Here is a 130,879-nt window from a genome sequence, read left to right as displayed (position 1 = left end):
CGACCCTTTTTGACCCAGCGCTGGGTTACCAAAATAACCCAAATTGGGTTATTTTTAACCCAGCATTTTTTAGAGTGTAGAGCATGCACGCTAGCTTCAGGATCGGTTGCGAATATCTACACTGATTCCAGGTATGCTTTTGGGGTAATTCATGATTTTGGTGTCATTTGGCAAAGTAGACAGTTTCTAACCTCTGATGGATCCCCCATTAAGCATGCTGGATTAGTAAAAGATCTGATGTTTGCCATGAAACTTCCAAAGAAATTAGCTGTGATCAAAGTGAAAGCACATCTCAGAACTAATACTACTGAAGCAAAAGGTAATGCTCTTGCTGATGCAGCAGCTAAACAAGCTTGTTCCTATGCAACTGTACAAGTGTGTTCAGGAAGTACAGCACAGAACACAATTCTGCCTCCTGAATCAATCATTGGTCTGTACAAAGACGTTCCTCTATATATTTACATTTACATTTAGTCATTTAGCAGACGCTTTTATCCAAAGCGACTTACAAAGAGTTTAAGGAGCAATAATGCAATAGGTGCCAATACAAAGTTACTAGTTTCAACAAAAGCTAGACCACTACCTGTTGAGAGAAAGAGAGAGGGTGAGGTTTTTTTTCATTTGTCTGTCAAGTATTCACAAAAGAGATGGGTTTTAAGTAGTTTTTTTAATATTGTGAGAGATGTGGTTGACCGGACTGAATTAGGTAGAATGTTCCACCAGGAAGGAGTTGTGAAGGAGAATGAGTGGGAAAGCGATTTACTGCCCTTATGGGAAGGCAGTACAACACGCCGCTGGTTTGCTGAACGCAGGGATCTTGATGGGGTATAGGAGGGTGTGAAAGTATGTCGGTGCAGATCCAGTGATAGTAGTAGGCAAGCATTAGTGACTTTAATCTGATTCGGGCTTCAACCGGTAGCCAGTGGAGAGAGATGAAAAGGGGCGTCACATGAGCCCTTCTGGGCTGTTGGAAGATGAGGTGTGCTGCTGCGTTCTGAACCAGCTGGAGCGGTTTGATAGCCTTTGAAGGAAGACCAGCAAGCAGAGCATTGCAGTAGTCCAACCTTGAGATGACCAGGGCCTGGACAAGAAGTTGTGCCGCATGCTCAGTGAGATAGGGTCTAACCTTTCTAATGTTGAATAAGGCATAACGGCATGACCGCGTTGTCTTTGCAATGTGATCATTGAAGGACAGCTGTTCATCAAATATGACTCTGAGGTTCCTGGCTGTTTTGGAAGAAGCGATTGTTTTATTGCCAAGTTGGATGGTGAGATCGTGCTGCACCGTGGGGTGTGCCGGAAACACGAGTAGGTCTGCCTTGGAAGAGTTCAGCTGGAGGAGATGCTCTTTCATCCAAGCCGAGATGTCCTCTAGGCAGGCTGTAATGCGAGCTGCTACAGTGGTATCGTCTGGGTGAAACGAGATGTAGATCTGGGTGTCATCAGCATAACAGAGATAGGAGAAGCCGTGTGCCCGTATGATGGGTCCCAAGAAAGTCGTGTAGATGGAAAAAATCAGTGGCCCAAGCACTGATCCCTGATGGACCCCAGTGATCATGTGGTGAGCAGTGGACAGCAAGCCCCTCTATGACACCCTGAAGGATCTGCCGGAGAGGTAGGATTTGAACCAGCATAGATAAGAGCCTGAGACAAAGGAGCCACAGTGGATTCATCCGGCTGCTGGACCAAAGGGGGAAAATATGTCGCTCCCGAATCACTGCTACCATATTTGGCTCAACAAATACACAGTTTGGGTCACAGTGGTCCAGCAACGATGAATCACAGGTTCTCAAATCAATGGTGGAATCCAAAATTCAGAAATTTAGCCACTGAAACAGTCAAGAGATGCGTTACATGTCAGAAAAATAATGATGTGCCAGCAGCTGCAGTGTTGTGTCAGGGAAGGAAAACCTGAACTCATGTGTCACACTGTAAAGTTGTTCCCCCACCTACAGGGATAGGACACGCGGACCAGTGAGGAGCCCAGGGAAGAACCGAATGCAACAGGCTTCGGGGGCCAACTCTGCGGTGAAGACTCCCTCATAGGCCTTCCCCATCCACTAGTCCATCCTTACCTCACTGTTCTTTAGGTGTCGCAGGAATTAAGAAATAGGGAAAGAAGGAACAACAATAGCAGACTCACATCGAACAAAGGATACAATCCCAGTATTTGTAGTCTTTTGCCACAGATACTGCCCTGTCTTCTTTTGTTTTCTTTCTTACTCTGAGACCTTGGCTGGGACAATTCCGGTAACGGGCTGATTCCTGTATTGCATTTGCATGCTTTGTGTAAATCATCTCCACCTCTATGTATCCCGCCCCCTTGAAAGGTATAAAACTCAACTGTACTGTACTAAAAGTCAGACTTTGATGACTACAGCGACACACAGCGAGTCCTCAATAAAGAGAACTTCTGTATGAAAGATATCCCAACTGCGTAAGTAAACCTAAATTTATGGTGCAAGTTTTGGTAATTATAGTGTACCTACTGTACGTGTAGGTAAGGGAACGTCTTGGTTACGGATGTAACCTCAGTTCCCTGATGGCGGGATGAACTCCGCCCCAGACATCCGGGTATAAAAGGAACACGGCATGCAGCATTCATTCACCTCTTGGTCTGAGGAGCCTGAGCATCCCCCGACCACTACGGTGGGCGGCCAGCGTTGTGGCAAGGAGGACACAACGTCTCGTTCCCTCCATCAGGGAACTGAGGTTACATCCGTAACCAAGACGTTCCCTTTCTGTCAGTCTCTCGACATTGTGTCGAGCCGAGAGATGGGGTTCCTATGGAAAACGCCACAGCGCTGCGCCGCGTCACAGTTTCCAGCAGAGCGAAGTTGACTGGCCTGGGGGAGTCAGACGTGAGCGCTAGCGCGGAATTGTAACCGTCCAGTGGAGAGGGAGGGGTCCCCAGAGCTTTTGAGGAAAAAGGTGGGAAGCCCCTGCCACCGGCCGTCACAGGCGGAGGCCTAGATTCTCTAACAGCGAGAAGCCGCCCGGCACCGTAAGGGCCACTGGGTAAGCATTAATCCCCCCTGGGGGAAAAACGCTACAGAGAGCACTATCCTACCATAGGGAGGAATTAGTGCAGACACCACATGGTCTCACCATCAGGGGAGAACTCATGGGAAAACGTGCGGACTGAAGGAGTTAACCGCAGGGTGGAAGTCCACCTAGGGAGGTCATGGGTTACCAAGGTGGGAACCATTCATGAGGATACATCAGACGGAACAGCCCACGGAGGGGGGGGGGTTACGACGTCTGGAGCACTAGGTCCGGTTAGAGCTATGTGGTAGATAACTCAGCTGTTCCCCGGCCTAAGGGGGCAGGGCTGCTCTGCCCAGCCTCCCCCCCAGGGAGGTGCTTAGTGATGGATGGAATGCCTGTTCTTTACCCAGTGGGGAAAGAAGGGAGGCGAAATAGCCGCTGCTCCCCCTAGAGGAAGGGCTTTCGCAGGCGTACGCCCTACCGGATGCCGGTCCTATCTGTTGCCCTGGAGGACGCGGGCTGACACCGGTTCCACGCGTAGGTTGTAAAACCTCGCGAAGGTGATGGGCGTAGCCCAACCGGCAGCTCTGCAGATGTCTGCCAGAGAGGCGCCCTGAGCCAGTGCCCATGAGGAGGCCACACCCCGGGTGGAGTGTGCCCTCACTCCCAACAACGGGCAGGGGCGATCTTGTGATCGGTTGGCCATAACGATGGCCTCCACGATCCAGTGCGCCAGCCTCTGTTTGGAGACAGCCCCCCCTTCTGCTGACCTCCAAAACAGACAAAGAGCTGCTCAGAGCTTCTGAAGCTCTGCGTGCGGTCCAAGTAGAGGCGCAGTGCGTGTACTGGACACAACACGGACGGGGTTGGGTCTTCCTTCCCAGTGGGGAGCGCCTGCAAGTTCACCACCTGGTCCCGAAAGGGAGTGGTGGGAACCTTGGGCACGTAGCCGGGCCGTGGTCTCAGGATCACGTGAGAATCTCCAGGCCCGAATTCCAGGCAGTCCGTGGACACAGAGAATGCCTGTAGGTCCCCCACCCTCTTGATGGATGCGAGCGCCACTAGGAGGGCCGTCTTTGTCGAGAGGTGAGAAAGAGCGGCCTCTCCCAGGGGCTCGAAGGGGGGGCCTCTGGAGGCTCTTTGTCTGTTTCGGAGGTCAGCAGCAGGGGAGAGCTGTCTCCAAGCAGAGGTTGTCACACTGGATTGTGGATGCTGTCACGACGGCCTACCAATCCCAAAATCGCCCGTGCCCACTCGCAGTGAGAGCTCACTCCACCCGGGGTATAGCCTCCTCGTGAGCACTGGCACGCGGCGCCTCTCTCACAGACATATGCAGAGCTGCGGGTTGGGCTACACCCAACACCTTCGCGAGGTTCTACAACCTCCGCGTAGTCCTGCATGGCAACATGTAGGACCAGCAACTGGTAGGGTGTATGCCTATATTGGTTCTTTTCCCCCTCTCTCGAGTGGGTCAGTATACCGATCCAGCCTCCCTTCTTTCCCCACTGGGTGAAGAACAGGCACTCCATCCATCACTAAGCAAGCACCTTCTGGGGCGGGCTGGGCAGAGCAGCCCTGCCCCTTAGGCCGGGTATCCCGGAGTTATTCGCATCATAGCTCTAACCGGACCTAGTTCTACCAGACGTTGCATCCCCCCAACAGGGCGGTTCCGTCTGATGTATCCTCATGCTGGTTCCCACCTTGGTAACCCATGACCTCCCTAGGTGGACCTCCACCTCGCAGTTAACTCCTTCAGTCCGCACATTCTTCCCATGAGCTCTCCCCTAACGGTGAGACCATGTTGGTATCTCCACTAAACTTCCCCCTATGGTAGGAAGTGGTCTCTGTAGCGCATCCCCCGCTTGAGGAAGTAGCGCTTACCCAGTGACCTTATGGTATGGCCTGTGACGGCCGGTGGCAGGGGCTTCCCATCTTTTCACAAAAGCTTTGGGACCCCCTACCTCTCCACTGGACGGTCACAATTTCGCGTTAGCGCCTACGTCTGACTCGCCCAGGCCAGTCAACGTCGCTCCGCTACAGATTGTGACGCGGCTCAGCGCTGTGGCGTTTTCCATAGGAACCCCAATCTGTCGGTTCGACACAATGTCAAGAGACCAACAGAAAGGGAACGTCTTGGTTACGGATGTAACCTCAGTTCAATTCAATTTTATTTATATAGCGCTTTTCACAATGTGCATTGTTCCAAAGCAGCTTTACAGGAGCAAATAAGAAAAACACAGAAAGGTAAAACACAGCACAGTGCATGGTGTTTATAGACCAAGCAAGATCATTATAATAAATAATATCTAATAAATAAATGAATAAATAAATGCAGTCTCCCGGTGAGCAAGCCAACACTGCACTGCTCTGCTGTGGCATACACAGACAAGTACGCGCACACAAAGACACCCACGCACACACACACACACACATACACGCGCACACACACACACACGCACACACACACACACACACACACACACGCTCAGTGAGAGCACACATTTAAGATAAAGGACATAAATTCTATAGAATGTTAATAAGTAAATTAAAACAACTGAACAGCCCAGCAAAAAGTGAAACGCTTGGTTACGGATGTAACCTCAGTTCCCTGATGGAGGGAACGAGACGTTGTGTCGAACGACAGATTGGGGTTCGTCTTGAGAACCTATCATCTTCTGAGTATTTTGAAAAGGCCAATGAAAATTGGCGAATGAAATTTGCATCCGGACTCCTCCCCGGATATCCGGGTATAAGAGGGAAGCCGGCTGCTCATTCATTCACCTTTGTTCTGAGGAGCCTGAGACCTCCACCGCTGTAGGGCAGCGCGTGTGTGGCATAGAGGACACAACGTCTCGTTCCCTCCATCAGGGAACGAGGTTACACGTAACCAAGACGTTCCCTTTCTGTCGGTCTCTCGACGTTGTAACACTGGGGTGCCCTGGTCACAATCTCACGAAGCGACGTGTGACTGGCCTGGGCGAGTCAGCCGTGAGCGCTACCGCGAAATTGTAACCTACCAGTGGGTAGGTAGGGGGTCCCAGAGCTTTCTTGAAAGGTGGAAGGCCCCTACCGGCCAAGCGCGGCCTTGTTTCTCTAACAGCGAGAAGCCGCCTGGACCGTAAGGCCACTGGGTAAGCGCTACTTCCTCAAGTGGGGGATGCGCTACAGAGACCACTTCCTACCGAGGGAGGAGTTTAGTGGAGATACCAACATGGTCTCACCGATGGGGGAGACTCATGGGAAGAAAGTGCGGACTGAAGGAGTTAACCGCGAGGTGGAGGTCCACCTAGGGAGGTCATGGGTTACCAAGGTGGGAACCAGCATGAGGATACATCAGACGGAACCGCCCTACTGGGGGGTTGCAACGTCTGGTAGCACTAGGTCCGGTTAGAGCTATGTTGCGAATAACTCCGGAGATACCCGGCCTAAGGGGCAGGGCTGCTCTGCCCAGCCCGCCCGCAGAGGTGCTTGCTTAGTGATGGATGGAGTGCCTGTTCTTCGCCCAGTGGGGAAAGAAGGGAGGCTGAATCGGTATCTGACCCACTCGAGAGAGGGGGGAAGAACCAATATAGGCGTACACCCTACCAGTTGCCGGTCCTACATGTTGCCATGCAGGACGCGGGCTGACACCGGTCTACGCGGAGGTTGTAGAACCTCGCGAAGGTGTTGGGTGTAGCCCAACCCGCAGCTCTGCAAATGTCTGTGAGAGAGGCGCCGCGTGCCAGTGCCCAGAGGAGGCTATACCCCGGGTGGAGTGAGCTCTCACTGCAGAGGGCACGGGCGATTTTGGGATTGGTAGGCTGTCGTGACAGCGTCCACAATCCAGTGCGCCAACCTCTGCTTGGAGACAGCTCTCCCCTTCTGCTGACCTTGAAACAGACAAAGAGCTCCAGAGGCCCCCCTTCGAGCCCCTGGGAGAGGCCGCTCTTTCTCACCTCTCGATAAAGACGGCCCTCCTAGTGGCGCTCGCCTCCATCAAGAGGGTGGGGGACCTACAGGCATTCTCTGTGTCCACGGACTGCCTGGAATTCGGGCCTGGAGATTCTCACGTGATCCTGAGACCACGGCCCGGCTACGTGCCCAAGGTTCCCACCACTCCCTTTCGGGACCAGGTGGTGAACTTGCAGGCGCTCCCCACTGGGGAGGAAGACCCAACCCCGTCCGTGTTGTGTCCAGTACGCGCACTGGCCTCTACTTGGACCGCACGCAGAGCTTCAGAAGCTCTGAGCAGCTCTTTGTCTGTTTTGGAGGTCAGCAGAAGGGGAGGGCTGTCTCCAAACAGAGGCTGGCGCACTGGATCGTGGAGGCCATCGTTATGGCCTACCGATCACAAGATCGCCCCTGCCCGTTGGGAGTGAGGGCACACTCCACCCGGGGTGTGGCCTCCTCGTGGGCACTGGCTCAGGGCGCCTCTCTGGCAGACATCTGCAGAGCTGCGGGTTGGGCTACGCCCATCACCTTCGCGAGGTTTTACAACCTACGCGTGGAACCGGTGTCAGCCCGCGTCTTCAGGGCAACAGATAGGACCGGCATCCGGTAGGGCGTACGCCTGCGAAAGCCCTTCCCCCTTCCTCTAGGGGGAGCAGCGGCTATTTCGCCTCCCTTCTTTCCCCACTGGGTAAAGAACAGGCATTCCATCCATCACTAAGCACCTCCCTGGGGGGCAGGCTGGGCAGAGCAGCCCTGCCCCCTTAGGCCGGGGAACAGCTAGTTATCTACCACATAGCTCTAACCGGACCTAGTGCTCCAGACGTGGTAACCCCCCCTGGGGGTTCCGTCTGATGTATCCTCATGAATGGTTCCCACCTTGTAACCCATGACCTCCCTAGGTGGACTTCCACCCTGCGGTTAACTCCTTCAGTCCGCACTTTTCCCATGAGTTCTCCCCTGATGGTGAGACCATGTGGTGTCTGCACTAATTCCTCCCTATGGTAGGATAGTGCTCTCTGTAGCGTTTTTCCCCCAGGGGGGATTAATGCTTACCCAGTGGCCCTTACGGTGCCGGGTGGCTTCTCGCTGTTAGAGAATCTAGGCCTCCGCCTGTGACGGCCGGTGGCAGGGGCTTCCCACCTTTTTCCTCAAAAGCTCTGGGACCCCCTCCCTCTCCACTGGACGGTTACAATTCCGCGCTAGCGCTCACGTCTGACTCGCCCAGGCCAGTCAACGTCGCTCCGCTGGAAATTGTGACTGCTGCGCAGCGCTGTGGCGTTTTCCATAGGAACCCCATCTGTCGGCTCGACACAACGTGAGAGACCGACAGAAAGGGAACGTCTTGGTTACGGATGTAACCTCAGTTCCCTGATGGAGGGAACGAGACGTTGTGTCCTCCTTGCCACAACGCTGGCCGCCCACCGTAGTGGTCGGGGGATGCTCAGGCTCCTCAGACCAAGAGGTGAATGAATGCTGCATGCCGTGTTCCTTTTATACCCGGATGTCCGGGGCGGAGTTCATCCCGCCATCAGGGAACTGAGGTTACATCCGTAACCAAGACGTTCCCTTACCTACACGTACAGTAGGTACACTATAATTACCAAAACTTGCACCATAAATTTAGGTTTACTTACGCAGTTGGGATATCTTTCATACAGAAGTTCTCTTTATTGAGGACTCGCTGTGTGTCGCTGTAGTCATCAAAGTCTGACTTTTAGTACAGTACAGTTGAGTTTAATACCTTTCAAGGGGGCGGGATACATAGAGGTGGAGATGATTTACACAAAGCATGCAAATGCAATACAGGAATCAGCCCGTTACCGGAATTGTCCCAGCCAAGGTCTCAGAGTAAGAAAGAAAACAAAAGAAGACAGGGCAGTATCTGTGGCAAAAGACTACAAATACTGGGATTGTATCCTTTGTTCGATGTGAGTCTGCTATTGTTGTTCCTTCTTTCCCTATTTCTTAATTCCTGCGACACCTAAAGAACAGTGAGGTAAGGATGGACTAGTGGATGGGGAAGGCCTATGAGGGAGTCTTCACCGCAGAGTTGGCCCCCGAAGCCTGTTGCATTCGGTTCTTCCCTGGGCTCCTCACTGGTCCGCGTGTCCTATCCCTGTAGGTGGGGGAACAACTTTACAGTGTGACACATGAGTACAGGTTTTCCTTCCCTGACACAACACTGCAGCTGCTGGCACATCATTATTTTTCTGACATGTAACGCATCTCTTGACTGTTTCAGTGGCTAAATTTCTGAATTTTGGATTCCACCATTGATTTGAGAACCTGTGATTCATCGTTGCTGGACCACTGTGACCCAAACTGTGTATTTGTTGAGCCAAATATGGCAGCAGTGATTCGGGAGCGACATATTTTCCCCCTTTGGTCCAGCAGCCGGATGAATCCACTGTGGCTCCTTTGTCTCAGGCTCTTATCTATGCTGGTTCAAATCCTACCTCTCCGGCAGATCCTTCAGGGTGTCATAGAGGGGCTTGCTGTCCACTGCTCACCACATGATCACTGGGGTCCATCAGGGATCAGTGCTTGGGCCACTGATTTTTTCCATCTACACGACTTTCTTGGGACCCATCATACGGGCACACGGCTTCTCCTATCTCTGTTATGCTGAAGACACCCAGATCTACATCTCGTTTCACCCAGACGATACCACTGTAGCAGCTCGCATTACAGCCTGCCTAGAGGACATCTCGGCTTGGATGAAAGAGCATCTCCTCCAGCTGAACACTACCAAGGCAGACCTACTCGTGTTTCCGGCACACCCCACGGTGCAGCACGATCTCACCATCCAACTTGGCAATAAAACAATAGCTTCTTCCAAAACAGCCAGGAACCTCAGAGTCATATTTGATGAACAGCTGTCCTTCAATGATCACATTGCAAAGACAACGCGGTCATGCCGATATGCCTTATTCAACATTAGAAAGGTTAGACCCTATCTCACTGAGCATGCGGCACAACTTCTTGTCCAGGCCCTGGTCATCTCAAGGTTGGACTACTGCAATGCTCTGCTTGCTGGTCTTCCTTCAAAGGCTATCAAACCGCTCCAGCTGGTTCAGAACGCAGCAGCACACCTCATCTTCCAACAGCCCAGAAGGGCTCATGTGACGCCCCTTTTCATCTCTCTCCACTGGCTACCGGTTGAAGCCCGAATCAGATTAAAGTCACTAATGCTTGCCTACTACTATCACTGGATCTGCACCGACATACTTTCACACCCTCCTATACCCCATCAAGATCCCTGCGTTCAGCAAACCAGCGGCGTGTTGTACTGCCTTCCCATAAGGGCAGTAAATCGCTTTCCCACTCATTCTCCTTCACAACTCCTTCCTGGTGGAACATTCTACCTAATTCAGTCCGGTCAACCACATCTCTCACAATATTAAAAAAACTACTTAAAACCCATCTCTTTTGTGAATACTTGACAGACAAATGAAAAAAAACCTCACCCTCTCTCTTTCTCTCAACAGGTAGTGGTCTAGCTTTTGTTGAAACTAGTAACTTTGTATTGGCACCTATTGCATTATAGCTCCTTAAACTCTTTGTAAGTCGCTTTGGATAAAAGCGTCTGCTAAATGACTAAATGTAAATGTAAATATATAGAGGAACGTCTTTGTACAGACCAATGATTGATTCAGGAGGCAGAATTGTGTTCTGTGCTGTACTTCCTGAACACACTTGTACAGTTGCATAGGAACAAGCTTGTTTAGCAGCTGCATCAGCAAGAGCATTACCTTTTGCTTCAGTAGTATTAGTTCTGAGATGTGCTTTCACTTTGATCACAGCTAATTTCTTTGGAAGTTTCATGGCAAACATCAGATCTTTTACTAATCCAGCATGCTTAATGGGGGATCCATCAGAGGTTAGAAACTGTCTACTTTGCCAAATGACACCAAAATCATGAATTACCCCAAAAGCATACCTGGAATCAGTGTAGATATTCGCAACCGATCCTGAAGCTAGCGTGCATGCTCTACACTCTAAAAAATGCTGGGTTAAAAATAACCCAATTTGGGTTATTTTGGTAACCCAGCGCTGGGTCAAAAAGGGTCGAACCCAGCGCTGGGTTATTTTAACCCAGCTGGGTTGGGTTAACTGTTTGACCCAGCATGCTGGGTTATTTTTTTGACCCAAAATTGGGTTAAAAATAACCATAATGCTGGGTTAACCTCAACCCAAAATGGGTTATAAATTACACCTAGGTATTTTAATATTAATAGTGTATTTGTGAAAAGTAAACGTTGTGTTTGTGTGCTGGGGTCTGAGAGAAGCGCATGGCAAATCAAGTGGGGAAAAAACAAGTTTATTTTTTTAACCTGCCCGTTCAGCATGTGTAGAACAAGAATTGTTCAAAATAAACGGCCAGGTTTGTTGAGTAAACAAGTAAAACCTCAGTAGTTCATTAAGCAAAATAAACATTCTACATTTCCTAAGAAAGAAATGGTTAGGAATAATACATCAACTGTAGTGTAAAAGAACATTGACATTAAAACATTCTCAAACTTTCTACAACTTTTTGAACACTATGCACATCAGCACAATGTCAGCATCAGTTAACATTCTGCAAAAAATAAACTGCATAAATTCTACATTTCCTACGAGAGAAATTGTCACAGTAAAATCATTGGCTTTAAAACATTCTCTTAACTTGTTTTACACTATGCACATCAGCATGTCAGAATCAGTAAACATTCGCCAAAGCAACAAACTGCATAAATTCTGTTTTCCTAAGAGAGAAATTGTCACAGAAAAATAAATTGTAAAAACATTGGCATTAAAACATTCTCAGAACATGTGTAACACTTTATGCACCTCTGCACAATGTCAGAATCAGTTAACATTCAGCCAAAATAACAAACTGCATACATTCTGTTTTCCTTAGAGAGAAAGGGTCACAGTAAGAACTTAAAGCAAAATAAATTGCATCAGCAAAGCTGTGGTCAATAACTACTGTTTAGCAGCAGATATAAAAACACGTAGAATTCTTATTGATGGAGTTTCATCTCCAAGAAGTCCAAACACCACAGTCTGTAGAAACTGCCAGACGGGGGAGCACTGCTTGGGGTAAATGATATCGAAGACGTAGAATGCTTTAAAGCAAACATCTACTGCTGCCAGCAATGTTTCTTGCTCAAGTGCTTCTCCATTTAGTATAACAAAAGCCTGAAAGCACTGGTTGTCTCCCAGCATGAGAACATAGGGAAATTCGATTGTGCCTTTTGATCGCAGGTATTCAGCCATGTTGGTACCAATCTGAAAAAAAAAATATGTGAGAACAGAGCTCAAAACTAATGTACAAACCAGAGTGCATAGTGTGAAAGTTAACCCAATAATCCGAAGGGAATAAATAAAAAAAACTTGCTGAAATCCTTTATGGAAGAACCCGATATTAGTATTTTCCCATAGTTGATTTGGCCTCAGAGTAATTAAAGATTTCTTGGGAAATGTGAAGGCAAAAAATGGCTTAAAGTGATTGATTGCATTTTTTACAAGATTTATACACTTGAAATTTTAAGAGCTGTAGCTCACATTTTTACAGAGTGCTAATAAATATGGAGATCACACTGTCTTGTGACACCTTGATGTGCTTTTAGCAATGGCTGTTTACTTACCGGTTGTATGTCTATGAAAGCCTTCCTGGTTTCAATAAAAGTTGGTCTGAACATTTTCCTTCCGATCTTATAGGCTGATGTTGGAAGGACTACAGGTAGAACAAGTAAGGCGATGTCACTCTGATGGTCTGCAATTAAAATTAAACGAGTTCATGTAAACACTTAAAGTGCTAGCATCCTTAAAATTTGACTCAAAGGGTTAAGTTTTTTACAAAGGGCAAAATAAATATAAAAAAATAGTTTGGAATGATATGAGGGAGAGTAAATAATTTACTCTTAGATGCAGAGTAAAATAATTGCATCTAGGCAGACTCAAACATAAATGCTTCATGACAAAATTATCAGTTAGATGAACTAACCCCGTTAATCCCAATTACCTGCTGACATAGTTTCTAAGTTAGAAAGCAAATGAAGAGCCTGCTTTTCTCGGCTGGCGAACTGTAGGATCATATCCTTGAAGACAGGCACCCAGTTCTCGGTGAGTTTTGAAGCAGAGTCAGGATTCAGAATTGAAAAGTCCTGGGATATATACAGTACAAGAAAAAGACACAGAAAGTTATTGTGTATACTATAAAACTTAACATTTTTTCAAATTCAAACTCACCATGCCCGGAGTGTCGAGGAGACGTGGATACTTGACTATTTCCATAACTGCTTTGGTTCCATTATCTCGAATCCATTTGGCCCGATGGATGGCTGTCTCTTTCATGTATTGTTCAATCTGACTTGGTGGCCAGATATTATTTTTAAGCCACTCATTTGAACTGCTCGTTCTATGTCCACAGTTGATTCTGAGCAAAAATGTAATCACAAACAAATAAATGAGAAAATATTAACTTGCTAGATACGGGTGGGCGGAATGACCAAAAATCTATTTCACGGAATGAGTAGTTTTATTTCACGATAACGATATATTTAAAAATAATTCCATTATATCGCCCAGCCCTACAAGATGCATAATTATAATTGCAAACCCTACCTGGCAAAGTTAAGTTAGTGGTGTGATTAGCGAGGAAGGCGGGACGAGAGCCGTGGGGCAGGAAGGCGGGGCCGGTGGCGTGAGTGATAATGAGTGTCAGCTGTACGCGCACCGGTCCCGCATGCCTCACGGGGAGCTAGGGAGCATAAGAGGACGAGCGACGGGACTGCCGATCGAGAGGAGAGGACCGGGCCCGGAAGTTAAGTTTGTTTATGTTCGTGTGGCCGGCAGTCGACCGTGAGGTGGCTGCCGGCCTTTTATTTGCTGAATTATTGTTTGTTTATTTTTGATTAAAGTTTGTTTAAATGTTCGCCGGTTCCCGCCTCCTTCCTTCCTTCCCTAGAACTTTGTACATTGGTGCCGAAACCCGGGAGGAAGGAGGGACATGCTGCGAAGAGCCCTCGCCGCCGAGCGGCCTCGCGGTGCTGAGGAGTTCGGGCAGCGCGGACGAGGGCGTCCGCCAGCGGCTGCCCGAGATCGTGGTGCTGGAACGATGGGATTCGGTGGGGACGGAGAGCCCGCGGCCGTGCTCCTGGGACGAGGTGGGATGGCGGCCATGGAGGGAGCTCGGGAGTGCCGGCTGCCCTCAGCCAGAAGCCATCGCCGGCCGCCAGGAGGCGGAGGAGGATCGGGCCGTCCACCGAACGTCCAGCACCACAGCATAGCACCGCGAGGAAGAGCCTCTCGGCTGGCTGAGGACCGTGCGACGGCGTGTCGGGGAACCGGACTATTTTTTTTTTTCCTCTCTCCCCTCTCTCGTCCCTGTCGCTCGGGGTGCTCCCGGCTCCGTTCTCTCGTCTCTCGGTGCGTACCCCCAGGCGCTGGGGCTCTCAAGGGGGGCCCCCCGGGGGGAGTAACACAGGCGTCGGTGGTACCCCCGGCCTGTGAGGGGCGATGGGGTATGTAGCGAGGAAGGCGGGACGAGAGCCGTGGGGCAGGAAGGCGGGGCCGGTGGCGTGAGTGAATAATGAGTTCAGCTGTACGCGCACCGGTCCCGCATGCCTCACGGGGAGCTAGGGAGCATAAGAGGACGAGCGAGGGACTGCCGACGAGAGAGGACCGGGCCCGGAAATGTTAAGTTTTATTTATGTTTGTGTGGCCGGCAGTCTGACCGTGAGGTGGCTGCCGGCTCTTTTCTTCCGTGTTATTGTTTGTTTATTTTTGCATTAAAGTTTTGTTAAATGTTCGCCGGTTCCCGCCTCCTTCCTTCCCTACATTGAACTTTGTTCATGGTTTCTTCTGGGTTGTCTGATAAACTCTGAATTGGTCTTCGTCTATAGACCCTTTTGCGTACATTACGAAGGTGCTCCTCCAAGAAGCCTGTGGCAGGTCTGTGATTTCGACCCGGACTGCATGCTTCCTTGTGTTTTAAAAAGAAAAACAGGATTAGAAAATATGCTATGACTGGCAGCAACACCCTTTATATCTACATTTTTAGCTGTGTTAACCAATTTGTAATTGTATTATTCAATTTAATTATAAGTTGGATTCATAAATTCATTTGTTTCTGTAAACAGCTTAATGTAACATTTTCCACTTAGAACCCACGTTCNATGTGTGTGTGTGTGTGCGCGTCCGTGTGTGTGTCTATGTGTATGTGTGTTAGTACGTGTGCATATTGTGTGTGTGGAGTGTTTTGTATGTGGGTATGTCTGTTTTCTTGTTTCTTGTTTTCTTTTACAATTTTAAATGATTTGCTTATAGTCAATATGTATAATGTACAGCTGCTTTGTAACAATAAAATTTGTAAAAAGCGCTATATAAATAAAGTTGAGTTGAGAAGGACGTTTCTCAGATGAAAGCAGCCACTTCATTACTTGATCCTATGCCCACAGGGTTGTTTCAATCATGCTTTGCTGTTTTTTGTCCAGTTGTTTTGACTATTATAAATGAGTCCCTTTGTTCTGGGGTAGTACCAACCCCTTTTAAAATTGCTGCAGTCACTCCTGTCCCAAAAAAGTTGAATGTTGATTATGGAAACCTTGCAAATTTTCGCCCCATATCCAATCTCCCATTTCTTTCGAAGATTTTGGAGCGGGATGTCGCCTAACAGCTCATTTCTCATTTAACTGTGAAAAATCTTTTTGAGCCTTGCAATCGGGCTTCCGTAAATTCCAAAGTACTAAAACAGCATTGGTTAAGGTCACTAATGACCTGTCAATTGCTTCTGATAGTGGCTGTCTTTCAGTTTTGATACTCCTTGACCTCAGTTCAGCTTTTGATACAGTAGATCATTCTGTTTTAATTACTCATCTAGAAAACGTCTTTGGGGTCTCTGGTATTGCTCTTAATTGGTTTAAGTCTTATCTCACCGATCGTACACAGTTTGTTGCAATGAGTGGTTTTAGGTCTGAGGTTGGTGTTGTGAAATCTGGAGTCCCTCAGGGATCAATTCTGGGAACCTTACTTTTTAACATCTATATCTTTCCACTTGGTCAGCTTTTGAAGTCTCTTGGTCTAAAATTTCATTTTTACGCCGATGATACTCAGATTTATATACATTCGAAGCCCAGTGATTGTGTACCTGTTGATTTTCTTTCTAAATGTATTTCTACGGTAAAGGAATAGATGTCGCAAAATTTTCTTTGTCTCAACAGTAATAAGACTGAGGTAATGCTTATCGGTTCTCCCCATCAATTATGTAAGGCTGTGTCGGTCAACATAACTGTCGACGGCTCCACTACAGAGTTTCAAACTAAACTCAGAAATTTGGGGGTGGTTTTTGATGAAAATTTAACTTTTGAGCCACATGTTCAAAACACTGTTAAAACATCATTCTTTCATCTTAGAAATATCAGTAGATTATGGCAGATGCTGACGTGCTCTGTCGATGAGAGGTTGATTAACACCTTTGTGTTTTCCCGTATCGACTACTGTAATGCGTTGTTGGCTGGGGTCTCTAAAGCTACCCTAAACAAATTTCAGGTTGTGCAAAATTCTGCTGCCAGAATCCTGACAAGATCTAGGCTAAGTGATCATATCACGCCAAATTTGGAGTCTTTGCATTGGCTCCCTGTTAGGTTTAGGGTTGATTTTAAAATCTTAATGCTTACTTACAAGTCTTTGCATGGGTTGGCAACTCAATATCTATCTGAGCTTTTAATTCCCTATACTCCATTGCATGACCTTCGCTCATCAGAAACTGGTCTTTTAATTATTCCATCAACCCGGTTGAGATCGGTGGGTGATAGGGCTTTCTCTTCTTTACCTCCAAAATTATGGAATGCTTTGCCGAATGAGATAAGGCAGTCTAAATCTCTTAGAACTTTTAAATCTCGTCTTAAAACACATTTATTTATGATAGCTTTTACTTGATTTTTGTATTCTATATTTGTATGTTTTATTTTTATTGTTCAATTTCACAACTGTGGATTGCTTTAGTATGTTTTATTTTTCAATTTCACGACTGTGGATTGTTTTTGTACTGAATTTTACTTGTAAAGCTCTTTGAGATGCACTTTAAAGGCGCTATAGAAAAATAAAGTTTATTATTATTATTATTACTATATTCAAATCTCATGATTATGGTTAAATAACCCTTCACATTTCTGTTGTAAGTTTTGTCTGTGTGTGAAGACGCTGCAGGCAGTCGTGTAGAGCCATGTTCTCAAGTGAAGTAAATTATAGAGTAGAAAAGTTTCACGTACACATGGCAACGTTATCAAAATTTGTAAAAAAAAAAACGTTTTTTCTGATTATTCACTATTTTTGTCTTTTCTTTTTCATAGACCAAGCTCAGAGACAAAAAAGAACCTAGCATCAGCCTTGGTACATGCATTCCCCTGTCTGCATGATAAAACTCCCTGTGGTTATGTGAGTAGTAAGATTTGCGTCCATATGGGAACAACTGTGTACAGAAATGGTTCCGCAAAAAAGTTGCCGGCAAAGCGGTGGTGGGGGGCCGGGGGGTGGCCAAAGATTAATTTATGGTGACCTTGGCCCACCATTGGCCACACCTGGCTCCGCCCCTGGTCCGACAAACCAAATATATTGACAAGTTTTGGACACGGTGACACACAGGGCAGCATGTAATCGTGTGTGGCGAGCCCCCGTATCGTTTATTTTTCTTACAGCGACAGCCGAAGCTAAAGGAGGAATTTAAGCAGACTCATGCCCATCATGCATTCAAATCATTAAAATTGGCGGTTGGCAATCAAACTACATTCTGTGCCTGAGCAACGAACAAATATACTCAAAACATCTTTCTAACCTAATAAAGAAACGAAATATAACCTTTTAACTGTTTATTTATTCTAAACTGTTTTAACAGTTTAAACAGTGTCATTCACATCATTAATTCAAATCTGTTCCAGCACATTTGGCTATCAAACTTTGCGTTCTACACGTGAGCCACAAACAAACAAATACTGCAAACATTTTTCTAAATTAACTTAATAACAAAATGAAATGAAATATGAATAATTTGCCATTAAAAACAAAACTAAACTATTGTCATGTTTGCAGCAGTTTCAACAGTTTAAATGACAGAAATGGTGTATGTCAAATGTCCCTATATGCAGACTGCTATTTTAGCTGGAAATAATGTGATGCTGAAGCTGATGAAGCTGAACATAATGATGTTAACACCATGAGGTAATGCTATCTGTTTGCTCTGTCGTACACTGATAAAATCATGTTTGTACTGTGGATAACTGCAGTGAATACTGAAACATTAGATTTTACTTCCCTCAAACGATGTTGTATTCAGTATGGCTTGGCGACATCTTAAATCCTGGCCAGTTCACGTGTCTGCGTTTCAACCGCAAAAACTGAAACAGTAGCGAGCGAGCATGCGTTCGTAGGCTATGTAGCCTACAGTATGTGTCTGTGCTGCGCACATTGTGCTGAAACAACAGGCACAACAACAAAACAGCGGTGCAGAATTCAATGTTACAAATAGTTATGTTGTTGTAAGAAAAACAACTCGGCTCGTTTTAAGACTGTGGAGGAACAAAATAGTCTATGGCGGGCCGCCATAGTCTTGTCAATGAATGGGAAACACTGAGTGCATGTTACATATTATAATTGCAAAACCTGTGGAAATATGTAGTATTATTCACAATGAACTTCAGGCCCTGGGTTCATGTGTATTGTACAGTATATTCATACATTTTCAATGTCTTTCCAGGAAACATGGTATGCCCAATGCCGAAATAATAGACCAGCCACTTCATTGAAGAGAGACTGAGGAACATACGAAAGCGACTGAAGCGCTTGAGACCACCACAAGGAGAGAAAGATGATGCCCCATGTGGAACAGTCATGCCAGGTAATGGGTGAATTCTTAAAGCAATAGTTTACCCAGAAATGAAAATTCTGTCATAATTTACTCTCCCTCTTCTCATTTCAAACCTGTTTGACTTTCTTTCTTCTGCAGAGCACAAAAGAAGATATTTTGAAGAATGTTGGTAACCGAACAATGGGTGAGAGTTTTAATTTCATATGCACATTGATTAAAATAATACGAGTTAATTCGAAAAAAAAGTTTTACTAAACCTTGAGGTTTTCTGAAAATTGAGGAGTTTCTGAATGTGTGTCAAGTCCTAAAGCTAATTATAAAAAAATAAAGCTAATACAATGTTGATCATTTGTTTATCATGTGATTTATTTTACTTTAAACGATTATTTTAAAGGAATAAAAAAACATTTGAAAATATAACCCATTTATGAAATCAAATTTACCCAGTATTTTTATTATTTTTTCAAAAAAATAACCCATTTGCTGGGTTAAAATGAATAACCCAACTTCTTGGGTTAGTTTAACCCCAAATGTGTTCTGTCCTATATTTACCCAGCAGCTGGGTTAAAAACAACCCAGTGTTTTTTAGAGTGCAGATGTCACAAGTTTTGAGGGAGCGTGCAATTGGCATGCTGACAGCAGGAATGTCCACCAGAGCTGTTGCCCGTAAATTGAATGTTCATTTCTCTACCATAAGCCGTCTCCAAAGGCGTTTCAAAGAATTTGTCAGTACATCCAACCGGCCTCACAACCGCAGACCACGTGTAACCACACCAGCCCAGGACTTCCACATCCAGCATCCAAGATCATCTGAGACCAGCCTCCCGGACAGCTGCTGCAACAATCGGTTTGCATAACCAAAGAATTTCTGCACAAACTGTCAGAAACCGTCTCAGGGAAGCTCATCTGCATGCTCGTCGTCCTCATCGGGGTCTCGACCTGACTGCAGTTTGTTGTCGTAAACGACTTGAGTGGGCAAATGCTCACATTCGATGGCGTCTGGCACTTTGGAGAGGTGTTCTCTTCATGGATGAATCAGGTTTTCACTGTACAGGGCAGATGGCAGACAGCGTGTATGGCGTTGTGTGGGTGAGCGGTTTGCTGATGTCAACATTGTGGATCGAGAGGCCCATGGTGGAGGTGGGGTTATGGGCAGGTGTATGTTATGGACAACGAACACAGGTGCATTTAATTGATGGCATTTTGAATGCACAGCGATACCGTGAAGAGAAGCCCATTGTTGTACCATTCATCCACGACCATCACCTCATGTTGCAGCATGATAATGCACGGCCCCATGTTGCAAGGATCTGTACACAATTCCTGGAAGCTGAAAACATCCCAGTTCTTGCATGGCCAGCATACTCACCGGACTTGTCACCCATTGAGCATGTTTGGGATGCTCTGGATCGGCATATATGACAGCGTGCTCCAGTTCCTGCCAATATCCAGCAACTTTGCACAGCCATTGACGAGGAGTGGACCAACATTCCACAGGCCACAATCAACAACCTGATCAACTCTATGCGAAGGAGATGTGTTGGACTGCGTGAGGCAAATGGTGGTCAATCCAGATACTGACTGGTTTTCGGATCCCCCGGACCCCCAATACAGTAAAACTGCACTATCAGAAAAGAAGGTACGAAACTGTACCTTTTAGGGTACAAGTGGCTGTCACTTTAATTAGAGGTACAAAATTGTACCTTACAACTTTGTACCATTTAGGGGACAATTTTGTACACCAGCGACCAATTGTGCAACGAAAGCACAAAATTGTACCTTATTGTATAAGGCTCTTCAAGGCAGTGTAGTTTTGTTGCTATGAAGCCTCCCAAAAAAATAAAGAAATTGGCTTACAGATATGCAATTTTATTTACAAACCTTTTACAAAGAAAATATTTGAAATGATTACATCTCATAAAAGCAACAGGTAGGTCAAAAGACAATCAAGTGCTTATTGCATATAAAAACTCATCAGACATTACCTTAACACACATCATCTGAAATATAATGCAGTCCTTTAAAACAGAATCATTTAAACTGTACTCATTACAAATCAAATTAGACAAATATAATAATTGTTCAACTGTTTTATAGGCTGTAGTATGTACTGCACATTGAGGTTTAAAGCATATGGCAGTTGTTGTTCAGCATGAATACCTAGTGCTAATAAATAACTTGTCATCAACATTGTAGGTGTCTAGTGCCTGGTAATCAACCTCTTCACCTGGTGAGAGGACAGTCCATTCATTTGATATTTCACAGAATATGAATAATAATGAAGACAAAAAGATTCAGGAATTAAATGCTTTCCACACAATAACCAGTTTGTGTCCATGTTAAGAATGTACTTAATCTGACAAAACAATGGAACATCTTCAGCATGCAGGTGACCGACAGAAAACACATCTTTAACACAATAACTGACATCATTAACCTTTACGTTTGTTACTCGCTCAATCTGTTTACCTTCAAAATGGACATGGCTGTACTTCTTGTTTACACTTATTGAATGCTGAGCTGAAGGTAAAGACTGAAATGGCATGCTCACACAACATCCAGCAACTCTTTGAACATGTGTGGAGACCTAATAAGTCTTGAGGCCTCTGAAAAAAAGTCAGGGGACTGTAGCACTTCTTGAAGTTCTGGACATGCGGCAAGATCAAATCCATTTTTTTCTAGATGATATGCAAGAAATGCATCATAGTTCTCTTTGAAAAAACTAAATAAGAAATTTACATCATCCAAAATTTCTTGCTGCACTGTCTGAGGCAGGTGATTTTTCTCTCTGCATTTCAGAACGAAGGCACATAGGTTCTCCCTAAATTGCTGAAACAGCTCATTCATGTTTGAGGGGGCAGGAAAAGCAACACTGTCATTAGGACGTTCTTCCTCAACATCCTCAATGTCCTCAAACAGAGGCAGAGGAACATCAGTCGTAGTCTGATGTAATACCGTATGTCTATGCTTTCGGTAAACATGACATCTAAAGGACTCATATTTTGAAAATGTTCTCTGACAGTCTTTAAGACCACAAGTTATTGAAAAGTTTGCCTCATGTGCATGAATGAGACCAATGTGCTGGATTAATATGACAATTGTGAATGTTCTCCGAGAGCATTTAGGGCAACAGAACAGGTGAGTTTTTTTGGGATAAATCTTATTCTAAGGGCGTTTTCACACATAAGGGTTTGTTTCGGAACCTGGTGCGTTTTCTCTCTTGGTTCGATTCGTTTAGGCATATGTGAAGACGGCAATCGCGCTGGGATCCGCCCCAAAACAATCGCTCCGAGACCGCCTGAACAAGGTGGTACCTGAAGGAGGTGGTCGGAGTTCGATTGCTTTCGAACTGTGATGGGGTTCGCATGAATATGAAAGCAACACGGACCCGGGTGCTCACTTGATGAGGAGGTAAAGTGACCTGTGCATGCGTTTAAGCCGATTACGATGTATTTCCTTCAATAAAACACATGTAAGAGATGATAATGCTGATGATTTACCTTGGATTCGAGCGAGAGTGCAGGCTGCACCGTATTTCAGCATTGCGAGTGGAATCAGAGCGGCAGGTCAATTGTAATCCACTGTTTCCTCAAAATAGTCTGTTTGCAAGCAGCAGAAAGCCGTCTGCATGCAACGCGCATACAGTAAACCCAAATATCATTTACTCTGCTGCGCATAATAGCACCAAATTAATAAAAACACAATATATTGATCAGTGTTCTGTTTTCTGTCATGCACAGTGCACATTTTTGATGACGCAAGACAAACGTAAATGCATCAGGGTTCGACAGAATCAAGTTGAGCCTGAAACCAAACCAACGCTGTGCCGGGAAAAATCGCACTCAAGTTCGGACCGCAGCAAACTGAAAACGCCCTTAAACAGATATGTGAACAATATTTGAGAGAAATAGGCCTTTTGTGTACGTAGAAAAAGTATTAGATTAGCTCATGATAAATGGGGGCAAAAACAAAAGTTTTTAACATTTTTTAACTTTCCATATCTTTCTCTCTCTTTTCAATACGCTATCTAAACTGTAATAAAATATGCTCAACTCTTTCATTTTTGCCAAAAAATGTACTTGAGATATATGATTTTAAGTATAATCTCTCTCAAGAACCACCAAAATATTTTCAAATACAAATATTTGAGAAAAAAAGAAACACACTCATTTTCTTTTAGTAGTTTAGTTTTAGTTTTCTTCACAATTCCAGAGTCAAGCCTGTAAGTAAACGCTGTAAATACAACCCTAGACACTGACAGTGTGAACGGAGCGACTGTAAAACACTTTTTACTCTCAGAAGACATGGTTATGAGCGCTCTTCAGCGTGAATGCGTTCTAAAGATGACTTTTTTTGTGTGAACGTTTTCTCACACTCAAGACATGCGCATTGATGCTCTCCATCGTGAATTATCATGTGAGTGGAGATTTTAAAGTCAAAATGAAATAAACAGGAAATCAGAAAGTGTTTTACACCATATTGCCCCCCATTGACTACCATAGTAGGAAAAAATACACTGGTAGTCAAGAGTGCCCCAGAACTGTTTGCTGTCCTACATTCTTCAAAATGTCTTCTTTTGTATTCAGCAGAGCAAAAAAAAAGAAGATCTGGGAGTCAACGGGGGCAAAATCTATCTGGTTATAAGCATTCTTCCAAATATCGTCCTTTGTGTAGGAAGAATGTACGAAGAATTTTATACAAGTTTGGAAAAACTCGAAGGTGAGTAAATGACAGAATTTTAATTTTTGGGTGAATTATCCCTTTAACCTATGAACAAAGTTTAGTTTTAATAATCTTTCTCATCAAGTCAAATAAAAAGAATACCAATCAAAAGCTAATGTAACGTGCAAGATGTCTATCAAAGTCAAATGTGGAAGGTATGTGTGTACATGTGTATCGAGGTGAAGCTGCAAGGTCCTTTGCTCGAATGCTTAGAAACATAAGTGAAGTGCAAAATAACAGTTTCTCGGTCCCTTTGCAGTGCGGAAGCAACTACACGGAGCGCGTCTCCACTTGAATTTTCTCTTCTGCTTGATAGTTCTCCGTTTCCGGATGGACATCTTGCACAAGGTATTGGATATATAACATACAGTCGTGGCCAAAAGTTTTATAATGACACATATTAATTTTCACTTTTCAAAAGTCTATGCTTCAGTGATTTTTATATGTTTTTGTCAGCTGTTATTATGGTATACTGAAGTATAATTACAAGCATTTCATAAGTGTCAAATGCTTTTATTGATAATTACATTTAAGTTCACGTAAAGACTATTGACAAAGACTAAAGACTCAATATTTGCAGTGTTGACCCTTCTTTTTCAAGATCTATGCAATTCGCCCGAGCATGCTGTCAATCAACTTCTGGGCCACATCCTCACTGATGGCAGCCCATTCTTGCATTATCAATGCTTGGAGTTTGCCAGAATTTGCAGGTTTTTGTTTGTCCACCCACCTCTTGAGGATTGAGCACTAGTTCTCAATGGGATTATGGTCTGGGGAGTTTTTTGGCCATGTACCCAAGATGTTGATGTTTTGGTCCCCGAGCCACTTAGTTATTACTTTTGCCTTATGGCAAGGTGCTCCAACATGCTGGAAAAGGCATTGTTCATCACCAGACTGTTCTTGGATGGTTGGGAGAAGTTGGTCTCTGAGGATGTTTCTGTACCATTCTTTGTGCATGGCTGTGTTCTTTGGCAGAATTGTGAGTGAGCCCACTTCCTTGCAACCCCACACATGAATGGTCTCAGGATGCTTTACTGTTGGCATGACACAGGACTGATTGTAGCACTCACCTTTTCTTCTCCGGACAATCATTTTTCCAGATGCCCCAAACAATCGGAAAGGGGATTCATCAGAGAAAATGACTTTACCCCAGTCCTCAGCAGTCCAATCCCTGTACCTTTTGCATATCAGTCTGTCCTTGATGTTTTTCCTAGAGAGAAGTGGCTTCTTTGCTGCCCTTCTTGACACCAGGCCATCCTCAAAAAGTCTTGTCCTCACTGTGCGTGCAGATGCACTCACACCTGCCTGCTGCCATTCCTGAGCGAGCTCTGCACTGGTGGTGCCCCGATCTCGCATCAACTGTAGAAGACCATCCTGGCGCTTGCTGGACTTTTTTAGGTGCCCTGAAGCCTTCTTCACAACAATTGAACCTCTCTCCTTGAAGTTTCTGATGATCCAATAAATGGTTGATGTATGTGCAATCTTACTAGCAGCAATAGCCTTGCCTGTGAATCCCTTTTTGTGCAAAGCAATGATGACTGCACGTGTTTCCTTGCAGGTAACCATGGTTAACGGAGGAAGAAGAATGATTTCCAGCACCACCCTCCTTTTAAAGCTTCCAGTCTGTTATTCTAATTCAATCAGCATTACAGAGTGATCTCCAGCCTTGTCTCACCTGTGTTAACCAGAGAATCACTGACATGATGTCAGCTGGTCTTTTTGTGGCGGGCTTGAAATGGAATGTACATGTTTTTTTTGGACTAAGTTCATTTTCATGGCAAAGAGGGACTTCACAATAAAACTCAATTCATCTGATCACTCTTCATAACATTCTGGAGTATATGCAATTCGACATCATAAAAACTGAGGCAGCAGACTTTGTGAAAATTAAAAATGGTGTCACTCTCAAAACCTTTGGCCACGGATGTAGTTTATAAAAATGATCCTTAAACGTGTCAGGCTTTAAAACAAGGCAACAGTGCAATGCAAAACAACAGGTTTATTTTCAGCGAGGTTAAATCAGTGAATAATGTTTGTAGGATATTTACACTATAAGGTAATTATTAGCAGGTTCAAAACAGAAACGAAACACTAGGGAAGAGGAGGAGAGAAGGGAACGCACATGACCTTACTCTCTAAACATAAAAAAATACAGTAAACATAACAAATATTGCTGACCAATGGTGTCGTCTGTGAAAAGAGAGACGGAAAAAAAGGACATCCAAAAGTCCTTATATGGTTTTCAGAACACAGACAGTATTTCAGCTGTGAGCTGATTGTGAACAGAACATTAAAGACTCACATCACATCTGTGAAGACAATCTCAAACACTGACAGTGTGAACGGAGCCATTGTTATGAGCGCTCTTCAGCATGAACTCTCATGTGTTTCTCTAGAACTTTTTTTGCAAAACTCTTTTCACAGTATAGCCGTTCTCCAGTGTGAGTTCTCATGTGGTTCTTAAGAACATCTTTTCTTGCGAAACTCTTTTCACACTGTAAACATGCATACGGCTTTTCTCCAGTGTGAATTCTCATGTGGGTCTCTAGATGAGTTTTTTTAGTGAAACTCTTTCCACACTGAACACATGTGAATGGCTTTTCTCCAGTGTGAATTCTCATGTGGTCCTCTAGATGACTTTTTCTTGCAAAACTCTTTCCACACTGAACACACGCATATGGTTTTTCTCCAGTGTGAATTCTCATGTGTTCCTCTAGAGTGATTTTTTGTATGAAACTCTTTCCACACTGAACACATGTGAATGGCTTTTCTTCAGTGTGAGTTCTCGTGTGTTCCTCTAGACGACATATTCTTGTGAAACTCTTTCCACACTGAAAACAAACATATGGCTTTTCTCCAGTGTGAATTCTCATGTGGTCCTCTAGCTTACCATTTCTTCTGAAACTCTTTCCACACTGAACACATGCATACGGCTTTTCTCCAGTGTGAATGTTCATGTGGTCCTCTAGATTACTTTTTTGTGTGAAACTCTTTCCACACTGAACACATGTGTATGGCCGCTCTCCAGTGTGAGTTCTCATGTGGATCTTAAGACCTTTTTGTTGTGCAAATCCTTTTCCACACTGCAGACATGTGAATGGCTTTTCTCCAGTGTGAATTCTCATGTGGACATCTAGATGACTTTTTCTTGTGAAACTCTTTCCACACTGAACACATGCATACGGCTTTTCTCCAGTGTGAATTCTCATGTGGACATCTAGATGACTTTTTCTTGTGAAACTCTTTCCACACTGAACACATGCATACGGCCGTTCTCCAGTGTGAAATCTCATGTGGACATCTAAATTACTTTTGTTTGTGAAACTCTTTCCACACTGAACACATGCATACGGCTTTTCTCCAGTGTGAATTCTCATGTGGACATCTAGATGACTTTTTTGAGTGAAACTCTTTCCACACTGAACACATGCATACGGCTTTTCTCCAGTGTGAATTCTCATGTGGGTTTTAAAACCATCTTTTTGTGCAAATCCTTTTCCACACTGCAGACATGTGTGTAGATTTTCTCCAGTGTGAATTCTCATGTGGGTCTTGAAATAACTTTTTCTTGAGAAACTCTTTCCACACTGAGGGCAGGTGAAGGGCTTTTCTTCAGTGTGGATTCTTATGTGCTTCACAAGCTGCTCTTCACTTCCCAATCTCTTTCCACAATGAGGACATACTGATACCGTTGTTTCTTCCAGTTCCATTAGATCTAAAATGAAACGAAAGAAGAACATATTTTTATTAGGCCGGTCAACATTGAACACATGCAATCAAAGGCACAACATGTACATTTTTTGCATTAAAAAATTTGTTCATGCGTACTTTCATTTTCAAAAGTAGCAAAATAATAACAAAATCATAGTAATAATAGAAAATCAATAAATTTTACTTGTTTAAATTAATGTTTTAATTTGTCAGTAATAATCATTACTGAAGACTCAAGAATGGACACCGACCTCTTTGTTCCGCAGCGTCTTCATTTCTCATTGTGCTGGTGTCTGTAACACTCATGTCTTCACTCTCCTCTTTAATGAATTCTGCGTCACACATAACTTGCTTTTCAAGTGTGGCTTGGAGAAACAGACCTGTCAAAATCAATAAATTAATAATGGAATTATATTTTACTGAATGATTGCAATAAAACAGCACATAGTTGCAATGTCAAACAAAACATTTACAGAATGAAGAAACAACTAAGCGATTATTTAGAAAGTAGATGAGACAATGACATATAAGAACCACTGATCATGTGGTGTGAGCAATAATAAGAATTAACTGTATTAAATTAAAAATAAAACATCTTATTTCTGTGACTGAAATATCAATGACTGATACAGTATGCTTAAGTGAATGGTGTTTTAAAACATTTTATAAGTAAGCAATATTCAGGAAAAACATGTCTGTTAACATTTACGAAGAAAACTCTGAAATTATAAAACAAAAATACGAGATCGTTACGGACCAAAACTCTTCTAAACACTTTAAACACTGAGAACTTGTAAAGCACGTTAAGGAAACTAATTAATTTTTAAACAAATCAGGGTTTTATCTCAGTGAACTGAACTGAATGTGTTTGCAGAAGTGAAACAGCACGTTTGTCTTTATAGAAATTCTCCGGGACGGACTTCAATCACTCTGCAAACCTTTTCATCATCTAGCATTGAATTTCATGTTTGTCATGTTCTTCTAGCGAAAAGTTTACAACACGACATCCATACAGTGCACTAACCTTTGTGTTTAAAGAGCCCCGTTTCTCTTTACCTTTTCCGCCTTCTCCTTCTTCTTCTTCTTTCAGTTTACTGGCCGTTCACTCTTTAGGAGCATTATCGCCACCTAGTGTAGCTTGTTTCCATGGGTGATGGATCCGCTTTTTTTATTCTTGCCCCGCCCACCTCAAAGGATCAGAGTCTAAGCTTCAGATGGCGCTGCGTGTTCAGCTCCTCCATCCTCAAACTCCGAGATGGGCTTCAGCATCACGCTCCAACCATCTCTATTTCTAAACCCTGTGTTCTAATCCTGTGAGCTTTCAAAATAATAATACCCCTTCAAGTATGTGTTTATCTCTCAAACCCTCTCCTAGAAGATCATGTTTACTGCATTTGAAAAGCACATGTTCCACACTTTTTTATTGTTGCTGTGAGTCAATGTGAAGATTACATTCAATATTTTATATATCAATGTATTATTATGTAAATAGTATCATTACTATACTGGAACAATAAAACACAATAGAGTAGTTCCGAACTTTTACTATTTATTGCACTGACCGCAACTGTTCAACAAATATGTCTAAAAATAAATGATGCTTCTAGACATACTGCACTGTACTACTTGTTTTTTGTAGTTTCTTACAAAAGTAAGCAGTTTAATAACAAGAAGTGCAGTGATCTTAATGTTTTGACTGCTTTCCAGTATGATAGTGGAATGTTATTTCATGCATACTGTAGCAAACCTCCTAAGAGGATGTGTTTTAAAGAGAATACATTTGTGGAGGACAGAGAGTTTTAGAAAAGAATATCACATTTATTGACACTTTAATCTGGATGATTAGAAAACATTTATTTAAATAGATATATACATCAAGCTCAACAACCAACAGCTTTGCATGACTTCACCGCACAAATGGCGACTAAAGATATGATTCGCAGCACAACACGACACTCTATGATTCATCAATGCACTGCACCACCAAAGCTTCCCAAATAGGAGTCGTGAGCAAACAAAATTCATTTCACTCCAGTGGTCTGTCTAGGTGTTGTAGGATGTAATGCAGTCCCATGTTTACTGCATCGTCCACAGACCTGTTTGCTCGGTAAGCAGACTGGAGGGGGTCAAGAAGTGGTCTGGTGATGTCCTTCAGGTGGGCCAGTACAAGTCTCTCAAATGACTTCATGACCACAGATGTTAAAGCAACAGGCCTGTAGTCATTAAGTCCAGAGATTTTGGGTTTCTTCTGTACAGGGATGATGGTGGAGCGTTTGAAGCATGAAGGGACTTCACACTGCTCCAAAGATCTGTTAAAAATATTAGTGAAGATGGGCGACAGCTGCTCCGCACAGACTTTCAGGCAGGAGGGTGAGACATTGTCTGGGCCTGGTGCTTTTCTGATCTTTTGTTTGCGGAAAAGCTGGCAAACATCCTCTTCGCAGATCTTAAGTGCAGGTTGAATGTCAAGAGGAGGTGTTAATGGTATAGCAGAGATAGGGTCAGGGCGGGTGTGAAGGGTGAGACTCTGCATTTCAAAACGACAATAGAAGTCGTTCAGGTCGTCAGCCAGTCGTTGATTACCCATAGACTGAGGTGATGATGGCTTGTAGTTGGTAATGTCTTTCAGGCCTTTCCACACCGATGCAGGGTCGTTGGCTGAAAACTGGTTCTTCAGCTTTTCAGAGTAGCTTCTCTTAGCTGCTCTTATCTCCTTTGTCAGTGTGTTTTTGGCCTGATTATACAAGACTTTGTCCCCACTTCTGTAAGCATCTTCTTTGGCCTGACGAAGCTGTCTCAGTTTCATTGTAAACCATGGTTTGTCATTGTTGTATGTTAAGCGAGTCCTGGTGGGAATACACATGTCCTCACAGAAGCTGATGTAGGATGTCACTGTGTCAGTTAACTCATCCAGATCAGTGGCTGCAGCTTCAAAGACACTCCAATCCGTGCAGTCGAAACAGGCTTGTAAGGCCCGCTCTGTTTCGCTGCTCCATCTCTTTGCTGTTCTTGCTACAGGCTTGGCAGATTTAAGCTTCTGTCTGTAGGTCGAAGAAGATGAACCAGGCAATGATCAGGTGTCACTGATGATATGAGTGTCACTCTTTAAATCCACAAAGTTAAGTGTTAATGGAGTGAGTGTTCAAAAAATGTAATAACTTTTTATAAGACTTCTATGTAGGAATAACATTGCCTAAATGCAAAACATCTTGGAATGCAAAACTATTATTAATTTATGTAACTTTTTATGCTAACTATTTTTGTGTATTTTCCCTCTTTTGAGTGATATGATATCTGATATTAAAAAAAATTTTATATCATCTTACTCTAGTAAAAGCCATAATACACGTTTAAAGAAAACCTTAACCTAGTTGGTCATGTGTGGTAAATTCTATATACACAACAAAAATGGGCAATGATTAAACCCTACATTTTTTCATTATTTAAATTAAATCAAGATATTATTTTGAGTCTCTTTAAAGATATGAGAAATTAAAAAAGTAAAACAATTGTATAGAATTCTTGAAACACATTCCTTTATTAATGTATTGTATAAGATATCTCCTTTCTTGTTCTTTTCTTTCTTTGTTGGATCTTTACTGCTATTATAAATGTAACATTGACTGTGTTGTGATGTTCTTGAATAAAAGCATTTCAAAAAACGTACTTCTTACAGTCGGCATGAAACGGAAATAGCGATTGTCTCTTTTTCGTATCCTGACGTATACCCAGTACTCGAGTTGTAAAAAAAATCAGGAGGGATGGTGGATTGGATTTAACTTTTAGGGACAGATCATTTGTGCTGATGACAGCGCATATGGTGGGAGACCAAGGGTGTACCCTTTAGATTATTGTTTAAGCACAAAGATAATTATTATATTAATCTAAAACAACATGCATTCTATTGATATATTACGTATCAGATACTCCTGTCATTGGTCTTGACCGAGGCACCTCAGAACTGGACTTGGTCCCCAGGTTGGCATGGCTACCACTGCTCCTACATAGTTAGGGTAAATACAGAGGACACATTTTCCCACTGGGTGCAAGTGCAACTTCATACTCATGATACCTATAAATCTATTGGGAATTAATCTATTAAATGTTGAAACAAAACCTCACAAAACATTGTAAATGAACATGAATCCTCTCAAGTCACGTCCATTTGAATTGAAGTGCAAGAACAAATGGATTAAACAAATGTACAATTTACAAAATCTGAAAATAATACATATAATACAAATACATAGCACCACCTGACATTTCATAAACTTGAGGTGGCCAAACAAAAGACAAAAAAAGGGAAGCAAAATTAATAACTGATCAGATCAATGCTACCTACCCCATTCTCCCCTACAGTATCTCATAGAAGCTTCCAGAGAGTTTCAGAATCATGTAAGGAAAAGTAATGGCTTTCCTTGCACTTGCCATTTATATGTTGTAGAATGTTTGGCGAACGATGATAGATAGCGCGATGACATTCCACCAGATGCCGCTGATCGGACAGGACAGAGTAACACGGCGGATAACGCTCATAAAATAAGATTTATTTCTACTTAGGCTAGTTAAGGAGGCAGGCGTGTGTTGCTTAGGCGGCCGCTGTAAAGTGCTGTGGGAAACCCTGCAGTAAGATATTCCAGGTGAAACAGAAGCCAAATCTAACATTAACTTTGTGAATGTAAAGTCTAACCGGACGTTAGCTAGCTAGCTGGCGTTAGCTAACAAGAAAAAAAGCTCCAAACTAACTCACATCGTTAACTGTGTTGTTATCGCCTCTGTCCAGAGATTCCGCCTTTGGTGACATATCAAAAGTATTCCTGACTCTTGACTTACCTTCAGTGCTACTTCTTGCCCTCTTAAAGCCGAAGTCCTTCAGGTCAAGCTGTCCATGTCACTTGGGTTTGGCAAAGATCATGATGCTACCGGCACCTGCGCTGCTCGCTGACTGATGTGACGTCAATTTAAAACAAATCGTCGTGTCATTGTGTGCACGTTCCCCTCGTCCACAATATTTTAGCCTATTCAATATTCGCAAAAATAATAGTAGTAAATTACCACTGGTAATATTCACACATTCATTGATAAAATAACAGGGGATGGGAAGGGGGGATGGCCGTTTTAGAAGGGGGATGATTTTGATCATCTTTAATTCAAAGGGGGATGCCATCCCCCCTCAACTCGAGTACTGCGTATACCCGAGTGAAACGACTTCTGAAATGAGAAAAAAAATGTAGCGCGGGACTTGAGTTCATCCACTGACAACTGATTGGATCGTTAAAAGGTGAAAGATTTGAACGCCAGTTTGCAATCTGTCAGTCATTGCAGCCCCGCCCTCGCGCCATTCCTCGTGACCAGAAGTAGAGAGGTCGTTTCGAGGGGGGAGGATCAAAGATTACAAGTGCAAATGTATTTTTAAAAAATGTTGTGCATGGATGAAAAATGTATAATACACACTTCACCACTGTCTAAAACAATTAGAATTATCACTTTTAATTTCATGCCGACTTTAAGGCCCGGTTTCACAGACACCGCTTAACTTAAGCCAGGACTATGCCTTAGTTGAATTAAGATAATTATGTCGCTTTAATAAAAATTCCTTAGAAGAACACATTACTGGTGTGCATCTTAAGACAAAACAATGGCACTGATATATTTTAAGATATTTCTGGGCAAGTTATATTCAGTTAAGACAGGTCACGCATTCATTTTAGTCTGGGACTAGCCTTAAACCTTGTCTGTGAAACCAGGCCTAAGTGTTCAGTAATTTTTTTAAGGCAGAGATTTCTCTTGTAAAACCTACAATGAATAATCCCGAGAGACGGTGTGGTTTGGTGACCATTTTAAAGACTTTTCAAAAACACTAGATGAGGAAAATGTTACTGCTGTACTTTCCAAACTGTGGCGCGCACCCCTGTGGACAGTAGCGGTAATGCAGTAGGACCTTGGCTTTGGTTAAGCCAATTTTGCACATATTCCATTAAAAACGGTTCCGAATTTTACCGCAAAAGATTCGAGAAGTTTGTAGCCTCTGTTGCACACTTTGATATCACCTGTAAATAATATGCAGGGTTATTATTATTGATTATTAATACAATATATTATCATCTTACCTTCACCAGAACACTAGCAGCAATTTTTGTGGTAGCCCACATGAAAAATACTTTAATATTTACTGAGGTATTGTCTAGTAGTTTTACAGTATACTATCAACATATGCAATAATTGGTTTCTACAATTCACCAATGACTATAACTCTGACAGACATTATCAATACTTTATACAAAAGTCAGTTAAATAACCAGCCATATAACTGTACTTTATGTATTTTTTAATAAAAAGTTTGTGACAATGGAATTGTTGATACCTGTTTTGCTAGTATGTTGCTCTATATTTCTGACACGGCATGCTTCTGTAAAATCTTTTTGATGTTCTAAAAAAAACTGGGGGGGAATGAAATGAAGTTGTTCAGCGTACTATTTCACTCAGAAATAACTCCATATACGTATTAATACTGCCATTTTAATTTCTGGATCATGCTGACTTGAGTCTTCACACATGACAATAACACATTCCAAACAAACACGCATCTCACGTCAAACAAACACCGTGAAATTCATATCAATCTTTATTTGTACTTAGAAATTTTGCGCAACAAATCTTTTTTGTCCTTTTCCTTGAATGATTTACACCGGGGGCGGATTAGAAGTCGATCTGAATCTCTCATGCCACCAATTCCCGCGGGAGCGACTGAAACGGACTTCTTACATAAAGTGCTTCTGTCAACGATCGCTTCTCTTGTTTCGCAATAGAAAAATGAAAAGACGGTGGACGGAGGACGAAAGTTTCCATGGCTCACGACGAGAGTGAAGGAAGGAGTTCCTTAAAAAAAGAGAGAGAACAGACAGATAGAGCAAAGAAAGTTCAATGATGGCCGTTTCAGCCCAGAATCAGACTGGATTTGCCACCGGGTGGGTTCCTTCGGCCAGAAGGGGTTCCGCCGGACGCTGTGGGGACAGACGGCTGTGCGCCATCCTCTTTCTGCTCCTGAACCTCTTCTGAAACACACAGAAAAAGAAAACATTCAGGACATAACTAGGGTTCTGACATTTGTTTCTGGGAGCCAAAGTCAGATTGTGCTAAAAGCAGTCTGTTTATTGGTAAAGAGCCAAACTCTTCAGATCTGGAGACCCCAGCCGTGAAGAATATTTACAGTATCAGCTGAACACACACATTACAGCCGGACTATTAAACAAAGGCTTCTTTATTTAAACCCAACACATGACTGCGTGCATCATCACGACAAGTAAGTTAATGCTTGTCTTGTGAGACGGGATGAAAAATACAGAATCAGGGTTTCTACAGCTGTTCGCAATGAGAAAAGCAGATCTGCTCTTCGGCCAGCAGACGTGGAGTCATGGAATATGCCTCGGTCTCATTAAAAGAGAAGAAAATTCCAGAACTTCACCAGCCACGTTCTTACCAAACATGAGTCACGCGTTATCGTAACAAAGAGACGCATTTAAACCTGCAGCGCTGCGTTTATGAGGAACATTACTACAAAATATTGATATTCACAAGAGTAAAAATTATTCTCACCATTGTTTTCCGGCTCAAAGTCATTTTGATCCTGCAAAACAAGAGCAGATGAGATCAGACGCCTTCGTATCAAATAACTCGGACTATAACTAACCAGGACAAATTCAATATGTCCTTCAGAGTTTAACTACTTCACGGCAACATTAAAGAACATGAGTAATGCGATTTACTTCTGGAATGACATATTTATTCATGATATTTAAAGGGATAGTACACCCAAAAAGTATGACCTCACCCTCTTGTATGACTTTCTTTCTCCCACAGACCACAAAAGAGATATTTTGAAGAAAGTTGGTAACCGAACAGCGACAGTACCCATTCGCTTTCATCGGTTTTGCCGATAGGGAATGCTGCTGTTCGGTTACCAACTTTCTTCAAAATATCTTCTTTTGTGTTCTGCGGGAGAATGAAAGCCATACAGGTTTGAAATGAGAGGAGGGTGAGTAAATGATGACAATTTATATTTTGGGGTGAACGATCGCTTTAAGCGGAACAAAACAGGGACAGTTATGAATAGGAATGGAAAGATACTATTAGCTCACCATTCAACATTATACTGGGTTCACAAGTACAGTTTAAGGCCATTTTAAATGAAACAAAAAAAGTCAATTGTTAAAGAATGGACAACATTCTAATTTAATTAAACCTTCTGTAGGGCTGTCAAACAATTAATCCAGAATAAATCATTTCAATTATTGATAAATATTAATAATATATATATATCCCTGCTTGTAATAGTTGTATTTGACATACATATAAAAAATACAGATAAATACAGATTATACATATATTTTTTATTCTGTGTAGTGTTATTTGTATGCACCATGGGTCTGAGAGTAACGCAGTTTCAATCCTCTATATGCATGTACTGTACATGTGGCAGAATTGACAATAAAGCAGACTTTGACTTTTGAACTTAAATACGCATAGTACACAGACATATATTATGTAAACACAATGTTTTAATGTTTTATTCTGGATGCGATTAATCACGATTAATCATTTGACAACCCTTATCCTATGTATGTAAGACAACCCTTATCCTATGTATGTAAATCAATAAAAAAATGAAGTAGATTTGTCACTCAAAAATGAAAAAGGTATTAAAGAGAAGAGAAGGCATTAAAGTCCCAGTGAAATAAAAAATGACAATTCTTATTTTTTCATGAAATATTGCAGCATTTATAGTAAATAGCTTATCAATGTGGGTCATTTTCTTTTTAAAATTCATGTACCCTCATAATCTTCAATTAAAATCTGAAAATGCACTTCCCCCCTAAAATAACTATCCATCTCAAATGACGTAAACTAGATGGCTTGGGCGGAGCATCCGTTAACTCCTCCCCTTCAACTGTCAGACTGCTGCTAGTTTCATTTCAAAATGCAACAGCCGTTTTTACAAATCGAATCTATTCGCAGTGAAAAACGCAAGCCACGCCCACTAATTTTCCCCTTTGAAATTCCTTTTCACTCAGAAATGTGTCAGAATACGGAAGTAAAAACGATCGCAACTTCCGGTTCACGGGGACTTTAAGAAAGCTAAACTCTAAGAGCAGGAAAAGCACAAAATAAACCAAAACATTAAAACAGCCCAACCAATGACATTACACATCATGCCGGATAAAAGAAAATCGCCATAGATCTAAAATACATTTTTTGTATTGAGATGCATCGTTGCACCCCTACAAGAAGAATTATGAAAACAAATATTTAAATAATGATAAATGGCTCTTAACGACACCAGAAACATTTATCAGAAAGTGAACGGTCAATTTTGTGAAGTATTGAGACAGGAGTGAAATATCAGAAAAGAGTTTTAGATGACTGAATGTGATGCGTAAGAGGAAGTGTAAGAAACAAAAGCCAGAAAACATAAACCACGTAAAACATAACAGGATGAAAATCATTATGAACTTCCCCTGAAGGAATAATGCAGTCAGTCTCTGACCCCAGAACAGCTGTGTCGTGCGGCTGTTAGTTCTGACCCCACCCAGCCGTGTTATTTTAAACACAGTGAACACTTGTCTACTGTATGACCTGTATTCACATCTCGCTCTCTCAGGTGTTTGTCAACTTACGTTGTTGTTGGCCTGACGTTCACCAGGACATCCGTTATCATACACTATAGCAGGCTGGCACCGTCTGAGAGGAGCCGACGGCTCTCCACACAGAACCCCAGACGCTTCTCCACCTGTCAACGACACCACCACGCAAAACAAACCGTGATTACAGGAGAAAATAACCCCCCGACATGTTTCTACAGTTACACCCAATATAATACACAGTCACGACCTGAAGATTATCATAGTGCTTTCTTTAAAACAACCTGTCCTTTCATTATTCAACGCTCACATTCCACACGTCTGTCTGATGTGGGTGAGGTGAAAAACAATGCCCAGCAGTCTGAGAGACACACACACACAAGTCTGAGAGGACAAAGCCTAACTCGATTACATGAGTGTTTCCATGGTAACAGGGACTCAGGTTGATCTCCACAGGATTATGGGTAGCGTTGTTCTACATCTTAAATTCACATTTTAAACACATTTGAATGAATTCAAACGTCTTGTACTGTCGCTTAACAGCGCACACCATAACAGATCTGACTTGGGGCTCATGAATTAGAACTTAAAATATAAATTTCTTCACATCTAGAAACAGATGGAATGTTTACCTCTCATAAGGTGACATAAACACACTGGTTTCCATGTTTTATGGGGACATTCCATAGACATCCATTGATTTTATATCAGCTTATGATAAAATATATCCCCTAACCCCACCCCAACACCTAAACCTAATAACCACACAAACCTTTCTGCACTCAATAAATATCATTCTGTATGATTTGTAAGTCGTTTTCCCTCATGGGGACCTGAAAAATGTCCTCACAAGGTCTACTGGTATTACTATTGTGATGAATACCAGTACACACACACACACACACACACACACACACACACACGGAGACAGTGAAATTCCTAACAGCTTCCTGTCTAACACACTGAACTTCCTGTCGGTCCAGAGAGCGGAAGGTTTAGGGTGAGACTTAAACACGTCTCTCCCTCGAGAGCAATTCACTGTCACACAGACACATTGATTGGCTGCCGTCACATCATTCCTTTTACTGTAGCGTGTGGTATTAATGTGTGTACAAACATATGGTTTACATATAGAGTACATTTATTAACCCACTGGAATCATAATTACTTCATGACAGATGTTTGCGCTCGTTGGAGTGTCAACACGTTGGATCCCATAAGATAACACGACAGCATTTTTATATAAAATGATTTGTTTACGTTTAATTGATGAAAGGAAACCAAATATACGTGAGATGACATGAAGGTGTGTAAAATAAAGATATTTTAAAGAATTTGTATATTCGGCTCAACTTATTCTTTAAGGAGAGAGCGATAATATCTGGAAATGAAACGGTCAATCATGATTTCAGATGATTTAAGAGTGCGGGGGGCTAATGCCAGAAACACACACACACACACACAGAGCATAGCATGTTTGTCTGGAGTGGAGGCATCGTGATGATGTCACACATTCTTGTGTCCTATATCATGGTGTTTAGTGCGTTTGAGTCACTTCCTGTTTGATTATTTGTCCTGGAAATGACATCATGCTAATAACATGCTGACACACTTGTGGTTGACTGTGGGCAGTCAGTGTAAAAGTCTTTTTCAGGAAGAGGAATTCTGCACATTAAAAGCATACAACTCTTTTGCTTATTCAATACTCGTAGATGTGTCCAAACTAACACACAGACGACAACAAAAAAACACAAAACTCATGGCATGGGTTCTTTACAGAGATTAATTATATGAGGGTGAACTCAAAGTGATAATTGTATGTGTGAGTGTGTGTGCGTTTGTGTACTTGGCGGGTTGTTCCTCCGGTGGGCGTGAGGGTCATCAGGTTCAGCAAAGATATTGGAGGCCATCTTGTTTTTGCGCGCCGGCTTTTCCTCATCTGTGCCAAAGGAAATATTGGAGGCTCCTCCAGGAGGACACAACACCCTGCGAGACAGCCATCAACAAACAAACCACAGTCACACAATGACAAAATCATGACCAATCACAGATACAGCCCGTATTTCATTTTATTTGGGGTTAATATGCATTTCTTTTAACCAATCATATTAGAGAATGGACCTTTGATTGGCGTATCTAAAAATGGAGCTCAAATAGTTATTAATACATAAACAGATTGTTATTGAATAACTATAATGTGATATAACAGGGGGCATCCAGCCGACCCCTAATCTAAAACACACATCCGCTGATCTGTCATGTAGTTACAATTACCACAAAACACACACGCATGTCTGGTTTATTATCTCCGTGGGGACAGTCCATAGGCGTAATGTTTTTTATACTGTATATTTTATCCCCTAAACCTAAAGATCATAGAAAACTTTTTGCATTTTTAGATTTAAAATAAATATTGTTCTGTACAATTTATAAACTTTTGTGCCCATGGGTCCCCATGAGTTGGTGTGCATTCAGGTTTAGGTCCCCACCGGGATATAAAAACATGTCCACACACACACACAGCTGTTGGACGGTTTTCAGTCCTCACATATGTGAATGCATGAATCAGGGCGGGTGCGAGCCGTATCAGAACCTGCTCGAAAAAGCAGTCGACCTGTGATTGATGTGCTGGAGGAGCCCAAAAATCAATGCATCCAAAAAACCCACGGCACTGCACCCGACGCCCCCCGCCCAGAAATGCAGGATGAGACCAGCTGACACCCGGCAGCTGTCAGGGTCAGACCCCGTCCGCACACGACTCGCCTCTTCTATTGTGCACGAAATCAGCACAAAACGATCAAAGCGGTCGACCTGCTGTCCGCACCGACGGCATTAACACACAATGCCTGAACCACACTAAACCTCCAGCTCACATCAGGGGAGCAAACCGAGCCGTTTGTACCCGAGACCCCACCCATCCGTGAACCACGGCGACACATGGCATTGAAAATCCTTCCCCCGAGCACGACATCCACGCTGAAAACATCATTAAAGAGATCCCAAAATAAATATTCCGTCATTTGTTCACCCAAACCTGAATGTAACTCTTTCATCAGTGGAACACAAAAGAAGATATTTTGAGAAATGTTTGGTTTGGTTACCAACACGGTTTAAAATATCTTTTGTTGCGTTCTGCAGAAGAAAGAAAGTCAGGCTCGGGTGAATAAACGACAGAATTGTGGGGGGGTTGGCTGAACTATTCCTTTAAATCGGACGGAGTGACCAATAAACAACCCAGTCCCGGATTGACCTACATTTCTTTCGTTTTCAGCCGCATTGAGAGACACCACAGACAGGCAGGACCTGAGGATAAAACTGGACAAACAAGCAGCCAAAGCCAAGGAAACAGGAACGGATTCGGGTCAATCGGGGTGGCAACGTGTTGCACAAAGATGCAAGTCACAGCGTCTTACATTTGGCTTAAGAAGTACCCGCCTCGTGCAACAAGATCAGACACAACTCACTTTCTTTTTCTATAAAAGATAGAAATGTGTCAGACAGGCGATCTCCACGAAGCCCGTCTCGAAAGCTGAAGATGATCTCACGTCTGGACACGCACACACCAAAAAGAAACGATTTTGGAGTGCTTTGGCTAGACGTGCAGAGCGTCGGACGCGTGGTCGGTTGGCTGGAGGAGACTCAAGGCAACAGCTCCGGTCTGACTATCAACAGCCTTTTAAGGACAATGGAGCGTGTATATTTGGGCCAGACCTTGAGGTTGGACACCAAAAACGTCATGTGACTGAGATCAAACCGTTCGAAAAATAAACGCAGAAGAGAACGGATCCATTCACGAGGGAGAGAAAGAGAACAATGCCGTGGACAATGCAAACGTGAAGTTTAAAGCGAATCTTTTGAAAGCCCTGTTGAGATGTCACAGTGGCCGCCTGCCCAGATCTGTCATTCTGGATGAAGTTCAGGCCCCATTCATATGAATGCACCACACATTTACCTGCATGTGATCGTGTGTCTGGACCTGATCTCGGATCAGCATGAGCCTGGGTGGATGGCTCTTCGTGGCCGTGAGGAAGAGGATGGTGGAGATGATGACGATGGTGGCAGACAGTCTGAATTCACATCAAATCCAAAGCTTCCATCTATTAAATCTTCACAGTCGGCATCGTGCTCATCCATACATCGATAGGAGGAATGAATCCATCAGTCCGTCAGGCCATCATCATCATCATCCTCATCCTCATTCCCATCCGCGTTTCTTTTGTTCTGCCCCGCTCAACCCAACAAAGCCCCGTTTCGTTCGTTTACCTCGAGCTGTTTTTGGCACCGGGTTCCATGCCCTGATAGGTGGTCGTCGTGGTCATGTCGAGCGGCTGATGTGGTCGCTAAACGGCGTGGAATAAACCTTCAGCTGGACTGAATTCGTGTAATTCCTTTATCCCGCATGGACTCCGCCCGGACCAGCTGAAACCCGAGTGCGGTGGAGCGGCCCTTTAGACACGCCCACAAAACCCCGCCCACCGGAGCGGAGGCGCGGCGTGATTGGACTGCAGACTGCGGACTCTGCTTTGGGATTGGCGCGTAGGGTGCCTGTCAGCCGATAGGCTTGCTCTCTGTTCCTCAGGGTTTGTGTGATTTGGTTTGCAGCATGATCATCTTTACTGTAAATTCAGGTTGTGTCAATTAAATAACTGATAAACGTCGTAATATATTTGACAAGAAATTTGTTTAAAGCTCAGCCTTTACGAAAATGAAACATGGTGTAATTGACTGATTCCCGAATTAATCCCCCTACCACATGAAAAACGTAGTATATTTGAGTATTTATTACAGTAAACTGACATATATTATAGTAATTGCTGCATGTATATTTCAGTATTCTGTAGTATTAACCATAGTGAGTCGATAAACTAGTAAATACTGTAGTATAATTTATATTTGCTGTTGTATACTGTAGTATGCTTTATATTTACCATGGTACGGTTCCAAAACCATATAGTATTTAGGTATTCACTTTATGTGAAAGTATTGTATCACTAAAGTTTTACTACAAACACTACAGTTTAACTACATGGTTAGTTTGTTTTTCCATGGTTTGTATATTTGTGTTTTTCTTTTTATTCATTTGAAGTGTTTTCGTTTTTTTCAATTTTGGTTGGAATGTGAGATTTGCAATTCATTTTTAAATGTAATTATATACCATGTTATTTACAATTATACAATTATAATTAACGTAATTAAAGTGATGGCTACAGTTATATAAAATAATTTACTTTTTAGGTGGCTCCATAGCCTGCAGGCAACATGATGAAGTTTGCTCACTGAAACAAAACAAAATGCTAATTCGTGAATGCAACATTATACTATAATAACATGACACTATAATAGATCACACTAGGTCATAACAAAAGTATGACAGGTGTTTTCCACTAGCAAGACTTCAAAACGTATCTGAATGTTTTTGCATTAAAAATAAAAGCCTTGTCCTATTTTTCTCTATTTCATATCATATTATAAATAAACATGATAATTAAATAATTGTTTCAACGTTACTCTCATGATTCAATGCCGCTTTGAGGCAACTCCAAAATATCTCTAAATTAAAAGTGTTCCATTTTATATAGAAACAGTACAAAAATTGTGTTGTCCTATAGTAATCAAAGTGTAACAGAGGAACTGCATGTCCACAAATAGTGACAATACATGTACAGTTTGATAAAAAGAGAATATTTATTTTAACAAGAGATTTGACAGTACAGATGTTTGAGTCGTCTGAAACATGTCTTCACTTACACACTCGAGTCAACACATGTTTAAGACGAGTGGCACGCTACAAATGACCACTACAATAAAAAACAAATTAAAACCAATTTATCTGAACGAACAAAAGGAACTCGATCTGAACTGAAGGTTTCTGTCTGCTATAACAGAACGTATAACAGAAGATTTCTCAAAAAAAAAAAAAAAACCCAAAGCCTGTGTGTTCATACCTGAACCAGATGTTGGGTGCAGCTACACAATCAAAACTGTGAAAATCATTAGAGTTGGTCTACACACAGATTTTACTCGATATCTTTCTCCAAACCTCTGGGCTTGACTTGTCAGATGTTACAAGGCAACAAACAATCCCAATGTAATATTTACTGTAGCAGGAATTCTTTATGTACAAAACAAAGAGTATAATATGAACTAAAACACTATACAACAGCAGTTACAGATAACCATATGATGATGATGATGATGATGATGATGCGAGCTCTGGGGTGACAGAGAGAGAGAGAGAGAGAGAGAAGAGGGTTTGCGATTGGTGAAGTCAGATTTAGAGTCCTCCTGTCTGTTGCTGGAAAACGTCAATTGTGTCTTCATCTTCCATTTCCAACTGTGGGAGAACAACACAACATTATGTTTTATCATAATTCAGGTTTTAAAAATGTATTTATCAATGTATTCTGCAGATGTAACAAGTGCTTTACGAGAAAGGAAATAACGTCTTTGAAAACACGGATTTACAACACAATGAACTTATGTAAGGTGTACAAAAAATGATTTTAGTTTAACTGTAGTTTAATATTTTGACTTCATTTTTAGCCGTTTAGTTCAATTTAAATGTATATGCTTCATTTCTTTCTTTTTCTAGTTAATAATTTTAGTGGTTTAAACTTACTTCATTTTATTGATATAAGGCAACATGTCTTAAGTTTTTCACATAATACTGAAGCTTATATTTCGATTGATTTTAAATAAAACAAAAATGTTTCAATAGTTTTAGTTAACACAAAACATTCAGCCAGTAATTAATATAGGGTGGGGCTTAATTTTAGGTAAATATTATACAGTAAATCAAAATGTTTGAAATGTTTTCATAAACGTTCACGTGCATCAGAGATTAGACTTAAAAAAGAAAACAAGAGCACGACTAGAGCGCTATGATGTCATACCTGTGCGGGCGTGTCTGTTTCATTAATGGGCTGTCCGTCAAACCGGAATCGAATCTGCCTCATCGTCAATCCCTGAAAAACCAAACGTATACATTAATCTGAGTTTCAGAAGCTGAGCTGTGCTCTCCCGGTCCACACCCACAGCATAGGGCGACACTAGAGACGTCCAATGAGATTAACAACCGCAGCGTGTGCCAACAAAACATGTTGCTGACCCGCAGATCCAGTAGCATCTTAACCCCGCGTGTCTACACTGCTGATGAAGCATGTATGTCGTGACAAACCTGAGCGCACTCCAGGCTGAGTCTCAAAGGAATAGTTCACCCAATCATGAACATTCTGTCATCATTTATTCACCCGTATGAGTTTCTTTCTTCTGCAGGACGCAAAAGAAGATATTTTGAAGAATGTTGATAACTGAACAACACTGAACCCCATTGATTTTCATTGTATGAACACAAAACCACTGAGACATTTCTCAAAATAACTTCTTTAGTGTTCCACTGAAGAAAGAGTGATACGATGACAGAATGTTGACGCTTGGCTATACTATGTTTTTAAATGTGCCTGTGAACATCACTGACATCTCTCTTATCCATCTGTGAGGAGATAAACCTTCAACCGGACACACAGGGCCATTAACAGGACATGAGGGAGCGATAGAGTCAGCAGACAGTAAAACTGCAGAGGAAATGCACGGACACACAAAGGTTTATTGATCCGACCGAAGAGCTTTTGTGTAGATGATTGTGGAGTCGTACTCAATAACACTCACATTCATACTGAAAGCGCTCGCTTTGAAATCTTTCAATGCATTCGGAACATTATTTAGATTTAAAAAGCCGGTCACAGACTTCTTCATAAGTTTACAGCAAGTGTGTGTGTGTGTTTTATCTCACCTGTCTCTCGCAGTAGGCCTTCATAAGCTTGCTGAGGGGTGTGTGTCTCTTGATTTTAAACTGGACCACCGACCCGTCCTGTCCTGCTACCTTCAGGTTGATGTGGTCATTGTTCTCTGTCTTTACACCCTCCTGAAAAGAACACACAAATGCAAATGTAAACGTTTCTATTGAATATATAATATCAGTGCTAGACCCTTATAGAAACTAACTATATCATAATAAACTTTATTTGTATGGCGTGTTTTTAGACTGTTACTGAAGACGGTCTGTGATGGACAAGAGGGAACGAACTCTTGTGGTTATTTGATATATGAACACTATTTACTCTTTTAAATGTTTTTAATGAAGGCAAACAGTATTGCTCGACATCCAAATACTTCCCTACTATGAAGTATCTATAACTCAAGATCGAAGTAGCAGAGTCGAATTGAGACAATTTTTCTTTCATTGTTGTAAATAAAAGAATTCATGAAAAAAACAAATGCTATAATCAAAATAAACGTTTTACGTGTATTTATTTAACAGTCAACGTAAACACGAGGAACATCACAACTATAATGTGGCATAAGTGTCAACAATATTTTTTAGTGCACTCAATACCATGAAAATGATTTCTTGTGGTTAAAGTGTACTTGTTTGACAACACCTGTGTTTATTATAGTATACATCTGTCAAAGAACATAGAGGTCACGAGGAGATGAAGTAATGATTCTGTAATGACTGTAGGTGTATATTCTCAAGCGTCTGAATCAGACTCACTGACTCAGTGAAGCATTGAATCGATTCAGTCACTCAGTGAATCAAACACAAGTCATGTCCGATTTGAATAGAACCAAGAACGTCACTGCTTTTTTTAGTCTAATTGTGTTCATTTGGCATTCTCGTGTGTCATTAAAGATACAAAAAAACGACAGTGTTGTAGTTACAAGTATTTAAGAAATAAAAGCTAATCTAACATATTGAGTACCGAGGTGAAGTTTAATCGACATAAAGGAAACTCGGTCTGGGAGACCGTCTGTTAATAACATGTTGGAAACTACTGTATATTAAACTATAAACGTGCACATTTCTCGGTGATGTACGTAATGTGTAGTGTTGTGTGTGAGCTTCATGAGCGATGCTCAAATCAACTCAATCCAACGTAAAACACAAAGTCTTCATCACGTTTAAGCGAGAAAACACACGAAACGTGAATATAATGCAACAATAAAATACACGCATGCATGTGTTGTGTTCAGCGCGACAATTTCTCCTTCTTTCCTCGCTTTTATCGTTTATTCATTATTTGAATGCGCCTGTGAGTGTCGCGCGCGGTGTGAGCTCGCTGCGCGCGTTCACACGGCTTCTTCCGGTGTCTCTGAAGCGGCAGTTACAAGATTTATCCACTACGCGTGACATTTGCGCATTAAATATCACACCGCGCGCGTTTTGCCATTTCCCTCAACCCCTCACACAACACGAACCGCAAATAATGATAAATAATCACTTGTGTTTTTAAACGTCACTCACCTTGGGTTTCTCGTCGGCCATGGTTTTTGTAATTGCGCTTCTCTACGCCGCCACACAAAGACACCGCGGGGACGCGCACGTCCGCGCTCCCGATTAAAAGCGATGGAGACGTGCGCGGTCACGAGAGTCGGGCTCGTTCACCGCGATGTATTGCGATTGGCCGGCGCGGGTCACGGGACCGTGTGTGACGCGATCCGGTGAGGTCATGCGCGAGACCAGGCAGCGAGCAAGGCGAAACTGGGAACGTGAACGAGCATTTGTCCATTTGTCTTTTCTTCATCAAAATGTATCGCAAAACCACGATTATTTCATGAAATTGAACAAAGATAAGCTTAAATACGACAGCAGGGTTCATAAGAAATATGAGCACTGAGTGTTTTAACACGGATGGTTGTGAGGGAGTGTTTTTCACTCTAGTCTGTGGAGAAGAAGAGACGCCATTTTGTCCCTCACAGATGAGATCAAAATAATGGAAGTCGCACCCTGATCCTGCAGTGTAAACTTCAACACACTAGCCTGAAGGCTTTATATACTTGATCAGATAGGTGTAATGGGGTGAGATAAAGTCTGCAGGATGATTGCCCTCCAGGAACACTTCTGCCAAGCTCTCCGAAATAATTCATATGAATAATCATTAAAGAGAATCTTAAAATAAACAAATAAAATGACTACGATGGAAATATATGTCAACACCACGATCAATACATCCCAAATACGTTTTTACAATAAACATGACCACAGACCTGATTTTACATACACAGATGTAGATGAATTATTTTAGATTATTTATGTATACATACGATTATTTTAATCATTTGAAGCATAATGGAAACGTTACAAAAAAAACAAAAAAAAACATTTTATTTGTGAATGGCATTCATCGTCAAACACTACTGATACATTTTTATCCTCAAGGCCGATTAAAGGTTAGTTATTTCTGATAATAATAATGCAATATTAAAAGCATAAAGCAATTTACTTTAATGTTGAATAACTATTTCAAGGTATGAAAAGAAAGTAAATGTGTATGTGTATTTCTGTTCAGGCGCTTAACGGGTCGTCCCGTCTCTCAGGCAGCGCGGGTCCTTCTGTCAGTGGCGCTGGATGTATGCGCGCGCGCCGTGTTGACGGCATAGTTCAATACACAAAATTGTATTTCTACTCGTTCTCAGGAGGATTTAATATAAGTGTGCGATGGAAGAGGTTGACGTGGAGCCCAACCCGACCGTAAGTGCAGATTGAACCAGGATCACGTGTTCATTTGGACAGACGTGCTCCTCGGTCACTGCTCACGTCCATCATAACTAGCATAAACTCAATTGTGTGTGCGACAGAAAACGTAACAGCAGTTGCATTAATGGTTACTTTCATCTCTCACGTCTGCAGCTCATTCCCGGAGCTGGGTGTAACCAGAAGCACATTGGATTTGAATGGGGTCCCGGAGATATGTTAGTCTACGAGACGAACTACCAGCTACCAGGTAGAAAACCCTCTATTATTGCTCAGATCGTCCTCTCTGGTCGTCCTTTGTTCATTGGCACGTGTTTCTTTTCAGCTTCGCGGTCTGCAGGCTCTCCACTCGTGCACATGGTGAGGAGAGATGAAGACGTCTGTTCTCCCATCCTGCGCAAACTCTTCAATGAGTCCCATCACATCTTCGTAGGGCTGCAGAAGATCAACGAGGACGTGCCCAGCAAAACCAAGAAACCACAGTGAGAGAACCACACAAGCACACCCGACCTGAAGCGTCTGACCTGCTCACATCATGCCGATTTGTTTGGGTGTTTTCTGTAGGTTTGTGAGCATCAGTAAGAACTACAGATCTGTGATCCGAGCCTGTATGGAAGAACTTCAGCAGGGCGCCGGTGAGACACCGCTCACGCAAGAAGATGCCATTTATCTCGCTAACATCTCTGACCGAATTTCTCTCTTTATGCAGTTTCAGCTCAAGACAGATCTTTGGCGTCACAGTATGGAGATCAGGTCTGTCCTCTGAATGACACGTGCTTTAAAGAGGACAAACAAGAACAGTTTGTTATAAATCATCACATTATTATTTTTCATATAAGATTGACGCAGTGTTTTCTCCAGGTCTCTATTCTCTTGGCCATTGAGCTCATCTGGAACTTGTGTGAGGTTCTTTTCATCGATGCGGCTCCAGGTGAACATCACGCGCTGATTTCTTCCAACTGCTTGCTTGTCTCTCCATAGTTTTGTTTCGTGATTCGCTTATTGCTCCTTATACTCTTTGTAAGTCGCTTTGGATAAAAGCGTCTGCTAAATGTAAATGTGATTTAAGAACTCGGTAAATTCAAAAATCTTGAGTTAAACTTTCGGCCAGAACCTGTCTGACCTTTTCTGCGGTCATGTAGCCGGCGCTCTGCTGCTCCACCTGCTGGACTGGGTGCGTCTGCACAAATCCGACGTGGATACGAGAGTGAGAGAGGTGTTACAGAGCGACAGCCCTACTCAACATCGCTCCTACTGGGATGTGGTATGCAGCCTGTGACCTCCAGACCACCCGTACATCGCCGACCACGCGTGTCCTGGTTGACCCTCTCTCTGTCTGTGTGCAGGTGATTGGTTTGGTTCTGCAGGGTCGTATGGACGAAGCTCGGCAGGTCCTGTCGAAACGGGCGTCTCTGCGGGCAGACAGCAGCCCTGTGTTCAAGCGCATGGACACTCTGTTACAGAGCATGCCCATATTTAATGTACGTACAGTATGTGTTTTTGTGAGATGGATCGTTACAAGGCTTCGCGTGACATCAGCATGATGTCTAAAGTTCATTGATGTGTTTGTGTGCAGCTCGCAGGCACTCAGACGCTGACGGAGTTTGACGTCAAATGGAGAAACTGGCACGAAGAATGTGACCGCTCTCTCCAGGACAACACGTTTGCTAGCAACCGTCACCTGGAGGCCATCTGCAAGGTAAGAGTCCTGACCTCCGCTGACCTCCCGTGTAACCCTACAGACACTGTGGTCACTGTGACGTGTCTCTCAGATTCTGGTTGGTGATGAAGACGCTCTCTTGGAACACAGAGAGTTATTGAGCACGTGGTATCACTTCCTGGTGACCCGACTGCTCTTCTGTCACCCGACGATCAAACCGCCCGACCTGCACTATTACGCCAAGGTAAACGCACACACAGCACTAATGAAGCCGTCTTTAATAATGCCTCAAACGGGATTCTTTGATTCATTCTAAAATCATCTGATTTTCACACATTCTGTGATTAAGAGGAGTCTGGTATATGAAGCGGCACATGTTGATTGTGTTTGTGTTTCAGTCCAGCATGAACATGTTTGTGGGCCCACGGGCTTCACCGGAACCTCTGGACATCATACTGCTGTCAGCGTTTGAGTTTGACCTGCATCAGGTCATCAAAGACTGCAGGTGTTGAACACACACACGCACATGCACGCACACACACATCAGAAGCGTGTGCAGATGTTAACACACGCAACCATCAGAAGCGTGTGCAGATGATAACACACACACACACACACACACATCAGAAGAGTGTGCAGATGTTAACACACGCGTGTTGATGTTTCCTCAGTTTCACTCTCAATAACTGGTGGTTTGTGGCTCATCTGACGGATCTGTTGGATCACTGCAAACTCCTGCAGTCACACAACCTGCAGTGCGTATCTCACACATCACACCATGACTTTCAATGCTTTGTATGTTTATTTATATTTACATTCTTGTTTGCTTCACTGTTTGCACATTTACCACTTAAAGCTGTTGGATTAGTGAGAAGGTTTTGAAATAATAACTGTGTGTGCGTGTGTGTAGTTTTGGGTCTAACCTGCGTGAGTTTCTGGTTCTGGAATACGCCTCGGGTCTCTTCACACACCACAGGTGAGTCAACCCTTCATCCCATTGAAAGCGGAAGAGAATGAGGATCTCTGGGTGATGTAGTCTCTGTGTGTTAGTCTGTGGCAGCTGGCGGTGGATTATTTCGATCACTGTCCTGAGCTGGGCCGAGTGTATCTGGAGTTACTGATCGAGAGGATTCCACTGGACACCGAACGCAAGGCTCTCAAAGTCCTGCGGGTCTGTGAGGACAGACAGATGAGTGAACAGGGTGAGCGAGAGTGTTCGGTCTCATCACATCACATGCTGAAGACACACAAATAAAACCCCACTGTGTGTGTGTTTGTGTGTAGTTCGCAGTATCTGTAAGATCATGGCTAAAAGATCTCTGAGGAACAACAGACTGGGATCAGCTCTGTCCTGGAGCATCCGAGCCAAAGACGCAGCGTTTGCTACGCTCATCTCTGAGAGGTCATCATCACCGTCGCAATCATATTCAATACGTCATCACATCGCTCTCGTGTTTCTCACCTGTGTGTGCTTCTCAGGTTTCTTCAGGATTACAGGAATAAAGGCTCGTTCACAGATCTGGAATTGCTGGATAATCTCGGCCCCGCTATGCTGCTCAGTGACAGACTGACGTTTTTAGGTATGACGTGAGCGAGATCTGCTGTGAGAGCAGTGCAGTGAATCCCTGACGATTCTTCAGAAGAGTACCTCACCCAAAATCCTTTGCAAACACACAGTCTGACCCGACGCCCACTTTCCACCGTCCAATCGAGTCCCATTTCTTTTTTAATTGAATATCTTGTTTTACTAATAAATGTCACAGATATAGTGGAATGCAATGCGGTTTGACATTTTTCTGTTATTAAAAGCGTGACGGCTTGTGTGTTGGTAGGGAAATACAGAGAGTTCCACAGGCTTTATGGAGAGAAGCGTTTCTCAGAGGCCGCCAAACTCCTGCTGTCCCTCATGACGGCAAAGATCGCCCCTCGCAGTCTGTGGATGACCCTGCTGACAGACGCCCTGCCCCTGCTGGAGCAGACCGAGGTACGGCACACGCCTCCCGAACTCAACATCACATCCGTTCAGCTGATGCTTCAATTCAGAGTGACTTATGCAACACGAGATAAACATGAGATCTGAACGTGCGTTAAAGCGAGGTGGTCTCCAGAATTCAGCGTTGATCGTTGAACCCTCAGCAGACCAGCAGCGTTGTCTTCTCTTCAGTGTTTAATGTGAATTGATCTTCAAAGCGTGTTGTGTTTGCATTTGTAGGTGATCTTTTCTGTGGATCAGACGTATGAGCTCATGTCCTCTCTAGAAGAACTGACATCCAGAACAAACAACTCAAAAGAGACGGCACAGGTGCAAACTCTTAAAAGTTGTATTTTCAGTTTTTATTCATTTCAATGTTCTCTGTTTGAACGCTTTGGAAATTCTGTTATTTCATTTTATACAAAATATGGTGATACTGTTGTGTTGTGTATTGTATGCTGAGCTACTTTTTCATGTTTGGTTGTGAACGAGTGTTTATTTATATCTTTAAGGAGGATGATATCGAGTTCACCAAGACGGAGCTGTTGCGAGTCGCTTTGGCTCGTAATCTGGCCATGGCCATCGTAAAGGAAGGAACGGTAGAAACATGAGAGCGTCATCAGATCCAAACCTCCAGCTGTCTGTGTACTGTACATACCTCAGATTATTTGGATAAACATGTCTTTTTTTTATAAACCTTTGCAAAATACATCATTTCACATGATTTTCTTATTCTGCTGTCTTTTATTTAAACTTTTCGTATGGTTGAACACAGCCGGTACGCAGAGCCAATCATAACAAAGACCATTTACATTAACAAGGGTGACGGAAAACAAACTCGCATCGGCTTCGATGTTTTATTCTGCATGCAGCAACATCAGGTTTATTCTGTACAGACGACATTACACATACAACACACACGCTCACATCTGTGCACTCCACAGTAGTTCACCATTCAGAAGAGACAAAGTGACACGTCAGCAATTCAGAAGCAGCGTGATAACATGAAAATGATATTTTAGGCTTGTAATATAAAGGTTTATAGGTAACAGATCGTCAATTGTAAAAATGTTTTGCTGCTGTTGATCATCTGAGAACAGTAGCAGCTGTTGACGTTCAGGCGGTAAAATATATCAAATGGATGAGAGGTAAACAGATCACCGCTCTATCTTTACTGTGAGCAAAACCTTTAACTTTATACAATTTTTCTTTAATCTTATTCATTCTTAAAGGGACAGTTCGTCCAAAAATAAAAATCCTGTCGTTGTTTAATCCCTCTCAGGTCATGTCAAACCTGTATGACTTTCTTATTCAGAACACAAAAGAAGATATATTGAGAAATGTCTCTGTGGTTTTGCGTTACTACAATGGAAGTTCAATGTTGCTTGCTAACATTCTTCAAAATATCTTCTTGTGTGTTCTGCAGAAGAAAGTCATGCAGGTCTGACATATGACATGAGAGTTAAAAAAAGATGATGTTTTTGGATGACCTGCCCCTTTAAATCAAATGTGAATTTAAAGAAAAACCTCTTAGTCTTTGTGAATCTTTAAAATCTATTTTAATATCAGATCATGTGAAGGCTTTCCAATGACGCTTATATAACCAACAAGAACAAACATCCAGTCTGATAAACTAACAAATTCTGGTAAAAGCTGAGAATTTAATAAATAACTTCAACATTCGGGGTCTGTGTCATATTTCATGGAAAATCTAAAGATTAAAACAGAAATAAAACTTAACTGGTTTGGTAAGAGTTCTAAAGTGACATTCTACGTAAAAAACTGATAGATTTTGGCATGAAATATGACATCTTTGAGAAGTTTGAACGATTTTTAAAATGGTAAATACGCTACAATCATTCACTATCAAACACATACAACCTCAAGATCTTCATCAGGAATAAATAAAAGCAGAAAAACAAAGTAAACTGTATCATTGTGCTACTCTTGCCTGTATGTGTGTGTGAACCCACAGCATCTCTGTAAACACATTCAATGTTGAAGCTCAGGAGGGTTCATCTAAAAACAAATGAAGAAAACTTTGAATCCAGAAAAGAAAAGAGGATTTAAATCCAGCGGTGTGCTCATGTGACACCATCAGTGTCCGCTTCTGCATTTACTACAGTAACCACAGCTGTCACCCAAACACCAGTTACTAACTGCTGTCCCATCTTAAAAGATCTATAAAACAGCAAGAAACTTAACATACATTTTTAGAAGACCATCAACATCAGGAGGTCAACCTGAATGTTAAATGATCCATTACATCTTTTCTATCAAGTCGAGTGCAAACGCTTTGACATGTTGTTGTTGTGTTTAGCACGAACAAGCAACAGAGAAAACCAGAGAAAAGACTTTCAGTTACTCTGTTAACGCTTCGCTTGAATTGTTGTGAAAAGAGCAAAGCATTGAATTCACATGTTACAGTATAACACTGATGATTCAGAAATAAATAACAGGGCAGATGAATGGAAATACTTAAGAATGAACGTTCTACAGGGAACCCCATCGATCCGCCGGAGGAAAATCATCCAGTTCTCCGGTCTCAGCGTACTGGCGCTCTCCCAGCAGATACGTCAAATTATAGCGCACACGCACACACTCCTGAAACACATATCACCAGCATCACACTTACTGTTACTAGAGTAAAACTCTGGTGACATAATATTATTCACCACTGTCATTACAAAATAAAAGCGTCTGCTAAATGAATGAAAGTAAATGTTAAAGAAAGTGACGAGAGGATTGTGAGTGACCGCTTCATTCACTGTTTGATCACAAATTCATTTATTGAAATATATAAAGAATAAAAAACATCATGTGTGTTTTTCTCAAGTTACTATTTATAGGTTACGCGTTTAATTCAGTAACGTTTTATTCTGTGAACTACTGACAACATTTCTACCAAATTCCCCAAAGATTATAATGTACTGTATATTAGCATTTATTTGAGGAATCAAAAAAAAAAAAAGCAAAATACTGCAAAGAAATCTGCAAAGTTTATATTGATTTTTAAACGTTTTTAGATTTTTATATATTGACGGCCCTAGTTTTTATCTATTTAATGCACAGATAAAAAAATCTGAAAACACAAAATAAAAAAAAAGTAAAGATGCACTTGACTGATAGCACATACGATATACACACATACGTATATCACAATAATATCATGATTTTTTTACCGCGGTAATCGTATAAAAACTGATATTAAGACAGCACTACTACATGTGTGAATTTACGTGTTGTGAATTAGGTGATGTATAAAAATGTATAAAATATTTTTTTTATTCATATTGTGGTAAATATGTAAAAGTGTGTGTGTAAGCGTGTGTATATCGACTCACCTTCAGTGGGTTTGCAAGCAGCATGATCTGAGTGATGGAGGCGGGGGGCAGGATGGGGTTAAAGGGCGCGATCTCTGCTCCCGATGGAGGCTGAAGCTTCACCCGCATAGACTGAAACACACACGGCACAGGTCAGAGGTCACATGATTACGGTAGGCGAGAGTTAAATGGCTCTTGTTGTACTGTGATGTACAAGGTACCTTTGGCACGGCCGCCTGCATCACGACGTTCCGCACGGGTAACGGCGCGGTGTTGAGCATCGACAGCACCATGACCAGAACATCCGGCCGACCCGGCGGACAATCCATGGCAAAGTGCATCAGAATCCGAACTCCGTCTTTATCGTACATGGTCACGGGTAAGACTTTACCTGAGGAGATGGGACGCACGTCAGATCAACATTCTGCTCAACCTGACTTTAGAATCAGTCTGTGATTTACTCACTGGGTCTGATGGACTCCAAGGGAACGTGGAGGTTGGACAGGCTGGGCTCTGAGCTCCGCGCCGGGCTGCTCTGTATGGAATGAGACGTAGATGAGAACGGGTGGAAGAACGGACTGCCTGGAGCCGAGCCGCCCGGAGCGGCCTGAGCACGAGCCACGGCGGGAGAACCTGGAACCGCGGCGCTCGCGAACGGGTTGGTGAGTGGAAGAGGAGCGGGTGAGGGACCCATCGCACCTCCAGAAAGACCAAAGCTGCCACCAGAGATGCCGCTCAGAGAGGAGACGCTAAAGAAACACATAAAAACAGACTGTGATGCTGTCTAGAGTTTGGATCGTCACTCGGCTTCCCTGTTTTTCATGCAAAACATTAAAGACAACTGCCATGCAAAACACCGGTACGAGCTGAACTTTACCTCTTTCCTCCTCCGAAGTCCAGCATGGAGAGATCTTCCAGGCCGTGACTGACCGCAGCTGTGTGTGAGGTCGGGGCTGAGATGCTTCCGAACAGATCCAGACTCGGTTCAGGAGCCTGACGGAGAAGACACGGATCATGATGACGAACATTACAACTAGAATTCATCTTAAACCTGTTTCATTCGGTCTCAACAGCTCCGTCCCACCTGTAAGGACGTCCACTGACCCGACAGTTCATCCAACTTTGGTCTATTTGGCACAGAGGGCGGGTCATTCAGCCCTAAAAATAAATGACAGGAGATCAGCGCTCGTGAAGAATATCTACTTAAAAAAAATTATTTACTATTTACTATTACCGAGAGACAAGAGCTCATCGTCCAGCAGCGAGAGAGAGGTTTGCTGCTCCAGAGGTTTGTGATTGGGGCTGCTGGTTTGACTGGCATGACCTCCAGCCAATCGGCGAGGAGGAGGAGGCAGGACGGGGATGGAGGAGGTCATGGGATTGATGGAGGACATCAGAGGAGGAGGAGCTGTCAGGGTGGAGGACGGTTCATCCAGACCGGCCAGATCAATAAGTGTGCCTGTGGTCTCACATCCTGAGAAACACAGACAGATTGATGTTTACATTGTGTTTTCTGTTGGCACGATGAAATGAATTCTGTGTAATGAGTCACCCTGACTGACGGCCGGTCTGATCACTTCACTCTCACTGTCTGCCGGCTGTCCTTCTACAATGTGTTTATAAGAGCTTATAACTCTCGACAAATCATCGTTCGCCTTGAGAATATCACCTGCACAAACACAACACAACTCTTCAGCTTTACCACAACACACAACTGCATTTCAAAGTGTCTGTACACAATGTGTCTGTATTTGTGTTTCTGTCACACTTTTACCTAAACTGGAGTCATTGTCCTCAGCTTCAGTGGCCAGTTTGAACGCCGTACGTCTGAGTTTATCACAACGCTCATACAGCTCCTGAAAATACAGTCAGGTCATGTGAGGTTACATCTGCTCATAACCATACCATCATTTCAATACAAGCGCTTATGAACACAACAGAAGAGCAGCTGTAACTTTACATTTGTTTACAGCTTTTAGATACGTGACGTGAACAGGGTTATTATGGATAACTAAAACTATTAAAACATTTGTGTTAATTGCAATCAAATAAAATAGAAATCTAAATATTGTTTGACTGGATTTTTTTTAATGTTTAAGATAAAAATGTTGATTGCCTTAGCAAGAAACTGAAATCAGTTTAGCACAAAAATTACTTAATTAGTAATAAATACCTGGAAAATAACTGGAAATAAACAAAAAAACTACCTTCAAACTAAAAACTTAAAACAGCTTGAAACTTAAACAACAATATTAAACAATAATATACATAATAAAATGACAAAAAATAAATTAAAATAAAAAGATTATTGCAAATGAACACCTTGAAATTTACAAAATGTATTATTATAAAAATATAAACAGAAAATGTAATTTAATATATTATAAAAACTATTAAGGCCTACATATTATTTGAAAACTTGAAATGTCAAATAAATTAGCCTTAAATAGCAATATTACTCATTAATAATTAAATAAATAAATCATAAAATGAGAAATATTACGTTACATAATTGCTTAATATTAACCTAAAACTAATATGACTAAACTAAAAACAGAAACTAAATCTAATTCATTATATTAATAAAAATAAACTAAGGAAAAACTCTGGACATGAGTGACAAGCTTTCCTTTCCTAAAACGACACTCATATTATTCATGTTATTTTCAGAAGCTGTCAGCTCAGGAAAAGGAACACAGCTTTCACATCTGTAAACCCAACATCAACACAACACATGTTTATCTGTCTCTTCCAGCATCGGTCAGGTGTGTGGAGTCTGATCTCACCTTGATAAGTTCACGGTCGGCGTCTGTCGAGCGCTCTCTGTCGTAATGACTCAACATTTCCCCCAGGAGCTTCACGTTGTTGTCCACCTCCTCCAGCGTGTTCATGCGTTTGCTTATTTTCTGCACCCTGACTTCATCCTGCACACACAACACACATATCATCATATTCACCTGAACCAAACACAGTTTATGTGACTGGACTACCAGATCAGATGAGGTCCTTCATTTACCTCTTTCACCATGTTTTTGATGAGTCTGTTGGCCTCCTGAAGATCTTCTGGGTTTTTGCTTCTCAGAAGTTCTGCCAACAACTGCACACAAATTAGTAAAAATATTTTCAGAAAGTCTTATTGCTATCATTCACTTGCATTATATTTATTTGAATTGTATCTCTTTAGATCAATGTGTTTAGATTTAGGTCATTCAAATGTTTTGTCATCACCTTCCCCATATCCTCATTGTCAAACACAGGGTTTTTGGGCCGTGCAGGAGGAGACGGGATGAGAGTTTTATCTGCAGTCAGTTCTGGGTCTGACATCACAAGTCCTGAGAAATAAAGAGAGCACAAGATAACATGAATCGACAGACGACATTAACATCAAATCTGACATGAATCCACACGAACATCAGATCCAACATGAATCAGATCCGTCATAAACATCAAATCCAACATGAATCAGATCCGTCATAAACATCAAATCCAACATGAATCAGATCCGTCATAAACATCAAATTCAACATGAATCTACATGAACATCAGATCCGACATGAATCAGATCCGACATAAACATAAGATCCGACATGAATCCACATGAATCTCAGATCCAACATGAATCCACATCTGGATGTGAGAGCAGGGGCTGATGGGTAAATCCTCACCTTGTCTCTTCAGTGTCTGGTAAGCGTCTGATATTTTGGCCTCACTGGGAAATGCTACAGTCCAACTGTACAACATCTCAATGATCTTAGTCTTCACCTTATCAGAAGAGCTGTCACCCATGTACTGAAACACATACAAAAACACACGTTTAATCATTTACCATTAAAGATCCAACACACCCCTCCTCAACAAACCACAAAATATTCTGTCAGAAAACACAAGTGTACTAACCTTGGGTGACACAACTTTGATCAATTCATTTAAAAACCTATATTTGGCTATTTCGTTGTGAAATCTCTGTCCACAGTTCTTCATACTCGCCTCCAGTACCTGTACAAACACATCAACATCATATCATCTCTGATAAAAACTGTGATGATGAAAGAATATAAACATTACACGTACAGTCAGAGCCTGAAGAGATTCCCATTCCTGTGGAGAATGAATTTTGTGTACGAGAAGCCGAACGGCGATCTGAGGACTACACATGCATACAGTTAGAAAAAAGAATCCCAATAAAAGGCTTCGGTCACGTTGGATGTATAGAGATATTTACCCCTCTAACTCTTTATTGATCTGGTCACAGAAGCCGATGATGTATTCCCAGTCCTCCTGACGGTTCGTCGGGTGTGTGGCTTTGTCTGTGGAGGAGAAACAATCGGTTCTGTTGAACTCGTGGCTGTGATACACTGGCACAACAGTCTGAATCTCAATATTCTCAAGAAAAAAATCATGTTTGTCCTTTTATATATACAGATAGTACCAGAATCATTCATTATAAAATTGCAAGGTGTTATATTATATGTGTTTGAAAAACTATCATGTTCATTGCAGCAGAAATCTATTTCACCATTCTTTAAATTTGCAATAACAGCTGGAAACTCCATTACATCTAGAATATAATGTCAATCCTGCTGTCACTTTACAAATCGTTTTTGTTATTTTAAGAACTCCTCAGTCATGTTAACAGTTAAAAATAACTGAAACACTTATGACATAACAGAATTGAATGAAGAATACGTCTGATTGGTGTGTAAACGTTTATTGTTGGGCGCTGGCGAATTAACAAATCCTACTATGGTAAAGGTGTACGTGACGCATCAGAAAGTGTAACGGCAACGTCACTATAAGACGATTAATATTAATGAGATACCCCTTTGCCATAGTAAGATGTATAATTTTACAAAACAAGACTGACTGACAGGCTGATATTGATACATACAACTGACTGATATTATGTTGACTGTTTACAACGTGATCCGTTAATAAATGTAGATGATACGAATAAAACTGTACGTACTGAGCCAAGATTCGAGCGATTCTCCCTCTTGAAACGCCATGATCTTCATTTAAAGCTCGAACTCCGTAAATCCCGCATTTCTCACAATTAATAACAGAGACATTCATCAAACTAAACTGGTTATAACAAAAACAAACATCCTCCGAACCCGCGAGTGGCGAAAATACTGTCTAATTATTATTTTGATTAAAGAGTGGTTCGGCTGGCAGTATCATCAGCTGCCTGTATGGAGAATGAGGTCCTTGATTCAGACGGCTAAATTATTACAAAATAAAAGTCACCGACAAACCAGTTCGAGGCGAGCTCTGTAACATTACAACATAGCAGTCACTCAGTATAGAGCTATGCATGCTTTCTGTCGGCTACAAGAAAACAGTTAAATTAAATATTTGAGAATTATACAAGGTGTATGTGAGTCATTCTACAATTAGGGTACATGCCATGTCCATGGACTCTATTATCCATTTTACTTTAATCTGCTGTTTTCGTGCTGTCCGATTTGGTCAATATGAGGTTTTGCTCTTCAGATCAGCTCTAGAATGCATGTTTCTGTATATATTTCTTACAAGGTGTTTTAAAAAGTATTTTGCTCATGCATCTAGATTAAATCATCCATTTACTTACTGTATGTCCGAGAAATTAGTGTCAACCCTGTTACTCCCCATATAACCCCTTATAAATCACCAATGGTTTGTTACAAAGTCATATGTCAAACATCACATGATGTCATTTCCTTTAGATTAATTGACCGTCAACTGTGTTATCAACATGTTCTGTTGAACTTGCGTCACATGTTATATTTATAAATATGTAGAGAAAGAATATAAAAACACAAGTTAATCAAGGTCATGTACTAACTACTGCAACAACAGCAGCTTACAGTAAAAGACCTGATAAGAATTTTCTAATTAGTGATAATTGAAAAATAGCTGATTCCAATCTCAATCTGAGCCATAGTTAGACGTTGAAGTCTTTATATTACATATCCAAATGCTGAAGATCATACAGATTAGAACTGTAGTTTTTTCTGTGCATTTTTTTGTCCGTCATTTTGTTTTCTTTTTGCTATCTTTGAACCAAAGGACATGCATTTTTGTTACTGATAGCAATTGCATATATTGCTAATAAAGCCTTTATTGCAGCAGTCACTGCAGTAAACTGATGGTTCTACTGATGGTTCCTTCACTGTGTTGACTTCTGTGAGCTTTTTAGAACTTTAGAAAGTTTGTGTTTTCATGGAGATATTGGACAAAGAGTGTTTTGTCAGCATGAAAGTAAACTTTTTCATCATATGTTTTTTTTATCGATTTCTCAGTGGGGTGTGTAAGTCACCAAATCCAACCTTATATCATCTAAAACATAGCACCATATTGAAACTGATTTTAAAATATCAGCGAGAGTAATTGACGATTATGATTTTTTATAATTGTCCATCATTTTCTCATATCTATCCATATGTATTGATCTATAATAGAAGGATGGTTAGATTAGGGATGGCTGGATGATATATGTGTGGATATCTATCTAATATAGACAAATGTACAAACAATATCCACCTTTAATTTATTGACAGAAAATTCAATGAACCCCACCCCCACCCACTTTTTCTGTAATTGTATGGTAACAGTATGTTCTAGAAACAAACTTTAAGTGTTTATTGGTAGCAGAGATGTGTATGTTGTTTGTGTAAAAATATAATTAATCAAGCTCAAATATATCTTAAGGGATTGAGCTAAAACCTAAAAGCGTTACATTGTGCCCCGCTCTCCCCTGTCTAAAATGAATCCACACAGAATAATTGTAATACAGAAAAGAAAAAGACAAGACTATTTTCTAGCACAATAAATTGTGTTCCATACAAGTCGAACTGAAACATAACAATGCAGTTTTTGTAATACTATTGATTGTTAGCATTTTGTCAGTATGCACTATGATTGACTATATGTTCTTGTTGGATAGAAAACAAGTGCTAATGTTTTGACCGAATAACTTGATTTTGAATAGGGTTTGTTGTGTTTTAATAGAGTTAGATATGTTGAAAAAGGCATTCAGCATTTTGAAAAGTAGAGTTTGTATTTATTTAACAAAATGTGGTTTTAGCAAGAAAATTAACTATTTGGCAAATGGTGTGGTGTGATACTGTGTTAAGAGTTTTGAAAAAGTACTTTAAGTATTGGTAAACGCTTAGCAATAGAAAAAAAACTGTAATTTGAGAAATGACAAGAGCAAATTCAGTATGTCTGTTTCAACCCGTCTCACTCCTGGCTCGTCACATATTGACGCTCGGTCAGCGCCCCACGGCGTCACGTTTGAACGCGCAGGGTACTCCTTTGGCGTTGTTTTTCGACGAACAGGGAACTGCGTTGCTGTTTGCTAAATGCTCCAGACGCGTGCAATTCTTAGCATTTCATAATTATTTATGGTTTTAATATTTTGTAGCACCTAACCCCAACCTCACCCTAAACCTAAACCTAACCACTTCTCAGCCAGATAAAACACAGCACGCGAATACAAGTACAGTCTCGGGTATTTATTGCACAAACTGACCAAAAGCATTACAAAATATCACAAACAACTCGTTTCGAAGACGTTTCTGCACCAAAGCCGTACGATAACTTTACATGAAGGTGCCGTGCGTGTCCGTGAATGCATGAAGTCGGCACCCATTTAAAGATAAACCGGAACAGCTAGATGCAGTCGGTTGCGGGAGCCAATACCGTTTCACATTCAAAGCCAACGAAATGACGCGATCGGTCACGAGACACGGGAGAGCCAATGGCATCGAAGCTGATTTTGAATATCAAGAGCATCAAAAAACCTGTTAATGTCTCTTCGTGAAATAATTATTTTACTTTTTAACTCCCACAGTTTATTTCCTAACCATTAAAGGAAGTTGATCAAATAAATATTTGTTATAGCTTTAGGTCAGTTGTACTGTTGTGTTATTGAAAGGGTTTCAGTGCTGATGTTGTTTTTACTGTCAGTTTAGGAATATTATGTGTGTGGATTTTAACATGTCTTGAGCAAGTCAGTCAACTTTGTTGCCAGGTAAACCTACCAATAAGCAGATGCAGAAAATATATTTTTTGAGAATAAGACATTTTTGTACGTATGGCAAGCCAAATTAACTTTTAATCATTCTTAGGATATGAATTTTTGATATCAACAATATAATTTCTCTAGTAACAATTGCTACTTTTGATATCAGCAATTACATTTTCTCTAGTAAAAATGTGAATTCTTGATATCAACAATCACATCATCACTCTCAGAAATCACATTTTTGATAATATGCTTGCAAGCCGTTTTTACTTTTAATCAATGGCAGGATATCAATTTGTCATTTCAACAATACGTTTTAATAATTGAGTTTATTGATTAATCACATAAGAGTTTATTTATTTATCGAACAATCTGTTTTTCATCTTTTGACCAAAACAAGAAAACCACTTTATTAACAATGTTTTAGGGCATATAAAGACCTGAAAGAACAGTAACAAAACATCTATTCCTTCCAGAAATAATGGTAACACAGTAAAAAAAAACGAATAAGAATATAGATTATATTAGTAATAAGAGTCCCAAACCCTTTATCTGCCGTGTGGTAAGAACTAGTAAATTGGTTAAAAAAATTCTGGATAAAAAAAACTATTATCCATAAAATGATCTAAAATGAAAAGGAGCTTTATTATACCAAAATATTTATATGCAACCCTGTTGAGACATAATTTGTTTAAGTTTGACCCAAATAATGTTGATTGCAGTGATCAAGATTATAATTCAGCTCTGTTACACAAGTTATTAACAATTTGATCAAACAAATGAGGAAATATATCTTTACCTGTATCCACACACCAGCATAGAGTACCTAACTAACTACAGTAGAAAATATAAATGAAAACACTTCATAGAACAAACACATACACTAGACATATAAATGAATATAAACAGTTAGGCACTTCTCCTGTATAAATCCTGAAATAAAAAAATAATGTAAAACAAGAAAATAACAACGATCATTGTTTATAAATGAAGGTAAAACAGTGTTCAGCACAACAATGATTTAAAAAAAACTTAGGTTTATGATCTCTAATTTCAGTTCTTTGAATCACATTTGTGTGTGTTGACTTGGAGATTGGGGAATGGATCAGTAAGATCGGTTTGATCAGACCTTTGAAAAGGACCTTATGTTTCAAAGTCAATGTCCAGTGCAACTGGTCCCTTCATGGAGAATCCAATAAAAAATGACACTCTGGTGCCAAATGCTTTGGGTAACTGGCTCTGGAACATTGGATGAACCACAACGTTTGAATCTCCAACCGAAATACAGTGGTGGCGTATTTTACCAGAAGCTCTGTGAAGTTTACCCGTGTCTCTCACTTGCTTCCATGTTTTCTCATTGTCCCACTCAGTGGAGATGTTCTGCCCTGGTTGTAACCAGCTGTTAACATCCCTCTGAGAAATCAAGCCTTTGTAACCTTTCTCTTTCCCCAGGAAAAAATGAATGGCTGCCCTTCTTCCATTACCTACAGACTTCCACTCATTTGTGTACATATTCCTTATTTGTGACACAAAACTTGTTAATTCAGGGATGAGATCTTGCCATAACAATGAAAGTGCAATGTAGTTTGTAGGCAGGCTCTCGCTGAAGGATGTGCATTGTTCAATTAGCGTACAGAGTAACTGGTGAAGACTTTGGTAGGGCCTGATGTGCTTAGATTCAGGGTTGATGTTGGCAAGAATTACACTGGCGTAGATAAAGTTGACAGCATCCTTAACATATCGCTCCTTTTCTGACTGCAGAAGGAAATAATATTGCTCTACGATCTCTTCAAGAGTTGATGCAGAGTCTTCCTTGTACAAATATTCTAGAAGGCCGGTATAGGAATCAGCCTTGTTCCTTTCCAAGCATTGTCGCGTCTTCTCAATTTTTGTCATGGTATTCATGTGATTATCATTGACTATCACCGTCCAGTTCTTTTCACCAAAGAGGCGGATATATTGTTGAAAACACTTGTTCACCCTGTCATGTGTCAGTTCCTTTTGCTTGTCTTTCTCGGCCAGAAAGGGTGCTAAATTGACAAAATATTTGTCAAGAAAATCAAAATGCTGCTTCATTTGTCCTTTGAGGTCAAGAAGGTAGCGCAAGTGCTTCCGCAACACATCCGAATATTCCTTCAGTTTAGGTTGTTTACTTGTAGAATCCTCAATCTTTATTTGTCCTGACAGGACTTGACCAAGAAGCTGATGGTCTGAGTTAAACAGTGGGATCTTTTGCAGTATTTCTATGACTTGAACACCAACTTGAAGTTCATTGAGACACCCAGCTGTGTTGTAGGTGTTATAGTCATTTGGTCTTTGAAATCGAATCATGGCTTCTTTGTGTGCAATTTGTTGTGTTTCCTTGCAGGCCTTGGTTGCAGACTCAGCCATTGTGAGATACATCTCGAGACTGTCTGGCTTTATGGGATTATCTCTGTCTTGGTGAAATTGATACTTCAGCTCACGCTTTAGCACCTGTGCCACTGTGTCACAAATGTATGAGTTGTCTTTTGAATGATCTTTTGCCTTCTTTGCCCAACTATTAGCCATCTGGAAGTCTTTGTCATTTTTTAAGTAATAGTACCTGGCCAACAGCTGGAACATTACTGCGTCCTTTCTGTAGAACTTTGCAGCATTTTGTAAAATAGTCTCCTCCATCCCTGGGGTCTCCTTCATTATATCATGAATGAGAGGTGAAAAAAGGCCCTTGGTTGAATGTTGCCTCTTCACCAACATGCTGCGGACATCATACATTAACTTTTGTTTTCCGAGAAACAAATCATGAAAGAAGTCTGTTGTAAGCAGAATGTTAGTGATGTCGGCCCTTGTCACTCCATGAGAAGCTGTAAGTTCCTTCAAACAGTGTTGAGCTATACTTGAATGAATCACCATCACACACTCAAAGACACGCTTGGAAGATGCTGTGCATCTGGTCAAAAGTGTGGAAAACTTCTCAAATCTGTCTTCAACCCTGCAGGATCGACAGTCTTCTGTTGTTTGTAGACGGAGAAACTCTTCACATGCAGTGACTGACAACAGTGCATTCTTACAGTACACATTCAGAAGGACAAGAACAGCAAACAGTTGAGCGTGTTTGTGCCGAGAGTTAAAGCCTTTTAGAGTATTTTTCACAACACCCCGAATGTACTCAAGTGAAAAATTTGATTTTAGAATCATGAATCCATAAAATGTGTCAGTGTTTATTTTGGATTTCTTAAACTCCTTCAGCTTTTCCTTGAACTGTTCCTGTTCCTTCTCAGATAAATTGTTTCCAACGAAAACCGAGTCGTCATTTTCTTCAGCCTGTTCACGGGACTCAGCTCTCATGCAGTTAACAATAATGACTTGTGAAGACTTGGAAAAAATGTTTTGTTTTATACATTCCTCCTCAATTTGCAGCTGAAGTTTTTTAACATCGCAGAGGTCTTCAAAATCATCAATCATGAGTAAAACCGGGGGTCTGGTTTGTTGCTCTTTAGTCTCATATGTCAGTAACTCCACCACCTGATGGGCTACATCGGTGAAATCATCTGTTCTGTCCTGCAGCACTGCACAACGATATTTATTCTTGAGCGTCCAGAGAACATGCATGGCCAGTGTCGTGCCACCACACCCTGGAAGATGGAAGATGTTGAAGAACACACAAGCTCTCTTCATATTGAGCAGGTCTGGAATGATGACATCGATAATGTACTCAAACTTGTCCCGTTTGATGAATGGCACTGATCCCGCCTGTTCAGAGAAGTGGAAGTTCCACCATGACACTTTCCCTCCTCTGTAAAACCTTTCTTCATGTTGTTGTTTGTCCTCATTTCCTCCATCACATTGGTTGACACAGAGAATACTCAGCAGATCTAACGTGTCCTCAGTTTTCTTTGATAACACAACCTTACTGCCACCAACACCAGGCAGAAACCGGTCTGACTTACGATTCTCTGACCAGAGACTGAGCACAGTTCCATTGATCTCAGTAAAACTCAACTCAGAAATGCATCTTTTTGAGATGTCAACTCCATAACGGCCCATGATGAGATCCTTCCAGTAGGTGTATGTCGTTTCATTGTCACAGATACATAAGATTTGATTTGTTCCCTTTAGCTCTTGTAAAAACATACTGAAGGTCTCCAGCATAGGGTCATTTCCATCAGTCACTTGATTTAACAGCAAGAACACGATGAGAAATTTCTTGTTTGGCAGCACATCTCTCCGGCACAGGAAAGATACAACATCTCGCACCGAAGATCCTTTCTCAGTCAACCACTTCTGAGAATCTGATGGGTCTTCTTCATTAAAGCCTCCATTACAGAAAACCCAACTTGTGTTTCTGTTCAGCTTTAACTTGTCTATGATGTCTTCAACTGCTTGAGTAATTTTATATTGAGCTGGCAAATGACTGTTTGTTTTCCTGTCTTCAAATTGTGTATTTAATCCATTCTCAGTGGATTCTGGATCAAAATCTAGAACAGCCATCAGATCCATGTAAGTGAGGAAATTCAGATTGTCAAGTTGATCAGGATGGGACTTGTTAGCTACCACAACGTACCATGTGAAGTGTGACTTGTCTAAAGAGTGAGTCCCTCCTGTTAACATCTCACATAGTTTTGATCCCTGGACGCTGTTTTTGACTTCAGTGAGGTGCTTTTCTTCTTCATCCTTCCTTAATTGGGACAACTCTGACATGTCAGGAATATACTTTTTATATATCCTGGAGGAATCAGGTGTAAGCAGATTTTTGCTGCTGTTGTCTTTCCTTATAAAAAAAGACTTGCCGTCATTTTTCTTTCCTGCACTCGGATCTTTCATATTTTTTTCTAAATTGAGTATGTGAAAGTGAAGTTCTTTACACACTATGAAGGATGGTTCTATGTCCACCTCAATGACATATTTTCCTGTGGATGTCATGTCAGCTTTAAGAACTTCAACAAAGCGAGGAGGCATAATACACCTCTTTGCTATTTCAACAAACTGTTCCTGAAAATGTTTCTCAATCGCGTTTGACTGCTGTGTAGTAAAACCGTCTTTGTTCTGGACACTGACACCCAGAATCTTTCCATCATCTGCCACTCCAAAGTGAATGGTGCCATTTGTGCGGCTGTTCATACAAGCTGCTGCAAATCTAATGACTTCATATCTGTATTTTGTCATTTCATTCTCTTCTGATGTGTTGGTGAATGCTTTGAATTCATGGCAGGGTTGAATACAGTCTTTACTGCCAGTCTCAGTTGCATCGAGAATGCTGTTTTCCTTGTATCTGTGGGCAGCATTAAATCTTTTGAAAGGATACGGCTTCAAGCTACAAGACGGAGTCAACACCTTTTGTTTCAATTGATCTCTATTCGGAATGATCAGCTTTTTTGAATTCCATGAAAGTTCAAGTTCTATGAGATCAGATTTCTCCAATAGAAGAAGACCAGCTCCATTCATTTTTGCATTATATAAAATATCAACATCTTCTTTGTCTACTTTTATCCTGAGCATCCACTCTCTCACGTGGTCTTTATTCCAGTCATTGACGTCTGCTGGAAGTTCAGACGAAACAGACTGCTCATCTTCATTATTCTAAATAAAAAGAGAAAAAAGACAAATAGATAAGCTGTATATTGTTGTATAAATGTAGTGTTAAAAAATATTTTTTGTTTATATTATGTTAATTATGTTTTTCTCTGGTCTTTTGTTTTCTTGAAACTCAGGGCCTATTAGAGTGTGGTTGAAATGCACAAAACATTCTACAACGTTTTCATTAAAAACTGGTTTAAAAACATTCAACATGAAAGTAAAGAGTAAAGTTGCGTCCACACTGCACATTTGTTTATCATCTTCATAAGCACAGACTTCTACGAGTTAAATAAAGGTTAAATGAGGGCATAGAGTTGTGAAAATGTCAGATCTGCGGCTAGCGGCAGCTCTTAAAGGGGCCGCGTTCTTAAACCTGCTGCTGCGTCACTAATGTTCAACAAAGAAAAGAAGAACTCGGTGTGTTTTGTAGCTTTAATGAGAATTCTTCTGTATTTAATGTAGTTTGAGTGTAATGTAGAATGTATTCTACATTAATACATTACAAATTCTTACTTATATAATGAAACAAAAGATCGATTAATTCTCCTTTTCTTAACACTTATATTACTCTAAATGTACTCTAATCAATGCATTAAACATGTTGATATTAAGCGAAACGTACTGCAAACACAGTCCCTTCCGCTTACTGTCCTGTCTAAACCCATTCAAACAGGCTGACAGTTTGGAACCAGAGCCGCTGAAAAACAGAGTTGCGACACCCCGTAGACGTCCGTTGGAAGAATGGAATGGAGGGCTCTTTAGTAGCCCAATCATTTCAGTGTGTGAGTGGCGGTGAGATCAAAGTATGTCTCAACTCTCTCATTCAACAGCTCTGACGTCATCCGCCTCTGGTCTGTTACTGCAGTTTTTGTTTATAACTGTTACTAGGGCAACCAAAACTAGGAGCGCCTTCTAACCTTCGCATAGCAAGGTCGTTGGCGGTGTGCACGCAGATACAAATAAAAACCTGAATGAAAACCCAGTGTGTTCCATAGATATAGATAACTAGATGCCACATTCAAGCGCTCCAGGCGCGTAAGCTTTCGTTGTTGTCACGTGTTAGTGTAGCAGATATAATGTTTGAGTTTACACAACAATATGTTTTCATAATCATACACAGTCAGCTCGCTCTTTGTGTTAACGGACCAGCTCGCACTGTTCCAATATGGCGGACGACCTACGTATAGCGGCCCGTTTGTAACTTTTCTCATGCATCTCTCTGCTCCACTTACCGCAGCAAGCGACATAATTCATGTGTGTCTGTGAGTTTTCTGACAGGAGAGTACGTTCCTGTAGCTGCCTGAGATTCATAAAAGAATGAACAAAACAATAGAGAATTATTTACTGTAAAAATACGCTTATAGTGAAAATTCAACTTGACTTTACAACTTGTTTTGTTAAACAAAGCCATGTTTATAGTTCATATGTGCATGCAGAGAGTATGTAGGTTTTTTTTAGAGCAAAAGGTATGAATTATGCTTACAAATTCAGCAAAACACTGTTAAACAAAACAAATGTTATTTTATAGCAAAATAGCAAAATAAGATATAAAACAGAATCCATATTACTGTACCTTTCACAAAACAATGAAACCCATGGGCTTTAGTATCAATTTACATAGTTATCTACTGAAAAATCACTGGTTTTCAGTAGACCAGATTTTATGAGCCATCAGTCTTACCTTTTGTGATCTCTATTCTGCGCTGGATTGATAATAGCTGATACCTTCTTGCTGTATGGTTAAATCTGCTGTGAACGCTTCAGATTGTTCAGAGTTCAGATTTGTCTTCTTACACCAGGAAGGGGGCGTGTAAGAAAAAACACAAGTTTCGTTTCTACGAAAAAATGAAACTGTATGGTTGCCAGATGATGTCCAACATCACACACAAAGCAGGATTTTATTAGTCAACACCATGCACATGTGTGGGGTCTTGACAATTTTCAGCAATGCTGTCATGTTTATGATGGAATTATAATAACCATACGTCATTTTTAAGCTATACAGTTGAAAAGAGAAATCTGTTCAGAGTTCAGATTTGTCTTCTTGAACCAGGAAGGGGGTGTGTGTATGAAAGAGCACAAGTTGAGTTTCTATGAAAAAAGGAAACTGAAAGGTTGCCAAATGTTACCCACGCACATAGCAGAATATTTATTAGTCAATTTCATGCACATGTGTGGGTCTTGACAAATTTCAGCAATGTTGTCATGTTTATGATGAGATTATAATCATCACGAGAAACAAAAAAAAGAACAATGATGATGACAACAACAGCGTACATACAGTCAGCCAACACTACAAAAGTCATCATTTTTCTATAACAATACTTGATAATAGAACGTGCTGCAATGCATGCTGGGAATTTAAAATGTAAATTTGCATAGACAAACACTTACTGTATTTAAGAATTTAAGTCCAGTCAACAAAAATAATGTTTGTTAGTGTAGGAAGGAGAAATAGTCATATCCTGAACCAAAGACAACAATTGGCCAAGAACTCCCTTGTATGGTGGAACAATAATCTGAGTTAAAAACTCTTGATGCAAACAATGAATGGGGATGAAGAGGTGCGAAAGTGGGCTTCGGTTCAGTGGAACTGACACTTTACTCACACTTTACTTTTCTTTCTTTTCTTTATCTTTCATGCATGCAAGAACCAGCCTAAAATAATATATTATTGGATTGTGTTCAACAGAAGTAAGAAAGTAATATACATCTAGGATGGCTTGAGGGTGAATAAATGATATGATAATTTTCTTCTGGGTGAACTGGGTGAGAGAGAGACAGAGACAGAGAGAGAGAGAGAGAGAGAGAGAGACAGAGAGAGAGAGAGAGAGAGAGAGAGAGAGAGAGAGAGAGAGAGAGAGAGAGAGAGAGAGAGAGAGAGAGAGAGAGAGAGAGAGAGAGAGAGAGAGAGAGAGAGAGAGAGAGAGAGAGAGAAGAGGAGAGGAGGCGAAAGAGAAAGAGAGGAGAGAGAGAGAGAGACAAGACAGAGAGGGAAAGAGAGAAGAGGAGAGACAGAGAGAGAAGAAGAGAAGAGAGAAGAGAGAGAGAGGAGAGAGAGAGACAGAGAGAGAGAAGAGAGAGAGAGCAGAGAGACAGAGAGGAGAGAGAGAGAGAGACGAGAGAGAGAGAGGAGAAGGAGAGAGAGAGAGAGAGAGAGCAGAGAGACGAAGGAGAGAGGAGAGAGAGAAGAGAGAGAGAGGAGAAGACGAGAGAGGGAGAGGAGAAGAAGAGAGAGAGCGAGAGAGAGAGAGAGAGAGGAGAAGGATGAGCGAGATGAGAGAGGAGAGACGGAAGAGACGAGAGATGTGACAGGAGACAGAGACGAGAGAGAGACTGAGCGAAGGTGAGATGGAGGAGATGGAAAGAGAGAGAAAGTTGAGAGAGAGAGGAGAGAAGAGAGAGAGAGAGAGAGAGAGAGAGAGAGAGAGAGAGAGAGAGAGAGAGAGAGAGAGAGAGAGAGAGAGAGAGAGAGAGAGAGAGAGAGAGAGAGAGAGAGAGACAGAGAGAGAGAGAGAGACAGAGTCGTGATTTTTCCTCTTGTGTCTGACATTAAAGTTCTCATGTATGAAAACACTTCTAGCTCAATTGTTCAATTACAGTATGCATCGACAATATAAATAATCTTATGGACGATTTTCTAGGTTTGGAAAACATTGGAGGCCAATTTTAGAGTAAAAATAAGAAGAGGAGTGAGAGGAAGACGCAGAAGAATGAGAGTCAAAGAAGAATGAAAAAGAACAAAAGGAGGATGGAGAAAGGATGCATGCTATTCTTTCATGGATTACATTTCTGCTTATTGTGAAAATATACACTAAATATAGAGTATTGACGTTTCATGTCTTGGTGTAGTTCAGTGTGTGTATATATATATATATATTTGAAGTTGTGTGAGTTACAAAAACACCATTTAAAAATAGTTCAAACAGTTTTTAATAAAGTGTTGAGATATGTGATGTTATTCATGTTGCTTTGTGGTCTTATATGTTGAGTTTAGATAAAAGGAGCATGTAAAAAATGTAAAATAATATCTTTTAATTTATTACGTCTGAAATGGCCTTAATACTTCACCCAAAAAAACTCATTTGCCATGAACTTTTAAACTTATTATCAATGTACAGTAGTGAGTTTTCGTGTGAAAATGACTGACGGTGTAATTGCTCTTCAAACGCTGAGTTTAAAAAGGAGGATTATGATAAATACTGTAACCAATAATGATGGCACACGCCGCAGGGTTGGGATGTGTCTTCATCTGACAGACATCTGTATTCAACACAACACAACCCCTCAGATATGATGTGTGTGTTTGTGAACTACACCGGGAGATTTATCAGTTATTCCAGTGAACAAAAAGAAAGTTTGTTATTGCAGGAACTGAACGAATCAGACACCAATGATTAGATCAGAACTGCATCGAACAAGAAGAGTCATATTCCAAAGCAACACTCATGACCATGAAACCGTTCATGTGATACCATCTAGACTGAGACCTCTCAACTTTATCCATAATCAAGTGACTTTAACACAAAGAAACACTTCTATCTAAAGGAAGAATACAACTACTTTAAGCAGCTGAACCGGGTCAAATGATGGAAAGGATGACTCAAAAGATGGAAACTCATGAGTTAACATCAGAGAGGGGCTTATTTGCTCCACGCAAGACCGAGAGATAACACAGTAACCTCTTCTCTTCGAACAACTACTGGAAATTCCCTCTTAAGACACTTGGTTTGATGATATTAATGAAATTTGTATAAAATGGATCATATTCCCTTTTAATATCGCATGTTGATCAGACCTTGGTGTGTGTTACATTGTTACAAGGTCATCTGGCAGCCCAAGCTGTGTCCATCCGCCACCACCACAGCCATTGGCTTCTTCTTTCCGCATCACTGGCCAGTTCTTGATTATCCTCCACTGGACCTGTCCTCTGAGAGTGACCTATCATCAGCTACGGTGACCTCTGCAACTCATCACTGCAAGTCGTGAACACACATACAACCAGAGCAGTGGGAGCCGGGAGTATACATTCTAAACAAGTCAATAACATAATAAAATATTTTATCCACATATGTAATACACAAATCTCTCTCTCTCTCTCTGTGTGTGTGTGTGTGTGTGTGTGTGTGTGTGTGTGTGTGAGAGAGAGTCGTGATTTTTCCTCTTGTGTTTGGTTCATAAAAATGAAGTGTATCTACATGATACCTCCACTAGAGTGCAGCAGAAACCTACAGTTTTAATCACTAAACAAGACACTTGAGGTCCACTAAAACAATTATAACTCATCTTCAGACCAAGCCTGAAAAACTGCAAGCATTGTATCTGCTTGGCTAGGTGTTATACTAAACTGCATCCAATAATTTTAGATCAAGAGTATAACCTGTTAATGTCTCTTCATGAAATAATTATTTTACTATTAAACTGAGAACTCCCACAGTCTATTTCCTAACCATTAAAGGTAGTTGATCGTATACTTTATATATTTGTTATTAGCTTTAGGTCGGTTATACTGTTGTGTTATTGAAAGTGTTTCAGTGTTGATGGTTTTTTTACTGTCAGTTTGGGAATATTGTGCTTGTATGGATTTAAACATGCCTTGAGCGTGTCAGTCAACTCTGTTTCCAGGTTATTCAACCAATAAGCAGATGCAGAACTTTTGAGAAGAATAAGATATTGTTAATAAGACTATGTTTTAACAATTGAGTTTAGTGATTAATCACTTGAAGGCAGAATGCATCATAAGTTAAGGTGCTAACTTTAGCCTGCTAGCACAGAAATCATGATCCCACCCTCCGTGCGAATCACCGTCCGAAGCCACGCCTCCTCCAAAACACATGAACGCGCACAGACCAGAAGCTGTGGGAGGGCGCTACGGCGAGTCACATGGCACATTCACCGGTGAGAAAACATTGCAGTACGAAGTGAATAACATTACTGTAGTAACGAACCTAAACAATTGTTTTAAGTCGGAGTTTGATGTAGCAATTTGTCGCTTGTGTAACATGTCGCTGTGTAATAAAGTTCCGCCGACAGGTTAGGTGTTGCTGCTTCTCCGCCATTCTCCCAACATTGACATAGCGGACGTGAGCGCGCTGATGACGTATGATGTCTGCGTGAACTGGGTGTGCAGTGGGATGCAAAATACGTTGGCTGAAAATGTACACAGGACCAGTCTCAACCAATGGCTCTCGTTCGGCCAGAATGTTTTTATTGGTCGAACGTTTTTTGGTCCTACGCCTTTCACAGACGATATATAATTATAAAACATATATTTGACCACTATACTTCTTGATTGCTATCAGGATGTGAAGAGATTTACAACCAGCATGACAAAAATTGTTTCTGAACAAAACGATGCATTCTGCCTTTAAGAGTTTATTTATTGAGCAATCTCTGTTGTATCTTGTGACAAAAAAACAAGAAAATCACTTTATTAACAATGTCTTTGGGCATATAAAGACCTGAAAGAACAGTAACAAAAAAGCTGTTCCTTCTAGAAATAAAGGTAAACAACCAGTACCAAAACATAAAATGTTATGGCACATTCTGTGAACAAGAATAAGCACAAGTAATGAGAGTAATGAGCATCCCAAACCCTTTGTCTGTCGTGTGGTAAGAACTACTAAATATGTTTTAAAAACTATTATCCTAGAATGAAGCTATCATACCAAAATATTTACATGCAACCCTGATGAGACGTAATTCGGCTACGTTTTACCCAAATAATGTTGATAGCAGTGTTAAAGTTTATAATTCAGCTCTGTTACAAGTTATTACCTAATTTGATTGAACAAATGAGGAAATATATCTTTACCATTATCCACACACCAGCATACAGTACCAAACTAACTAGATAAAAATAACATATAAATATAAATGATAACAATCACACACACTTCATGATCATGCAATTTACCACTTTCTTATCAACCATTTGTTGAAAGAAAAAATATTCTGTACTGTATTTGTGAAAAGTACAAATCAACATTAGACATAGAAATGAGTGTAAACAGTTTGTGGTAAATGCGTGTTTGAATATCTATATGCTGTATATATCTGTAACCACACAGGCTAAATATGAAAATACAGTCAGGCATTTCTCCTGCATGTATAAATCTCAAAAAATAAAACTGAACCTTAAAAAAGAATGTAACAACAACAAATAACAACAAAAAGAAAATAACAACAGATCACTGTTTATAAATAAAGGTTAAATAATGTTCAGTACAATAATGAAGTGCAACAACAGAACTTCTCAGAGGTTTATGAGCTCTAATTTCACTTCTTGAATTACATTGTGTGTCGAATTGGAGAATGGTTGAAAAAGCATTTTTATTCACGTCAGTAAGATCGGTTTGATCAGACCTTTGAAAAGAACCTTATGACTCAAAGTCAATGTCCAGTGCAACTGGTCCCTTCATGGAGAATCCAATAAAAATGCTTTGGGTAACTGGCTCTGGAACATTGGATGAACCACAACGTTTGAATCTCCAACCGAAATACAGTGGTTGCGTATTTTACCAGACGCTCTGAGAAGTTTACCCGTGTCTTTAACTTGCTTCCATGTTTTCTCATTGTCCCACTCAGTGGAGATGTTCTGCCCTGGTTTATACGATATCAAGCTTTTTGAACCTCTCTTTTTCTGCAAAAAATTGAAGACTTCCAACAGACTTCCACTCATTTGAGTAGTTGTTAGTGTAGGGCTGTGGTGGGACCTGTTGTACTTCACATTTAGAGATGACGCTGGTGAAATTTAATCTGCAGCAAGTGAAGTTGATGGTGTCCTTGACGTCATTGTCTTTCTCTGACATGAAAACAACTGTGCTGCTGTTTGACCTTTTTAAAACCGATGCAGATTTCTTCCTGTAGAGGGAATCAGCCTTGATCCTCTCTAGACCTTGCAGTGTCTTGTTCACTTTGTTGTCTGACGGTTCCTTTAGTTTGTCTTCCCTCTTTAAATTGTAAAGAAAGACAAATGGCTTGAGGTCCAGAATATAGTGCATATGTTTATTCAACACATCAGAATATTCCTTCAGCTTAGGTTGTTTACTTGTCAAATCATCAATCTTCATCTTCCCTGACAGGACTTGACCAAGAAGCTGATCATCTGAGGTAAACGGTGGGGTCTTTTGCAGTATCTCTATGACTTTAACTGCCACTTCACGTTCACCAAGATGCTCAGCTGTGTTGTAGGTGTCATAATAATTTGGTCTTTGAAATTGAATCATGCCCTCTTTGCGTGCCGTATTTTGTGATTCCCTGCAGGCGTTTGTTGCAGACTCAGCCAGTGTGAGATACTTCTCGAGACTGTCTGGCTTTATGGGATCATCTCTGTCCTGGTGAAACTTATACCTCAGCTCACCCTTAAGTACCCGTGCCACTGTGTCACATATGTTTGAGTTGTCCTTTGAATGGGCGAAGGCAAAAGACCATTCATATTCCACGTTGAAGTCTTCTTTTCTTTTCTTTAAGTAATAATAACTGGCCAAGAGCTGGAATATTACTGCATCCTTTTTGTAGACCTTTGCAGCATTTAGTAAAATGGTCTCTTCTCTTCCTGGGGTCTCCTTCATTATATCAAGGATCAGAGGTGAAAAACGGCCCTCACCCTTGGTTGAATGTTGCCTCTTCACTAACATGCTGCGGACATCCTGCATTAGTTTTTGTTTCCCCAGAAAGCAATCATAACCTAAAAATGTTGTGAGAAGTGTGTTCATGATATCAGCCTTTGTCACTTCATGAGTAGCTGCAAGTTCGTCCAAACAGTGGTGGGCTACACATGCATTGATCACCCTCATACCCTCAAAGACAAAGCTAGAAGCTGCTGTGCATCTGGTCAAAAGAGCGGAAAACTCCTTGAATCCATCTTCAGCTTTGCAGGATCGACAGTCTTCTGTTATCGGCAAATGAAGAAACTCTTCACACGCACTGACTGACAGCAGTACATTCCTGCAATAAACACTCAGAAGCACAAGAACAGCAAACAATTGAGCGTGTTCGTCTTGAAAGTTGAAGCCGTTCAGAGTATTTTCCACAACACCTTTAATATAATCAGGTGAACCGTTTGTCTGTAGATACATGAACCCATGAAATGTGTCTGTGTTTGGGTAGGTTCTCTTAAGCTCTTTTAACTTTTCATCAAAGAGTTTCTGTTCTTTCTCATATAAATTTTTTCCAAGGAAAACTAAGTCATCATTTTCTTCAGCTTGTTCACGGGACTCAACTGTCATACAATTGAGAAGAATGACTTGTGGGGACTTTGAAAAAATGTTTTCTTTCTTCCATTCTTCTTCAATTTTCTTCTGAAGCGTTTCAACAACAGAAATGTTTTCAAAGACATCAATCATGAGCAAAACCGGGGGTCTGGTTTGTTGCTCTTTTGTCTCATATGTCAGTAACTGCACTACCTGATGGGCTACTTTGGTGAAATCATCTGGTTTGTACTTCAGCACTGCACAACGGTATTTATTCTTGAGCGTCCAGAGAACATGCATGGCCAGTGTCGTGCCACCACACCCTGGAAGATGGAAGATGTTGAAGAACACACAAGCTCTCTTCATATTGAGCAGGTCTGGAATAATGACGTCAATAATGTACTCAAACTTGTCCCGTTTGATGAATGGCACTGATCCCGCCTGTTCAGAGAAGTGGAAGTTCCACCATGACACTTTCCCTCCTCTGTAAAACCTTTCTTCATGTTGTTGTTTGTCCTCATTTCCTCCATCACATTGGTTGACACAGAGAATACTCAGCAGATCTAACGTGTCCTCAGTTTTCTTTGATAACACAACCTTACTGCCACCAACACCAGGCAGAAACCGGTCTGACTTACGATTCTCTGACCAGAGACTGAGCACAGTTCCATTGATCTCAGTAAAACTCAACTCAGAAATGCATCTTTTGGAGATGTCAACTCCATAACGGCCCATGATGAGATCCTTCCAGAGATTGTATGTCGTTTCATTGTCACAGATACATAAGATTTGTTTTCCCCCATGTAGCGCCTGATAAAACATATGGAATGTCTCCAGCATAGGGTCATTTCCATCAGTCACTTGATTTAACAGCAAGAATATGACGAGAAATTTCTTGGTGGGCATCACATCTTTTCGGCACAGGAAAGAAACAACATCTCGCACCGAAGATCCTTTCTCAATCGACCACTTCTGAACAATTGATGGGCTTTCATTATTAAAGCCTCCATTACAGAAAACCCAACTTGTGTTTCTGGTCAGCTTTAACTTGTCTGCAGTGTCTTCAACTGTTTGTGTAATTGTATATTCAGCTGGTAAATGACTATTTGTTCCTGTGTCTTTAAATAGTGAATTCAATCCATTTTTAGCAGATTCTGGATCAAAATCTAGAACAGCCATCAGATTCATATGAATCAGGAACTTGAGGTTTTCCAGCTGAACCCGATGGGACTTGTCAGCTACCACAACATACCATGAGAAGTGTGACTTGTCTAAAGAGTGAGTTCTTCCTGTAATCATCTCACTTAGTTTTGATCCTTGAACGCTGTTTTTGACTTCAGTGAGATGCTTTTCCTCAGCATTCTTCCTCAACTGGGACAACTTTGACAGGTCAGCAGTATGAGTATAATACTCTTCAGGGGAATTGGACCTAATCAGATTCTTGCTGCTGCTGCCGTCTCTTACATAAAAAGACATGCCATGATTCTTGTTCTCTCTTTTGTCTAAATTATTAGTCTGAAAATAATGATTTTCACACACTATAAAGGAAGGTTCTATGTCCACCTCAATGACATATTTTCCAGTGGATGTCATGTCAGCTTTGAGAACTTCAACAAATCGAGGAGGCATAATACACCTCTTTGCTATATTAACAAACTGTTCCTGAAAATGTTTCTCAATCGCGTTTGACTGCTGTGTAGTAAAACTGTCTTTGTCCTGAATACTGATACCCAGAATTTGTCCATGTGGTTTATCTGCCACACCAAAGTGAATGGTACCATTGGTGCGGCTGTTCATACAAGCTGCTGCAAATCGAATTACTTCATATGTGTATTTTGTCATTTCATTCTCTTTTGTTATTTTGGTGAATTCTTTGAATTCATGGCATGGTTGTACAAGGTCTTTAGGACCAGTTTCAGTGACATCAAGAATGATATTTTCCTGGTATCTGTGAGCAGCATCAAATCTTCTGAAAGGGTACGGCTTCAATTTACAAGTCAAGTTTTGTTTTAATTGATCATATTCGTGAATACTCAGTGTCTTTGCACTAACTGAATGGCCTTTAAGGTCTTTACTGTAAGATTTCAGTAAACTGAGAAGACCAGCTCCATTAAGTTTTGCTCCGTAGTTTTGCTCAGTTAAATCTTTGTCTACTTTTCTCTGAAGCAACCACCGCCTCAAATGGTCTTCATTCCAGTCCTTGATGTCCTCTGGAGGTTCAGATGAAGCAGACTGCTCATCTTCATTATTCTGAAAGAAAATGAGCATTGAGGAAAGGAAACATTGTAAACAATTGCATATTTGAAATATCATCATTTAGCTCATTTATTTCCTGTAAGTATATATCGAATGTATTGTATTATAACATACAGTGAGGGAAATAAGTATTTGATCCTCTGCTGACTTTGTAAGTTTGCCTGCTTACAAACAAATGAAGGGTCTATAATTTTTATGGTGGGTTTATTTTAACTGATAAAGACAGAATATAAAAAAATCAGGGGAAAAAATGTTATATAAAGGTTATAAATTGATTTGAATTTCAGTCAGTGAAATAAGTATTTCATCCCTGAGCAAAACATAACTTTGTACTCGGTGGAGAAACCCTTGTTGGCAAGCACAGAGCTCAGACATTTCTGATAGTTGGTCACCAGGTTTGCACATGTGTCCGGATACATTTAGTCCACTCCTCTGTCAATCTTTAAGGTTTCTTGGCTGTCGCTCAGCAAATTGGAGTTTTAGCCTCCTTGCAACAGATACAGTGTGTTCTTGAAAAATGTTTAATGTAAACTTTGAGGTGGCATAACATAAAAAAGCTTTAACCCACCATTCCAAAACAGTCAAAAATAAATAACTAAACTTACTTAAATAAATAAGTATATAATGGACCAGCATCAAATAAAAAGAATTAGTTATGTAGTTATATATTGTAGTTGTAGTTTCAAATGAACCATATACTGTATAACTGTACAACATCACTACTTTGTGATCAGGATCTGTATGATCACAGTCTTATGTTCTCCTCCTCAAAACTTCTGCTTCCTTGCTTTTTGAATCTGTTTTTATATTAAACATTACAATATACAGTGTCCCTGTTTAAGCATCTACCAGTTTTTCTGTGTTTACCTCCACATTATACTAGTTAATTAATAAAAATGAAGGTAAATGAGTGATGAGCACCATATGATATGAAGGGAATGTTTGCATATACTGTATATTGCAGTGCATTACAAAGTGGACACGACTCTGCTTTATCTTGTCATGGATTTCTTGGTCTTGTGGCAGAGTCGTGGCAAAGCCTTTGGTTTAGTGTGAGAAAACCATGGGGTGTTTATCTTTTGACACTCCATGTGTTTTCTCGTGTCTTGTCATTGGCCCCGCCCCTCTCAATTCCTGTATTGCCTCCCTGCCCTGTCTTTCACCTCTTTCATGTTTTTCACCTGCCCCTCGTTATCTTCCTTCGTTTGTGTTCCCTTTATATAGTCCTCATGTTTTACTGTCTTGTTGCTCGTCCGTTGTATTCATTGTACTGTGTACCCTGTACGTATGTGCTTACCTGTGTTTTCATGCTGTGCTTGTGAGTATTACCCTGCCTTGTGTTTGCCTTACCTGACCGTGTTTAGTTTCTTAGTTATTTTCTGTCCTGCTGTTTTTGCCCCCATGTGGGAAGTATTTTGGTGGTAACACTTTACAATAAGGTGCTATTAGTTAACATTAGTAAATGCATTAGCTAACATTAGCTAACAATGAACAATTTCGTTTTTCAGCATTTATTAATCCTTGTTAATGTTAGTTCATGTCAATACAGCTATTCATGTTAGTTCATGGTGCATTAACTAATGTTAACAGTGACAACGTTTAATTTTAATAATTTATTTATAAATGCTGAAATTAACATGTAGTAATATTAATAAATGCTGTAGAAGTATTGTTCGTTGTTAGTTCATGTTAGCTAATGCATTAAATAATTAACAAATAGCACCTTATTGTAAAGTGTTACCATTTTGGTTTCTTTTTATATAATTAGTCTTGCCCTCGTTACCCCATTGTGGGTGTTTTTGTTTGTTTTAATAAAGTCTGTGTTAACCCCTTAATCGCTGCTGCCTGCGCTTGGGTTCTTCCATCCGAAACCCTGACAGGACAACTAGCAGTCCTATGCAGTACAGGACACTTTAAATGTACAGGTTTGTTTAAATTAGTAAACTACATTGTCACAATATATATTCTAATAAATTTAGCAAGGGGAATTCAACTAAGTCAGCAGATTTGTCCAGTAACCAAACCACAATAAATAAAAATACAATAGAGCAAAGAATTGGATAATATTTCATAGCACAGTGATCATTTAAAATTCATAGTGCTATATGAATAATCCACTGCTATTACTGCTATTACTACTACTACTACTAAAAGTAACAATAATCAGTCTGATAATAATTGGTTTTATTTTATTTATAAAATAGTAGCAAAGGTCTATGCTTGACACATTTATTTGAACCTTTTTGTAAAGCAAACTCTGGATAAAGCTGACTTTATTTACATACAAACAAACAATCATAGCCCGTTAGCTGAGGTAGCTCACTTTTATCTGAGGCTAGCTGAGCTAGCCAGCATGACAAATGTAGCAAACTAACTTGTTGGCATTATGTGTCCCCGTCCACCCACATCAAATGCCTTACCTTTATCCTGTGATCGTTTTTCTTCATCGTTTTTCTTTTTGCGTTTCTCTGCACCAGACGCATAAGTACGTTTCGATGACATTGTAATTAGCATCTACCGTTATTCTTATCACTTCAGTGGAAGGTGGGCGGCTGTCAATCAGCCTGTCAGACCTGTCGGCAGACGTCACTTACCATGTGACAGCCCAGCCCAAAGGTGATTTGGACCTGATTACCCCATATGAACACTTGCATGCTTTGCAAATGAATGCATGCAATACATGCAAATAAAGACAGGTACTTTTAATTCTCCAAAATATAATAAATATGAGGCTGAACTTTCAGTTTGGGGGCCCTATGCAGCCGCATTGTCTGCATATAGCAAGAAATGGCTCTGCTGTTAACGTTTAAATGATGAGAGCGCGCGGCTCTTTGCAGAACAAAGGCGCGCGCGTGCTGGAGACGTGCACACATACAGTATATCAGACGCGTGCACAAAATAAATAGTTGTAATTGTGGTATTGATTTAAACTCCAGTTTAATAGCTGTCAGAAGTCAGATTAATAGCATTCATCTTGACATTATAACAGATTTTTCTCCGATCATGAATTTTCCATACAATAACATAATAAACAGAAATGACCAGATTCATTAATCAAATGACCAGTGTCCAGGTCATCTGAAGACCAGTACATCACGTCGCTACAATGTTCTCAACAGGATCAATTCACAACGTTATTTGAGGACGTGGCTCAGACATTTCTGGAACGTAAGCAAAAATGACCAGTGTCCAGGTTATCTGAAGACCAGTACATCACGTCGCTACAACGTTCTTCATAGGATTAATTCAAGACGTTATTTGAGGACGTGGCTAGGCTGTTTCTGGTACGTTAGCAAAAATTACCAGATTAATTAATCAAATGACCAGTGTCCCTGTTATTTGAGGACCAGTACATCACGTCGCTACAACGTTCTCCATGGGATTAATTCAGGACGTTATTTGAGGACGTGGCTAGGACGTTCCTGGAACGTAAGCAAGAATTCTAAGAAATGGAACGTTGCCAAGATGTCCTCAGAACGTGGTCAAAAAGTAATGTCACGGTGACCAAAAGAAGATGAACTGGCGACGTTGTCAGAATGTACTGTGTTAACTGGGATGATCTTTACTTAATATCCTCATGCTTTTTGTAGGGGTGACACCGAATCGTCGACGATTCGATGCTTCGATTGGAGGAGCCTGATTTGACTACCAATCTCACAGTCGAATCTTCGCAGAGGTGTTATGCAATGGGGATCATGCCATTTTGGTTATGTGGGCAGTGGCGTAGCAGACGGGCATGCACTGCGTTATTTATGATGTAAAGAAATGGGACATTTTTAGGGTTGGGTACCGAAACCCCCGGCGCATATGAGCGCGAGGTCTGGCTATGACCCAGCGCAGGATCACGTCTATCCGCGTCTTCTGTGCTGTGAGACCGGTATAGAGAAGCAGCATGTTCCGCACGCACCCGCAGATGACTCGCAAATGAATGTGTACACCGTTTCCAAACATTTGTCACTTAATGAATGTTTGGGCATTTAAATATGAATTAACACCTCTTAAATGCACATAGCCCGTTACTTAGACTGAACTTTGCGCTGCATGATAAAAAATAAAACAATAAAGTAAAATAACCAAAATCACCATATAGCATGGCGCAGACTTTTGGAACTGAAAGCAAGCGCGCGTGACAGGAGGACGGAGAAAGAGTGCGCAGGAAAAAAGGTGAAAGGGAATTTTTGATTGTTTAAATGGTAAGATGCTTTATTGCATTCCTCCTTTACATGCGGTAAATAAAGTCACTGTATTTGTAGTTCATTGGTAATGAACGCGCTGTATTCCCGGTTGTAAAAAAATCATTATTATCCAGTAGTTTTAAAAATAGTTTTGAGGCGAGATCTGGTCTAGTATTTTATGGCACAGCATTGTTACGTAATGTTTTAGGAAAATTAATTTTAGTATTTGTGGCTTGTGTTTTCAAAATTATGTTCCCCTGCATTTCAGACATTTTGCCTAAACACATTTATTTTGCACATTGTGACTTGATTCTGTCTTATTTCCTTTATTTATTATAAAGATATATTCTGTTCTAAACAAATTCTGAAAATTAATGTTTGATTGTTTTTTGGTGCATCAATGTTGCGCTGTAATCTTAACCACCTGGGGCATGTTCAAGCTCAAACCGGTGCACAACGTTTTGCTACGGTTTCCGGGTTTCCTGGAAACGGTTTGCAATGTTGTGCAACATGGTTTGAGATGCGTTTTCTCTTGTTTGGTGGGCGTGTCAAGAATATCAGCCCAATCAGCAGCAACATGTCCCGCGCGGTAATAAAGAGGCAGCTCGCACAATGGGTCCAAAGTCGTTTAAATGTGTCCGCTGCAGCTCGGTATACGCAACAATTGAAGATATTAGAAGACATGTATTTTGCAGTATTCAACACGTATTTATACCGATTTCATCAGGCTCCGAAAATTCTTCAAAAAGAACACTAAAAATGGCCTTCTCAGCTACCATAGTTCAACTCTTGCGTCATCACAACAGGGTGTTCAACCGCACCACCGTTTTGCAACGTTTTGTCGGGGCTGAACGCCAACAACGCCATTTTTTTTTCTGCCACCCTGAGAAATAAATATCTTTTCTTTTCTTTTCTATACCTTTATTTTTAATACATGCTCACACACACATGCGCGCACGTGCACACGCGCACGCACGCACACCTTACTAATACATTGTTATGTCACTAGTCAAATATAATTTTACATCTAAGGGATGTATCTAATACACATCAAATATATTTACAAGGTAAATGTATCATATGACTGCATCTCTTTAGTAAATAAATAACCGCCAACAAAAATACTATTGATTAAGCATTTAACGTAATGTGACATCCTACATTAAAATTAAGACTTACTGGCTCTTAATGGAACACTAAGATGACACATGGCACATAGAAAAACCTTTACTATTTACCTCCAATTGTCCTGAGTTTGCCATAATGGAATCAGAAATCTTGCTGGTGTAGTTTCAAGAGCTTAGGATAAGAAGCATGGTATTAAAACATTATGTAACTGATATCATGCTTCTCTTATAAAAAAATAGAAGTACTACTTACTGACCAGCACTGTTTAAAATAAAATGAAATTACATTTTTAAGTCAAAATGTCGGAAAGTTCCTTGACCAGTAACGCTGTCAAGGATGCTCCTTACTTGTTTTAAGATATGAATCTTCGTTGAAATTATTTGAATGCCCTGGTCACTATTAGTTACCTTTTCATTTATTTTTGTATGTACAATGTAAAAACCAATTAAAATCATTGTAAAATGTCAGAATGTTTAGACTGGTAGAAATTATTACCATTGTATGATTCCTGCCAATGAATCAGAGAATACAAACGTAAAAGTAAAATATACACGTACTGACATATTTTATCTTTTGTGGTCAACGTTTTAAAGTTCTGCCTAAATCAACAATACAAAATTCCACAAATCTATTTATCTTATAGCTTTACTATATAGTAAAGATCAGTATACAAAGATACTTGGTACAAAGATACTAATAGCTTATTAGAAAAGTGGTCAGCATCAGACTGTTTTCTTACCTTTTGCAGCAGGTATTCTGTAGAAATGTATGAACAATTGCCCCAGCGGTCCTTGATGAAATATTTACTGTAGTGTTTGTGGGAGGGGCATGTGTAAAAAAGAAATACCTAGCCAAAAAACAACAAAAAAGATCATTCGCAGAGACGCGAGATGTTTTTTCAATTTGATTTTTTATCAGGCTATGGGTCCAAATAATATACTTTATAAATGCCGGGTTCTTTCAACTTACTGTATGGTCTGGTCAAATAGGTTCATTTAACCCAGCAGTTGTGTTTTCCATATTTTACCCAACCATGGGTTGAAACAACCCTTTTAGGTGTTTCTTGAATTCTAGCAATATTTGTCATTTTAAATCTCAATCTTTTCTCAATTATTTAAATTTTGAATAACAATTTAAACCCACACTACAAGCTTTTTGCTTATCAGTCTAATTATGTGTCCTACAAACAAGGCACAACTGCAGGTCAGCTGACTGACCAGTATTACAAAATGGAACAATGCAAACACCATGTAAACAACCATTTTGTTTAAACAAATAAAATGTGCCTCTGTGTCTCTACACTGCACCCTGGAAAATTTGTATACAAAGGGAAATGTTTGGGAGTTTTACGGCATAGGCCCACATTATAAAAATGTGGGCAAGATTAAAGATCTAGGGCTACATGTAAATCAGTCCATCTCAGACTCCACACAATGAATGATGATTGCAACCTCACATCTGTTCTCTTCTCCCCCTCGCCCCTTTTCTCTCCCACTAAGCTCAGAGCACCTCAAAGCTCACCTAAACTGGGTATAACAAATACCATATTCTATACCAACAAAGAATCTTCATATGCATGTCTGGAATCATTTGAAATGTCTCAGTGCAAATAGTCTTACACTGTGTCTACACTGGACGTGGCGCGATGCGACACACAGCTTGTTCTAATGGGATTGTCACACCATACCGCGCCACGTCCGTTGTGGACAAAATGTAAAATTATAATGGGTTCTAATGCGTTCTATTGTCTTTGCGCCGCACCACATCCGGTGTAGACACGGTGTAATAAGCATATTCTGCTCATTGTTGCGGGAGTGTTCTTCATGAGTCTTTCATGTAAATGTCCATTTGTGACCTGATCCGATCCAGGACCGAGTTCTTTGCTGTGTAAATTATGTCTCTGTCATGATTCCGTCTGTGTTTCCCTGTTTATTATGGACTTTTAGTTTGTATGCCTTAGTTCCTGTTTCCTGTCTAGTGTTGTAGTTCTTTTGTTCATTGGTTTTGTGTCATGATCTGTTTCAGGTGTGTCTTGTTAGCCCTCTCATTACCCTGTGTATTTAAGCCCTTGTGTTTCCTTTGTCTGGTGTCTGTCGTTGTTAGAGGTTTGGTCAGTCTTGTTTTAAGTTGTACACTCGTCTGGATTACCCTGTTATGTTTTGTCCTGTTTACTTTGATTAAAACCTTTGGTAACACTTTCCTTGAAGCATGTATGTATGTATGTATGTATGTATGTATGTATGTATAATGCATTATAAAAGTAGTTTTAAAGCATTGTAATGCACCTTTTAATGCATTGTAATGACTTATACATAATTATTATTACAGTTAATACATTATAACACTTAACAATTCATTGTTCGGTCTAAATGAGTGTACCCCACCAAGCTACTGTTATATGCATGAGCCACGTCTGGTTGGTCGAGGTGGTGGTGTCGCAAAAATCTTTAGAGACTTTCTTACTGTAACTCAGAGAACGGAGCATAAATTTAAATCATTTGAAGTGCTTGCGTTGAACATAATTGTTCCAATTGACAGTAAAAAACCATTGCTTTCTTGTACGTTGGCTACAGTGTATAGACCCCCTGGTCCCTACACTGATTTTCTGAAAGAGTTTGCGGACTTCCTATCGGACATATTGGTTAACGTTGATAAAGTACTAATTGTCGGAGAATTTAATATCCACATAGATAGTGCTAACGATGCATTAGCAGTGGCGTTTACAGAGCTATTACACTCTTTTGGAGTAACACAACACATCAATGGACCCACTCATCGATTTAATCATACACTAGACTTGATTATATCTCACGGAGCCGATCTAACCAATATAGATATTATACCTGAAAGTGACGATGTCACCGATCACTATCTTATAACATGTACACTGCGCACTGCAGAAATCAGCTGTATAATTTGTTATCGACAGGGTAGAACAATTACCTCGACTACTAAAGATAGTTTTGCAAAGAGCTTGCCAGATCTGACTCCTTTAATAACCATACCAATAAATACAGAATCGCTCGATGACATGACCAGCAAATTGTGCACTACTTTTTCTAATACATTAGAAGCTGTCGCACCTATGAAGTCAAAAAAGATTAATGAGAAAAACGTAGCACCATGGTACAATAGCACCACTCGCGCCCTTAAAAGAGAAACACGTAAACTGGAGCGCAAATGGAAACAAACCCAATTAGAGGTCTTTAAAATTGCGTGGAAAGAGAGTGCAAACTGTTATAAAAAGGCACTAAAAGCAGCAAAGGCTGAGCACCTCCGTAACCTCATAGAAACTAACAAAAACAATCCAAGGTTTTTATTTAGTACAGTTGCTAAACTAACAAATAAACAGACTTCACCTGACCTGGGTATTCCGCCGCACCTTGGTAGCAATGATTTCATGAATTTTTTTACAGAGAAAATCGAAAACATACGAGACAAAATAGTAAAAACTCAACCTCCAAGTCTGTCCTATAAATTAGTACCAACCATCGCCCCAAAAGAAAGGCTACAGTGTTTTTCACCTATAAAACAGGAAGATTTAATTAAACTTATTGCAACATCTAAACCTACAACTTGCTTATTAGACCCCATACCAACTAAATTATTAAAAGAGTTATTACCCGTTGCAATTGAGCCCATTTATAACATTATCAACTCGTCAATTAATCTAGGCCATGTCCCAGGAGCCTTTAAACTGGCCGTCATTAAGCCTCTTATCAAGAAACCAAACTTAGACCCCAATGAACTAGGAAACTATAGACCGATTTCAAATCTCCCTTTCCTGTCTAAAATACTAGAAAAAGTAGTGTCCACTCAGTTGTGCTCTTTCTTACAAAATAATGACATACACGAAAAATTCCAGTCAGGTTTTAGACCGCATCATAGTACTGAAACTGCACTCGTTAAAATTACAAACGACCTGCTCATAGCATCAGATAAAGGTAACATCTCACTCCTAGTCCTGCTCGACCTTAGTGCTGCGTTCGATACTGTAGACCATAAAATACTTCTAGATCGCTTACACAATTATACCGGTATTCAGGGACAGGCACTACAATGGTTCAGATCTTACTTATCAGACCGACATCAATTTGTCCATTTAAATGGGGAATCATCAAATCTAACGCAAGTAAATTATGGATTACCTCAGGGATCGGTTTTAGGACCCTTGCTATTCTCCATATACATGCTGCCCCTTGGAAACATTATTAGAAAACATGGAATTAGCTTCCACTGTTATGCAGATGATACTCAGCTATATATCTCATCAAGACCAGATGATTCCTTCCAACTATCCAAATTGGCAGAGTGCATCGACGATATAAAGCATTGGATGACTTGTAATTTCCTTCTTTTAAATTCTAATAAAACAGAAATATTACTTATCGGACCAAAGACACGTGAGCAGAATATTTCGGATTATGACCTGCAAATTGAAGGCTGCACTGTTACTCCAACAAATACAGTTAAAGACCTTGGCGTTATATTAGACAGCAACCTGTCATTTAAAAATCACATCTCAAATGTCACAAAAACAGCCTTCTTCCACCTTAGAAATGTTGCCAAATTGCGAAATATTTTATGTGTGGCTGACGCAGAGAAGCTTATTCATGCATTTGTGACCTCAAGACTTGACTACTGTAATGCACTGCTTAGTGGTTGTCCTGCAGCATCAATAAACAAACTACAGTTAGTTCAGAATGCAGCTGCCAGAGTTCTAACCAGGTCCAGAAAATACCATCACATAACCCCAATGTTATCAACCCTTCACTGGTTACCCATTAAGTATCGTATTGACTTTAAAGTTCTTTTAATTACTTATAAAGCCTTAAACGGTTTAGCCCCTACCTACATAACAGAGCTTCTACCACACTACAACCCATCACGCTCTCTAAGATCTCAAAACTCCGGACTTTTGATAACTCCTAGAATAACTAAATCCACCAAAGGGGGTAGAGCTTTCTCATACGTAGCACCTAAACTCTGGAATAGCCTTCCCGATACTATTCCAGGGTCAGACACACTCTCCCAATTTAAATCTAGATTAATGACGCATCTTTTCAGCCAAGCATTCACTTAATGCAAAATATGCTAAATAAACCACCGGGAGACTGCATTTATTAGATATTATTTACTAGAATAATCTTACTTGTTCTATAAACACCATGCACTGTGCTGTTTTTTACCTTTTTTGTGTTTTTCAGTTTTTCTTATTTGCTCCTGTAAAGCTGCTTTGGAACAATGCACATTGTGAAAAGCGCTATATAAATAAAATTGAATTGAATTGAATTGTTACACTACACATTTTAAATTGGTTATAATTCTTTACAACTACAAATAATGCATTACAACACACATTGTGAAGAATTATAATGCAATTTACCCTTTAATAACTCTTAATAATGCATTATACATACATACTTCAAGGAAAGTGTTACCAAACCTTTTACTGCATATGGATCCGCTGCCTCGCCTGCCTTCATCGTTGCAGTCTCCATGTGGACCATAAATTGTCACGACTGGCGTGGCGAGAAGAACCCAAATGCAGGCAGGCAGAGGTGAAGGGGTTAACAGGGATTTTATTTAACACAAAACAAAACACCCACCATGGGGGAAAACAGAACTAAGAAATATATACTGTATAAAACAAAAGACTTCCCACGAGGGGGCAAAATAAAAACACGAACAGTAAAACTAAACTAAAGGACACAACCAAACGTCTTAAATCAAACACAACACGACAGGGTAGAACACAAAACTCACAAAACAGGAGCAAGGCTGGGAACAGGACCACTGGACGAGGAGCATAACAAAACACAGTACAACGTACATGCACAGAACACAGTACAATCCACGAGCACAGGACAAAGAAACAAGAGGGTATATATAGGTAAGACAAACAAGGGATAACGACATGGGGCAGGTGTGGGTAATAAAACACTCAGGGAAAGTTAACGAGGAAACAAGATGGCGGGAACAGAGACGAGACACTGGAGAGAACGTATATTATTGTCAAAAGGACAAATAATATGTTTCTCTCCACACACGACCAAAGGCTTTGTCATGACTCTGCTACAGGACCAAGAAAAACATGACTAAATGAAGCAGAGCCATGACAATAAATAGCCTAGTTCGTTTTATGTAAATTAAATTATTATACTGTATATACAAATAGATGTTTTTTGTTAATGCTACTAAATCATTAGTAACATTTATGTTGCGAAATACGTTTAATACGAATATCTCGTGACTAAATTATGTTTTTATAAAAGCTCACTTATAGTTTGTTATAGCATCATAGGTCAAAGAGCATACGGGTCACATGACCATAAAACATGGCGAACGCAGATGTCCGAAATGTAAAACTACTCATACTTTATAGAACATACTGTTTCAACAGCCGATTCAAATTCACAGTCACAGTATGCGATTTCGGACGCAGCGGCGGTTTCCTAGTTTCTCCTATTCTCCTCAGCCATTTTGCTGGGTGTTTTGTCACCCAGGGGAGCATGCCCCAGGGAGTATTAACCTGAAAATTCTCCGTCATTGACAGATTTTTTTTACCAGTAACGGAAAAATCTGAAGGCTGTCTGTCATTCTGACGGATTACAATGGGGGTAGTTTGTAATTCCCCTCTTTGTCGAGTTGGTAGCTTCCAATCATTTCCTTTCATCAGAACGTGATCGGTCCCGCAAATGCCGGCAGAGAGTTGTAAAGACTGCAGAGAGGATCATCATTTACATTTACATATTTGGCAGACGCTTTTATCCAAAGCGACTTATATTGCTTTATTCTATACATTTATACATAGGCATGTGCAATCCCTGGGATCGAACCCACAACCTTGCGTTGTTAACGCAATGCTCTTACCACTGAGCTACAGGAAAGCTATCCTGTAGCATCTCTGCTGGTCCCTCCCAGCTCTCCTTTGTCTCTACTGTTTCTGTCCTGCTCTCCAAAAAGGTCCCGCCCAGCCTTCCTCTCCCGCCTCCTCTGTTGCTGCCAGCCAGTCCATCAGCCCTGGGTCCGCTGGCTTCTGAAGACACCTCAGCTTACCCTCAGCATGCCAATGCCATTGGGTCGGATGAGCTTCAGGATCTCCAGTTGCCAGCTACTGTACATTAGTGGTTGAGTATCCCATGTCTCTGCCTCCAGCCTTTATCCGACCAATTGGCTGCACCTTGGCTCCTGCCTCCCTCGTCTCCACCATGGCCCATCATCTCACCAGTGCCACCAGGCTCCCTCGTCCCTCCGTCTCTGCTTTTGTCAGTCCTCAACCATCCACTGCCTCGGGACTCAAATCCTCCAGATACACCGTATCTCAATCCCTATGGCTCTGTCAGGCTCCTTCCCGCCGACTCCACCTTCATCCTCGGTTGATCTGGCTCCACCGCGGTCTTCCAGATCCCTGCCTCGGCCTCAGTTGCCTGAGCTGCCGGTTCTGCCTTGGCCCTCCGGATCCTCAGTATCACCCTGGCTCTCTGTCTGCTCGTCTCCACCCTGGGCTCCTGCTCTACCGGCTCCTTCCCATCGGTCGGCCCCCTGGTGTTGCCCCTCCACCATGGCTCCTCCCTCCGGCAACTCCACCGTGGCGGGTCTCTGTACCTCCATCAGACTCCTCCTGCTCCGGGCCCCCCTGGCTCCTCCCAATGTGGCTTTTTTCACATGAGGCTTTTTGGTGTATTTTGGTATTTAAAGGGATACTTCAACCAAAAGTGAAAATTCTTAATTTACTCACCCTCAGACTGTTCCAAACCTCTATACATTTCTTTGTTCTACTAAACACAAAGTAAGATATTTGGAAGAATGTCAGATCTCATCCCCATTGACTGTCATAGTATTTATTTTCCCTACTATGGTAGTAAATTGGGGATGAGATCTTGGTGAACAATCCCTTCAAGGGAAGCTGGCAAATGGTTCTGGGGATTCTGTATTCATGAGTAGTGTAGTGTGTTCCTCAGATAACACAGTACTATGATTTTTTTCTTTTGTCAGGTGCGCATCATAGACTCATCATAGATACATTTTTGAGTATTTCATGGTTTGTCTTGTATTTTCTGTTTGTCAAGGAATTGCAGGGGGTCCGTGAGTTGATACAGAACTGTATCTACCACTGTTGTTTCCATTACATTGAAAAAACAAAATTGCAAAGAAAAGCTACAGGTTAAAAAATAACAATCGTTGTGTAAAATACTACTGTACAATAAAAAAAATAAGATTTTGTTTTTATGATAAACATGCAAATGTGTTCTTAAAATATTTTTGTTTAATCTCAGGGGGTACTTCAAGTTGACAACTGACAAAAAAGTTTGAATATCCTTGTATTACACAGTAAAACATCCATTCTATCTGCGCAAATCCTGAACAACTACACAGAACATCCATCCACATCATTCAGCAGTGCAAATCCTAATCAACTAGACAATAAAAGTCTCTCCACTTTATGAAGCAATACAAATCCTGAACAATTACACAATAAAGGTCCCACCACTTCTTACAGCAGTGTACCTACATTATTCCTCCACTAGAGTGCAGCAGAAGTACAGACATTTCTTTACTACAGCTGTTACAGGAATATGGAAAAGACATTACAAACTGTTAAAGGAACATTCCACTTTTTTTGGAAATATACTCATTTTCCAACTCCCCAAGTTAATAAGTTGAGTTTTACCGTTTTGTAATGTATTCTGCCGATCTCCGGGTCTGGCGATAGCACTTTTAGCATAGATTAGCATATATCATTGAATCCAATTAGACCAGTAGCATTGCGTTCAAAAATGACCAAAGAGTTTCGATATTTTTGCATTTAAAACTTGACTCTTCTGTAGTTATATCGTGTACTAAGACAGGCGGAAAATGAAATGTTGCGATTTTCTAGGCCGATTTGATTAGAAACTATACTCCCATTCCGGCGTAATAATCAAGGAAGTTTGCTGCCATAACATGGCCGCAGCAGGCGCAGTGTTTATTTAAAGCAATTTATTAACTCTTGGGGAGTTGGAAAATGAGCATACAGTATTTCCAAAAAAAAGTGGAATGTTCCTTTAACAGCACTGACTGAATGAATCATGAATCATAAACCATAAACCGGCTTCTAGACAAGTTTATCTCAATACCTCAGTAACTAAAGACTCTTCTTCTGCCAAGAGCATTTCAACTTATTGGCAATGTACAAACAGAGTGAGTTTTCCTGTGAAAGTGACTGACGGTGTAATTGCTCTTAAAACGCTGAGTTTAAAAAGGAGGATTATGATAAATACTGTAACCAATAATGATGGCACACGCCGCAGGGTTGGGATGTGTCTTCATCTGACAGACATCTGTATTCAACACAACACAACCCCTCAGATATGATGTGTGTGTTTGTGAACTACACCGGGAGATTTATCAGTTGGGGATCTATGGAAAACAACACATTATCTAATCACGTTTCAAAAGAATCACCTGCACATTCAAGCATAAACCCGTAACCAACAATAACACAATAAGACTAAAACCTGCTCTAATTCTGTTTGTGTATGTACAGAAAGTGTGTATGTCAATGGTTGTAAACATGCTTATGTGTGTGTAAGTGTGCAAGTGTGCATGTGTGCTTGTAAATGTGTGTGTTTATTTTTTTGGGACAATGCATGTATGTGTGTGAAAATTTGTATGTATGCATGATTGTGTGTGTGTAATTGTGTGAATGTGTACATGTGTGAACTCCATTCTCACGTCTTTATCTTCTCTTGAAACCGAAACCTTTATCTTCTCCTGACCTTTAATGGCTCAATTCATCTTGTTTAAAAACACTTCAAACAAACAAGTCACTTGTTGACATACAGTAAGAGAATACTGCACAGCTTTCTGCAGAAATCCATTTGTTTGCTTTTCACAACACACATTGTTTCATGTCAGACTTACAAAGAAAATCCAGCTGAGATGTTGAGGGAGAAACTCAGCAGATTTAAAAACATATATATATATATATACATACATTTATTCATCCTCACGTTTTTTCAAACCTGTGTGAGTTTCTTTCTTCTGCAGAACACAAAAGAAGATATTTTGAAGAATGTTGATAAACAAACAACACCTAACACCACTGACTTCCATTGCAAAATAAAGGTGCTTCACGATGCCATAGCAGAACCTTTTTTTTGTCTAAATGGTTCAATAAAGAACCTTTAACATTTTGTTTCACAAAAGGTTCTTTGTGGCAAAAAAATGTTCTTCAGATTATAAAAAGGTAAGAACGAGATGGTTCTTTGTGGAACCCAAAATGGTTATTTTATGGCATCGCTATGAAGAACTTTTTAAGCACCTCTATTTGTAATGTACAAAACCAATGCGACATTTCTCAAAGTATCTTTTGTGTTCCACGAAAGAAAGACTCACATACACGTTTACAAACACATGAGGAGGAAAAAATGACAGAATATTTTTTTAGATCTCTTCTGTCATGTTAGATGAGACACACGTACACTGTTACAAATATCTGCAAAATGATCAAATCCTTCCTGTAGAACCTGTATACATGCTGTAGATCTGCAAAGCATCGTGGGAACATTTTGGTGAATATGTTTATGCTGTAAATCATTATACAGTAATTTTTAACAGATTTTTTGTCAGTACAAATCTGAAGAGACTCGACATATTCTTCAAAACTTAACTCCAGCAAAGTATTTTTTCAAAATTTTCTCATTATTTGTTGCTATTATTGTGTATTTAGCGCAGTTTCCTCTTGTCAGGTTGTGCATGAACGTAATGGCCAATCAGAAGTTTAGATGAATCACCGCTTGCTTATAAAAACAACAGTTACAGTCAGATTCATTTATTAGAATGGAAGTTTAACGCAGTCAACTTCATTCATTATAACGGCAGTTATTTACTTTTTCAGTTAAGAGTTTTTCAGTTTTGTTTATTCCCAGTTTGAAAAAAAAATGTTTATGCTACTAAAAGAAAAAATGGGAAGATGTACAGTATTAATGCAAAAACAGCAATATCACCCATAAACTATTTGTCTTTATGGTCAACAAGAATGAACTGTAAGAAAGACATTTAACACATTCTATTATTTGACAATAGTCATGATATTAAATAAAATATCAACAGTAATATTAAGATAATGTTTTTATATTTCAGACCAGGTATATTTCAGGTTCTGTTAGGGAAACTCGAGAGTCAGAAGCAGGGTAATAAGAATCTATAATAAGCACCTCACTCAGCAAATACAGCAAATACAAAAGGGAATAACCACAAACAAAGGGCCGACAGGCGGCTACACTTCAGACACCCAAGGTCTGTATGACAGGTGAGTCAAAAATAGAGTCTGGGAATGCACAGGGCAAAAAGGCCCTAGCACTCGGCCACAAAAAAGGGGAAAGGCAATGCGGTTCGTATCCAGCGGGAAATCCGCAACTGATCGTGAGGCTGAGAGTGTCACCCACTGCCGTGGGAGTGAGAAGACAGAGCCAGAGAATTCTCTGGGCAAAAATGTCCAATGAGCAAGCAGAAGGTCAACCGTTACAGGCTGTTCAAATAATCCACTTTGAGACAGGTAACCGAAGAAACCACTAGACCGACAGGAGAATCATATTCCAATGAGAATCCACTAGACCGACAGGAGAATCACATTCCAATGAGAATCCACTAGACTGACAGGGCAGAGATACTTGGATGAAACCCACTTTGACCGACAGGAGAGTTATATTCCAATGAGAATCCACTAGACCGTCAGGGCAGAGATACTTGGATGCAATCCACTTTGACCGACAGGAGAACATACAGGGACCAGTCTCCAAGACTAGGAAGCAGTTCCTTGTGAGGCTGGGAAAGTGGTGGATGGAAAATCCCTCCAGAGCCGTCAGACCGACCAGCCAGATAAACAGGATCCGTGCAGTGAGTCCGATGCTGCAGGCAGACAAGAAGACACCACGTGGCAAACACAGCTCAGGAGCCTGGACGAAAAAGAGGTGATTAACACGATACCCAAGACTAGATAAACGACCAGTAAGTCGCCGGAAATAACACTGACGATCTGACACAGGACGGAGGTACAAGGTGATTTAAAAAGGAAAAGAATCACGGGAGAGAATGAGAAACCAGGAGGGGAGAGAGAAAACCGGAGCCAACCCAGGTGAAAGGAGTGAAACAATAATGAGGTAATTAATGTCAACATGAGGGGGCGGGGCTGTCACTAAGACACCGAGCACATGGAGAGCTGTCAAGCTGAACCATGTGTTCGACATGAAACAAAACAAACAAGTGCTCAGACGCGAGACCCCACAGGACCCCCCAGCGGTGCCACCGGGCATCCTAGGAGGGGGCTCACCTCGTTGTCGATGGAAGTCCGAGATCAGAGACGGGTCCAGAATGTCCCGGGATGGTACCCAACATCTCTCCTCTGAGCCATAGCCTTCCCAGTCCACGAGGTACTGAACACCCCTGCCCCGGCGACGAACGTCCAGCAACTTCCTCACCGTGTAGGTGGGGGAGCCATTCACTAGACGTGGGGGAGGGGGAACGGGGCGATTACTGGCAGGGTGAAGGGGGGAGGAGAACACCGGCTTAACCCTGGACACATGAAAAACAGGGTGGACCCGACCAAGGGAAGGGGAAAGTTTGAGTCTGACGGCCACTGGGTTAACCAGCTTTGTGATGCGGTATGGACAAATGAACTTGGGCACCAGCTTACGAGAGGGCGCGCGGAGAGGCAGGTCCTTGGTAGAGAGGCATACCCGCACTGACCACAAATATAGGTAGGAGGAGAGACCTGGTGGCGGTCAGCCGCTGCTTTGGTCCGTCTACCAGTTCTGTCACGGTTTGTCAGGTGAGAAGAACCCAGATGCAGGCAGCAGTGAAGGGGTGACAAACAAGACTTTAATAAAAAACAAAAAAAACCACGATGGGGAGCAAACAAGGAGCACAACCAAAATATACAAGCTCAAAACAAAGACTTCCCACGAGGGGGCAAAAACAAAGGAGACAGGATAACTATAAACTACTTACAAACACACGAAGACACGACGTGGTAAATAATAAAGTTCCAGACACAGGTAAGGGATCCACAGGTAAGAAGTAGCACACAGGGCAATGTAATACAGGGCAAGGCGAACACACATACAAGCACAAGTACCAGTACGAACAAGCACAGGACAGAAGGCAGGAGGGCATTATATAGGGAGACTAACAAAGGATGATAACAATGGGCAGGTGTGGGTAATGAGACACAGGTGGAAAGCTAAACGAGGAACGAGAGGGGCGGGGCCATAGACGAGACCGGAGAGAGCATAAGGAAAGCCAAAAGGTTCAAAATGCCTCTCTCCACATAAAACCTAAGGCTTTGCCATGACTCTGCCACAAGATCAAGAAAGACATGACATTGTCACGGTCCTGCCTTCTTGTTTCCGAATTTCTAGTCGTGTGGCAGGATCGGGACAGAGCCCTTCGGTTTTATGTGAGAAAGCCATGAGTTGTTTACGTTTTTACATCTCATGTGCTTTCTCGTGTCTTGTCATTGGCCCCGCCCCTCTCGTTCCCTGTATTGCTTCCCTTGCGTGTCTAATGTTCCACACCTGCCCTCGTCAATTATCCTTCGTTTGTCTTTCCTATTTAATGCCCTCATGTTTCATTGTCCTGTGTCGGTCATTGTACCCCGTACCTTGTGCGTTGTTCTTGTGCTGTGAGTTTTCATGCCCTCGTCGTGATTCCTGTGTTTCTCGTGCCTACCAAGGAGATTACCTTTGTGCTTACCTGTCTGTATAGTCCTCGTGTTATGTCCGTGTTCCTTTTGCCTTGTCTCATAATTTAAATTACCTTGTCTCGTTTTCGACGTTGTGTCCAATTCTTTTTGTATTATTACTTATTTTTCCCCCTCATGGGAAGTGTTTTCTTTGAGTTCTGTTGGTTAATCGTGTCCCGTTTTTTCTCCATTGTGGGTTGTTGTTTTTGTTGTCTTGTCTATTAAAGTATTTGTTAACGCCGTCATTGCCGCGGCTTGCATCTGGGTTCTTCCTCCCCATATCTTGACAGACATGAAGAGGCAGAGTCATGACACCACTGTAAGGAGTGCTTGTTTCTTATATTTCTGACATGTGATTTGCTCCTCTACCTCAGTTTAAAGACAGCATCAGCCTTAATATTTTGTCTTTTTATCTTTTCATAATGTATACACATGCATTTAAAATGACATTAATCTCATAACATTATGGAGTTGTGGTGTAAATACAGTTACGGCACATTTAAACAGCATTAAATACCTGTAGTCTGTGTAATAATGCAACTTCTGCAGAATGAATATCACTGAATAAAATGAGTCTCTGTCTTTTACTGAAGGGAGTAAGGAGGATGACTCCAGTCCAGAAAAAACAGACAGGACCAGAGTCAGTTACAAATAATGTTTTTTCAATGACATATTGTATAGTATTACAATATAGTTTTTTTTATTATAAACTTTTAATGTATGTTATAGCATTTTAAAATGATTGTGTTTAATACATTTCTAATTTTAATTTTACAAAATAAATAAATATATTTACAAAATAAATAATGTCTACATGTTCACAATCTATTTTTATGCCTTTATGCATTGTCACATGAGAAATGTTGTAAGTCAATAAATGTCATTTTTGTAGTAAAAGCGGTGTCTTTATTTCACAGTACACAAACATGTATGCAGTAATGCATGTTGTCTAATATTTGCTGTGAAAAATAACACAGCATTCTAATACTCTAATTGCAATTACACAACTGTGATAAAGAATTACAGTATTTCATAGTTACAGTCAGCATACTGTGGAATGTATTACAGCAACTTACTTGCCAATTGCTTCTAGCAGGATGAAATCTACATTAGATATAGATATTTTATTTTCCATATTTCATGTGTTTATTTACATATACTTTATTTTATATTTCATTCTATATTTATCCCTTACTCAGCACTTTCTTTTAATTTTACTTGTTAATTAAATTTATGTTTGTACTTATTGTATGTCTTTTATTTTGTATTGTCAATGCTTTGGCAATATTGTAAGAACACGCAATCATGCCAATAAAGTACCTTGAAATTGAAAATTAATTGAAAATTAAAAGAGAGAGAGGGGGCGGACCCTCTTCATTCACGTTCGACTCTTCTTCCTTTCACAAGAGAGAGAGAACACACGTGGCTCTGTGTGAAGTGTGTGAGAGAGGGTTTAAAGAGCGAGCGAGCGAGCATACAGAAGAGACACACGGCTCTGATCGACATGGACGCAGGTGTGGAGCACACAGGGACCATCACAGATGAAGAGGTGTCTGTGATCCAGGACACGTGGAGACCCGTGTACGAGGTTAAAGAAGACGCCGGGGTGGCTGTGCTCGTCAGGTACACTCTTCACATCTTCTGTTTGTCCTTCAGATGTTCTGCGTGGTTTAGTCTCAGGGGTTCAGATGTGAAGGGTTGCTGGGTTGAGTCGTGAACACTTGAGGTTGAGCTTTTAGTCCGGGAGGATGGAAAGAAAAGAGAGTAAATTGGGTCCAGGAGGACAGATGGGGTTTATACATCATCAGCGCTGGGCATGGGCGTAAATCTCATTTAACAGTAGGGGGGGACAATAAACATGAAATTTCTCAAGAGCAATTTTTGAAGGGGGCACAAATAATACAGTCAAAATTGTCCTTACTACGACACAAAGCAACAATGTGGGTTAGGTTCATCATGCAGACTTGCAGTCATATTATAATTGAACTGAACTGTCACATACTGTAATACAAGTGAACACCTAATAAAGCTGTTTCCATTTATATCTTTTTTGTCTCTGTTGTCAAGACAGGAAACAAGTATAAAACACACTACCCATGATACTACATGTTAACAATGAGTCACTTTTTAAATGTTATCCTGATTTATACTGCAATATCGTCTGACAAAGTCAACATACATCTACATTAAAGTGTGGTGGTTGTTTTCCCATGTAGTGCACTACCTCCACCAGCAAACTATGTGCATAGATGTACTTGTACTATATTCATGTTCGTGTACCCAAACAGTCAGTAACTGTGACAGATGCTTAAATTCTGTGTTGTACTCGTTGATGAATCGTCGAGTTTCAGTCAACTGAAGGTTTAGCTAATCCGTCGCGCACACACTGCACAAAATAGATGCTGAGAAAACGACCTTTTCCAACTGAATGAAAGCTGTGCACCTATTGTGGACAAAAGCGGTCTGAAATTCACTAAATATAGTGCCAAAGTCACTAAATTGTCACCGGTATGTGCGTGACTGTGTGTGACACGGGACATGAATGGCAAGGATCGGTGGCTAATTGTGGCCGGTAATGTTAACATCATGCCAGGTCACCACAAATAAAACAACGCATGGGAAACGGCTTCGGCGTGTTAGTTGCAGTGTGTGACGTCCTATGCAACAAGCTAACGTTAACTAGCAAAGTATCGTTTTAATCACTAACACAGCAGATTCATGGAAAAATACAAAGTACACCGATAATCAGCTTTTTTTGCCCACAACTAATTCATTAATGAATCAGCATCAACTACATTAAAGAGAATCACTTCATTTAAAGTGAATAAAATAACCTTCTTACTGGAGTTCGACAGCCACTGATGAACTGAGCCGCGTACCTGACTAAAAGGTAGCGAAGGTGAGATGAACGGGGAAAGCAGGCAGTGGGCCAAACCACTGTGAGGCAGGGGGATACGCGTTTGTATTTTTTTTGTAATTACACAATTAGTTTAGTTAACTGTTAATTAGTTTTTGATTATCAACATTCTTCAAAATATCTTCTTGCAGAAGAAAGAAACTCAAACAGGTTTGACATGACAAAGTTTTTTAATTTGACGTGAACTGTTCTTTCAAGGTAAGATCTTAAATTACTCAAATTCTTAAGTCACACTAGATAAAGGTTGTATAAATCAATGTAAATGTGTTTTGTCAACAGGTTTTTTACAAACACTCCATCGGCTAAGCAGTACTTCGATCAGATCTGTGACATCCAGGATCCAGAAGAGATGTGTCAGAACGTCCAGCTGAAGAAAAACGCGTTAAACATCATGACGGCCCTCAACATGCTGGTGGTGAACCTTCGTGACGGAGACAAAGTCAACAACATTTTCCATCAGTTGGGCAAAACACACGCGCTCAAACACAAGGTGGACCCCAGTTACTTTAAAGTGAGTATGACGAAAAAACATCATCTTCATGCACACTGAATGAGTCAGCGTATCCCACAATGCACTGTGTTTAACTTCACCTTCCATTATCAGTGTGACGATTGATGTAGTAGTCATATCAGCTGTGGTTGTTAATAATGTTGTGTGTAGTAAACAGTACGCTACACTGTAAAACTTCCTGTAAAAATAATGTAATTTTCCGGCAGCTGGGCGCCAGAATATTACTGTAAAATAAAAAAATTGTAACATAAAAGTTCATGTCTTTCGTGTTTTTCTTGTAATTTTGCAGTGCTTTTCTGTAATTGCATAATTTTTGACCGTATTTCAAAAATACACGAAGAAAGATTTACGGTAAAATTGTGTGAAATTACAGTGTAGTTTTTTATTTAAAGCATGTTTGTACCTGGACATTGAATTCATTCTAATCTTCTGTTCATCTCCACAGATTGTAACTGACGTCATTCTGGACGTGCTGTTTGAAACTTTCCCACAAGTCTTCAGTGCAGCGTCAGTGCAGGGGGCGTGGTCTAAACTCATGAGCATCATGTGCGGCGAGCTGAATAAAGTCTACACTGCAGTCGGCTGGGAGTCCATCAAAAACTCTGCCTAACTGGATGAAATTACTACTACAATACAGACGGGCGGTCCCCTTCTTTTTTGTGTACTGAAGTTATTCTTAAATGGTAAAAATTCTCTTCTTGTGTCACTCTGTTAGATTTTGTCATGTGTCTTTAATACGAAAGTCAGATATTTCACAAACAAATGTTTGTTAGGTATTAAAGACCTGGAATGTTATTACCCCCATCATGATGTCATCACGTCGTGCATGTCTCACCTGCTGTACGGTTTCATCAAACGAGACACATGAAACCTAAAAAAACACATATAATTACTTAAAACGGTTACTAATAACCATATCACTGCACAAGAATATAATCATACAGTTAACATGTCTATAGTAAATGTGAAATTCATGAGAAGTGACTTCATGCACCAAAAATCTGATCATGTCTCATGACAGTCTGAGTTATAACATTTTGAGATATAAAGTCAGAAAAAAGCACACAAGGTCAAATCAATAAAACACAATCTATAAAATGCTCTGTGATAAACTGTTGTAACTGTTAAATGTTATTAGGAGCTTGATATATTAATATTTTTATTTTTCAGGGGATTGACGTTTGTGTGTGTTAAACTGAAAAAATATTCAAGCTTTAACTGATAATAGAGCCTCATGATAATAACACACACATATGTGTTTATCTGTTCAACTGAAGTTACACTGTAAAACAGTTGGTTAAACTTAGAAACGAACGTTCACCTGCTGCCTTAAAAACGTGAGTTAACTGAACTTAAAGGTATTCTTTGTTTCAACTTAAATATATATGTTTTACATTGTGTTTAACTAATTATCATTCGTCATTTCAACTTGTGAATCTGAGTTTAAATAACTTGCTATGTTACATTATCAACTACAGAAAACTCACGTTATTATGTTAAATTAAAACTTCCCATCTTATTTAAATAAAATTTCTTATTGACTAATGTTATTCACACTGAATCAACTTACAACTTTAGTCCAAAAATATACAATTTATTTTAACAAGCGTAATGTTATGCTTATTTTAACATTGGCTTGAAAATGCATTACAACATACAAACATATTCTAAAACATGATTTTTTAAGTATTACATGGAGTTCTTTAATGTTTAAATGGGAGAAAGATAAAGGGAGATAATGAGTATGATGAAGAAAAAGAAGTTAGGGAATCAGAAATGGACTGTGTTCAACACAACCAGTTGTCAAATACGTAAAAAAGCTCACATACCTTTTTGACATATGAATGGTTCAAACGATACTTGTCCATTTATTACACTGAACAATAACATAGTAAAATTGTTCTTAGTAGCAATAAGAACAGATGTATCCAATGCTTCTGTTGCTAACAAAACCTCGACGGTGCAAAACAATCAAGACAGTTTTCATTTAAGTAAATTAAAAAGTAATCTAGTAATCTATTAAAAGTCAAATTCAAGTAAAGCTCTCAGATATACCAGCATTTAATAATAAGCTATATGAGCGTAATAAGACTATAAGGATTAGATTTATTGATTTTATTTAGTTATTTATTAGTATTCTGTCTCATTGTCACGCCACACTCCAGCCCGCCAGTGGGTGGCGGAAATGGACCTATTGTTTGTTTGCCAACCGCCTTAAAATGCAAAAGAAGAAGAAGACTATGGCTGCGTCCGGAATCATATACTGTGACAGTACGTACTGAATTTGAATAAGTACCTACCTATCGGCCGTTAAAACAGTACGTTCTAGATAGTATGAGTGGGAGTAAACACGTCTATACAAGACATCACACCATCTCCAAAGAAAGTTATAGGAAGTTTTGATTCACCCTTAAGCCTTAAGCATAAACAGCATTACAACACAAGGTAGAGTCACAATAACTCTGTTACACTAAAGAATGGATGTCATATGCACCTAGCATGACATGAAGGTAAGGTACATCATATTTAAGTAAACTATTCCTTTAAGGCTTAGCACCAGTCTATAAAGGATACCCCAGCAGTTTATTTCTAAGCACGTGTATCTGAGCTGAACAGTGGTCAGGTTGACTCTTCATGACAACCTTCTGCAGGAATTCAAACGAGTACCTCATATTGTGAGGGTACTGCAGATTTAGGCAGTAGATGGTTCCCATTAGCATAGCAAAAGCTGTAGGAACATCCCTGAGGTTATGAAGAACAATCGTTTCCTCCACCCCCACATTGAAAATTTAAAGAGGAAAAGCATCATTAAGGACACCATCATACCCATTCAAAAGGCCAACACGCATTTCCTTCATGATGACATCCAGCGTTTCAGCATGAACCTAAAACAAACAGATTTTATCCTGATTTACATTGCATGTAATTCTAAAAAACAACATGTGAAGATATTAATCACTGCATAAGACTGCTAAGGCTCAACCTATGGCTCGATGAAACAGCTGCTTTGTACAGCTTGGCACAAAGGCATCTAGTCCATCCAGGAATGACTGCAGCAAACCTGTAGTGACTACTTTATTGAACTCGGCACTTATCTGAAATAGACACATAAGACAGCTAAGTGGTAATGACGTAATTGAATAATAAAAACAAGCAAAATTGGGGTAAGTACAATTGAAAATTATTCTGAAATTCAATTCAGGCCCATCCTGAATCAATTGAGGGGATGCTTGTGAAGTGGAATATCTCTAAGTTTTGCGCGACAACACAAGCAACATGAGAAAAACCAAAGGCTACTTTGGAGGTTATTTATTTGTTACATTTATTTGTTGCTTTTCATTATTATTTCTTTCAGATACCTCTCAAGTGCAGACAATATCAAGCATGCTAAGGATGCTCTGACAGTAGAGATGGAGAAGATTGAGAAGTCACTGAAAATGACCACCACAACTGTAGCAGAGACAATCGTAGAAAAACCCAAGAAAACTCCACGAATGGAAGTGAAGCTACACTCTAAAAACTGCTGGGATAAAAACAACCCAACCTTAACCCAACCGCTGGGTCACTGCTGGACAGAACACGCGCTGGGTTGGTTTGACCCAATTGCTGGATTTTATTATTTAACCCAGAATTCTGTGCTGTTCATTTGACCCAACCAGTGGATGAAACTAACACTCTTGTTGGTGTTAGTCATGTGCTGGGTTATTTCATTTGACCCATTCTACTTGATTTAGTAGACAAGAACCTATTTTTTCTAAAAAAAAAGTGCCAAAAGGTACACAACATCAATTTATAAGTGAAGTGAAAGTGACCTATTAGTCAGATATGGTGACCCATACCCGAAATGTGACCTCTGCATTTAACCCATCCAGAGAGTAGTGAACACACGCACACCCGGAGCAGTGGGCAGCTATCACTACAGCGCCCGGGGAGCAAGTAGGGTGTAAGGTGCCTTGCTCAAGGACACCACAGTCGTTACCCGCCGGCCCTGGGAATCAAACCGGCAACCTTCTGGTCACGAGTCCGACTCTCTAACCATTAGGCCAAGACTCCATGTACATTCAAAATGTACATTTGAATACAATGTTTTGAATTGTGCATAAAAATGTATAAAAGTTTTGAATACAAATGTTTTAACCCCCACGTGACATTGATCATTCCCCACATACTTTTTTCATTCATTTCAATTTTTTCATTTATCAAAATGATAAGAACATATTTATTAAGAACAAGGAGTCCTGCAACAAAACTTCATAGTAAACTAAATTACAAAATTATAAGTTATTAAATGTCAGCTTAATAAAACAGATGATGACTCGTGTCCATCAATCTGATATACAGCATGCTGGAGAAACTCCCAGGTGTGAAGACACTGCTTTGTGTAGGTAACATCAAAGCCTCCAACAAAGAGTCTGTCTCAATGGCATTACATCCAATGATGGCAAATGTCTGGCAGGTCCACCTTGTCTCGTTCGCAAGGCACAAAACGCGCAACAATTCTCCCGTCATCTCAATATTTTGAAGATATTCCACCATGTTGGTCCCCACCTGTTGATTACACACCATCACTCAGTATTGCAATATAACTGACATTTAAGTCAAGCTTTATTGTGAAAAAACAACTGCAAACATTTTTATACATTCAAATTCAGTATTCGGAAACAGAACGAGTAATAGTACATAATGTGTCATTAAAAGCAATCGTACAAGTTTTATTTATCTATACAAAAGGCATGTGAACTTGAAGTTACGTGCTAATTAGAAAGTATAACTCCAGATGTGGACATACTCTTCCCAAATGTTTTTTTTATTGATTCTCTGACCCGTCTTGACTCTTAACCTCTCGCAATGCCAACAAATCAAATCTCAGGGTACAGTACGAAATGCTAGCATAACCAATCAGAAAGAAAGAAAAAATGTAATAGCAGCAATCGGTCATGAAAAAAATGATCGTGACGCATCAGAACTACTAGAGTACTTGTGCCAAGGCTTTTATGATTAACAGGAATCACTGTCTAGTTCCTGCATATTGCACTTGGCTTTAAAACAAACACTAGGCTATTGTGCCAAAGATTTCCAACACTTAAAAACATCTACCATCATTAAAGTAGAAACACTAAAGTGATAACTTACAGGTTGCATGTCAATAAATGACCACTGGGCCTCGTCAGTGGTGGGTCTGAAGACCTTTCCTCCTCTCTTGTACATAGATGCGGGGTATCTTCTTTTGTGTTCTACAGAAGAAAGTCATACAGGTTTGAAATGACAAAATGGTGAGCAAAGGATGAAATAATTTAAACTTTTAGGCGAACTAGCACTTTAACATTGTCTTTATGTCCTAATAAAAATTAACTTACCTTTAAATGTGTCTATTAGATTGTCAAGCTGCCATTCTGACAATTTCTCGTTTACATAGCTGTCCATGAGTGCCAGCAACAAAGTCAGTCACTAGAATTAAAATTCAGATTAAGTAAATCAGAATTTCACAAAACTGTGCCACGTTTTTTAGGACATGTGTTTATTGAAAATACACTAGTCAACATTTGAAGTGGATCAAAAAAGGTATTGTTCAAAATTCATGTATAAACATGTAGGTCTGTTATTAATCAAGGTTGTCATCAATGGAATTTCATTCCTCATCACTTTTAATGATGCCCAGACATGATTGTTTCTCACAAGGTGTGAATTGGCTTGTCACACATTGGTGAAAACAAGAGCTCACCAAAACACTGTTGGTTGTTCAGTACTTCTGTGATTCACCTGAAGTCACAATGGACTAGAAATGCCTCTTAAACATTATTGCCTGCAGTGCACAATGCCGTGTCTTTGGAACGCCTCAGGGAGCCAGCAAAATGGTCATAATGGTGATGCACCAGATAGTGTACTGTACTGTACTGTATACTGTAGTCACTCTGTGGGAAGCGTCAGTGTGAAGACTCAAAACAGGAATGAAAGTCCACACAGAACCAGGACTCATCTGTGAAAGGGCAGGGAAGGGAAAATTGGAACATCCCTAGTAGCAACTTCCTAAAACACCATAGCAACATCCTAGCAACCACTCAGAACACCACAGCAAATGTATGCAAGTATTTGAGCGGTGAAAGCAGAGCAGGAGTTGGAGCCTGGTTCAAGTCCCCATGACACCTCACACAGATGGAATTAACTCTAATCCTCTCACATAATCTCACTCACGTGCAGCTCAGAGAGAGAGAGAGAGAGAGAGTGTGTGTGTTAAGTGCTTAAGAATGTCCTGAGCATCGTGTTTATGTCCCCGAGCTTCACGATATAACAGCAAACATGTGCACGACCATCATGGTTCTGAGCACCATCGCTCTTCTGCTGAGACGGACGTTCTTCAACCGCGTCCATCCGTGAGTATCTCCATCATTCACTGACAATAAAAGAAAAGCACAGAGATAATGTACTCCATGTATTCATATCAATAAGATATAAGAAGTAAAAAAATAGACTTAGGGGGTCCCTCAGATATTCATATTTGAGTAAAAATGATAATGACAAATGTGATTAAATTCATGCAATGGATATGGTAAATTTTGTGAATTGATTATTTACAATAATTTATATTAAAGGTACAGGTTTTGTAGAAACCGCCACTAGAGGGCGCACGATCAAAACAACAACATGCCGTAGCTTGATGATGCTGTGAAGGATCTGTTGTCTTCAACTCAACCGCTGATGGCCATCAATCAGACAGGAACGAGAAATCATGTTAGCGGATGAGGTAAAGTTTTATAAATGTTGCGAATAATTGTGGTCCATAAATAAGGGACTGCTCGAAACAAGCTAGTGGCTTGCTAGACCCTAGACTCTACTTCCGCATTTGTCCACGACACTGTTGTCATGTGGTTTCTACGTCAGTAAAGGCGCTAACAAAGGGGAACGCGGATATGACGCCATTGACAGGCGACTGCACAGCCCCGTGTCACAGTTTAGAATGGCGATTTTCACACGATTTACAAGTAGTTAAACATTTGAGATATTGTAAGCACTCTGCTGAATAAAATATATAACACTGGCCTAGTGGTTTTTGGATATTTTACTGCAAAATTCTTACAAACTGCACCTTTAAGTTTATGGGCTAGTTGTCATGTCTCTTTCTATTTTAAACGCCCCGCCCCACGTCTAAAGACTGCCTAGCGCAGGACCAGAGGTGGAAAAAGTACAAACATATTATACTCAAATACAAGTACTACTACTTTGATGAAATTGTACTTGAGTACCAGTAAAGTTACCAGTCAAAAAATCTACTCAAGTAAAAGTAAAAAGTAGATTGTTTAAAATTTACTCAAAGTAATAGTGACTTGGTTACTTTTTAAAAGCGGTTGGGAGACCTCTCCTGTTTTGTGCAACACCAACATTAGTCATAGTGCCTAATTTTAAATACAGGTACATCTTAAAAAACAAGAATATCGTGAAATAGGTCAATATTTCAGATATTTTCAGAATTCTCATTTCAGAAAGTGAATCCCATATATTATATAGATTCATTACCCATAGAGTGAAATATTTCAAGCCTTTATTTCTTGAAATTTTGATGATTATGGCTTACAGATAATGAAAACCCAAAATTCAGTGTCTCAGAAAATTAGAATAATACATGAGATCAATAAAAAAAAGTATATTTTAAACAGAAGTGTCAGGCTTCTGAAAAGTATGTTCATTACTATGCTCTCAATATTTGGTTGGGCCTCCTTTTGCATGAATTACTGCATCGATGTGGCGTGGCGTGGAGGCAATCAGCCTGTGGCACTGCTCAGGTGTAATGGAAGCCCAGGTTGCTTTGATAGCAGCCTTCAGGTCATCTGCATTGTTGGGTCTGGTGTCTCTCATCATAGATTCTCTGTGGGGTTCAGGTCAGGCGGGTTTGCTGGCCAATCAAGCACAATACCACCATGGTCATTGAAGCAGCTTTTGGTACCTTTGGCAGTGTTGGCAGGTGCCAAGTCCTGCTGGAAAATGAAATCAGCATCTCCATAAAGCTTGTCAGCAGAAGGTCAGCTAAAATATCCTGGTAGATGGCTGCGTTGACCTTGGACCTCAGAAAACACAGTGGACCAACACCAGCAGATGACATGGCAGCCCAAACCATCACTGACTGTGGAAACTTCACACTGGACTTTTAGCAACATGGATTCTGTGCCTCTCCTCTCTTCCTCCAGACTCTGGGACCTCGATTTCCAAATGAAATGCAAAATTTACTTTCATCTGATAAGAGGACTTTGGTCCACTGGGTTTTCTGAAGTCCACAGTCAACGCAGCCATCCACCAGGACATTTTAGCTGACCTTCTGCTGACAAGCTTTATGGAGATGCTGATTTCATTTTCCAGCAGAACTTGGCATATAATAAACAAAGGCTTGAAATATTTCACTCTATGTGTAATGAATCTATATAATACGTGGGTTTCACTTTCTGAAATGAGTGACAAAAAATATTGACCTTTTTCATATTCAATTTTTTTAGATGTACCTGTATTAAACCGGGTTACAAGTGCACTGCAACAAATAAAGTAAAATAAAATATCACAGAATCCTATAGCAGAAATAGTAACGAAACAATTCTTAAATCAATAAATATTTTCTTCAGAAACAAAATTAAGCCTTAAAAAAGATTGTAAGCCTTATTTTCTTAATAAATATTCAATGGTACACACTGGTAAGTTTCAGCAGTGAAACCACGTAAATAACAAATATTATTTATCTTACCTCTACATTCTTGCACATTAGGATTTTTATAAGATGCTAGTTTGCACAGCGTCCGTAATCCTGTCTTGAAGCTGATATGGTTGCTTAAATATGGCCAGGGGTTTACTTCATTGTCTTCAGCAGTTAGAGTTCATTGGGGTTTCACCTTAGGACAGGTGCACCGATGTCTAACTTCTCCATCGCTCTTCTGGTATCGGCGCAAACTCAAACTCGCGCCCATTATTCACTGGAGGAATTTCCGGTCGCGTTTTTTTCCTTGCAATGTTTTCATTATTTTTTTACTCAGTAACGGATGTGATTTTAAATATAACGAAGTACAATACATCACACAAATCATAGTTAAGTACAAGTAAAATTACAGATTTTAAAAGCTACTTAAAAAAGTACAAGTAGGCCTACACAAAAAAACCCTACTCCATACAGTAACGCGAGTAAATGTAATTCGTTACTTTCCACCTCTGCGCAGGACATCGTTGACATGACTGATTGGCGTCACTCAGGTGAAGCTAACTTCATCTTAAAAATGGAGAATAATAAACCTCCACTTGCAGTCGGGAAGAGGAAGCTTCTACTTAAGCTTCCACTGTATTTATCAACTCCATGTCAGGGCTTTTGGATTCCTTGCGTAAATTATTATTAGGCCTGGTTCTGGGGTGCTAGAGGTCTTGATGAAGATGAGTGACAGCTTTTTAGTCATTATAAAGGGAGTGCTCGTTGTGCGGTTTCTGTGGAGTATATAATCCATTCAGAATTGCATAAAACTTGTTTTTCATGCTGCTAAGACCAACGGCCACATACACGCTTCGGCAAGTTTCGGGAATTACATCGGCATATAAATGCAGGATTCGCTCTTGAAAATGATTGACATATTGATAGCCATAGTTAGTTCCTGAATAAAGCAGACTTTTGGACTGAAATGGTTGAATAGTCTGCTGACTGACTCATAACAGTCCCTTGCCGCCACCTACTGGACGTAACTATGTAAACTGCACTGAAATCGTTGAAAAATCCCCTCACACTAACACACAGACTTGTCAAAATTTATATTTTTAATATCTAATAAACTCGTTTCTTGCATTTAAACAAGTCTTTTGGAACAAACATTATTATCACAAAGTGTCAATCATCCAGTTGTTTTCAGGGAAAATAGTAAATACTACATTGGTAAATAATGCTAGAATTATTCTGTTGGACGTACACTGTTCAAAAGTCATTTCTGTTCACCAAGCCTGCATTGATTTGATCCAAAATACAGTAAAAGAAGCCTGTTCTTTTATGTAAGCCTGTTTTTAATAAATAGTATATAATTATGCATATTATGATCAAATATATTGTGTATTTTGTATCAATTGTACAATGCGAGACTAACCCCCACCCCCACCAAAAAAAGTCTTAAAGTGGGGACCCCCCATAAGACTCGATTCAATTCGAGCACTGGACACTTGTTTTTCTCATCTCATATCTCCAGACAGCCAGACGCAAGCAGTCCGAATGAGCAGCCATATGAGAATGATGCAACATCTTCCAAACAATAACAGGAAGAAACGCTCTTCAAGCGTCCGAGACTCCCCGAGGACGTTCTGGAAAATCGAACAGGCCTCGTGAAATATTTAAGGACGTTGTCATGTTTGATACAAGACGACAAACGTGCAGCACGACGCACACGAGAGAGAGAGAGAGAGAATTCAGAGAGAGCTGGAGACTCTACAAACACACTGAAGATGGTCTGCCAGGATATTCTTGAGAAAAGAAGACATTTATCTCCTCACAAGACTTGAAAAGGATAAATCCTTCATCCAGACAGACCTGTGATACTGACCCTGATGTTATTCAAAGAGCATCTTTAAAATGAAGATGGTACTTATAAAGTACCAAAGCCCACCTGAACATTTCTCAAGCTGATAAAGTAATGACTTTTTAATTGGAATTCAAGACTGCTCAGTTGTCTCATCTAGGTCTCTTTTTACTTTTCTTTAAAAGAAACACCTCTCCGTTTACTCTATTTGTAATAGAGTGAATTATGTATGTAAAAATGACATTACATTCTTTTGATAATGTAATGAAAACAGGATAAAAAGCTTGTGTTCATCACATTTATTTTGTGATCCTGTGTTTTAAACACATGCTCTATTCTCTGGAATTGCCACACTTTTTTAATGTAATAGGCCCTATTGAGCTGCACTACAAGAGATAAGTCACTGAAATAAACGAACGCAAGGAAACTCGTTCAAAGGCGACATGTTGTCTCCATCTGCTGGAAGATGTTTATAAAACAGACATTGTATATGTCGACATCCAGCCTAACCGATCGGATCCACATTTCCTTGTTATTATCAATTATTTAACATACAAATGTGCCATATTATAACATAATATAATACACAGTCACATTACTGGATTTTGTGCAGTAACTGTACTGCAGTTAAACATTGCTATTAAAGTTAGTGTGCGTAACAGTTGTTACTGTAACGTTTGGTGGATTAAAGTTTCATCATCTCTTCTTCATCTTTTACAAACTTCAAAGCAGAAGAAAGGTCTCAGAAGTGAGTGCTGATGTACTGCACATCTCATCGTGTGTTTTTACCGAATGAACTGTAATGTGTGTGTCTGTCTCTCAGGCTCCGTAGATGATGTATTAGGAGATCTTATGGGAGATGATGATGGTATGAGTCTGTTCTTTGTGGATTTATGGATATAAAACCTCTCTTCTTAAACATTCTGGAGGGTTTTAACCAAGGGCGTCGATTTGCATAGGGAAGGTAGGGACGTGTCCCCACCTATATGCAGGGAACACCAAATTGTCCCTACTATTTCGACCAACAATCAATGTACATTTATATATAACCTCTGATCAGTGTTGGGTGTAACTAGTTACTAAGTAATTAGTTACTGTAATTTAATTACTTTTCACTTGAAAAAGTAAAGTAAGGGATTACTCTTATTTTTTTCTGTAATTTAATTACAGTTACTTTTGATGTAATTAAACTAAATACTTTGTGTAATACATGTGTGTGCAATAGTGGAATTAACATCAAAATTCAAAGTCTAACTTTAAAATGAACGCTTTAATGTATAATTCTCACATTTGTAATACTTTGGTCAGTAAATAAGAGTACTTTATGTAGTTTATATTATTTATTTGAATGAATTAAAAGAGCCGTTTCATTTCTATCCTTGAATCACTTAACTAATCAAGGTTGATGTAGGATATAGAAAGTAATTAGTAATAAGTAACTAAATACTTTTTGGAGAGAGTAATTTGTACAGTAATCTAATTACACTATTGAATATGTAATTAGTAACTAGTAATTCATTACTTTTTCAGAGTAACTTACCCAACACTGCCTCTGATGTCCGTCTGTGTCTTGTGGTCTTTACTTATTAGTTATTTTATTTAACATTAATTTATCCAGGAATCATTTAATTGAACTTAAAGATCTTTTACAATCGCGTTCTGGAAAAATAGCGCAGTTTGTGCTACACAAATCTTTACGTTCTGTTCTCTGCAATAAGTCCCGCCTCCGTAACTCACATCGCTAACAGGATTGGCTTTGCCTTTCTTAAGTCCCGCATCTGTAACCCAGATCGCTTTATGATTGGCTTTGCCTTCCCTCGCTAACGTGTGTCGTAGGCTGCAGCTTATTATTTTGTTGTACAAAGCGCAAAAGCTATGAACAAGACGTGATGAGTGTGATCATGCAGGTTACCTGTAAGAAAACATTCTTACCGACAGTTTTATTAACAAAAATACGGGACAAGTTGCGTCACATATTGATTCAGGGACTGTGTTTTTCTCAACGCATGACAATCCTCTATATACAGTAAAGTTTCTCAGTGTGTTTAAAATGAGAGCTTTGAATTGATTAGATGTCATGCACCAGCAATTGTCTCCATTGGTCATGTGACAGAAGCAGCCTTGCCAAGCTGTAGCAGGTGGAGAGACAGGGGCAGGGTCAGGTGTGATTATGGCTTATGAAACATGATTATTACAGTACATGTTATTTGTTGTGCACTATATTAAGGTTAAATTAAGGTTTCACTGTTATAGAGGTCTGTTAAGGAGAAATTGCAATTATTTTCTACCATACATCACGATGAGCTGTCTAAAATCATTAGATCATCTAAATCAACAACATGCATGCTAGACCCTATACCTACAAATCTACTGAAAGAGATGCTCCCAGAAATAATAGATCCTCTTCTTGGTATTATTAACTCATCTCTGACATTAGGACATGTGCCTAAAGCATATAAGGTGGCTGTTATAAGGCCCCTTGTCAAAAAACCCCAACTCCACCCTAGAGAACTAGTTAACTACAGACTAATATCGCATCTACCTTTCATATCTGCTTATCTTGCTCTGCTAGAAATATTATAATGGGTCGTGGTTAGATCTTCCATCAACACACTGGTTCAAAACAAACATCAAAATCAACGAAAAGTGTGTCACTGATGGCAAAATCAAGATCCTGCCACAGCCATCCCTATAAAAATGAACGGGATGAACTGAAGATACAGTAAGAGAGCACCAACATTTGAAGGATCTTAAGAGATACTGTATGAAGGAATGGACTCGGATGACTTGCTATATATTCTCAAACCTCGTCAGACGTAAACTACTTGTTTTTCATGCAAATGGAGGTTGCAGAAAGTTTTGAATACAAGGGTGCCAATAACTTTTTTTTCATAATGTGTTATTCCCCCACTTCAAATTGTTTTACTTTAATGAAATGTTGGAATATTGTAAATTTTTTAAATAAAAGATCAAGAGGAGAAATAATGCAGATTTATTTTTGCAGCCTTCTTTGCTCAAGCGTGCCAATATTAGTGGAGGTCACTGTATATGTGAGATGTTTTGTGCGTATTGGGGTCGTTGGGCATCAACTGGTCTAATTCTTCTGTTAGAAAGAACTGCAACTAGTCCAGAGTGAGATTGTAAAATCCAGGTATTTATTTAAACAGTGATGTGCATGTGGTTTTTCTATAGAAAACAGGAAATATAATGAATACAGATAGAATACAGATACAGAGTGGCAAACATTGTCGCTATTAATTATAAACAATTAAATGTAATCATGTAAACGTAAACTTACAACAGTATACGACAAGTATATTTTGCCGACAATATGATCTCAATACAACAGTATTGGTGGAGTGAGTTTCCCGCTGCTGCAGGTGGCTAGCGATGTCAGGTTACACGCGCATAAGCTCATTACTCAAACCCACTCGTCATAACGCGAATATACAATTAAGGATTAAATAACTCTCTCCTTGACAAATAAAGAAAGCTATATATTCATATGGCTGTACAAACACTCTGAATAACATATTGCTTCTTGATACATGTATCAATTACGTGTATTGTCATGTAAATGTCTGATATGGTAAAGGAAACCGATCTAAATGTTAACTCACTTAGAAACACATTAATATTGTTGCTAAATAACATCACTTACTTTCGTAGGAACGCACAGTAACACCACACAAACAAAAGTGGACTTTAGTGGTTTGAACATATAACAACCAGGAGGCAATGTGAACTCCATTACACAGAACTGCTGACTAATGTCTCAGCGCATGCGCAAGATGAGATCAACAGGATAGGCCCGCCCATGCAGGGAATTCTGCACAGTATATAAATTGTATATCTACTGGCAGCCGCCTGCAAAAGGGCCTTAATTTAGACAGAGGATTACATAATAAAACTTCCTCCACTCTTATCAGAACAAATCCTGAACAACTGCACAATAAAAGTCCCTTCATCTCACCCAGCGGTGCAAATCCTATAAACTAGACAATAAAAGTCTCTCCACTTTATGAAACAATACACGTCGTAAACAATTACACAATAAAGGTCCCACCACTTCTTACAGCAGTGTACCTACATTATTCCTCCACTAGAGTGCAGCAGAAGTACAGACATTTCTTTACTACAGCTGTTACAGGAATGTGGAAAAAGGCATTATAAACTGTTACCAGCACTGACTGAATGAATCACAAACCGGCTTTATCTCAAAACCTCAGTGACTAAAGACTCTTATTCTGCCAAGAGGATTTCAACTTATTTTCGTGTGAAAGTGACTGACGGTGTAATTGCTCTTCAAACGCTGAGTTTAAAAAGGAGGATTATGATAAATACTGTAACCAATAATGATGGCACACGCCGCAGGGTTGGGATGTGTCTTCATCTGACAGACATCTGTATTCAACACAACACAACCCCTCAGATATGATGTGTGTGTTTGTGAACTACACCGGGAGATTTATCAGTTGGGGATCTATGGAGAACACAAGAACACTCAAATCTGTGTGTGTTAATGTATTTGTGAGTTTGGGTGTGTTAAAGTGTTTATGTACATTTATTTGTGCGCATGCGTTTTTCTAAAGGTGTACTGTATGTATTTGATTGTATATATGAATTTTGGTTCCAAAATTCCAAAGTCATGTTTTTTATTATGTCATCACGCTTATTGTGTTTTATTGTGTTGGTCAGCTGTAGGTTTAGAGTTATTATGGCGTAAATCATCATCAAAACAAACCAACTCCAGTTTGATTGATATTCATTGGAATGCACAATAATAAAAAAGCGGAGTTATCTCACTTTGGAACCAACTCTTCATATGTACATTTACAGTACCAACATGTGTGTGAGTGTGTGATTGTGTGAACGTGTACGTGTGTGAACTCCATTGTCACGTCTTTCTCTTCTCTTGAAACCACAGCAGCTGAGTCACTCCCTCTCTGATTATGTCAATAAAAGAGTGTGAAGTCGAGGGGCTACAGGGACCTCACACGCACGCATGCACGCACGCACGCACACACACACACACACGCACGCACACACTTTTCACCCACTTCCAAGTACACTAAAAGTCAGTCAAATCCAGATGCTTTCATGAGCTGAATGTGATTTTACAGTGTTTGGTGTCAGCGGGTGAAGTGTGTGTGATGTGTCATGATGAAGCTGTTTTCACCCCTGTGTGGTCTCGTGGGAAATGTTATCACTCAGATGTGTGTGTGAGGCATTAGATACACAAACTCCTCCTAAACATCTGTTCACAACTCCATTCAATGAAGCTGTTCTCATCTGTTTCTCCTGTTTCCCACAGCCCATCACCACGCTTTTATTAAAGGAACCGTGTTTTATATTTGAATCACCAGTTTTACTGCGAACATCATAGTTACACTATCGTTCTTGTGGCCAGAATTTGTTGCCACAAATAAATCCAAATAACCATAGAGTAAATTACTGTAAAGGATGTCTCAGATCTTAAGACCGTGCCAAGTCACAGCATATGTGTGTGTGGATTTAAGGTGGAGCACATATTTCCTCTAAAGTGCTCGTGTGTGTCTGCCCAAAGATAAGACGTCCAGGTGCTGATCTTTAATGTCTCAATTCATCTTGTTTAAAAACACTTTAGCAATAAAAACAAACAAGTCACCTGTTGACATACAGTAAGAGAACACCGCACAGCTTCTGGAGAACAAAACACACATCGTTTCATATCAGACTGACAAAGAAAATCCGGCTGAGATGTTGAGCGAGAAACTCAGCATATGAGATTTAAAGACTCGTATTTCTTTCTTCTCCAGAACACCAAAGAAGATATTTTAAAGAATGTTGATAATGAAACAACACCGAACTCCATCGACTATGTACACTGTTAAAAATGAAGGTGCTTCACGATGCCACAGAAGAACCATTTTCGTCTAAATGTTTCCATAAAGAACCTTGACCCAGATTCTGAAAAGGTAAGAACGAGATGGATGTTTCAAGAACCTCTGACTTATCGGTTCTTTTACGGCATCGCTGTGAAGAACCTGTCAAGCACCTTTATTTTCGAACACAGAACCACCGAGACATTTCTCGAAATATCTTCTTTTGTGTTACACTGAAGAAAGACTCGCATGCAGATTTACAAACACACGAGGATGAATAAATGATGAATGTTTTTTAGATCTCTTCTGTAATGTTAGATGAGACACACCTAAGCTTATTTGCTTTAGAGGCGAAACAAAATCTCAATCTGATTTCTGTGTAAGTCTTATCTCTCTAAGAAACAATCGTGATATCTCATCAAATAAACTGTGTAACAGAAGAAAAAACGTGTGTGAGAGCAAGTGAGCGAGAGAGAGAGCGAGCGAGAGAGAGATAAAAGAGAGAAAGGGGGCGGACCCTCTTCATTCAGCTGCGACTCTTCTTCCATTCAGAAGAGAGAGAGAACACACACGGCTCTGTGTGAAGTGCGAGCGAGGGAGTCTTGAAGAGAGAGAGAGAGAGAGAGAACACACGCGGCTCTGTGTGAAGTGTGTGAGAGAGCGAGCGAGCATACAGAAGAGACACACGGCTCTGATCGACATGGACGCAGGTGTGGAGCACACAGGGACCATCACAGATGAAGAGGTGTCTGTGATCCAGGACACGTGGAGACCCGTGTACGAGGTTAAAGAAGACGCCGGGGTGGCTGTGCTCGTCAGGTACACTCTTCACATCTTCTGTTTGTCCTTCAGATGTTCTGCGTGGTTTAGGCTCAGGGGTTCAGATGTGAAGGGTTGCTGGGTTGAGTCGTGAACACTTGAGGTTGAGCCTTTAGTCCGGGAGGATGGAGGCTGTGAAAGTGAATCCCTCTGCTCCCGGTTAAATATAGATGAATGTTGGATCGTATGGAAAGAAAAGAGAGTAAATTGGGTTCAGGAGGACAGATGGGGTTTATACATCATCAGCGCTGGGTCTACGGGGAATACATCAACACACACACACACACACACACACGCACGCACACACGCACACACACACACGGACACGTGAAGCTGGTGTTTGTGGTTTTAGAGATCATTTCATTTGAACTATGATATGTATTGCCAATAGCATAATACATTAAAAAACAAGATATGTTTATCTGTCTGCTCTCTTTCTTCTTCATCTTTCCACCTCTTCTATCTCTTTTTCTTTCTCTCTCTCAATGTTTTGGATTTCATAAGTGTTCTGAGTTAAATGTTTTCCTTTTTTTTGCAACTATTTATTCACTTGTTTAATTACTTCTTTATTGTCTTGTAGATATCTCTTTTAAATAAATAAAGAACTTTTACATCTCTTTGTCTTCATCCGTCTGTTTCTCTCTCGTTGTGTCTATCTCTTGCTCTCTCTCTCTCTCTCTCTCTCTCTCTCTCTGTCTGTCTGTATCTGTCTCTCAAAATTGAGTCTTCACAAAGCACAGAAACATTACATAGACACATTTACAAACAAACACATGTATGAAAAACACATTCAAAAAATAAAAAATAAAAGAAGAATTGATAAAACTGTAAAACACAGGTGCTCATATACGAATAAAACCGAGAATCTTTTCATTTCATGTATTGTATCAAATTATCGATTATTCCCCAGTCATGTTAACTCTTCAAAATAAAAGTGCTTCACATGCCTTAGAAGGGCCTTTTTTGTCTAAATCGTTCCATTAAGAACCATTAACACCCGAAGAACCTTTCTGTCTCACAAAAACGTTCTTTGTGGCGAAAAAAGGTTCTTCAGATTATAAAAAGGTAAGAAAGAGATGCTTCTTTACAGAACCTTCGACTGAATGTTTTTTTATGGAAACAAAAGCTCAACCTTTTCAGGGTCCCCCTGTAAACCCATTTAAAGAACTGGCGCAGCATATTCCTGCTGTCTGCTCAAAGTCAAGGAAATCACTCTATAATCACAATAACTTCTGTAACTTCAATTGTGATTCATCTTTATTTCATTTGTGCATATGCAATGCTATGTTTTATTTGATTACTTTAATCCATTTCTACCTGAAAAGGTATATATATACAGTCTCTTATTTTATTTTCTGCTTTGCTCTGTTGTTTTATTGGTGCTGTTACTTGTAGCTTGATTATTTGTTCTTATTTTTGTTTGTCAGTAATCGCTTTTCCCTGAACATAGCACAAACCGAAGTGAAACCGTGACCCTAAAACCGTGACACAAACCGAACCGTGAATAATCTGAACCGTTACACCCCTAATATACATATATAAACTATATAAAGAAGCAGAAAATACCTTGCTATGACAGATTGATCTCAAGAGATCAGATTATAAATATAACAACCCTGCTGATAAAAGAAACCAAAAAGAAACCATCACAGAAATGAATGGTTTCCATTACAATACCATTATGAACCATTAGCTTTATACACAAAACAAAATTGTTGTGTTTTGGGCATTATTCCAAAAGGATTCAGATCACCAGAACGGTGCGTGTTTCATTGATTTGAACACGAGCGAGAGTTTATTCGCAGTTTATAATACGCGGTGTGGTGTCGAAAATACCATCTTTAATAACTGTCAACAGCTTTAAACAGCCGTCCAAGTTCAGAAATATATGAAAAGACACTTTATGCCACTCCCTGCATGTCATCCTCTGTGTTTGGGGAAATATAATTATTAATACAGTACATAATATATTTATAAACACACTTAACTTATATGATCTACCTGTTTCTTAAGATGATGTAGAGGTCATTGCAGCTGCTTCCTGAGTGGACGTTTGCCTACTTTGCAGATATTAAGCTTTTGTGCGCAGCCGAAAATTACACTGCGCAGGACCTACAATGAGTCTGTGTGGCCGCAGCGCGCAGCTTCAGACGGAACATTGCCCTCCTTCAATTTGCAGTCGCGTTCCTCCGTGCATTCGCGATCGAGTTCCAAAAGTTGGGGTCTCGGGGGCACCGTCGCGCCCCACCTGCAGTACCCCTGCTCCCCTCCCTTCCAATGAGTTTCTTAGGTATTTCTGCACTTGAACCGCTGTTTAAAGCTGGTGTTATTGTTTTAAAGTGCCAATTCAACACGCGTCTGCATCTACTCCAGGTTAAATCAAAGAAACGCGGGTGAAGCGAGACAGCCTTTCTTAAAACAGACCCTAGAATCACCACCTTATAACACACCTGTCCCATTTATAATCGGATCTCGACATATCTGTTTGTTATACAGCTCTTCTCTGCATGCTCATGCACGTATTTGTTCTCTTCTTTGTTAAATATTCTTTACACATCAGCTTTGTAGTCTTTCTGCAAGTCCCGACAAAGCTCATAAATCCCCAATAAGAGTAAATCACAGAGCCCTGTTGATAGTGCACTACAGAAAAGGGTTTTGTGTCCATTACTTGAAAATAAAAAGAGTTCTTTCGATTGAAAACGTCCGTTTGTAATGATACATTAGAATTGGAGGACGAGGTGTATCTAATCATGAGGCAAGTGAAGATTCACAACTCTGCTATTCATTGAAGTGTTTATTCATGTGTTTTTATGGCGGTCATTAGGAACAACACATTTGAATAAAAGTGGTACTTGATCTGAAAAGTTTGAGAACCACTGTTCTATAGCAATGCTGTGAAGAACCCTATTTTTAAGAGTGTTCCTGCTTCACTGATCGTTCTCTCTCTCTCTCTCTCTCTCTCTCTCTCTCTCTCTCTCTCTCTCTCTCCTCCCTCCTCCGTCCTAACTCCTTCTTCTCCTCTCACTTGTCCAACATTCGTCATCCTTCTCGAGCCATCATCGTTTATTTCGTCCTCCATCGCTCCCCCCTCACGATCCCACTTCATCTTCTTCCTCCTCCTCCCTCCTCTCTCTCCTCCGTCTCTCCTCTCCAGAATCTCATCCATCCCCTTCCATTCTTTTCTCATCCCTCTCTATGTCCTTATTCCACTCCTCAAACTGCTGTTCTCAATCCTCTCTCTCTCTCTCTCTCTCTCTCTCTCTCTCCTCTCCTCTGAACTGTATCTCACCTTCATCTGAACACATGAGAGCGAGTGTCGCAGGTTCACTCGCAGCATCTTAACTTCATGTGTGACGGCTCGTGACGTTCTGATGTCAGAGAGAGGTGAAGTGATGCTGAACAGAGCAACTGTCTCATCTCTCTCTGTCTCTCTTGAGTAAAGTGTAGTTTCTCTCTACACGACAAAAAAACAAGAAACTATGAGTCAGTAAAGAACAGACCGACCTAAAAAATGGAATAACTCGCCCTCATGTCCAAACCTGTATGATGTGGAACACAAAAGTCTCCGCTGAGAAAAATGGAAAAAGCGATGAGCTAACAATAAACGTTATTCTTTCATTACCTGCTTATTCACACATGTTGCTTTCCATCTGATCTGTCAGTAAGCAACAAGCACTTGACAGCGTCCATCAGTGATAACGTGAGTATTTAATGAAGCTCTTTCTGTGTTAAAACAGAGATAAATACACTTTCAAAACAAACTCTCCTCCAAACCACTTAAGCAGCTGTGTTGAAGCTTGCTCCCCGCGGATGTTTGAACATTCTTGACCGCTGGATCCGTCGGTTATCAAGATGAAGCCTGTTAGTTTTGAACCTGCAGATTAGAATAAAGCAGACAAGTTTAACCCTTTAAGCCTTTAAATCAACATCATCTGAACGAAAACATACAGAAACATTTCACGGCAAAGATCAACATTTAGAGAGAAAGGTTATTGCTCAGATGTTGCTCTTACATAGATTTCTCGGTTGTGTTTTATTGAAGTCTTCACTTTGTCTCAGATGTTTCTCCAAAAATTGCTCATGAGAAATAAAAGGAGAAACAAACAAATCCAGACTGTAGAGGTCAAATATTCTGGATTTGAGTAAAGTTGATGAGAAATGTTTGAGTTCATGTTGAGATCTTCAATAACATTGACTTTTGATTGTAGACTTGACGAATCTGTTTGACACACTGTTGACATCTCTTCTCAAACTCTGAGACATTCGTGACATTTCTGACTCTTTTTCTCATGAGAAATATCTGAGACCTCTCCATTTAATATCATTGATGTAGCAGAAATAATTGAGATATCAAAGAGATCTCATCTGTGCTTTTTCTTTCTTATGGGATGCCGCAGACATGCAAGAAGTCTTAAACGGGTTGGGGATGCACTAGTTAAACGTCTTTGACATGCAGTTGCTACTGTAAGGAATTCTGATGAATTATCACAAACTCTTAATGGTTTCCATGTTTATCATGATTGATTTTATAAAGGTGACTTTCTCTGAGTTTGTGGGAGAAGGAGAAGTGAAAGGTGGTTAAACATTACATCTGTATTATCTGAAGAATGCTTATCTTCTCACACACCCACCAACACAAACACGTGCAGGAGCGCTTTCTTTAACTTCTCATATAGTGGCATGTTTATCTTTACACTGCGTTCCAAATTATTATGCAAATGATATCTTTCTCTGGTTTTCCTAATTTGTCGATGCAAATGACAGTCAGTATAATTTTCAAGTAATCAACAGTTAGGGTACATTTGGAATTTTATTGAACAAACCTCCCACTGACAACAGTATTTATTTAAAAAATGAAAAACTCAAAATGCACTGTTCCAAATTATTATGCACAACAGAGTTTGAAAACATTTCATAGGTTGTAAAAAACTGAAAATGGTCATTTGTTGAATTTGCAGCATTAGGAGGTCATATTTACTGAAATCAAAAGCTATTTCAATCAAAAACATCCTAACAGGGCAAGTTACATGTTAACATAGGACCCCTTCTTTGATATCACCTTCACAATTCTTGCATCCATTGAACTTGTGAGTTTTTGGATAGTTTCTGATTGAATTTCTTTGCAGGATGTCAGAATAGCCTCCCAGAGCTGCTGTTTTGATGCTAACTGCCTCCCACCATCATAGATCTTTCGCTTGAGGATGCTCCAAAGGTTCTCAATAGGGTTGAGGTCAGGGGAGGATGGTGGCCACACCATGAGTTTCTCTCCTTTTATGCCCAAGCAGCCAATGACACAGAGGTATTCTTTGCAGCATGAGATGGTGCATTGTCATGCATGAAGATGATTTTGCTACGGAAGGCATGGTTCTTCTTTTTGTACCATGGAAGAAAGTGCTCAGTCAGAAACTCTACATACCTTGCAGAGTTCATTTTCACACCTTCAGGGACCCTAAAGGGGCCCACCAGCTGTCTCCCCATGATTCCAGCCCAAAACATGACTCCGCCACCTCCTTGCTGACGTCGCAGCCTTGTTGGGACATGGTGGCCATCCACCAACCATCCACTACTCCATCCATCTGGACCATCCAGGGTTGCACGGCACTCATCAGTAAACAAGACTGTTTGAAAATTAGTCTTCATGTATGTGTGGGCCCACTGCAACCGTTTCTGCTTGTGAGCATTGGTTAGGGGTGGCCGAATAGTAGGTTTATGCACAACTGCAAGCATCTGGAGGATCCTACACCTTGAGGTTTTCGGGACTCACGAGGCACCAGCAGCTTCAAATACCTGTTTGCTGCTTTGCAATGGCATTTTTGCAGCTGCTCTCTTAATCCGATGAATTTGTCTGGAAGAAACCTTCCTCATTCTGCCTTTATCTGCACGAACCCTTCTGTGCTCTGAATCAGCCACAAATATCTTCACAGTACGATGATCTCGCTTAAGTTTTCGTGAAATATCTAATGTTTAAATACCTTGTCCAAGACATTGCACTATTTGACGCTTTTCGGCAGCAGACAGATCCTTTTTCTTTCCCATATTGCTTGAAACCTGTGGCCTGCTTAATAATGTGGAACGTCCTTCTTAAGTAGTTTTCCTTTAATTGGGCTCACCTGGCAAACTACTTATCACAGGTGTCTGAGATTGATTTCAGTGATCCAAAGAGCACTGAGACACAATACCATCCATAAGTTTAATTGAACAATATAAAATTAAATGTTTACGACACTTAAATCCAATTTGCATAATAATTTGGAACGCAGTGTACACACCCCTCAAAAAATGTATTTCATAAGTTGGTATCAGTAATGTTTTCAAGAAATGTTATGCTTTTTTACTTTTAATAGTATCAACCTTGCTTCATTTTACATAATATAATATTTAGATTCATGCGATGATGACGATGACGTTCAGCGTTGTTTGATTATCAACATTTTTCAAAATATCTTCTTGCAGAAGAAAGAAACTCAAACAGGTTTGACATGACATGACAATAATTTTTAGGTCACACTTCAGTATAGGGGGCAATTATCGCTATTAACAAACCATTAACTATGACGTTCCCCCCAATTAACTCTTAATTTGTTGCTTATTAAAGTTAGTAAGGTAGTTATTAGGTTTGGGTATTGGGTAGGATTAGGGATGTAGAGTCTGGTCATGCAGAATATGTGCTTTATACAGGTAATAAACAGCCAATATTCCAATGCTAATAACAACTAGTTAATAGTGAGAATTGCCCCCTATACTGAAGTGTTACCCAATTTTTATTTTGCCTTGAACTGTCCTTTTAAGGCAAGATGTTAAATTACCCAAATTCTTAAGTCGCACTAGATAAAAGTTGAACAAATCAACGTAAATGTGTTTTGTCAACAGGTTTTTCACAAACACTCCATCGGCTAAGCGGTACTTCGATCAGTTCCGTGACATCCAGGATCCAGAAGAGATGCGTAAGAACGTCCAGCTGAGGAAACACGCGGTGAGGATCATGACGGCCCTCAACATGCTGGTGGTGAACCTTCGTGACGGTGACAAAGTCAACAACATCTTCAGTCAGATGGGCAAAACACACGCGCTCAAACACAAGGTGGACCCCAGTTACTTTAAAGTGAGTATGACGAAAAAACATCATCATCATGCACACTGAATGAGTCAGCGTATCCCACAATGCACTGTGTTTAACTTCACCTTCCATTATCAGTGTGACGATTGATGTAGTAGTCATATCAGCTGTGGTTGTTAATAATGGTGTGTGTATACACTGTAAAAAACTTCCTGTAAAAAAACGGTAATTTTCCGGCAGCTGGGCGGCAGTTTTTGTAACATAAAAGTGCATGTCTTTCGTGTTTTTCTTGTGATTTTGCAGTGCTTTTCTGTAATTGGATATTTTATTACCGTATTTCAAAAATACATGGAAAAAATAAATTACGGTAAAATTGCGTGAAATTACAGTGTCGTATTTTATTCAAAGCATGTTTGTACCTGGACGTTGAATTCATTCTAATCTTCTGTTCATCTCCACAGATTGTAACTGACGTCATTCTGGACGTGCTGGTTGAAACTTTCCCACAAGTCTTCAGTGCAGCGTCAGTGCAGGGGGCGTGGTCTAAACTCATGAGCATCATGTGCGGCGAGCTGAATAAAGTCTACACTGCAGTCGGCTGGGAGTCCATCAAAAACTCCGCTGAGATCTGAAAGAGAAGATAAGAGACGCTCTCCAGCAGTTTAACTGGATGAAATTACGACTAAAAGACAGACGGGCGGTCCGCTTCCCGCCCAGACCCCACCCAGGAAATGATGTCATACCGTCTCTATCGTATGACATACACCAAAGATTAGCACAGATATTTGATGGACGGTGATTCTTGTAAATGTTTGAGATAAACGAGAGAATAAGAGTGATTGGGGCAAAGAGAAATGAACCTAACAAGATAAAAAAATGTGGAATTTTAATCATCGCCAAAAAACCTTAGCAACTGTTTTTCAGTTCAAACTAACAAACAGACATGTTGACATACAGATGAGTGTAGAAATGATGAACCCGAGCGCAGTCCCACACACAGCAGTAAATATTTACACATTCTCCAACCGAGAGTTCACAAACATGAATCCCATTTCACATCTGTGCATTTCTGATCAATATAAATACTGTAAGATAAACGCTGGGTTCAGCCAAATCAAATGAATCTGCAGTGACGTGTGTTTGTTTTTCAATAAAAAAAACCCATCAAGACTGTTCTATTGTACAAAGCTTGAACTGATTTCTTTTGTATGTACTGAAATGATTCTTAAATGGTAAAATAGACATTGATTGTAAAATGAATTTAAATAAAGATTCTCTTCTTGAGTCACTCTGTTAGATTTTGTCATGTGTCTTTAATACGAAAGACAGATATTTCACAAACAAATGTTTGTTAGGTATGAAAGACCTGGAATGTTATTACCCCCATCATGATGTCATCACGTCGTGCATGTCTCACCTGCTGTACGGTTTAATCAAACGAGACGCATCCTAAAAAACACATTTCATTTACTTAAAACGGTTACTAATAACCATATCACTGCACAAGAATATGAAGAGTTTGGTTCAAACTCCGTTTTTAAAAATATTCAAAAATCGTGTTTTTCATCATGTTTATTGTGTTTTATTGTGTAATATAGCTGTATTTTATTGAGTTATTACAGCTTGAATCAAAACAATCCAACTGCAGTTTGATTGATATTCATTGGAATGCACAATAAAAAACATGATTTTAGATTTTTTGAAAAACTGAGTTATCTCATTTTGGAACCAAACTCTTCATATAATCATACAGTAAACATGTTTATAGTAAATGTGGAATTCATGAGAAGTAACTTCATGCACCTGTTAAAAACACACAAAAATCTGACAGTCTGAGTTATAACAATCTGATTCGAACTCCTAAAAAAGCACACAAGGTCAAATCAATGCAACACAATCTATAAAATTCTCTACTATAAACGGTTGTAACTGTTAAATGTTATTAGGAGCTTGATATTAATATTTTTACTTTTCAGGGTTTCACGCTTGTTACGTGAAAAAATATTCAAGCTCTAAACTGATAACAGAGCCTCATGATAATAACACACACGCACACACACACACACACACACACACACACACGCACACGCACACACACGCGCGCACACACACACACGCACGCACGCGCGCGCACACACATGTTGGGTTTCCATGTTTTATGGGGACATTCCATAGACACAATGGTTTTTATACTGTACAAACTGTATCTCATATTCCCTCCCCCTAACCCTAACAATCACACACAACTGTCTGCTCTTTTACATTTTCACAAAAGTTCATTCTGTATGATTTATAAGCTTGTTTCCTCATGGGGACCAAAAAATGTCCCCACAAGGACAAGGGTTTTGCATATTGCCATCTTTGTGGGGACATTTTGTCCCCATACCATAGGGTTTACCCTTCCCACACACACGCATGCACGCACACACGCACGCACGCACGCACACACACACACACACACGTTTATCTGTTCAACTGAAGTGAGTGTGATACGCAGATTAAACAGGAATGTCAGTGCTGAACAAATCCAGAGAATAAATCAATATTAACCTGCTAACACAGCACAAAATATCTGGCTGTGTGTTCAGTTCATAACTTTAGAAATAATTTCCCCCTAACACGATACTAAATTTCACAATATTATTTATGAGTAGTCTTATAAAAGGTAAATACAGTTTTTTCTTTTGGCCCTAGTGTGTATTAGAATTTAATTAATGTACAAACAACAGATTAACAGTTTAAGAAATGTTTGTGTGTGTGTGCGCGTGTGCGTGTGTGTGTGCGTGTGTGTGTGTGACGTCTTTTTTACACCGCAGACACACTCACTGTACTATTACATATTTCCCACATTCTCAAAACTATGAACTATAACAAACCAGAGGAATCATATAGTGTTTGCATTACAGATCATAATCGTGCTAAAAAACATCTTTTTTTCCATCTGTCCCAGCATGCTTTGCTTCTTGATCCTATAGAGATTATAGCGTCATTACTATTGTCACCCTGCTGACTCAACAAAAGCAGAGGATTGTGGGATTACTGTCCTCCCCCCGCTGGAACCTCAAGACAGGAACTTCTGCAACACATCAACTGTCGACAGTCGAAGAAAACACACACCAAAGATGTTTAAAACGAAGCCGGAGGAAAGAGAGTTTTGCTCAGAAGTGCCTCTTTCGTACTCTATGTTTCATCTCAGATGTGTCTTGAAATAAAAACAGACTCAAATGAGTAAATACAAAATACTTTGGGATTTTGGCAAATTGCATTTTGAGACGCTGATGTTATCTCACATGTCGCCATTCAGAACTTGAATCTCACTTCAAATAAAGCCAAATGAGAGATTAAAGAGATCTTATCCGTGCTTTGATTTGTTTTTCCTGGCGGTTTAAACGGCACTTTTTAAGTCTGAGTTTTAGATTTCTTTTCTCTCTCTCTGTCTGAATTTTCTGTTCAACTATTGTCAAAGCGTTTCTGATGTTTACAGTGAATCTCGTGTAGATCATTTCTCTCTCGTAACACGCAAACGGCACAGAGGTGAATGACAGACACACATTTCTTATCTCTTTGCTCTTCCACACGCGGATCTTTAGTTGTGATCATGTGATGCGTCATCGTGACTCAACACGAACTCATTTCTGACAAATAAAGTGACCCGGCAGTTTGAACATGTTCATGTCAACTCATAAACACAGATTCCCTTTGACCTGCTGAAACACCAAACACATCAGATCTCATGACGCTGAAGATTTTCACATATTTATAAAGATTTCACTAGAAATGAAGACCTTCTGAAGAAACACATGAGACTAAAAGTGTTGGGGGTGGCTGTCTTGCAATGAATAAATTCACAATCATGTGCAATCACAAACTTTAATAACCCACAATGCCTGCACAAGCTATATAAAACACCCCTCAAAGAAGGACATTTTCTCTCACACCTGCCCAGATTAAAGCAGGTGTGTGTGTGACATAAACAATGCTGGTCTCAGTTCTTTAACACTACACAAATGTTTAAACAAAATACAACCAATGGAATATTTATAACTTATTTAAAATGTTATACAAATATCTTTAAGATTTAATTTTATATGTAAGATTTAAAAAATATTAGGGCAGTCAAACGATTAATCGTGATTAATCCTGATTAATCGCACCCAGAATAACTGTTTGTGTTTACATAATATATGTCTGTGTACTGTGCATATTACCTTTGTGTTTATAAACACATACACATATATGCATATATTTAAGAAACATATAAAATATAAAAATTAATAAACCTTTATATGTAGTTTCAATTATTGGTAAATATAAATAATTAACCTAAAAATGTAATAAATATATATATATACATTTATGTGTATGTTTTTGTATTTATAGAAACAAATGAATATGCACAATACACATATTATGTAAACACAAACTTTTATTCTGGATGCGATTAATTGCGATTAATCGTTTGACAGCCCTAAAAATACTAATGATAAATAAATACTGAAATCCCAAGTGCTTGTGGACCATTGTCTTGGCCTGCATCTTACAAAGTGATCTATAGTGATTTACACAGTTTTGCATCGTTGCAAAGCGGCTACACTGTCAACGCATATTAATACAAATGATGAAACATATAAGCACATAACACCATAGCAACGTCCTAGCAACCACCCACAACCAGGCCCCGGTTCCTGCCAGGTGCAGAAGGGTGGGCTAGCAGATATCCTGGGTGGGCATATACCCCAACCACAAAGAAAGTATAGAGTATAGCCGCAGAAGAAATTAAGAGACCGTTTAAAAAATATTTTCCTTTTTTCTGATAAGAACG

At 40.3% G+C, this 130,879-nt stretch overlaps 10 protein-coding genes across 10 annotated transcripts; 3 read left to right on the top strand and 7 right to left on the bottom strand.

Annotated features, from left to right (window-relative positions):
• Window positions 1-11,883: 11,883 nt before the first annotated feature.
• LOC130561234 (uncharacterized) lies at window positions 11,884-13,257 on the bottom strand. The gene is made up of 4 exons (XM_057345436.1): window positions 13,153-13,257; window positions 12,926-13,067; window positions 12,549-12,676; window positions 11,884-12,189 (listed from the first exon to the last, which is right to left on the bottom strand). Exons 1-4 carry the CDS (start codon window positions 13,255-13,257, stop codon window positions 11,884-11,886), a joined length of 681 nt encoding a protein of 226 aa, XP_057201419.1.
• Window positions 13,258-25,452: 12,195 nt separating this feature from the next.
• On the bottom strand, window positions 25,453-28,294 carry LOC130561119 (gastrula zinc finger protein XlCGF57.1-like). The gene is made up of 3 exons (XM_057345263.1): window positions 28,224-28,294; window positions 27,451-27,579; window positions 25,453-27,203 (listed from the first exon to the last, which is right to left on the bottom strand). Exons 2-3 carry the CDS (start codon window positions 27,542-27,544, stop codon window positions 25,843-25,845), a joined length of 1,455 nt encoding a protein of 484 aa, XP_057201246.1. The 5' UTR covers window positions 27,545-27,579; window positions 28,224-28,294; the 3' UTR covers window positions 25,453-25,842.
• A 5,216-nt stretch (window positions 28,295-33,510) lies between these two features.
• On the bottom strand, window positions 33,511-41,563 carry jpt1b (Jupiter microtubule associated homolog 1b). Its single transcript, XM_057345341.1, has 5 exons — window positions 41,101-41,563; window positions 38,684-38,823; window positions 36,874-36,986; window positions 34,796-34,826; window positions 33,511-34,254 (listed from the first exon to the last, which is right to left on the bottom strand). Exons 1-5 carry the CDS (start codon window positions 41,154-41,156, stop codon window positions 34,136-34,138), a joined length of 459 nt encoding a protein of 152 aa, XP_057201324.1. The 5' UTR covers window positions 41,157-41,563; the 3' UTR covers window positions 33,511-34,135.
• Window positions 41,564-42,503: 940 nt separating this feature from the next.
• Window positions 42,504-46,262, bottom strand: sumo2b (small ubiquitin like modifier 2b). The gene is made up of 4 exons (XM_057345349.1): window positions 46,142-46,262; window positions 44,630-44,761; window positions 43,731-43,802; window positions 42,504-43,171 (listed from the first exon to the last, which is right to left on the bottom strand). Exons 1-4 carry the CDS (start codon window positions 46,160-46,162, stop codon window positions 43,112-43,114), a joined length of 285 nt encoding a protein of 94 aa, XP_057201332.1. The 5' UTR covers window positions 46,163-46,262; the 3' UTR covers window positions 42,504-43,111.
• A 945-nt stretch (window positions 46,263-47,207) lies between these two features.
• On the top strand, window positions 47,208-51,727 carry nup85 (nucleoporin 85). The gene is made up of 19 exons (XM_057345240.1): window positions 47,208-47,368; window positions 47,528-47,621; window positions 47,697-47,853; window positions 47,936-48,006; window positions 48,081-48,124; window positions 48,233-48,302; window positions 48,514-48,635; window positions 48,718-48,852; window positions 48,948-49,070; window positions 49,144-49,275; window positions 49,430-49,536; window positions 49,703-49,786; window positions 49,942-50,007; window positions 50,082-50,233; window positions 50,316-50,433; window positions 50,511-50,611; window positions 50,864-51,015; window positions 51,244-51,333; window positions 51,516-51,727. Exons 1-19 carry the CDS (start codon window positions 47,336-47,338, stop codon window positions 51,612-51,614), a joined length of 1,950 nt encoding a protein of 649 aa, XP_057201223.1. The 5' UTR covers window positions 47,208-47,335; the 3' UTR covers window positions 51,615-51,727.
• A 1,710-nt stretch (window positions 51,728-53,437) lies between these two features.
• gga3b (golgi associated, gamma adaptin ear containing, ARF binding protein 3b) lies at window positions 53,438-59,537 on the bottom strand. The gene is made up of 17 exons (XM_057345236.1): window positions 59,293-59,537; window positions 58,549-58,633; window positions 58,398-58,473; window positions 58,224-58,322; window positions 57,992-58,115; window positions 57,555-57,658; window positions 57,343-57,423; window positions 57,113-57,250; window positions 56,101-56,182; window positions 55,879-55,995; window positions 55,561-55,800; window positions 55,411-55,484; window positions 55,204-55,319; window positions 54,792-55,075; window positions 54,548-54,717; window positions 54,348-54,458; window positions 53,438-53,607 (listed from the first exon to the last, which is right to left on the bottom strand). Exons 1-17 carry the CDS (start codon window positions 59,339-59,341, stop codon window positions 53,497-53,499), a joined length of 2,061 nt encoding a protein of 686 aa, XP_057201219.1. The 5' UTR covers window positions 59,342-59,537; the 3' UTR covers window positions 53,438-53,496.
• A 3,011-nt stretch (window positions 59,538-62,548) lies between these two features.
• Window positions 62,549-69,833, bottom strand: LOC130561088 (sterile alpha motif domain-containing protein 9-like). The gene is made up of 3 exons (XM_057345209.1): window positions 69,572-69,833; window positions 69,123-69,190; window positions 62,549-67,893 (listed from the first exon to the last, which is right to left on the bottom strand). The coding sequence occupies exons 2-3, from the start codon at window positions 69,135-69,137 to the stop codon at window positions 63,478-63,480; spliced, it is 4,431 nt and encodes a 1,476-aa protein (XP_057201192.1). The 5' UTR covers window positions 69,138-69,190; window positions 69,572-69,833; the 3' UTR covers window positions 62,549-63,477.
• A 4,345-nt stretch (window positions 69,834-74,178) lies between these two features.
• Window positions 74,179-84,817, bottom strand: LOC130561092 (sterile alpha motif domain-containing protein 9-like). Its single transcript, XM_057345215.1, has 2 exons — window positions 84,754-84,817; window positions 74,179-79,334 (listed from the first exon to the last, which is right to left on the bottom strand). Exons 1-2 carry the CDS (start codon window positions 84,775-84,777, stop codon window positions 75,498-75,500), a joined length of 3,861 nt encoding a protein of 1,286 aa, XP_057201198.1. The 5' UTR covers window positions 84,778-84,817; the 3' UTR covers window positions 74,179-75,497.
• Window positions 84,818-99,790: 14,973 nt separating this feature from the next.
• LOC130561168 (cytoglobin-1-like) lies at window positions 99,791-103,303 on the top strand. The gene is made up of 3 exons (XM_057345337.1): window positions 99,791-99,992; window positions 101,566-101,797; window positions 102,243-103,303. The coding sequence occupies exons 1-3, from the start codon at window positions 99,874-99,876 to the stop codon at window positions 102,405-102,407; spliced, it is 516 nt and encodes a 171-aa protein (XP_057201320.1). The 5' UTR covers window positions 99,791-99,873; the 3' UTR covers window positions 102,408-103,303.
• A 15,405-nt stretch (window positions 103,304-118,708) lies between these two features.
• cygb1 (cytoglobin 1) lies at window positions 118,709-127,353 on the top strand. The gene is made up of 3 exons (XM_057345336.1): window positions 118,709-119,000; window positions 125,871-126,102; window positions 126,519-127,353. The coding sequence occupies exons 1-3, from the start codon at window positions 118,882-118,884 to the stop codon at window positions 126,687-126,689; spliced, it is 522 nt and encodes a 173-aa protein (XP_057201319.1). The 5' UTR covers window positions 118,709-118,881; the 3' UTR covers window positions 126,690-127,353.
• Window positions 127,354-130,879: the final 3,526 nt, after the last annotated feature.

The sequence above is a fragment of the Triplophysa rosa genome, linkage group LG11 (assembly GCF_024868665.1).
Source record: "Triplophysa rosa linkage group LG11, Trosa_1v2, whole genome shotgun sequence".
NCBI classification, from domain to species: domain Eukaryota; kingdom Metazoa; phylum Chordata; class Actinopteri; order Cypriniformes; family Nemacheilidae; genus Triplophysa; species Triplophysa rosa.
The sequence above is the reverse complement of the archived record's forward strand: the minus strand, read 5'-3'. Positions and strand labels throughout refer to the sequence as shown.

Coding starts and splice junctions, on each gene's coding strand:
- jpt1b (XM_057345341.1), bottom strand. CDS start 41,156: ATGACCACGACGACCACCTATCAGGGCATGGAACCCGGTGCCAAAAAC. Junction 36,987..38,683: donor CCGGAGGAACAACCCGCCAA/GTACACAAACGC, acceptor TGTCGTTGACAG/GTGGAGAAGCGTCTGGGGTT. Junction 34,255..34,795: donor CTTTGAGCCGGAAAACAATG/GTGAGAATAATT, acceptor TGTGTGTTTCAG/AAGAGGTTCAGGAGCAGAAA.
- sumo2b (XM_057345349.1), bottom strand. CDS start 46,162: ATGGCCGACGAGAAACCCAAG. Junction 44,762..46,141: donor TGGCCGACGAGAAACCCAAG/GTGAGTGACGTT, acceptor TGTTCTTTTCAG/GAGGGTGTAAAGACAGAGAA. Junction 43,803..44,629: donor AGGCCTACTGCGAGAGACAG/GTGAGATAAAAC, acceptor TTGGTTTTTCAG/GGATTGACGATGAGGCAGAT.
- gga3b (XM_057345236.1), bottom strand. CDS start 59,341: ATGAAGATCATGGCGTTTCAAGAGGGAGAATCGCTCGAATCTTGGCTC. Junction 55,996..56,100: donor GGACAATGACTCCAGTTTAG/GTAAAAGTGTGA, acceptor GTGTTTGTGCAG/GTGATATTCTCAAGGCGAAC. Junction 53,608..54,347: donor TGCTTGCAAACCCACTGAAG/GTGAGTCGATAT, acceptor TATGTGTTTCAG/GAGTGTGTGCGTGTGCGCTA.
- LOC130561168 (XM_057345337.1), top strand. CDS start 99,874: ATGGACGCAGGTGTGGAGCACACAGGGACCATCACAGATGAAGAGGTG. Junction 99,993..101,565: donor GGGGTGGCTGTGCTCGTCAG/GTACACTCTTCA, acceptor TTTTGTCAACAG/GTTTTTTACAAACACTCCAT. Junction 101,798..102,242: donor TGGACCCCAGTTACTTTAAA/GTGAGTATGACG, acceptor TCATCTCCACAG/ATTGTAACTGACGTCATTCT.
- nup85 (XM_057345240.1), top strand. CDS start 47,336: ATGGAAGAGGTTGACGTGGAGCCCAACCCGACC. Junction 47,369..47,527: donor ACGTGGAGCCCAACCCGACC/GTAAGTGCAGAT, acceptor TCACGTCTGCAG/CTCATTCCCGGAGCTGGGTG. Junction 49,276..49,429: donor ACCTGCACTATTACGCCAAG/GTAAACGCACAC, acceptor TTTGTGTTTCAG/TCCAGCATGAACATGTTTGT.
- LOC130561119 (XM_057345263.1), bottom strand. CDS start 27,544: ATGTGTGACGCAGAATTCATTAAAGAGGAGAGTGAAGACATGAGTGTT. Junction 27,204..27,450: donor AGACGCTGCGGAACAAAGAG/GTCGGTGTCCAT, acceptor GTTTCATTTTAG/ATCTAATGGAACTGGAAGAA.
- LOC130561092 (XM_057345215.1), bottom strand. CDS start 84,777: ATGGCAAACTCAGGACAATTGGAG. Junction 79,335..84,753: donor CAAACTCAGGACAATTGGAG/GTAAATAGTAAA, acceptor ATTTTCTTTCAG/AATAATGAAGATGAGCAGTC.
- cygb1 (XM_057345336.1), top strand. CDS start 118,882: ATGGACGCAGGTGTGGAGCACACAGGGACCATCACAGATGAAGAGGTG. Junction 119,001..125,870: donor GGGGTGGCTGTGCTCGTCAG/GTACACTCTTCA, acceptor TTTTGTCAACAG/GTTTTTCACAAACACTCCAT. Junction 126,103..126,518: donor TGGACCCCAGTTACTTTAAA/GTGAGTATGACG, acceptor TCATCTCCACAG/ATTGTAACTGACGTCATTCT.
- LOC130561234 (XM_057345436.1), bottom strand. CDS start 13,257: ATGAAAGAGACAGCCATCCATCGGGCCAAATGGATTCGAGATAATGGA. Junction 13,068..13,152: donor TCCTCGACACTCCGGGCATG/GTGAGTTTGAAT, acceptor TATATATCCCAG/GACTTTTCAATTCTGAATCC. Junction 12,190..12,548: donor CTTTCATAGACATACAACCG/GTAAGTAAACAG, acceptor TTTTTTTTTCAG/ATTGGTACCAACATGGCTGA.